Source organism: Cryptotermes secundus, unplaced genomic scaffold, assembly GCF_002891405.2.
Source record: "Cryptotermes secundus unplaced genomic scaffold, Csec_1.0 scaffold194, whole genome shotgun sequence".
Lineage (NCBI taxonomy): Eukaryota > Metazoa > Arthropoda > Insecta > Blattodea > Kalotermitidae > Cryptotermes > Cryptotermes secundus.
The window spans coordinates 792,147-936,325 of record NW_019738957.1 but is presented as its reverse complement, the minus strand read 5'-3'; the positions used below and the strand labels follow the sequence as shown (position 1 = coordinate 936,325).

At 39.2% G+C, this 144,179-nt stretch overlaps 5 protein-coding genes across 6 annotated transcripts; 2 read left to right on the top strand and 3 right to left on the bottom strand.

The window, feature by feature from the left end:
- Positions 1-5,015: 5,015 nt before the first annotated feature.
- Positions 5,016-33,139, bottom strand: LOC111871386 (2-aminoethylphosphonate--pyruvate transaminase). Its single transcript, XM_023864467.2, has 8 exons — positions 32,908-33,139; positions 29,722-29,859; positions 25,326-25,426; positions 12,609-12,725; positions 10,039-10,327; positions 9,801-9,960; positions 7,402-7,562; positions 5,016-5,333 (listed from the first exon to the last, which is right to left on the bottom strand). Exons 1-8 carry the CDS (start codon positions 32,978-32,980, stop codon positions 5,155-5,157), a joined length of 1,218 nt encoding a protein of 405 aa, XP_023720235.1. The 5' UTR covers positions 32,981-33,139; the 3' UTR covers positions 5,016-5,154.
- A 93-nt stretch (positions 33,140-33,232) lies between these two features.
- On the top strand, positions 33,233-41,261 carry LOC111871388 (proteasome subunit alpha type-3). The gene is made up of 6 exons (XM_023864469.2): positions 33,233-33,398; positions 33,535-33,617; positions 34,113-34,236; positions 35,455-35,700; positions 38,502-38,614; positions 40,461-41,261. Exons 1-6 carry the CDS (start codon positions 33,378-33,380, stop codon positions 40,636-40,638), a joined length of 765 nt encoding a protein of 254 aa, XP_023720237.1. The 5' UTR covers positions 33,233-33,377; the 3' UTR covers positions 40,639-41,261.
- Positions 41,262-49,888: 8,627 nt separating this feature from the next.
- LOC111871392 (organic solute transporter alpha-like protein) lies at positions 49,889-97,700 on the bottom strand. The gene is made up of 6 exons (XM_023864482.2): positions 97,107-97,700; positions 66,451-66,602; positions 64,641-64,876; positions 60,897-60,993; positions 57,049-57,301; positions 49,889-52,560 (listed from the first exon to the last, which is right to left on the bottom strand). The coding sequence occupies exons 1-6, from the start codon at positions 97,297-97,299 to the stop codon at positions 52,307-52,309; spliced, it is 1,185 nt and encodes a 394-aa protein (XP_023720250.1). The 5' UTR covers positions 97,300-97,700; the 3' UTR covers positions 49,889-52,306.
- A 6,188-nt stretch (positions 97,701-103,888) lies between these two features.
- On the top strand, positions 103,889-113,437 carry LOC111871389 (V-type proton ATPase subunit D 1). Its single transcript, XM_023864470.2, has 5 exons — positions 103,889-104,014; positions 104,245-104,362; positions 108,860-109,007; positions 109,742-109,957; positions 112,276-113,437. Exons 1-5 carry the CDS (start codon positions 103,974-103,976, stop codon positions 112,500-112,502), a joined length of 750 nt encoding a protein of 249 aa, XP_023720238.1. The 5' UTR covers positions 103,889-103,973; the 3' UTR covers positions 112,503-113,437.
- Positions 113,438-126,127: 12,690 nt separating this feature from the next.
- Positions 126,128-143,793, bottom strand: LOC111871391. 2 transcript variants are annotated; one of them, XM_023864480.2, is made up of 4 exons: positions 143,659-143,793; positions 133,775-134,021; positions 130,769-131,059; positions 126,128-128,583 (listed from the first exon to the last, which is right to left on the bottom strand). In XM_023864480.2, the coding sequence occupies exons 2-4, from the start codon at positions 133,991-133,993 to the stop codon at positions 128,407-128,409; spliced, it is 687 nt and encodes a 228-aa protein (XP_023720248.1). In that variant the 5' UTR covers positions 133,994-134,021; positions 143,659-143,793; the 3' UTR covers positions 126,128-128,406. The 2 variants fall into 2 exon arrangements, with proteins under 2 accessions (XP_023720248.1, XP_023720249.1); XM_023864481.2 differs by having other exon boundaries at positions 130,769-131,038.
- Between the last annotated feature and the right edge of the window lie 386 nt (positions 143,794-144,179).

The following is a 144,179-nucleotide window of genomic DNA, read 5'->3' as shown; positions in this document are numbered from 1 at the left end:
ACTGATGAGCTTACAATAAACAGTAGGAACAAGAACATTAGAGAGCTGTATAGAGAAATAAATGAATTTAAGAGGGGTTACCAGCCTAGACATAACTTAGTGAAGGATGAGAATGGTGATCTGCTTGCAGATTCCCACAACATTTTGGGTAGGTGGAGGACCTACTCTCAGTTACTGCATGTACATAGGACCAGTGATGTTAGGCAGATAGAAGTACATACAGCTGAGCCATTACTATCTGATGCCCTTTTGAGGTTGAAAGTGCTATTGCAGAGTTTAAAAGGTATAAATCATCAGGTAGTGATCAAATTCTGGCAGAACTGATTCAAGAAAGAAGTGAAACATTATGGTCTGACATCCATAAACTCATTAATTCTCTTTCGAATAAGAAAAAATTGCCTGATCAATCAATCAACTGCTATCAACTTCATGCAAAATTTTATCCAGTATCCTTCTCTCAAGGTTAAGTCCATGTATAAATGAAATTATTAAGGATCATCAGTGTGGGTTTTGATGTACTAGATAGACTACTGATCAGATGTTTTGCTTTCGGCAGATATTGCAGAAAGAAATTGGAGTACAATGAGACAGTACTTCAAGAAAGCGTGTGATTCAGTTAGGAGGGGAGTATTATACAATATTCTGATAGAGTTTGGGGTACCCATGAAACTAGTTAGGTTGATTAAAATGTGTTTAAACGAAACGCATAGTAAAGTCTGTATAGGTAAATATTTATCTGATAATTTTCCTATTCAGAATGATCTAAAACAAGGTGGGACTGAAATCAAATGGGACACATCAACTGCTCAGCTGCTGGTCTATACTGATGATGTGAATATACTGGGAGATAACATAAATACTATAAAGAAAAGCAGAGCTCTTTGCAAACATGAGAACCTTCGTGATGAGCTGGAATATCTGGGGAACACAGTCAGGCAGAACAGCTGCAGCAACCAATGGGAACTAGCTCTGTCAACTGGGACCATATGAGTAGGCCTAATATCTGAGGATGGGAGCAGAGTCCAGTCTCCAAAACATTTTATATAATTATAACCAGGCAGTAATAATGTCAAAAAAAAGCCAATAATTGTATTAATATACCACCATCATGAACTTATTGCTAATAATGTCTTTGCCTTCACTTTCAACGCCAATTCTAAGTTTATTTCTATTTTTACTTTTTTTTTTTATTATTTAGACTTCTTCGTGAGTATTTTCAGTAAGAAAAATTAGTTTGTATACTGTAGAAGCAGACACAACATTGAAAGGCAAAGCATTGCTATTATGCACTCACCACAAGAATCTGTTCCTTGCTCCATTTCAAAACATTACTTTAGTTTGCACATTTTCTTCATTTACAATTTATATAACTGAGTAGCTGCACAAAATATTTCATCTTTGCATACTTGTTTATAAAAAAACTATGACATCACACAATCACATACACACAAAACTATTATTTTCTTGTAATATGTAGGGTGGTACATGTGATGAAAATAACAGGTTGTAGATCAGAAGACTGGATTTATTAGGACTTCGGCTATAAGTTCTCTTAATTACCTTTAATACAGCGCTATTGCTGATCTACACACTTTCCAGACCACTGTTGCACTGGGATTCTGTTTTCACTAGTCGTATCCTAGCAACGGATCTCAGCACAGAAATTATCACTTGAAATCACTATTAAGTCTTCTTGCTCTTTCGTCTTCAATCACTCTGGAACCTAGGAACTCAAACTTCTTCTGGACTCACTCATCCAGCTTATGACTGATGTGTAATTGCCCTGAACAAATTCTGTCACCCCCTTTCCTATAAGCACTCTGCACAGACCCCATATCTACTGTTGAAGACATCACCGCTTTCGTAGCACAGTCCGATATGTGGAAATGTGTTTACCAAGCCATCGCTTAGAAACAGATTGCATAACCCCATTATTCTACTGTTGTTTGACGCAGACTGCATAGAAAACATAGCCTCATCTATGGTTATGTAACCTAGCAACGGACTGTTTATCGAGAATCAGTCTTCATGAGAACTTTTGTACCAACACGTTGTCTATGAATGGGTGTTACATGTAACAATATCATAATATTTTTGACACGAAACACAACATCTTCCTCTGTTTTAAAACACCTTCATTCCTCCTTCACCTCTTAAAGCTAACAAGAGCTTCATCTTTTTACCGCTCGACTATTATAAGTAGGTAATTACATCACCATTACTGAGATGTGCTTGAAATGTAGCATACATGTGGAACTAAACTTATACAAGACCCAAGAATCTTATGCTCTAAAGAATAACTTTAAAAGTATAGTTATTTTGAAGTGCTGTTTTAATTTATTTGTAACATTATTTCATGCCCCCTTGTTGGTGTCTCCACCTTATCGTGGTGAGGGGGTTTGAGTATGCCAAGGATCCTGAGAGCTATGCCAGCAGTAGTGTAGCTACTGGCAGGGCCTCCCTTGCTGGATAGGTCAAAGGGTAGGCATCAGACGAAGAGAGACACGAAAAACCAAAAACTGATGCCGGAAACAGCGTCATAAGCAGCGACTTGAAGTACAGAGCAAATGATGCTTGAGATGGTTCAAGTTCGTATAGCAACAGGCGTGACCACAGTGGTTTGAACTGCTGTTGTACTGCAATGTGGAAAGCAAATGGAAAAACTACCACATTATCACTTTTCCAAAAACAGAGATACCATGTATGTGACCAGAAGACGAGGAAAAAGATGTAAGAAGATGCTGGATGACCTTGGGGTCAGAAGAGGATATTTTTATTTGAAGGAGAAAGCTCTAGAGTGCTTTAAGTGGAGGAACTGCCTTGGAAGAGGCTGTGGACCTGTCGTATGACAGATTACTGATGAATGAATGAATGAATGAATTATTTCATAATATCGAAAGAAAACCATATTAAATTCATGAAAATCAGGAAGTAAAGTACAGTCATATTTCACATACAAAAAGATACTCTTATTTGACTTTATGCATCACACTAACATTTATGATGGGTTGTTGCACATTAACTACTGAGCAAAAGGATAATAAAATTAATGGGCTGGTTTTTTCTTGAAAGAGCCAGTAACATAACCAGCCATCACTATTTAGCAACCAGTACTCATTTCAGTGATACCTTGTAATATCATGTAAAGACATAAAAGTAGAGAGTTCCTTGACCATCTCACTAACTTTCCAAGAAGGTCATGCACCATGTTGGTGAGTAGGTATATTTGTAATGCATGTGTGATGCAACAGTTCAGGGAGTTATTTAGAGTTCAACATAGAAGACTTGAATATGAAGCTTGTAGTAACATATCTGTGTGAGGTTGGCAGACTGTCAGAAAGCAAAATAAGAAGAAAAAAACGTAATATATAGTGAACCCAAGCAAATTAAAGGCCCATTCGCAGGTGGTATAAAGTCACAACATTTGCTATCAAGAATCGAATGTCATAACATACATCATTATGAAAACTTACAGTAATAAAGTCATGACACTTAGATTAAGGTCACAAAATCAGTTTGGGTTTGATTTCTGGTGACATTTGTTATGACTTTGCCACCTGCAATAAATTTTGCTCTCATGACTACAAGTGTTATTTTAGGTATCATGTAAAAATGAGGTTTAAATTGTTTCATTGTTTCATGAATACATATTGGTGTGATTTGTTTTGCCATATCAGTTTGTGAATGTGTGACAAACAAAATGAGATGGACCAGTGTTGCCCGTGTAATATAGGCGCAGGAACTATGGATGGTACAGATTCTCTCCATGTAAATTACAATGAATTATTCTCATTATGAATGTGGTAACTTAATTTCATTAGATCAGAAAGTTAAATAGTTACAGGTTCATGTGCAGTTTATGTGCTACTACCATGAATATATTTTACAGTTAAGCTGTCAAGTATAATGGCTGTTTCATAGCCATTTCTTGTATACATAATGTCAAGACGTTGTGTGTATTATGATCATAGTGTTTAGAACAGCCTGTGACATAATGCACATACATCAAGTATTAATGACTTTAAACTGCTTTACATGTTGGTCTGTTACTTTGTTTCGATATAAGTTCAGGCATTTATTCTCTCATGTAAGCACATGCAGTGAATTAAAACCAGAATATGGGTGGGATCTGAGTGTGCAGCAAATATTGGACAGCACTTTTACTGCTTCTGACTACCAGTCAGTTGCAAGTAGAAGAGGTTAGGCAAGTGTAAGAAGTCCTTTATCTCATCAGTTCATACAATGTTAATGACAATGAGAATATTGAAGTTTTATTCATTATGTTCATATCCCCCAAATAACCACTTCAAAGAAGAAGACATATTACCAGACTCAATTATTATTCATACCTTAGTTCCACATTGTATTATATACATAACTGGAAGTTTGTAAAACTTATTTTCATCCATTTCCAGATACTACAAGTATCCCATAGAATGAAATTTGTTAGGAATTTTACACATTCTCCTAATATCAATGTTACATTGTATCCAGACTGGGGTTTCCAGAGGTTTTCCTCAGTCCTTCCAGGCAAAAGCTAGGAGAGTTATTTAATTCAGCATATGCTCCTTCCACGCTGTTTTTATAATTGGTCATTCATAAACAATCCTAAAGCTTCACACTGCATAATTCAGAAGGAAAGAAAAATTGGTGATTAAATAAACTGAGAGGGGGCACAACATTCATATTGAGTTTAATTAAAACTGAGGAGTTGCTTCAAAAGTTGTCACATAAAAAGGGGTTGCATACAGGCATACAGATATGGTAACACAATATACCACATGAATAGTACAAGCGTTGCAAGTGTCTCTAAGTAAAATAATGTTTCTACTTTGTAAAAAGTTATGCAACCACCCAAGTAAATATAATTCAAGAGTCTGTGACAATGGTATATCAATAAAAATAAAGTGTTTCTGGACATGATCCGTCATCCTGTTTTAATTTAAAACACAACACTTTCGAGATTGGATTCTGTCTCTGCCTTCAGGTGGAACCTACTTAGTTGGGCCCAATCGACACAGCTAGTCCCTATATCCGTTTTGTTTTAAATAAAAACAAGACGATGGATAATGTTCAGAAACACAATATTTGAACCACTCAAATACCATATACCCATCAGTCATTAAGAAGAAACCTGTCATGCAGAACTTGACATCACGGCATAGGCAGAGATATAGGTGCAGGCACAGGTACAGGCACAGGAACACCCATTCCATCCAACACTTTACCTATACACTTGAGCAGGTACTTCATGTCATTCGGGTACAGGTTGCCAATGTTACCAATTCTGAAGCAGTTGGCATTTGAGAGTTTGCCAGGATATATTAACTGACCTGAAAACAACAGCTTTCAATTGTACATCCTTCCCACATCATACATTAAATTTTAACAGAACAAAATAAAAATATAAATTTCAAATAATTCAATTTTTTAGAAGCAAAAAATAATTATGTGAAGAAACAAACAAGACAAAGAAAGACTGAAAAGAAGGGAGAAAGGAAACAATCTAAGGAAGGGTATATGGGGAAATATGCTAATTACAATGCTTCTACTGCAGAGAGAGTGGAGGCACCTCAAATTCTGCAAAGAGACACTCCAAAGGACTGGTACAGAGCTGCACTCATACGATACTCTACAGAGGAGCTGATGGCTGTAAATTTCTGATCTTCAAATGTCAATGAATGAGAGCGTCCAAGTCAGCATATCTCATGATCCAATTCAGGATCCTTGCTGGTGAGAGAGGGGTTGATAATCGTTTACAGTGCCTGTAGACACAGATGCAGCTACACCTATATCAGTACAAGGATCAGATGATGAAAATGGGGAAGATGTGGCAGGCAAAGAGGGCCAATGAGGAAGAAGAAATACATGATTACAGAGAAGTATGGATGGCAAAAGAAAGAATTGACGGATAGAAGTACCTGAGAACCCTGTTTGCACCTCTGCATCAGGATGAGGACCAACCTACCTCAGTGGGATCCCCAGTAGCAGTAACAGTCCATCTGCACACAAATAGTAACTTAGTTCTGCGTAAGAGGTATTGGCTAAAGCTGCTACTATGAGTCTTTACTAAAATTAATTCACCAATTACAATTTACTTACTTACTCATGGAGCTGAGCCATTCTAGAGGAGCTGCCAATTCTGCAGCTACTCAAAAATTTCCCAGCATTTTATGGAACTCGAAAGTTCATTACCGTGTTCACAAGAGCCCTCCACTGGTTCCTATCCCAAGCCAGATCAATCCAATCAATACCATCCCATCCTATCTCTCTAAGATCCATTTTAATATTGTCCACCCACCTATGTCTTGGTCTTCCCAGTGCATCAATTATTAAATTACTTTTGAACACAGACCACCATAATATATAAGTTCAACTATATTTTCAGATAACCTGGACCCAAATACTCTTTATTTACTTGTTACTAACTGATTAAAGGGACCAGAAGATCCACATATTCCACAATATTTACTCACTTGATTTTGAAGCTCTAAGATAATGATGGTCAACCTTTATCCCTCATTTTTTCATTGTGAGACCAATCTTACAGCTCAGTTACAACTGTTATTATGTGGCAACATTGTTGTCCACTCCACTATGATGAATCAAGTGATAATAAAAATGCCTAGTATAAAGGGGTGAGGTGTAACCTATATATGAGTGTACTCAAAATTTGAATTACTGATTTAAAGTATATGCAGTTTACATTGAGGCGTGGATGTCATCATAGCCAGTGAGAATGTTGGCTGCAGCATGAGTGTGTTTAGCAGAACTAACATTGATAATTTATTACAAACTTTTAGTCTTCTTTCCTTCTCTTACCACATGGTAAATTAAGCAATGCTTTGTTACTGAAAAGTTGTGAAACTTTAGAACATACTTGGTAGCAAATACAGTTGTCCCAACAGATGGTTTTAACCCACCAAATTCAGCTGATGCAAGTGTATTTCAATGCATTTTTTAATTAATTTGCTTAGTTGGGGGTGGAGTCCAACTGGGTCCACTCGGCATGGTAGCCACTGATTGGCCTATTGTAGCCTGCCCCGGGTGATTATGATAATGGGGAATTTGGTGGAATGAAGATTGGCAGGGGAAACCAAAGTACTCTGAGGAAACCCTCCCCAGCACCACTTTGTCCACCACAAATACCACTTGACCAGACCCGGGCCGCCGCGGTGGGAAGCCGGCGACTAACTGCTTGAGCTATGGCGCGGCCTATTTCAAAGCATACTATTGCTTCATCAGTCACTCCGTCAGTCTTCTCAGCATTTAGTAATTAAGATCTTCATTAGGAAATGATCCACCTGAATTCTAAATATATATTTTTCTCAAATCAAAGCTCAAATTTGTGACCCATCTTTCAGAGTGCAGCCTTATAACCTGGCTTGACATGTAACCTACCAAGTTGACTCAGCCTGTAGTAGAATTCCTCAAAGTCAAAATTGGGGTGGTCTGGATAGTAGTATGATGTTATAATATAGCCCCCAGAGTCACCAGACACCAACTTGCTGAATCCCAGTTCCTCCATGCCTCTCTGCAGCACTGTACAGTTCTGCTTGTACCTGAAACAACAGCATTACTCACCAGGTTTCACTGAACCCTAACATGTATTCTAGTCTATTTCACTCAATTGTTAATGAAAGCTGTAATTGTTCTCGAAATTTTCATGAAATATGCAAAGTATTTTTGGCACTTCCTGGAGCCTTGCTAAGCTATGTATGCTGCATATTTCTGTGTCCTTTCTAATAACATTGTAACAATTTGGCTGGCATTTATAAAACTCATTATTTATAGGTTCACAGTAATTAGTATCCTATTAATTAATGTTTCCAAAATCGTGGTATACAATCAGTATTATAGCAACAAACTAACTTCATGCCACTCAATTCTTTCATTTGCCAGTGGTTCGTTTGCAACTAAAGACATTCCCAGTTACAAAAACTGAAAAATCATCAGTGTCATTATAAAAGCCCACCATTAGATCCTAGTCAAGTTTTGAAATTTATGAGCTGACTGAAATCTACAAAGGCCATTCAGAAAGTAACCTCCAGTGAGCTGTTAACAAAACAAGTAATGTGGAAAAATGTATTATGTACAAAAAAATACATAGACACTTAAGCTACTTCTCAATATAGTCACTGCTGAAATTGAGGTACTTGTCATATCGAGGAATAAGTTTATGTATGCCTGTGTCAAAGAAGTCTGCTGCCAGTGAGCCCTGCCATGCTTTGATGGCACCTTCCATCAACTCCTCATTATTGTTGAAGCACTGTGATCACAACCAGTTCTTCAGGTAGGTAAAAGGGCTGGTAGTCACTTGGAGCGAGATCAGGGCTGTAAAGATGTGGCCGAACAACTCCCAGTTTAAATGTTCCTGGAGTGTTCGAGTGCGAACAGCTGTATGCAGACGCACATGATCATGGACGAGCACTACACCATATGTCAGCATATCATGCCTTTTGTTCTGAATGGCGCTATGAAGATTTTTTAGTGTTTTGCAATACACTTCTGATGTTATGCTGGTCCCTTGTTGCATGAATTCCACCATCAGCGTTCCATTTCTCTCCAAAAAAGAAGTTGCCATCAATCAGCTTTCTGGTAGGCAGATGTTTGTTTAAACTTTTTCGGCTTGTTTGGTGAATGAGCGTGCATCCACTGCTTTTACTGTTCTTTGATTTCAACATTCTCAAATGAAACCCAAGGTTTCATCACCTCTTACTTGTAGGATATGATTGAGAAATCCATCGCCATCTTTGTGGTACCGCTCTAAACAAGTCAAACCTGAAGCCATTCTCTGCATTTTGTGCACACACATCTTCTTGGATGTGGCGCCATGTAGATATTGTGTAAGCTGATGATTCAGAGTAATGTACTGTAGACTGCAGCCACCTGCTCACGCTTGTTCTTCGCTCGCGGATTTTTATACCCTGAAGATGGAGGCGATAAGTTCATCCGAAACGTCGGTTTACACAATATCTACACAGCACCACATCCCAGAAGACAGCATTCTTCATACCCACTGCCGTGAAACCCCCAAATCTTTCACCCATAAGCATTTTTGGAACACATCTTGCACGAAACTTGCAACAGCCTAGCCTAACTGTAACAATCATGCAGAGAACTATGCGCAAAATTTGCGGAAATTCACTCCAAAGTTCTGAAATTGTGAAGCATGGTCCTTCATAAATTTTTTGGTCAACACTCACTACAGATGGCTGCCGACCACTTTGCTCTTCATTGTGAACATTTGTTCGCCAATCTCTGAACATTCTCCACCATTTACTCACAGTTCCTTCACTCATTACATTTAGGCCATAAACTGCCACGCATAATTCACAATGGATTTTCTGAGCACTTAGCATAAAGCAAGCAGAAAATAGCACAGTTTTAGCAAGTGGCAGAATTATCAATCGCAGGACACATAATAGCTCACTCTGAAGAGACAAGAACAAATACTAGGTGACAAGTTATGTGATGATTTACAATGTAGTTAGTCTTATGATGTTACCTTGCATGTGCAAGCTCTCCCCTGCTCCCACAATAGCTGCCTCAAATAAATGGAGTTTATTTTCTGATTAGCCCCTGTATGTTATGGCAGGCTTTGAGAATTACTTCCCTGACCAAAATGGGAGTCCCAACAAACCACAATTTAGAAATATGCCATAAAACTCACTATCTTAGCAGCCACACTGGGAACTCTCAGGCTGCCACCATTGGTATCCTAACACCCAGGAACTAATAGACACCATCTTTGTCATTACAATCGATTTTCACCACAGGAGTGTGTAATGCTGTCTTACCTCCTCGCTCTACCTTTAACCCCTCCTTCTTCCTGAAACTCCTGCAATGCTTGAACAAAACCCACTAATGTGTGTGTTGGTGGGGTGAAACGGAACTGCCCATTGCCTTCCAGTCCTTCATACTGATCCACTAGATCAAAGCTAAGGCTGCGAGAATTGCCTGAAGGAATAAATCAGAATTTGGGTAATGATGCTGATGATAATCACAAGATAATTTTGAAGAGTAGAAGGAATATACCTCTGCACTTAAGGAGCTCAGATTTCCTGGCAATAATATATGAAAACCCAGGAACACCTTGAAAACACTTGTTGGCAGAGCTGACAAGGTAGTCTATATGGCCATTCTGAATTCTAATTGGCACAGCACCAAAACTGCTCATTGCATCTACAAAGAAAGCAGCTTGAGGCTGGTAATGTTTGACAGCCTGCCCCAGTTCTTCAATGGGGTTGATCACACCTGTGCTTGTTTCGCAGTGCACCACTGCCACCACTGCATACTGGTCCCCCTTCCGCAGCTGCTCCTTCACCTGGACATCATAGGAACAACGATACGAAAAGTTAATATATATTTTAGGATCAAATTTTAAGGGTTGGGTCATGTCTGGATGTTCTTATGCTTCAGAGGATGGGCTTCTTTAAATACACTTTCAAAAAGAAAATGGATGAAATGACGGATATTATGGAAATCAGTTGTTAAAATAAAGAAATACTGATTTTCAATTTTCTGTAGTGGTAAATTAGATGCGAGTTAGTACAGTTTTTGTGTGTGTGTGTGCGTAATTTAACAACACTTTCAGAGTCGAGACTATATAGTGTCAGTGGTGAGATAACTCGTGAATTGGAAAGCATTTGGGAGTGCTCATGACCTAAAGAAGGTATTATCTCAGAATTTACCCAGAGGGAATGAGAAAAACTAAGGAAAACTTCAGTTAGAAAGGAAAAGAAGCACACTCAATCATCACAGTGGTTACCACTCCTTTCTATTCAGAAATCCTGGGTTCACTTCTCAGTTTAAAGATTAACTCATCTAAGGTTTCTAGTGGTTTTCCTCAGCTCCTCAAAGAAAACAAAATTCACCCTCATCTTCCCTTTTGACATTCCATGTAACCTATTCAGCAAAGAATACTTGTTGAATATGAAAAGAACAGGAATTTTAAAGAGAAAGTAGCTCCACGGAAGGCTGAGGAGATAATATTAAAATTAAATTTTGTATTAACCCTTTTGCGCGGTCATTTAAATTCTGCTGCCGTCTCTCCGGCGGTAATATACTCAGCCGGCCATTTAAATTTTACTCGAAAATGATTTATTCATCATTGTTCTTAAATTCTATGAGATAGGAACATGAAACTTTCACTAAAATGATCTTAAAAGGTGGTTTTATAACCTTACCTTATAATGTGAGCGCCCGGTATCTCAGCAATGGAAGCAGTTGGTTTAGAATTTGCGCAGTGTATCATACGCATTGAAGCATTAAAAGATGGTTTTATAACCTTGCCTTATAATATGAGCGACCGGTATCTCGGCAATGGAAGCAGGTGGATTAGAATTTGAGCAGAGTATGGTACGCATTGAAGCATTCTTCTATACACAATGCTTTCACATTCACCACACCAGTACTGTGTATCTCTCATTTGGCTATTTTTTCCGTAAACCAAACATCTTCTGTGTGGCTTTGCCTTCTTCCCCGTGGGGGGAATACAAGAGGAAATGTTGTCTCTCCCTGAGTAGTATAGCTTGCCAGATTAGCTGCAGTAAATTCAACCTTTATGTTATCATAACAAGGGGTTGGTGCTTCTGCATTTCAGATTCCAAACATTTTGGCTGCCCCAGATGTCATAGGGGTGACCACAGAATTCATGAAGTTATTCAAAGAACTGGCTGGTATGTAGTGAACGAAAGCAGAGCTTAGCTGGCTCAAAAAAATATTTATGGTCATCCCTTGAAACGACTACCAAGGTCAGTACGATAAAATGGAGTCAACTGGAGCGATAATACATGAAGGAATGAGTTCCTTTCCCACCCCCACACACATCCATGGTCTCAGGGGGTGACCACAGTGTTCTGCCTTAATTTGTGGCGTTTTTCTAAGAACTGGCTGCTATGTACTGTGCGAAATCAATCGATCTTGCAAGAATAAAATTTGGACATCCCTCTTCTAAGAATTCCAATTGAGTGTGTTAGTGTGGCCAGCTCAGGGCAATATGATATTATAAACACAGCACATATTACGTCTCTGCTGTTTATAACTTCATAGGAAAGAAAACACGCCATTCATAACAGTTTGAATGAGGAAACCGCTTCCAAGAGCAACATGATTTTGCTGCAAGACAGGCATATGTAACGATGACTTAACACAGCTAAACTCGTGTCCCATTATATATAGAACTTCTGACAACAGGCCAGCGAAAAATCTAACAATCTACAGCAAAACCATCAATTATTATGGGCGTTATAACATAGGTGTGCAGCTGGACGAAACATAGACATCGAACCCCCGCAGACGATTTAAATACCTGACGAAACATACACGTCAAACCACGCTGAACGGTTAATAAGTTACAGTAACATGAATTGGATTCAAGAAGTCATAGTTGAGAGATGCTATTCATAAATGATACTGCATACCTGACATTAGATGATTTTATGTCTTTTGTCACAAAGAGAATGGGCACATATTAAGAATTTGATTATGAAAAACCTTAAACACATAAAATTACATTACAGAATGACCCTGAAAAGTGACTATTTTGCACTGAAGTTCATAAATTATTTATTTGTAAATTTATAAACAATTTGTACTCTCATTACCTTTGCTACTTCCACAGCACTGTCTTCAGGAAATTCAAAAATGTCACATGGAATACTACTTATGTCACATATCTTTTTCATTCTCTGGCCATATGCACCATTTGAAAGAATCAGGACCTAAATGCAAATGAAACAATATATAATTGTGAGTGATATAAGGTGACAAGGACTGCCATTACAAGAGAAAGTTAACAGTGCTGGTGCTGCATTCTGTAAACTGATGTAAATATGGCTCACAATTCCTGTCAACAATAAAACTAGCACCATGTTACCATGAAAACCTAGAATCTTACACACAGGACTGGACAGTCTGTAGAATACTTAATATCATCTACACAACAACATTTATCATATTCATTGTTAGTTCATTTAATTTGTGAAACAAAACATTTGTGCTAACATCAGAACAGAATAACCCAGAGCATTACAGCCTGTAAGTTCTAACTACAATTACAAAATAACCATTTTAACACACCTGCAAGGTATATTATTCGCTTAGTGGGGGGTGGAGTCTAGTTATGTCCACTCGGCACGGCAGCCACTGAGTGGCCTATTGTACCTGCCCTGGGTGATTATGATGATGGAAAAATTTGGTGGAATGAAGATTGGTAGGGGAAACAGAAGTACTCGGAGAAAACCCGCCCCAGCACCACTTTTTCCACCACAAATCCCACTTGACCAGATCCAGGATCAAACCTGGGCCGCCGTGGTGGGAAGCCAGCGACTAAATGCTTGAGCTATGGCGCAGCCCAAGGTATATTATACCATTGGACTGTTGTAAATCCCCTGTTCCCCAGTGATAAATGTTGTATCAGGGATGGACAGTCTGTGCCCTGTGAGATGAATGCCACCCTCAATATGAAAATTAATACTTATTGTGCAACACTGTACACCTATAGCAGTACAAAAAATTACAACAAATGCATGAAAATATTGCCAGCAATTTGACATGATTCAATATGCTGCAGCTCAAAGAACATTCATATTTCTTACTGTCATCTCCTCATTGCAAGTAATCAAACCTTGGCTTACATCATGCAACATCCAAAGGGTGTATGAACAATTACATTCCAGAACACCATTTCATTATATCCTCAATATTAAAGTTCCCATCATACACATACAATCACATTTCAATACTAATATCCTTTCCTCCATGCACCTACAAATTTGACTGGAAAAGTGTGCTTCAGTTGGAATATGCATCATTTCTAAATGCATGCTTTGTGACTTTGCATAGCCAGCTGCCCTTGAAGTCCATTTATTTCAGACATAAATCCACTGTTATAAAATTTATCACACTGACTAAATACTCAAACCCAAAGGATGTGTTTGCAAGAGCCCACTGCTGAACATGTACACAGAACCACATAAATCCAACTTATGAATAAACAAACTCAGTGGCCCGTAGTCCGCGAGTGAACTATACCAACCGAGCAACCACCGCTTTTTGATGAAGTTAGTGCCAATACCTTCATAATATATGTCTTTTAAGATTCATTTCAATATTATCCTCCCATCCACATATGATCATATACAAGACTCTAGTTCCTCACACACTCTATTCCTTCTAACACCACTTTTACCTTTTGTTTGAGCACGCACATTCAGGCATGCTGTGGCATGTAGACCTGTTTCTAGGCAATGACTGCGAAATAAGCCGTTGCTAAGTAATGGCTTGGCAAAGATGACCGTTGCTAGGTAATGGCTGCAACAGACACACACGTAACAACAGAATAGTTGTTGGAAGCAGTGTTATCTATGTGATCCAATCCCAGGCTGTATGTATAACAAGGGCCAACTGCCATTAGAAGAGGAGTTTTGAGGCAGCAGTTAGAAAAGTAGGAGTTAATTGTGAGACAGTCACCAAAAGCTGAGGAAGCTAGGGCATTTGAAGCCTTTACCAGGCAACAACTGATGAAGACACAGCAGACTGAGAAGACTTACAGTGTGCTGTAGTGAACTGTAGATGGAGTGAATTAGCAATAGCGCTATAGTTACTTGTACTTATGATCTGTAAGCTTTCAATAAATCCAGTTACCAATTCAAACCCCATCTACAGTCACACATATGAGTACATGTGACAATATCAACAAATGCTTTGATTCATCTGTGTGTCCCTAAGGCGTGGTCCACATTATACATTTTTCTTCTAATGGACATCAAACTAAACAGTCCACTAGAAAGATGAAAGCTCTTTCATTACTACAGCAGAATATTTGTCACAGTCCATTATTCTAAAAGGCAAAATCAATGGCCAATGCAAAGCTGTATTGGCTGTTGTTTCAGATTAGGATAGGACCTTGGGGGAAGGGTTGTCCTTTTATGTCATGGACAGAAAATACTAAATAATGCTGCAGTTACTTCATTAGTGAAAGACATATTGAAGGATATTATGGAAATAATGTGTGCATACATTACTTGTAAAGATAAAATAATTTTGAACATTTTATACTCTTTAAGAAAAATTATATCAGAAGAAGAAAAAGTTCTTTGATTATTTCTGGATGTCATCACCTATATTCAATAGATTGCTGGCATGTGTTGAAGACAGCATAGCCCATTGGAACACCAAAATGCAGCATTGAACCTGGTGAAACGTTAGCTGCAACGATCAGATATTTTGAATTAATGAACATGTCAAAATAAAAATTGTCAGAACACTGAACAATGACACAAAAAAAAAAAGTTTACATAGCTGTGATACAAGGATGTAGTTCTCACCATTATAATACATATGAACAAAAAAATATGAGTAACACAAATGGTGACTGACTAGACATGGAAACATCTCAATTAGCAACAATTGTAACACTGACACTATGCTGTTTCTTGATAAGACCTATCCTGCCAAATCTTAAGATGATGTACAGTGCTCTATATACAACTTGAACAATACAACTGCAGAATTTTCCACAGAGAGGAATACAAAGAAAAAAAAAGGACCTTTAGATTAAGGAACCAGTCAGAAGCTAGATCTGCATTAATGATGGGATACTGAAATTAACTCATGTTTGTAATTATGTGGAACGTAATGTATCTTAAGAAGAAGAAAATGGTTTGAATGTAAGAGTTGTAAATACTATAAAAATATGAGGAACATAAATCAGATTTTCAAACCTTCTTTAGTTTCCAGGCATAAAATAAATTTTTTAAGACATCTGTTAGACCAGTATTATCTAATGAAAGTGAATCATGGGCAATAAAAAGAAATGATGAAAGAATATTGACTTGTCCTATATCATGCATAATGATCCATGGATATGAAGTAAATAAATAAATAAATAAATAAATACGTAAATATCAGCATATATACATTTCAGAAGCATGACTCGGGTATACACCCTTTCAGACTATAAAAAGAAATGAAAAGTTTATGAGAGAACTAAAGATTCCACAAGTAACAGAAATTACAGAAGAGAAAAGAAACTGGAAGAAACTTATTGATAGGATAAACTCTGACAGGATACCAAAACAGATTTTAAAACATTGACCAAATTAAAAGACATGACTGGAAAGACATCTGAAACAATGGGAGGATTCTATTTAGTAACATCTATAACATTTCTCTTCAAGCATAATGCTGCAAAGAATGATGATGATACACGAGTTCCAAGCAGAACTCAAACAGCCCACTTTCTTATTGCACAGATTTCTAACTCTATAGCTCTATGACCATTGGTGTCATCATCATCATTATGACAATGATGTTGTTATTACTGTTACTCTAGGTCTAGCACTATCATTGCTGCCACTACCACTGCCACCACCACCACCATTACCACCACTGAGGCCCTTAGCATGTCACCTACACCTCATCACTAAACTCCTTGCAAAGATTATGAGCATGCTGTTTAACCACTTCCATGCAGCCATTCACTTCTGTCTAACATGTATGTTATTGTCCTCCGCTTGCCTTGCAGCCATGGTTTTATATACGTATATATATTTCAAATTAGAGAATATTCAGGTACTAATGTGAATGAGACAGCCCACTGCTTTTATAGAAAGGCCTAGAAGAGAAGGGGTTTGGAAGTCTCAATGTGCCTTGAAAAAGAGAGACACCCTGGCATGGCAATGACCCCCCCCCCCCACTTATTCATGTGACAATATATTACCATAAATAAATCATAAATCAATGAAGGATTCTAAATGTGCAGTGCTAGTGGCTAGTGTCCCCCCATACCACAATTTCACACATGTCTTATAGTTACTGCTGACCGTAGAAGTTAAAATTATGATGCTGGGTGACATTAAATTGTACGTGGGGCAATCCAAAAGTTTTGGAAATTTGAATTTTGCACGCGAATGGTTGAGTACATCAAAATACCGCTAGATGTCTCCTCACACATCCTTCTTGAATCAGTGTGGCAAACGGCGTCGAGTTGAGTGGTTGGGTTTATTGTTGGTGAACGTATTTCCATTGTTGTGTTTCCGTGAGTTTGCGGTTTTGCGATGGCTGACCTGAGAGAGCAGCATGTCTGTATAAAGTTTTGTTTCAAACTTGGGAAAACCGCTACAGGAACGCACCAAATGTTGAAGCAAGCTTTTGGCGAAAACAGTTTAGGCCAGACACAAACATACAACTGGTATAAGCGTTTTAAAAAGGTCGAACATTGACTGATGAGGACGATCATTCGGGACAGCCGTCAACGGGCAAAACACCAGAAAATGTCGTGAAAGTTAGGGATCTGATTCTGCAAGATTGTAGACTGACCATCCAAAACCTCTGTGTGACACCTTGGGACTAAGTTATGGTACATGTCAACGAATTTTGTCAGAGGAACTGAACATGAGGAGGATTGCGGCGAAGTTTGTGCCACGACTGCTGCAAAATGAACAGAAGCAGCATCGCTTGGAAGTCTGCAGGGAACTTCAGCAACAGCTTCAAGAGGATCCAAACTTTCTTTCGAAGGTTGTCACTGGTGACAAAAGTTGGGTTTATGGCTACGACCCTGAAAGCAAGCAGCAATCGTCGCAATGGAAGAGCCTTCCTTCACCTCGGCCAAAAAAAGCTCAACAAGTCAAGAGCAACATTAAGTCCACGTTGATCTGTTTTTTTTTTAATATTGACGGGATTGTTCATCCCTCCTGGTCAGATAGTCAATAAAGAGTTCTATCGTGATGTTCTAAGGCGTTTGAGGGAAAACATGAGGAGAAAACGTCCAGAGAAGTGGCACATGAATGACTGGGTACTCCACCATGACAACGCATGACCGCATACAGCTTACATTGTGCAGGAATTTTTGGCTAAAAACAAGATGGCAGTTGTTCCCCACCCACTATAATCGCCAGACTTAGCTCCATGTGACTTCTTTCTCTTCCCCAAGATGAAAATCAAGTTGAAGGGGCGAAGATTTGATACAGTTGAGGAAATTCAAGCGGAAACGCAGACAGTACTAAACACTCTAACAAAGAAAGGCTTCCAGGATGCATTTGAAAAATGGCAGAAACGCTGGGATCAGTGTATGCGCTCCCAAGGGGACTACTTTGAAGGTGATGGTGCAGAATAAGATCTAGGTAAGATGTAATAGTTTTTATTAATATATTTCGGGAACTTGTGGACTGCACCATGTATAATACTCATATAAAGTCCAGAAAAAATATTCAGTTATTGGAAGTTCTCACAGCAGTGACTGTGAAGAATCCCACTTTCTGGGACATACTGCCATACAGTCCAGTGATAGTCAACCCATGTCTTGAAGGAGCATGTCTCCATCTTAAGGGATGAAAAGTAAATTAAGTAAGAAACCAGCAAAAGAAGGTAATGAACACTTGATACAGTCATTTTGAAAAGTAATTTATACCCATACTTATAAGCCTGTTTCACTCAACACTCAACTGGAAGAATTCTTGTGACTGAAATGTAAAATAACTGTGTTGCTCCACAGCTATGTAGAGTGAGAAGCACCTCTCTTGACACATCAGGACTGGACCCCACTCACCCCAATAAAAAGCTTCTAGATTCTCTGTCTAGACTGAGCTGTCCAGCTCAAACTGATAGCCATAGACAACAGTAGCTGGGAAGACTTCTAGAATGAATGCAGCCAGAAAACCAAAGTAGCAAGACTAGCACAGTAGACTCTGAGTTCAATCTTAGTTGGGAATGGACAGCTAGCAGGGATATAAGTCATAGCAGACATGGAATAGTGATGTCATGTATCACAAATTAGTTGAGTGCAAGATGCAAGAAGGGGGACCTTGCAGTGGCATATGGGGAAATAGTAGCAGACTGGAAAGAACTGACATCAAGATCATAAGAGGCTACTGACAGTGAAACAATAATTGTTCCAAATAATGATAAATATTACAATATAATGGAGGTACACTAGGTCTAATTATGGTCAACATAACCTACCGAGCATTTGTTGTGCTTAGATCAAGAGCACCCTATTCACAAATACATTAAGAAATATATGCATGGTATAAAAAATGTTGGCATGATTGCTTTGTTAAATGCCCTTATATTTGTTATTTGTGGATGCTAACTCTCTTTGCTGTCTTATAGTGTAAAACAGGAGGGGCAGATGAGCAGAGGCAAAATAAATCCAGCAACTGTCAATTTATAAGCTGACACAGCATGAAGTCCCATTTTCTAATTATTTCAAAAACAGTAAGACTTAGAGAGAATGTACGTAGGTAGGCTGAAAAGTAATGCACACATGCTTGTAGAGCGCGAATGAAATGACCTTCAGAATCGCACCAGGTGGCATGTGGAAGTAACATTCCCCCTCAGTAGGCATGCGCAGCTTTGAGGTCGTTGAGTTCATCCAGTGTATTTTGAGAAGCGGAAGTATGGAGACGTGTTCTAGTGCTATGTCAACGCGAGTTAAACAGCGTGCTGTTATCGAATTTTTAACTGCTGAAAAAGTGACTCCTACTGAGATTCATCGTCGTTTAAAGGCTCTTTATGGTGACGATGCTGTTGATAGGTCTACTGTAAATCGATGGGTAATAAAATTTCATGGTTGCGAGCCTGGAAAAGCCATAATTGTTGATGAAACACGCAGCGGATGTCCGATCACTGCCACAGACAATAATCATTGCAAGCTCGTCGACAATTTGATTCAAAATGACTGGCGAATCACTCAAAAGCGTATCGCAAACCATATTGGAATATCCAAGGAACGTGTCGGCTTCATTATTGAACAATTGGGATACCGTAAAATCTGTGCACGATGGGTACTACGCCGTCTCACAGACAAGAACAAACAGCGTCGATTGGAATGCCGCGACGAACTTGCAGCGCTACCGTGATGAAGGAGACGACTTTCTTTTGAATATTGTGACAGGGGACGAGTCTTGGGGCCATCGTTACGACCCAGAACAGAAAAGACAGAGCGCTGAATATCGACATCCATCTTCTCCTCAGGCGAAAAGTTCAAAACACAGCCATCCACCAAAAAACTTCTTTTGACTGTTTTGGGATGCTCACCGAGTTTATGTGACCGATTTTCTGGAACGAGGGGCAGCGGTAAATTCTTCTCAGTACATACAGATTCTAAAACACCTCCGGTGTCGAGTTTGTCGTGTTAGAGGCAGCCTGGCACCAATAATCTTGCAACATGACAACGCTCGTCCACACACCTCGCGTGCAACTGAAGAGGCTCTGCGAAACCTGAAGTTTGAACCGATTCCACACCCTCCTTATTCCCCCCATCTTGCGCCTTGCGATTTTTATTTTTTCCTCTACTCAAGAGAGACTTCAAGGGTATTCATTACACCTCGGATGATGAGGTGAAGGCAGCTGTCAAATCCTGGATTCGAGAAAAGTCGGAAGAACTTTTCAGTGACGGAATGAAAAAACTTGTTACACGTTGAGAGAAATGTGTTAGCCTTAACGGTGACTATGTTGAAAAATAAATATATGCTTTTGAAACTTAAGAATTGTACTTTAATGTACTTTTTGCCGGATCTTGCTATTTGTTTTTGTTCACGCTCTACAAGCATGTGTGCATTACTTTTCAGCCTACCCACGTATATTAGAAATAAAACGTGCAGTTAATTTTTCTCGACAGCTTCTTTCACAACTTTTTTCACTCTTATAAATATTTAGAGAATTATACTTCAGATACATGTAGAAATGACTGTAGGTCTTTGTACAAAGTGTCTGTTCTTGATGTCTGATTTTAACCAACACTGGAATGTGCTGACGGATTTTGTAAAACTCACAAATGCAAAACATCTTCATAATCCAGCAATTGGTTCTTGAGCTGTTATATGCTGACAGAAGGAAGGATAGACATGACAAAACTAACAAACACAATTTTAAAATTTTTAACCAACAACACGCCAAAAAGCAGTTCCACTCATGCACATGCTAACAGTGGTGTATCCAGGGTATGAGAGCATGATATGGAGCAAGAAAACACTCTTGACATGAATCAGATTTTGAATAGTGAATCTAAATTTGCAAGGTTTTGTATGATTTACACCAGGGTTTACCAACTGTTGGCCTCCAGGCTGAATGAGGTCTACAAAATATATAAAATAGATGACCTACTCCTTGTAGCACAGCAGCACTTGCTCAGTTGACGGTAGTTCAGCTGGTCAAAAAATTCCTTGGTTTTATTGAATCAAAACATTTATTACCAAGACAAGTGGCAGTTGCTCTGTCAGTATAGTATGCTTACAGACTAAAACCACAAATATTTTTATTGGTGAATAGAAGAGGTACTCTTTCCTTTGCCATTATGTCCAGATTGGCTATGAGATCCTTCCCTGGCAGAGGTATAGATATGGCTATACATCGCCATCTCTATCAAGGACAAAAATTCTTGGAACCATAACTATACACCCCAATATGCCTTCATGGGCCGATAATTAATTTCATATAAGGAACAAATCACCTTTACTTGTTTATTGTGTACCATTCCAAGGTGAAATCTTATAAAAAGAAATCATTTTTATTAATTTTCCCAAACATGGCTCATTGTAATTTCTAAAGGGTTCTGACAATGCATAATACTCAGAATTGCTAGGTTTTTGGACTTTGTCCATTGTTCAGTATTCTAGAAACTAGAAAAAACAACGTTTCAGGAACTTGATCTGTTTCCGTGTTCAGGTGAAGGGGGAGATACATATTTTGTTGGGTCCCTTAGAAAGAGCCACTCATTGTGAATGCGACTGTTACATGACATATAATATATACAGGGGATGGACAAAAATATGGAAACACCTTGTGAAATGCATGCCTGAATTGAAATGTTTATTTAGTATTCTAGAAACTAGAAAAAACAACGTTTCAGGAACTTGATCTGTTTCCGTGTTCAGGTGAAGGGGGAGATACATATTTTGTTGGGTCCCTTAGAAAGAGCCACTCATTGTGAATGCGACTGTTACATGACATATAATATATACAGGGGATGGACAAAAATATGGAAACACCTTGTGAAATGCATGCCTGAATTGAAATGTTTATTTTAGCGACGTTGGTAGGTGATGCTGTCGTATCTGCCCAACACCACTACCTGTACAACCTCCACGATACGTTGCAAGCTTCATTTGTTATCGAGACAGTGTTCAGCGCAGTTTTTAGTGCATCATATCAGAGCTAACATAATTTGAACGCGGGCAAACTGTTGGGGCGCCTATAGTGGGTGCTTCTGTAACCAAGTTAGCCAAGGTTTTTGGTGTTTCGCGAGGCACAGTATCCAAGATTCTGACCGCATACAGAACTGGAAAAACCACATCTGATAAACACCAGTGTGGACGGAAATGTGTGTTGAGTGATCAAGACAGACGAACATTGCATAGGACTGTGATGAAAAATAAGAAGACTACAGCTGCAAAAGTGACTGCTGAACTAAACGTCATGCTCAAAAAACCCTGTCAGCACCAAAACAGTACAAAGGGAACTCCACAAGAAGGGTATTTATGGACGAGCTGCAATTCCAAAGCCACTCATCAGTGATCAAAAGGCCACTAAGAGGACAGCGTGGTGCCGAAGTCATAAAACCTGGACTATGGAGCAATGGAAGACGGTCATTTGGTCGGATGAGTCCACCTTCACACTGTTTCCGACTGCTGGCTGAGTTTACATCTGGAGAATGCCATCCCAAGCTTATGATCCAGATTGTTTGCTGCCAAGAGTGAAACATGGCGGGGGTTCGATCATGGTATGGGCAGCCATATCATGGTATTCTGTCGGACCCATCACTACCCTTTAAGGTCAGATCACTGCCAACGACTGCATGACCACTTTAGGCAACCAGGTCCATCCCATGGTGCAAACTTTGTTCCCCAATAGTAATGCCATTTACCAAGATGACACTGCCTTTGTTCACACAGCTCACATCGTCCAGGACTGGTTTTCTGAGCACGAAGATGAAGTGTCACATCTGCCATGGCCCCCCACAATCACCAGATATCAATATTATTGAGCCTTTGTGGTCTGTTTTGGAGAGCAATCTGCATGCGCGTTATCCACCTCCATCATCATTAACAGAACTAGCCAATATTTTGCAGGAAGAATGGTACAAGATTCCCTTGAAAATCATACAGGACCTCTATTTATCCATTCCAAGGAGACTACAAGCAGTTCTTCAAGCCAGAGGTTGTCCTACACCATATAAGTCACGGTAATGTGTTTTTTGTTGGGTTAGCTTCTTAGGAAGGACTCTACTCTGTGGAGTTAATTATACCTGCTTCTATATCCATCATATCCTTCAGTAGTCATATAGCCCAGGTGTCACATATATAAGTTACTGCATTCACAACCGTAAGCTTGCTTGCTACCTGCTTCATGCTGGTTTCTTGCTTTGCTTATTCTTCAACCCTGAAGATGGAGGTGACATGTACATCTGAAATGTCAGTTGACTTTCAGCAGACTACACAGCAGTATATCCCAGAATCAGGAATCTTCATGATTACAGTTTATTTACATTACATGTGCAAAATTACAATGAGATATGTCTATATATTCCGCTTAAGTTTAGAGAACCTAATGATTAAAGAGAATAAAAGTAGAACATTCATAGTAGGTTGAAAGAAATACATATAAAAGCATCCTCTACAATAATAATGACATCATGTAGCAATTGTCATATAAAAACAATATATCAACTGCACATGAAAGATTCTTAGTATACTAAACATATGTAAGCACACAATGTTTATATCCTTTCCCTGCATTACAGAAACTCGACAAAATCAGATCATCTACTCCAAAGTTAACAGTCGACACATGGCCAAACTGATAGATGGATTTACTTGGTGGTTTTAGTCCGCAAGCAAACTATACCAACCGAGCAACCGCCACTTTTCGGCGAAGTTAGTGCCAACTTTAGCGGACAGAGGGTGTTGCGTGGTCAGCGCAATAAATCCCCATGGCCGTTCATTTCGGTTTTCTAGACCAGAGCTGCTATTTCCTTGAAATAGCTCCTCAATTATCCTCATGAGGCTGAGTGCATCCCGTTCCAGACCCACTAGTTCTCAAAAATCTGGTAAAGTAAAAGTAAAGCTATCCCTGTATCAGGCCGTGAAGGGCCGTAAGGTTGTGAGATGTTGAGGGTCCCACATTATCTAGACAATCGGCTCTTAGATGGCGGTAAGGTTGTCAGCCTTACGCGTCAGCCGTGCTTTACTACCCAGGAAAATTATTTCATTAATTCCTGGTACTCATTTCTGTTAGAGGCTGAGTAAACCTGAGGGCCTAGTGCGGCTGGAAGGATTAGGTCAACTGAAAAAAAATCCAATGACCTCATCAGGACTTGAACCCGCGACCTTCCGGCTTGTAGCATAGCCCCTCAACCCACTACGCTACCACGTGACCCCTCAAAAATCTGGTAGCGCTGGGAATCGAACCCATACCTCTGGATCTGTAGCCAGGAACTCTTGATCACTAGACCACAGAGACAGACAGATAGATGGATATACTGTCTATATTTTAGATTTTATTACAGAAAAAATGGTACAGTAGTTACTGGATGAAAGCTCAGGAAGACATATGAACTGAGTTCAAAGAATATGGTCACCCAGTCACCACAGGGGAGTTAACAGAGACTGCATTTGCATGGAACATATCATAAGGCTATAATATAGTGGATTTTATCAAGTGACTGGTAGATTTCACTTCTATTTCTGGAGTCCTGAGCAGTGAAGAACAGAATTTTTCAGCTGAAATTCTGAAGTGCTAGGATTTTTCTTATGCATTTCTAAAGATTTTCATTTATTCTCTAGGTTTATGTCCTTCTGATTATCTGGAATACCTTTTTAGTGATGCCTATCAATTACATCCTACAATCTATTAACAATCGTCAGACCTACTGGTTATCCCTGGTACAAATAACAGATCAGTCTCCATTGTTATTTAACAACACAATATAAACTACATAGATTAATGAAGAATTGATGAGATTATGTATGTGTACAATAAACTGGAAAGGGTGAGCAAAGAAGTTGTCATGTCTTACTTCAAAGTACTGTTCTCTCATTAGTCTGGAGGTACTGTAGAAATCCATAATGAGCCCCAGCCAGGACAGCTTGGTCATGACTTGACTCACTACAACTGAGATGTATTAGCAATGAGCCCACCTGCATTATGATTATTTTTCCTCTCTCATTAAGTTATTTCAGCTGTGACCCACACACCTAGAATATCCACCACTGCTTGCCATGCACCAACTCTGACACACATGTTAGTTACCCAAAAACATGAGTTACTGATTCCATTGGATAACATTTTAAACCCCATCTTCAGCGGTGAACACTTCTTACTCGTCCCCCACATCGTGGAGTGCTGGTCTGGAAGACAGCTTCTATTGCATACGTGCCACAGCCCTGAAGCAGGACAGTAGTGAACTCTTCGGGAGGAACTTCTGCAACAAAGCAGTTATACATCATTAAAGTCTGGAAGGAATCTGAGGCCAGTGTAAGGTGGCATGTTTGAATGATGTGTAGTAACAGGTTTTCTTCATGGCAAAGAACTTCACTAGGCTAGAAATTACAACCAGATTTCAAGCAAAAACTCATTTTTCAGTAACATGATTCACCTTTTCTTGCATCCTGTTGTGTTATTATATAAGTAAAAAAGTAAGTAAAGTTACCCCTGTACCAGGCCATGAGGGCCCATAGGGTTGTGAGACGTTGAGGGTCCCACATTACCAAGACAATCGGCTCAAAGACGGCGGTAAGGTTGTCAGCCCTACGTGTCGGCTGCACTTTACTCCCCAGAAAATTATTTAATTAATTCCTGGTACTCATTTCTGTCAGAGGCTGAGTCGGCCCCAGGGCCATAGTGCGGTTGGAAGGATGAGGTCAATTTAAAATATCCAATGACCTCATCAGGATTTGAACCCGCGACCTTCTGGCTTGTGTTATTATATACAATTCTTTATTAAGTCCATCACAACATGTGACAAAACCGAAACATGTAGCAAAGCTAATTAGCCTTGAACACTGTATTGTTGTGTTATGACGGACTTAATAAAGAATTAAGCATGATTCACATTCATAAAGCAAATAATTAGCTATTAAGCCACATACAAAATGCCAACGAAATGCCAGTGTTTTTTTATATGCTCCCCCCCCCCATTACACCACTCATGATGTAGGTACAAAATTTGCTGTCATAAGAACATATCCCAATGAAAAACAGTCACTGACTGCAATCTTGACAGTACTGCAAGAAATTATGAAATTATCATTATATGTGATGCTGAATTCAAAATTAGACCTAAGCCACACCTGTGGCTGTGAGACTGATAATCAGATGGTAGATCAAGTTTGTGTGACTAAGGAACTGAGGAGTGACTGCTTACGAACTGTCTACAACTAGAGACCAGGGGATTTCTTGAAAATGTGAGGAACGGTTGTGCTGGATGCATATAAAGGTTATATAATACTGGAAGCCAGATCTGTGACTCACGCAAGGAATACCAACCATGTAGTTACTCCTGGAGGGATGACCCCACAACTGCAAGTTCTAGATGTAGTGTATAAACTTTTTCAGGATATATGAACAAATTGTCTTGTGAATAGCTTTTACAAAGGTACTGGCTCTAACTTCAGCCAAGCAAATAAAGAAGCCCAGTATACAGCTGCTGTGCATTGGATCTCTCTCTCCACAAATGACAGTCAAGAGGTTTAAAAAAGCACTGTATATCTAATGCAATGGGTAGAAAGATGGATGGTGTTTGGTGGAAGGATGAAGGAGAAAGTTGGAATGTTGATAGTGAATATGAAAGTGTGAGTAATGAATGTGAGAAAGAAGATGAGAATTGTGTAGACAGTGAAGCTGAGACAGATAACAGGAATGTTGAAGCCAGACACACTAGAGAACATGAATACAGGCCAGTGACTTCAAGAGAGAAACAAGTTCAATAAACATCGCGTATAACACGTTTTCAAATGTTTATTATCTTTCACTTGTTTACTTGATGTAACAGCATGAAATTAATACAAAAAATTATTTCTTTCTGTGCAACCATATTTCTTAGTGTGGGGTCATCGTACATCTGGAGTCATCTTGTGTTTGGGTAGATAAAGTAGTACACTTAGTCCATTTTGAGAAAGTGGCTTGTGTTAAATACTGCAATTACAGCCAAAAAATCATTGTCTACTGGAGAAGAGGCCCATTCTCATTTTGATTCTCTAAATGTTTCCTAATTCTAGTCTCAATCTTATCCCAAACTCAAAAAGTCATTTCACACATGGCCAAAAAACTAATGTTTAGTACATACCTCCTGTATTTATGCAATTATTTCTAATGCAAAACTCAAACTACAAATTCATGGTATATACAGGCTGTTGATCGGTAGTACATAGGAGATGCAATTGGAGAGTTCCTGCATTGTTAGTGCTGTATCTGCCTTGGTGAAAGAAGATGAGGGGGGAGGCCAAGGTCACACTTCTGCAAGCCTATTGCATCAGTCTGCCATGTGACACCGTGTTGTGAACATGCACTAGTTTTACATGAGCGCTTTTTCAACTTTGTATTTCCTTTTGTCTGCAATGGACAGCAAAATTGAGCAATGTGTCTGCATCAAGTTTTATGTGAAGCTTGGTGAATCTGCTACCAAAACCCCTGAAATGCTTCATGAGGGTTTTGGAGAACATTCTTTAAGCTAGAGAGTGGCTTTTGAACGGCATTCATGTTTCAATGTTGGTTGAGTGTCAGTTGAAGATGATGAACATTCAGTGCAACCAAGCAACAGCAAAACTACAGAAAATGTTGAAAAAATTTGAGCACTCATCCATCGGCCAATAATCCATGAGCTCACAGACACCAGTGGGATCAGTTGTGCAGTTTGCCAGGAGATATTAACAGAAAATTTGAACGTGTGCTGCAATGTCACAAAGTTTGTTCCTGTAACGCCATGTCTGCATTACATCAGAGGGCGTTCCCCCTTTTACTACCTTCTCTCTTCCACTGTTACACTTCCTAGTTCCGGACGGCTGAGGTCCAACGCGAGTGATCCATTCTGTTGTGGGAGCTTGAACTGTTCAGTCGATTCACTTTCCTGGTCTGTACGATTTTGATTGCTTGATTGCCGGAGGTCTATTACCTCCAAGGACTTACAATGTATTCACATTTAGTATTTAATATATATATTGTCATTTGATATATTTGTTATAGTGTCTTTGAGTTGGTACATCCTACCCAAAAACCAAATTTCAGTCTTCAAGACCTTTTTACATTTCATTCCCCAACTCTTGTCAAGTGATCAAAAGCAGTGGCACATAAACGTGTGTCTTGAGCTATGAGAGAAGGCTAACAAGGACCAAACTTTTATTTGTATCTCCAGGATCATAATGGGTGACAAAAGTTGGACTTATGGTTACGACACAGAAAGAAAGCAACAATTGTCACAGTAGAAGAACCCACACTCACCAAGAGCAAAAAAGGTGCGGCAGGTCCAAAGTTCAACAAAGAGAATGCTCTTTGCTTTTTTCAACGTGAAGGGGATTGTTCACTGTGAATTCATTCCTCCTAACACTACGGAAAACTCTGACTTTTACTGTGAGGTTTCAAGACGCTTGAGAGTAAGTGTGCGGTGAAAAAGACCAGAACTTTGGCGCAGCCACAACTGGCTCCTTCATCATGACAATGAGCCTGCCCACACATCCCTGAAAACCATAGAGTATGTGACTAACAACAACAAGGTCACTGTTCCCCATCCTCCCTACTTGCTGGACTTAGCCCCCTGCGATTTTGTTTGTTCCCCAAATTGAAAATGAAACTGAAGGGACAACATTTTGAAACAGTGTCTGACATCCAAAGGTAATTACAAGCAGTACTCGACGGCATTAATGAAAATCACTTTCATGGTGCTTTTGAAATGTTGAAAATATTATGTGATTGCTGTATACATTCCCAAGGAAGTTATTTCGAAGGATATGGCAGTAAAATTGTGTAAGTTAAGCCAGAATTTAATTTCTCACCTAGTCTGGGAACTTTCTGATAGTACCTTGTATTTTCAATTTCCTGTCTTTCATTTCCTTCTTTCCTCTTACTTTCTTTCATTATTACTTTTACCACCAGCATATTAAAGTACTCTGCACGTAATTTTCTGACAAAACTGGGCCTAAGTCTTTCACATTTGTAATAGGAATGTTCCCACTCTGGTACAATCCAGGATACACAGTACAGAACAAAAATGGTATATAAAGAAATAAAAATAAACAAACAAATATTGAATAAGATTATTTTCCACAAAATCCTTTTGTTCATTTTGATTTCCATGCCCAGTTTCAATTTATTACATGTAATTTACATTGATTTTTATTCTATATTTTCCTTGACCAATAACAAATCACAGTAAAGGCAGGTTTATATTTAATTCAGGTTCCATATAAGGCACATTTCATTGTGTTGTTGCCTGTTACATAACATGGAAACAGCCTTTATGCTTTCTCTAGGTTTCAACATGTTCTATCAGCAGAAGGGGTGGAATGTGTGTTTAACTTTCAAAGCGCATATGGGCGATATCTTGATATGGAAATTTTCATTATCATTCATGGGTATTCATGTTGCAAATATATTTCTATTTAACAAAAAAGGATCCTAGTCATTATGCTGCCCAACATGGCACTGACATGGGCATATGACAAAAGATTTAACTGAAAGAATTTTTTCATGCAAAAGGGACCATAACAAGCCACTAATATTTACCTCCAATATCCACAAGTTTCTGACGTATGAGTTTGATTATATTTAAGAATTCCTCATCTCTTGAACCCAAGTCTCGAAGCATTGCCTCCTTAACAGACTGGCTGCAGCTCAAAGGGCCAGGTGTAAAGAGTTTTTTATCTGCAACATTAGCATGGAAGATACTAGCTTATATGCCAGTCACATAAAATTATAACCTGTCAGGATCCTGAACATTAAATCAAGATAATTATCATCATCATTACAGATTAAATTGTCTAACTTCTTCTTACTCTAAATGCAGTGCTTATAGATTATGATCTTCTGGATTTTAACATCTGATAGTTCAGTAGAAGTCCACCAACATTTATTTCAGTGGACTCCTGTCAAACTACATGGCATTACAACCCAGAAGATCATAACCTTCTTAGTCAACAATCCTCAAATCCAATATAATTCTTAAAATTTCATTTTAAGAATGTCCAAATATACTCGTAATACTCTGCCATCAAATATTTCAGTTTTAAAAAATGATAAAAATCAATTTAAGTTTGTTTTATGAGATTATTTTTAAAGGAATTCATTTTACTCTATTGACGAATTTGTTGAGCATGCAGGGGGCTCAAATGTTAAGAGTTAATAAATGGTCTGTGCTTGTATTATACATTGTTGAGACTTGCTTGTTGTAAGTGTGGTAGTACGTTTGATGACTGTGTTTGTTACACAAGGATATTGCCTTAGGAGCATTCCATGACATAGAGGGAGCTTTAGATAGAACCTCATTTGATATAATCAAACAGGCCGCTGGAAAACATGGCACAGAGCCTGCAATATGCAGGTGGATCAGTGCTATACTGGAAAGCAGAACCATAGCTGCCACACTATCAGGAGAGACCCTGGGGGCATCCGCGTCAAGGGGGTGTCCGCAGGGGGGGCGTGCTTTCGCCTCTGCTGTGGAGCCTGGTCATTGACAATCTCCTGTGGGGACTTAATGATGATGGGTATTATACAGTAGGATATGCTGATGACATAGCAATCCTCATAAACAGAAAATTCCTTTCGACGGTATCAGAGCATCTTCAGACAGCTCTGTACATGGTCCAACAGTGGTGTGAAAGAACAAGTCTTTCCATCAATCCCAATAAGGTGGTAATTGTACCGTTTACTAGGAAGAGAAATATAAATGGCCTTAAGGAACCGACCCTCTTCAATAAGATGATCCAGCTCTCTAGCGATGTCAAGTACCTTGGTCTAGAATTAGACAAGGGACTGACATGGAAAAAGCAGCTGGACAAGGTCATTAAAAAGCCTACAAGGCTCTTTGGACATGCAGAACCATGTTTGGTAAAACTTGGAGACTGCAGCCACACGTTGTGCATTGCATATACACTGCGGTTGTAAGACCAATAATTACATATGGCGCCACAGTATGGTGGCCCAGAATTAAACTCAAGACAAGCAAGGCAGAACTGAGCAAATCACAAAGGTTGGCTTGCTTAGGTATCACAGGAGCAATTCAAACATCTCCAACAGCTGCACTGGAGACACTCCTTGGACTCCCCCACTGCATCTACAGTTGGAGGCAGAGGCCAAGGCAGGAATCTACCGTCTCCAATGCAATGCAATCAATGGAAACCTAGATCCGGTGGTTTCAGCCATGCAAACATAACTCAGGACATGATAAAAGAACCCATATTACAAATGGGGTCTGACAAGATGATACTGAGACATGTATATGAAAAACCCTTCACAGTCAGATTGACAGGAGTGAATGGAAAGACGGGTTTCGGCCCCATAGAAAAGGGGGACTGATCTGGTATACAGATGGTTCCAAGATAATTATGGGCACTGGAGCTGGTGTGTACTGCTATGGCATGAGGCGGAAACTTAGTTTCAGCCTTGGGCAGTACATGACAGTATTCCAGGCAGAAGTATATGCCATTAAGGCATGTATTATGGAGAATTTAGATAGGAACTATAGACATAGGAACATCTACATTCTATCTGACAGCCAAGCTGCACTTAAAACGCTTGACAAACACCAGATTAACTCAAAATTGGTCTGGGATTGCCAACAAACCCTCATGGAACTGGCCAAACATAAAAGGGTACAACTGATATGGGTGCCGGGGCATGAGTGTATTGCTGGAAACGAAACAGCAGACCAATTAGCTAAGATTGGAGCTGAACATCCATTCAAAGGACCTGAACCAGCTTGTGGCATCTCTATAGGAGTTGCCAGACAGGCAATCAGGGACTGGAGAAACATGAAACACAAGAAATACTGGGGATCCTTGACTGGACTCAGGCAAGCAAAGGGAATCATACGAGGACCCTTAGCTAAAAGAGCGAAGGAACTGTTGAAGTTAAACAGGAACCAGCTATGATGGGTGGTGGGACTACTTACAGGACACTGTCTCCTTAAAGGACGCCTCTTCAAACTGGGACTAAGTGACAGTCCCACTTGTGAGAGATGTCAAGAAAAAATGGAACAGCCACACACATATCCTGTGTGAATGTGAGGCCTTAGTTTATTTAAGATTATGTCACTCTGGTCAATACTTTATGGAACCACGTGACTATTTCGATGCCCCCATGTACAAAATCCTGTGCTTCTTTCAAAGCGCAGGATTGCTGATGGGATAAACAAAAGGGGAAGCACAATAGACCACCTTAGGCTGCGGTGCAAGGGCCAAGGAGGCCTACCCCTCAAACATACATTCATTCATTCAACACTTAACACAACATGTTTCGGCCATAGATGGCCATTTTCAGGCGTCTTAATGCGTGCAAATTGTTACACTGCTCTGTTATGCGCTAAAACCGCGTGCTGAAGTTCACTTAAAACAACGTAAATAAGTAATTAAAATTTCTATTAATTTTTTCGTAAAATCCTATTCCACCTCATAAGGGGCGTCGTCCACTTGTTTGGTGGTATGTGATATTCCAAAAGGTTCGTTTCTGCAGCTTGTTTTTCTGTTTGTTAGCCCGTTGTTTTGCTACGCCTTCTATCTGTAACATGCCCCTTGCTTGTGTGCACACTCTAGCAGCGCGTGGTGTTGTCTTTACTAGCGGCACTAGTTTTCTATATTCTAATTTTTACGGCTGCCATTCGACGCTATATAGCATATCCTGATCCATGCTTTACTGCCTGAGGTACTGAGTTTTTTTAATAAATCACAGGTAAAGAAATAAGGAAACAGAACTCACCAGGGTTAGTTTTAATGAAAGGCATCTTCACGCTTGTCCATGTTCTTTGTGCCAAGTGGCTTATAAACGACATTTCGTTAAGTAGAGAATGCAGATCCTTTCCTACAGATTCCTGATTTTGACTTTATCCTTCTATGTACAATCCAGTATTTTAATTCCTCTGATATAAAACCCATAAGACAGACCACTATTATCAAGATTGAACTTTGAACACATTTGAATATTCCCCAAGTTATCAACATGACCTTCGTTACTCGCACATTTATATTTACTAGTCCAACGATAATCGTTGCTTAGAATAAAGTAGGTAATGACTGTACACAATTGGACAACCCTGTAATCTCTGTGCCTGCGGTCTTTGCTACAAATGTGGAAGTTATTCTGCATTTCATTATTGTGATTTGTGAAACGATTTACGTTATATTAACAAGAGTTTCGTATTGTAAAACAAAGGAGAGAAAAGTATAAAAATGAGCTCCATTGGTACAGGTGTAAGTATTAATAAAACGTTTTCTATGTCTTGTGATACCATTAGGATGACTCTTCATAATGGAGAGACATTGAGGTTATGTATTAAGAGTTGTTAGAGCTGTTTTAAAGTTTATGTAAATTATCATATTGTTTTAGTACGATCTGTCAGCATCACAGTTTTCACCGGACGGTCGAGTATTCCAGGTGGAATACGCACATAAAGCTGTGGAGAATAGTGGGTAAGAGAATCAATTTATGTGCATGAAGAGCTAAAGTGGTAAGCCCACAATTGTATGCAGTTCAGTTTCTGTTATCCTAACTCTTTTCTCTCAGAGTGGAAAATGATATTCTATCATTAGCTGAGGTGTGCTACTTGTACAGCTTTGGTTAAGTTGATTATGTAATACAATATTGCAAGGGTAACAGAATCTGAACAAAACATAGATAAGGTGTCACCCATATCCAGCGAATTACTTCTCAGAATAACATCAAAGTAAAGGCTCATTACTGAACAACTGTGACAGCAGTTAGCACCAAATTTACCGTAATAGAATCTCTTCAAATCCTGCCCCATCTTTCTGTTTAATGTGGACAGATGATGGAAATGTGTCAGATTGCTGTATTAAGATTATGTAGATTAGGGACTAAAGTATTTTCAGGTTGGGTGATACCTTTATCTCATTACGTGTCTGTTGCCTGCTGCTGACGGACATCTATGTTTAAATATTTTGCAGGACTGTCATTGGTCTCAGAGGGAAGGATGGAGTCGTTTTTGCAGTGGAGAAATTAGTAACTTCAAAACTGTATGAACCAGGTGCTAATAAAAGAATATTCAATATTGACAAAAATGTCGGAATGGTTAGTATATTAGATAGTGTGAACAAAATGTGTGCCTTATCATGTGTCAATCTGGAGTTTTAGGAATGTAATGGAGTTTACATGGTCTTCATCTATTAAAAGGGATTTAGCCATGGGCAGACACCAACAAATATCTGTAGACCCCTAAAAATCAGGAGCTGAAATGGAAATGATAAAAATATTGTCAATGACAAATTGTCAATGAATAATCCGTCGAGTGTAACAACGTTCTTAGGTCACTTATTTATTTCACTCGCCTTACATGTTTCGGTTCAAAAGAACCATCATCAGAGGCACGTTACAAACACATGAAACCACTGGCGTTGTATTGTACACAGTATGTAAGCTGCGTGATCTGCTAGAGATGTCGGAGTGTAAAAGCACAACACTTTCTAGTAACGTTGAATGCATGTACACCTCTTGCATTCCATCCAAAGAATGCTCTGAAATTGAGCCGTCAGTGTTAAAATATTTAAAAACTTAAAACATTTGAAATAAAATTTGGCTCCTTCTTGTTGATTCGTCCCGGTGATGGGAATCGTCAACTTGAGGTTGTGTATGCTTTTGGTCGGATGTGTCTTACGCGTTGTGTGTTGTGTACATTGTAAATGTCTTCTCTTTAATCAGTGGTATTAAAATACATTCTTCACAGAAATTTCACATTATGATGTGGTACCTTTGGTTATACCTCTGCTGTTCAGTGCTATTTATAAATGTGTGACTTGTGATAACATTTAATGTGCTTTGATTTCTTGTTGAAGATGTATATCTACAAAGCATAGTTCACTGTGTGTTTGGAGCAAGGAGTTTAAATTAACCTTTGTATGTATATATTGATCACGTGTAATTAATTTCATGTCAATAATCATGATTCTGCATAATTTTTTGCTGATGACTCTCTTTGAACAGCTACGCTCCTCATTTTTCCATCAGCTGATGCTTCAGTTGGCATGACTGGAACTGCATGGTGCAAATTTTATGTTCCATTCTTAGATATACAAGAACTTGTTAACAGTGTTTCAGAAAGCAATAAGTGCTGCAGCAGGTTAAAATGACACTGTAAAAAATAAAGAAGTGCTTTCTCAACTTGAAAGAATATTCCAGGAAGTTAAGAGATGCTGCACAGACCTTGTGTCTGGAATATGCCGTAGAAGAGTACAGAAGTCACTTTTGGTTTGTGATCTGTATATAATAACCAGGCTTTGTTACTGTTTGCAGGCGGTGTCAGGACTTATTTCAGATGCAAGACAAATAGTGGAGACTGCTAGAACAGAAGCCATGAATTACCGTGCACAGTATGGATCCAACATTCCTCTGAGATTCTTGAATGACCGCGTGTCCATGTATATGCATGCTTATACATTGTACAGTGCTGTACGTCCATTTGGTTGTAGTGTTATATTGGGTGCCTACGAGGCAGATGGACCTGTTATGTACATGATTGACCCTTCAGGAGTATCTTATGTAAGTTATAACACTTTTATTTTAGTTAGTAGGTGGACCATAAAAATGATGATTTAATCAGAATTGTATTTGTGACTCATACTGCTGTCCAACTCTAATTTGTTTCTTAACCAGAGAATGCTAAAATTGTGCTGGTCAAAATTACTTTCACTGAACAATCAAACAGGACACCATGTAATAGGTGCCCTAAAATGAAGCAAATGCACCAGAATGTGTGTGCTGTGTTGTAGCAGTGCCAAATGTTTCAGATTCATGGGTCAGTGAAACAGGAAGACTGATAGATACCTTGTAAGATTTGAGGTTTTCATGGCGGTGACTATGAAGAAAGCAGTCTTTTGGGATGTGGTGCCGTGTAGATATTGTGTTAACCGACATTTTAGAGGAACGTCAGTAACACAATATCTACATGGCGCCACATGTCAGAAGACTGCTTTCTTGATAGATACCTTGTCTGTTTCACATGGTATATTAAAAAATTATAATATAAAAATTCTTATTATCGTAAAATATCTTAAACTATCCATTTACAGAATCATAATTGAAATCAAAGGGGCATTATAATAACACACACAAAACATTTGGAATTCAGATCTTCCAGAGTCACCATCACATGTTTCAGCAGAACCAGAAGTAATGAAAGACTTGCAATTTAAATAAAAGGATGTTGTCCTGACATCAGACTCATTTATTTATTACTAGCTGCAAGGACCTGCCTTACCCAGGTTAAGTTAGTGGGCTCTGTTTTGAAATTGAACACAGCACACTAAAACAGTGATCTCATATGAACATTGCTTCAGTGTTCCATACTAAGAAACCATATAATAATTTATTTAACTATTTTTTTAAACATCTGTAATGTATTCATATAGTTTCATCTGTTTAAATTTCAAGTGAATACAAGTTAAAAATGGTTGCAGGCATGATGACCTAAGCTTACAGAGATTTTCATAGTTTGCATTGCTACCATCAGAGGATAGTACACATACTCTATATACTTGTTGCTAGCAGAGTGCAGCATAGGAAATTAAATAATCTCTTACATGTAAATGTTTTTAATTGCAGCCCCTAAACACACACAGCCACTTGTATTTGCCTTCAGTCATTTAGAAGATGTCTTTGTAATGCTGCAGGTTCTATAAAAGTATTGATAATATTTTTATTTCTAGTCTTAACTACTGCAATATATCATTTTTGTAATCTTCAGACTGAAACTTTAAATTATATTCCTGCACTGCTCTGGAATGTGTGTGTGTGTGTGTGTGTGTATATATATATATATAATTTTGTAAGTTACCTAAAAAATTAGAACACATCCTGCCATAATCCAGTGTATACATATTTTGTTCCCCTGATTATGTACTCATTGCCATCAGTACCTTGCATTCCGCACAGAAGTATCACTTTTATATATAAATTACTTTAATTGCAGCCCATAAACAGAAGGGATGTAAAAGTAAAAATACTATGCCTGGGGTGCACAGCTTTAGGTTTCCTGAAATACATATGCCAAGTTGCAGCTTTCTGGGTTCCTTGGTTTTTGACTTAACGAGTTTTAACAGACAAACCCACACACAACATTCTCTTTTATCTTTTTATATGATGGTAATATAATAATCAAACCATTTGGCACTAGTATTTTTTACATCTGTGGTAAAAATACTAACAAGAATATATGGACCTGCATAAATTAAACCATAGACTATTGTATTTTAGCTTCGTATTGTGTGTGAAATATTTCATTCAGTTTCATTCTCACTTGTACATCACACATATGCATATTTTCGTTTTTTGTGTGGTTTGTACCTTGATGTGTCCATGGTGCATACTTGTATAGTATTGAGAGAACTAGGAGTATCCTAAGAGAACCTAGTGCTACTGTGCTCATCAAGGAAACAGTCATTATACAAGACTCAGGAATACACATCTAAATAAAATAAAGTAAAAATAACAAAATTGTAATAACAACAAGAATAAGAATTGACCAGTATTGGTCTAATTTTAACTACTTGTAGTTCCAAGTTATCATGTCTATTTTAATTTAATTGCAGCCAAAGTAACCATATAAAAACAATTTTAAAGCTGATGCAAAATTGAAATATGCTTGTGCTGCGAATAACAGATACTCTTTGGGAAATTAAGACAAAGTTTATGTAATTTACAGTGTTGTTTAAGTATATAACTAAAGACCTGCATTGTGAACAACAATATGACCTTCACTCAGTTGTAAACATTGGCCAGTGGAGGGGCAATAGCAGAAAAAGTTTAAGAGGGCCCGTATAAGTACTGCCTGATGATGGCCAGAAATTCTGGCCAAAACATGTCAACCATGTAATTACCTTAATTTTTCGCTAGTGGGGGTTGGAGTCCGGCAGGGTCCACTTGGCATGGAGGCCACTGATTGGCCTATTGTACCTGCCCCTGGTGATTATGATGATGGAGAATTTGGTGGAATGAAGATTGGCAGGGGAAACTGAAGTACTCGGAGAAATCCCGCCCCAGCACCACTTTGTCCACCACAAATCCCACTTGACCAGACCTGGGATCAAACTCGGGCTGCCATGGTGGGAAGCCAGCAACTAACTGCTTGAGCTATGGCACAGCCTAATAATTATCTTAGAATTATATACATATATTTTCAGACTGAAACTGAATAAAATAAACCATGGACCGTTATTTTCAGTATGTGGACCACTGGTTGTGAAATATTGCTGTATGGATCCCATTTTCAGTTACTTGCACATGTACTTGTATGCCATTTATGTGTTACAGTTTTCAAGTGTTTTATTTACTTTTGTGTTCAGGGATATTATGGTTGTGCAGTTGGGAAAGCCAAACAGGCAGCAAAGACAGAGATTGAAAAGCTGAAATTGTCAGACATGACATGTAAAGATCTAGTGAAAGAAGCAGCTAGAATGTAAGTAACTGTTGCCATATTACATCAAAATCTGCCAAGTAGTTTGAGCAGATAAGACAGGACAGTTACAGCTTCCCCATTATTTGTATAGGTAGTGCAGAGAACCCAAAAAGTAAGGGGTGGAGCATGTGAAACATATTGTGAAATGTAATAGTACATAATATTGTCACATATATTAGTGACTATAGACAAGTTATGGACTGAATGGATTTATTGACCACTTATACACACGACTCTATAAGTACAAGTAATTACTGCGCTATCACTGATCTACACACTTCACAAATCACTGGAGTACATGCTAAGTCTTCTCAGTCTCTTTTCACTAGTTGTTTCCTGGTAGATCTTAATGATGGAGATTCTTCGGCTTCTGCTCTCACGTTTTTACTTTCTGGCAAATATCCCATAACTGAACTGTCATCTTAATTATAGTGCCATTTCTTCTTACCCTCCCTTGCAGAACTCAAAGTGACGGCTGACAGAACTTATTCCTCACTAACTGCCCTGCTTATAATGTCTTAGCATGGACCACATAAAAAACACCATTCTTCTGTTGTGTTCGTGTCCATTGCCATGGGAACATGTTTACTGAGCCTTTTCCCAGCAGCAGCCGCCATGTATTCTTGATTAAGAACCTGCTGCCAAGCAACAGATGTCGTTCCATTGTCTGCTTCGCAGGTGTTGCTTAGAAACAAATGTTTACAGAGTCATTGCTTAGCAACAGGTCTGTACGCCACATTATTATACAAAATGATTACCTATTTATTTTTCAGATATGATATAATGTTGAAAAAATATGCAGAACTATAATTTTTAAGCAAATGAATTGTTTCCATTATTTTCGTTGTTCCCAACGTCCCCTCTTTTGTAACATTGAATGTGGAAGTTTGCTGTTATTACAGGTACAATATTATATAAATTGAATACTTTAAAGAATGGGTTAAGCATTCCATTATGCCTTCTGTCAGTATATGTTATCAGCCTGTTGTGATTCTGTCCTATAATGAACTGTTGAACCAGTATTTACACACTGAAATTGTTTCATTACTCATTTCTTCCTTCTGCCTTCATGAGTAAAGCAGTTTCATGCCTCTACTGGCCAACATCTTCTTAGTCATTGGCCTGTAGGTATATATTTTATTACACTGACTATTGCTGTACTGATTTTCATTTTACATGATATATATAACTTTCATATATTGTGAATTAGTGAATCAATGCTGATGGTAATGAATTGTAATAATATGTGAGACACATTTAGAAACACCACAGAATTATGTTAAATAAAAATTAATCCTGTAGGTTTGTAATTCTATGCTATCTTTAATTTTGTGCTGTCAGCCTTATTGTGAATAAGTTTATTCTGTAAATACCATATCATAGCATCATGTTGTGTTGTATTTCCAATAATATTTTCTTCCATCAGCACAACTTCTGTATAGATAGATACATTATACAATAAGTTATCTACTACATGCTTTGGCCTTTCGGATGTCATCAGCTATGGACATTCACCATTGGCTGCACTGTTGTCAGGATGAGCTGCTGGAAGTTTATTTTCTATTTTAGTAGAGTATTTTATTTTTGTCCAACTGCATATGTATAGGTGATGGTCTTGAAGTTCTCATTTATTATGCTTATTTTCTTTTGTCTCTGTCATCCCATGTGTATGTCTCACTACCATATTTTACTGCTGGTTTAACCAAAATTATACATAATTTAAAATATGCCCTCCCAGACTTTTTTTTTTTTTCACAGAGGCTCTCAAAATTGTTTCAGTTATCTGAATGAAAGTAAATGTGTTCTCTTCTCAAGCAGAAATTGAAAATCCAGTATTTTGTTTCAGCATCTATCTGGTTCATGATGAACTGAAAGATAAACAGTTTGAGTTGGAATTGAGCTGGGTGGGAGCTGATACAAAAGGAGTCTTTGAGCGTGTGCCACAGTCAGTGTTCCAGGAGGCAGAAAAATCAGCCAAGGCAGCAATGGAGGATGAGTCTGATTCTGACACTGAGGATATGTGAAGTGCAGAGGACAGTAATAGATATAAATGATGAACAGGGAGTGAATGGTATAATAATAAGCTGAAATCAGTCAAACCTTGGTGGATATAAAGTCATGTTCGCTGAATTCATTATACTTCAGAAAATTCATGTTTGACTCAGGAAGTGACAGGTTCAGGTAATATTCTTTTGTTTAAAAACTGAGGCATCAGAAATAAGCCTTGAATGAAGTCTTTGCATTTACTGAATCAGAATTTTGTAAGAGAAAATTACTGTAATGTTAATTTGGGTAAACAAAAATAATCAAAATAGCTCTTTCATTGAAAAAGGACACTTGTTATTCATTAAAGGATAAATATTTCTAGTTTTTTTAGCTGTGGCTGAAAACTGTATTTTTTAATATATAAAGACCCCTTAAATAATTGAGCATAACACAGTTTGTTGGCTGGAACATACTGCTTTGGCTATGTAATATTTCTCTCATGATTTACTTAACTACTTGTGTCACTTCAAAAACAGTTGACTATTGATGACTGAAACAGAACATGAAAACAAACACTTATATCTACCATCAGGTTTTGTTGCATCAGGTGTGTATGATAGTACTGTTTTAAATAAAGGCTAAATAAAAATCACATCTTTCTATAAATAATGTGTTTATTAATGTCTTTGTGGAATCATGACTTCATTAGGAAAATCAAGACAAAATCTATAGGCATTAAATACCCTGAAGTAAAATTTTACCCATTTTCTTTAAAAATTTTCATTTTTAACAGATATCAAAATACTCGTAAAGATCAACTTCCGTCAAAACTCTTAATAATTTATATCTAATTAACAATGTTTGAGGACTAATTGTGAACATATTCTGAGCAGATAGCAACAGATGACTGACCTCCTCTTGTTTGCCACAGGTTGAAGTTACTATAGGCATGGTTCCTTACAGTCAAGAAGTCCGTAAAGCAATACGCTTCTCATGCAGTGGTACAATTTATCTTACTGTCATTAAGACAGTCTGAAGAAAAATGGGAGTAGAATTATACTGTACATAAGCTATGTTATGCCCTTAATCAAGTCTTATGATTAATTCAGGTAGGAAGAAAGTGCTGTACAGTATTCTCATTGAGTTTAGGGTAACCATGAAACTACAAGGTGTGACAATTTAATTCCTGGAATGGCCACAGCGTGTCGCTGAGGTGTTGAATCAGGCAAACGCATGTACCCAAGCACGTTTGGACATATTCAAACTTGCGTATACAGGAGCCAGAGACCAAATGAGTTGTTCATTCCCAAGCAGCAGAGGAAGAAGTACGTGTCCGTGGTATACTGTTAGCAGAAAAACGAGTGACAAGATTCTAGAGCAGCATATAAAGATCAAGTTCTGTGTGCAGATCAGTAAAAGTGCTAGTGAAATGTTAGCCCTATTAACAATGGTTTATGGTGAATATGCTTTGAAGAAATGAAGTGTTTTTGAATGGCACAGGGCGAGAAGATATACAAGATGACCCAAGAAGTGGTCAGCCAAAAATGCAAAGGACAGATGCAAATGTGGACAGAGTACAAACCTTGGTGCACTCAGATTGAAAATTAGGTGTGAGACTAATAACAGAAGAATTGAATATTGATAGGGAAACAGTGTGACCAGTTATTACAGAGGATTTGGGAATGAGCAAAGTTTCCTCAAAGATGGTACCTCGAATCTTGACAGATGACCAGAAACAACATCGGCTTCACATTTCATCTGATTTTTTACACAATACAGAGATGTTTGATAGGGTCATTACCGGTGATGAAACATGGTGTTTTCAATACGAACCAGAAACAAGACACCAGAGCATGCTGTGGAAAACACAGAATTCACCTCAGCTGAAGAAAGCATGCAGTTCAAGACCATGCTTGTGTGTTTCTTCAGTCACAAAGGGATAGTTCACTATGAATTCATTTCACAAGGACAAATGGTGAATCAGCAGTGTTATTTGGAAGCGCTGACAAAGTTACGGGAATCTGTTTGGAGGAAAAGACCTGAACTCTGGCCTGACAAGTGGATTCTCCACCATGACAATGGCATTGCGTATGATGAATTAAGAGTTCACAAATTCCTGGCTAAGAAATACACTACAAAAGTGGACTCTCCACCTTATTCAACATAATGATCAAGTCAGGGAGGATGAGATTCGGTATGGCATGTAGAATGCATGGCAGGGAAACTGAAGACATAGGATTTACATGGTAAAGCTAGAAGGAAAGAGGCAACTAGGTGGAACTAGATATAAGGGGAAGGATAGTGTTAAAATGAACCTTAGAGAAATAGGATTGGGTGGTACAGATTGGATTAATCTGGCTCAGGATGGGGACCAGCGGTGGGTTCTTGTGAACATAGTAACGAACCTTCAAGTTTTATAAAATATGGGGAAATTCTTCAGTAGCTGAGCAGCTGGTGGCTTCTCAAGGACTCAGCTCTATGGAGTTTATGAGTTAGTTCAGTGACTGATGGTTACTGTAGTTGTGATACATGGCATTCAGAGCTTAGCAGCTTTTTGTCGCCTTGGTTTTCCACTTCTCACGCCAGACATCTTATGTTTTTATATTCTCTCTCAGGTCAACCATACATGGTCCTCGTCCTCACTGAGTTTGCTGTCTGCTTCATCCATTTTCTTTAACATTAAATGCTTATTTCTCCTGGTACTTTACTTTCACCCATTCTCTACCTCTGCTTGTCATCTTCATCCTCCTGTTAGTCTGCATCTGTGAGCAACTTACCTATCTCATTCTTATAACACATTCTGTATCGTTCTGTGTTGTGATTTTCCAGTGCATATATTCTTTACAGGCATGTTCTGGATGTCATTAGGATTTAGTTCAGTGTTACTTTAATGTCAAGGAGTCAAGATGGCTTAGTCGGTGTAGTGACGGTCTGCAGGCTGGACAGCCAGAGTTCTATTTGTGGTGGTGCAAGATCTTTCTCTTCTCCACAGTATCCAGACTGATTCTGGGGGCCTCGCAGCCTCATATCCAATGAATACTGGAGCTCTTTCCTCAGAGTTAAAGTGGAAGGGGCATGTAGCTGACCACTCACCTCCATCTAATGATGAAGTCAAGGGAAGTGGATCTGTACCTCCAGTCCTCCATATGTCTTCATGGCATAGTGCTTACTCTTATGTCAGAAATGGCTCTTTATGCTGGAACAGTGCCTGTAAAATCAAATGTTCCTAGCAGGCAGCTATGCGTCACCTTCACCTTAGACACAGAGTAGCTGGTGAAAGTATGAATTTGTTTTAGTGGAATGCAGGCATTATGTTTGAAGGTATTGACCATTATGCCACCATCAATGGCAGTGTCAGTTCTGCTAAAAGTACATCTTGATCTGTGAGCTAATGCCTCAGTCAAGATGGCAACCAGTAAGCTTCATTATATACAGCAGACTAATTAGGGTTTATCGACAGATTGTCTTCTCTCAGAAGTAATTTTGTAGCAGGCTGTGGTTCATGGGGATGTAGCTCAAACCCAGAAATTTTGAGAACCCCCCCCCACCCCCATTACTATATCGTAAATATCCAGCAGTATGAAACATTTGGAATGATGTCAATTTACTGTAGCAGTGTACAAAATCTTGAATGTGAGAAAGCGAAGCAGACTTTAGAATCTCATTCATTCAAGGGTTTTGCAACTTCCAGCCTGAGAGTCATGATTTATTTATTATATATTTATATATTTTCCCATTGGAAAATGAGTGAGATAGTGTAAACTGAATTCATCTGCCTCTAGGATCCACTGGCAATCTGTTGTTAGCATGGTAATGAACTTAATATTCCATAAAATCTGGGGAATATTTTGAGTAGCTGAGCTACTCTGGTCACTGAAATTGTTTTACTCGTGGATTACTAGGCTGATGAACGGTAATCTCTCTCTGAAATTGCAGTTATTGGTGGTCACCATTTATGCCCTACATTATAAGCTAAAAAGTGAACAGTTGTAGGAAATGTGTGTTTTTTTTTTTTGTGGCCTAAATATCTTTGTAATGTTTTAAACTATATAGTAAGTAAGTAAAGTAAAGAAATTCCTCTGCTACTATACTGGCTTCACGTATATTCCTCATTGTATCCTTGTATCTTCCTCTTACCCATGCCTGTAACTTAAGCACTGACCAGAAAGGAATCGCCTGCTTCTACAGTTGTTCCTGTTTCATACCAGTCTGTTTCTGCCAAAATCTGATTACTGAGCCGTCACATAGCTGCGGATATTTCCTAGACTGCAACTGATAATATTATATTATAATATAATTCTGCCATTCTTGACCTTGGCATTAGATAGAGGCAAGTGGTCAGCTTAGCATCCCAGCCAGTTTACACATATAATTCTTAAAATAAAGTGTTTGTTTCCATAAACAACACTAACTGATTGGTGTTTGTAATGGAGACAGAGTATTTTCTATTAAGTAAGAACTGACTTTAAATATTGCTCNATCACCCTCACGTGTCATCTGGGGCTGGTACAATAGGTTAGAAGTGGCCACAGTACAAGGGACTTAGTCCTACCCCACTAAAAAAAAAAAAAAAAAAAAAAAAAAAGATACTGTTTAATTCATATATACAGTCTGTGCTGAAGAAAAGACAAAGCCCAGTTATACTATATATATAAAATGCTGACGGAAGTGCAACCTGATAGCTGTATTACAAGAACTGTTTACAGGGCATATATGCAAAGCACGTAACTGCAGAGAACTTACACGAGAGTGCATCTTTGCAATGGAGTTTGCATCTGTGGATAAAGGTAAAGTTGTCCCTGTGCTTAAGTAAGGTGCAGAGATTAAATCTCCTCCAGCCAGTGTCCCATACTCTTTCCCTATACATGGCCAGATCTACCATTTGGTCTCACCACTTTACTTAAATGAGACAAATGAACCAGGATATGGACACTGTGTTTTCAATTTAGCAGAAACAACCAAATGGCTGGGAAACCAGTCAGACTAAGGGTGTATGACTGAAGTAATGCAATTACTGGATGAGATGCTGCAACAAGTTAACCCACATGCTGAGTCATAAATACAAATGCATGATTAAATAAATGTGTTGATATTTATTAATAACATTTAAGATCTGATAGAATGACATGTTACGTGTGGTACAGCTCTTTCCCCACAACTTCAGCATGGCTTGAAGGTAAAAGATATAAGACATCACTTAACTATAAAGAATTGAAACATGTATACGATTTAATAAATTATCTTTTGATTACATTTATTGTTTGAATTAAAAAAAAAACTTAATGTGTATGGAATTTATATAGTTGGGATTTAAGTAGATGTATTTGTCACTCAATGAATACACTTTTAAACAACAAATGGCATGATCACTTAGTTGCTGGACTGGCTGCAACTTCTCTGGTAGGTGGAGGTAGGTACAGATCTGCTGAGTTTTTTATGATTCATTTAAAAATTGTTGATTGTATCACTCAGAAATAAGACCTTGTAAAATGAAGTTGTATGCTGTTCCTTCTGCACTTTACATTTTATTGGAAAGTGGTAGATTTGTGAATCAAATTCTGCTTCAAATTAGAATTGCTGTAGAAACCTACATGACATTAATTTTGCTTTTAAACCAATAATATGCAGAATTGAAGCATGTGATTGGATTTTCCAGTTCTAAGTGCAGTGGTATCAGTTAACAATACTGAGTATTCAGGATGTCCATCCATGGGCAAAATAAAAAAAAAATGTGGTGAAAATGAAAGAATTTGATAATGATAATAAACATATCTATTTGTTACTTGGCTAATGAAGTTGAGATCTATTTGACTCATGCTAAAGCATTTTGATACAAGCTGAGAATATGGAACAGATTGCCAAAAAATTTACGCTTTGCGTGCTGACACGAAAGGCACAGTCATGCAATGGTATGTCAGGACCTGCAGATAGAACTTCAAATAGTCTCACAGTTTCCATATGGCTTTTTGCTTTCACCGAGATCAAGTTGGGATTAAGGAATAAGAGATTTGATGACATCATGATTCAAGCAGATTGCACTTGCCAAGTTCAAGAGCACTTGACTTCTGAAAACCCAACAGGGGCACACTTGCTGGACTCACTGCCATCGAGTCACATGGGAACTACTCTAGAGAGGACAGTATGGGATGTAGGGTTAACATACTTATTACAGAGAAAGAATGCAGTCTGGAAATTATTTGATCACACCATGTATTATAAACGTCATTTCCGTTATTAAAAAAAGATACCATTGCACCCCATCAGTCCCTGTGGAAAACAGATGTACATTAAATATTGTAACATAAAATGCATAACACTTAGACCGTAATTACTAAGGAGGGGAAGACCAGGCTTCCCCCTGCACTGGATTTATGAAAAAGAAACCAGAATTGAAGGAAATATATGAGTACCATATTAATAAAAATGTAAGGTACTGTAAATGGTCTAGTTACAAAAAGCGCTCCTGAACAAAGCAGATGGCATTTAGCTATGATTACAGGTCAAAAAAACTGAACAACTTCCTTTATGATGTGTTTTTGAAATTCCTTATGACTTTTTTTTTATTATTGCTTTTTTCTTCTGAAATATACTTTATCGTCATGTTCTCCAGGAATATGTGAGATAGAAACATCTGTATTAGAAATTACCAACATCAAATTATTGCCTGCTGCTTGAATCATTTCTATTTTCCATTTTCATATTTGTTTTGATGCTTTGCTGTAGTTGATTGATCATCATCTCACCATTTTAAAAAATCAGATTTTCAAAAGTAAGAAATTTAACAAATACTAATACTAAAGTTTAAAATTATTACTTTATCTAGGATACCCAGAAGTGATCAGAAAAAGTCTTAAAATGGCCTTAAATGTAGGTCTGTATAGAAATACTTTTGCCTGACATCCCTTGGAGAAAATCCTGGAGCACCCATGACTTAGACCTTGTTCTGGGAAGGTACCTTGACACAATTCAGGCCTTGCCTCCATTGCTTTAAATGAATGGATGGACTAGAAGCATGATAATATCATTTTATTGCTGGCCCTGGGGAAGTTGGGCTGCAGTGTCAATCTGGACATATGAGTAAACAGAAAAATCCTGCCTCCTCCAAGAATTAAAACCTGGTTATTCAGCTCTTATGCAGCAGCTTTAGTGGATGAACTAACCATTCTCTCTGTATGTCTGAATATATACTCAAATCATGCTCTTCATTAACCAAATTTTACTCAATCAGATATTAACTAAATATAATCCAAAAATTATACAAATATTGATCAGGTTCATCATTCTAATTGAAGTTCAAAGTAGTTTTAATAACTCGTTAAACATTCACAATACTGGTAAATGTTTTATACTTAATTTAAATAAGACAGTCATATCTGCTTTAATCACAATGTTTGATAAGAGACACAAGAGCCTGGTATATAACATAATCTTAATTTGTGCAAAATTACAAGAGTACATGTTAATGAACTTCATGAACCCATGTCAATTAGGCTTTTAGTATCTGAAAAGAGGTTGAGTTTGAAAATACTTTTACAAACCATTAAGTAACAATTTATTCACATGAACACTGATTGAAAATGTAATGAGCATCATTAAATTGTCAACTTTCATCCCAACTTGAGAAGTACATAATTAAGACGTTAAATTTTCTTGCATCTAACACAGTGAGAAGCCCCACATTAAAATAGCTGCTGAAAAAAAATCTGTCATCAGTTACAAGAATTTAACGAATTCTATGTTCATAGAACCAGAATGCTCTTGCAATGAATAGTTTAATACATTTCACATCCTCACACCTTATTTTCCTATGGCCAATTCTAATATTATTTTCTGACACTGCAGGTAAATGTTTATCCCATTTAGTGTTTAGGAAGTAGATAAAATTATCACCAGTTATCTAAATTAATAATATTTTCTGAATAAATTCTTTTCTTAATTCCATAATGAAACTGGGGTTTCCTTTGTTGTTATTGTTGTTCCCTGGTATTCATATCTAGAAACATTTAAACTAATGTACTGCTTATTCTAAACACCAGTTACTTTAGTCAGTGTTATGACTGGAATATGGGCTAGTCATTAGGGTATCAGTATTTGATCAGTAGTGGACACCCCCCCACCAAGGAGCCTCATCAAGATTATAAGTGGCTACTAACAGTGAGACAATAATTGTTCCAAAATAGTGAATGATGAATATTACACCTGGCGTCAAAAGTCAGATTGAAGATGAATCCAGCATTACAGGCAATCTTCAAGCAGGTAAATATGTTAACTCAAAAATGATCTAAGCTCCAGCCAAGATATACTGGTGGCCTGTCAAGAGGAACCCAGAACTTAAGTGGCAGCCGAGACCAATTGGTGGCTGGCCAAGAAGAACTAACAAGTGCAATAAGTGCCATAATGACTGGTCAGAGTGAATCCAGGGAAATAATAATGGACACACTAGACAAACTGTTGAAGGGTGTCATGGCAGTGGTTAAACAAAAGACTGAGAATCTTTGCAAGGAGTTTTGTTGTGAGCTATAGGTGACATGACAAGATGTAGAAGCAACACAATGCAACATAGAGGTCACTTGACGTGACCTGGAAGCAACCTGTTAGGTGTTTGAGAAGCAGTTGTTGGCAGCAGACTGCAGTCAAAACTGCTGAATACCAAGTGTGACCAAGAACCTGCAAGAGACTTTTAGAATGGCTGCAGCTGTACAATAAAGTTGTGAAAGTCCAGTAGAGCAGAGTCAGAGAGAAGTTGCTGAATGAGAAGATGTGTGTTGCCATGGCAGAAGAAAGATATGTGAAGCAGTGTGTATTGTGAATTGCATGTTAATATAGTGCAAGAAGAGAAGGACAGAGCAGTGGCATACAGTGAAATAGTAACGAACAGAAAGACAATCTGACATTAAGATCTTTTGTGGCCACCTACAGTGAAATAATAACTGTTTCAAAATAAGTACAAACATTAATTATACCTCCATTCCACCAAACATATTGTAACGTGGATGGCACAACAGGAAGTAGGGGTCACGTGAACTCTGTGTTTCCACGAGTGATGTCACGTATCCCCACTCCTCCCATCATTACACAATACTCGGTAAACACCCTTCCCCCCTAGGCTGTGACGTCACGCAACAGGCAAGTCCATGCAGTGACTATTGCTAGGCAGTTGGTAAACCCTACTTTACGCAACAATGGTAGCTATCTCATAACTGTTTCCTATGTTGTCAGTGCAGAAGCTACATAATGAGGAGTATTTGTCAGAGAGAGAGTTACTAGTATCCAATATTCAGTATGAGTTGAAGTCCAGCAGCTATGAGTTGAGTCGCATTGAGTGAATGGCAGTGACTACAGCGGGAGAAGTAATTGTGAGACTGCGGATGGCAGTAATTAGGAAATTGAAAATTGTGTAAGTGTAAGAGCGAGTGTGGAATAAATTCGATAGATCCAAAACAGCATGAAGTTATTTGTCGCGTGACACTTTGGTGTCAGAAGTGTCTACGAACTTAAACACGCCATAATTTAGGACGAACAGTTGAATTTACAAGTACATAAAGTGTTACCCTGCAAAAAGAAAATGGACTCCCAGCAGATGGTGGAAGAGGGCCGATAGAGAAGCTGCCCAGAAAAGGACTGATGACAGGTGGAAAGCCCGGCGAGAAAAGATGGACCCCGACGAGAAAACCTGGTGAGAAAAGATGGTCGCAGAAACGGAAGCCATCTGAGCAGAAACGAGAGCTATCCAAGCAAGGACGGAAGCCATGCAAAAAAGGATGGACGCCAGGCACAAGGAGATGGTAGCCACATTTAAACCTGAAACAGAGGAAGAGACAATGGCCTGCCAAGAAAAGATGGATGCGCAACTAGAAGAAGAAGAGCCGACCTCAGTGGACATGAAACCTGAGGTGGCAAAATGAGAGGTCTCCATAGAAGACACCACAGTAGTGCCGGTTGGAGAACCTGAAGAAGAAATGATGCCGATTACCCAAAAAGAGACAATGGCCTGCCAAGAGATAGAGGCACGTCTAGAAGAAAAAGAGCCGACCTCAGTGGACAGGAAATCTGAGGTGGCCCAATAACAAGAATTCCTCATAGAAGACACTGAAGTAATGCCAGTTGGAGAACCGAAGAAGAAAAGGTGTAGGGACCGAAACCAGCAAAAAATGAAGAAACGGACCCAGGGAAAGGATGGGTGCCGAAGAAGACTGGCCATCGCCCGCAGAGGGACGAGCCACTGTGTGGAAGTGGCACAGCAGAAGAAAACCAGCAGGAAGGTGTCCCACCATGCAACAGTGGAATGGCACAAAAGGAACAGCTTCAGGAAATCTTGGACCCAAGGAAAGTGTGGACTGTGGCACAAATTGGCTGCCGACAGAAATATGACTAGCCGTGCAGGTGTGACATGGCGCAAGGGAAATTTTGTAAAGAAATATTCAACCAGGGTCTATGCTGAACAAGAAACCTGGAAAGGACAAACAGAGGAAAATAGATGCTGGAAAGGCCCGCAAGGCAAAACGAGAATAAAGGTGCCAACCGAAAACACCATTGGAGGGTGTAGATCAGGACTGCAATCGTACCTAGGAGGGAGAACTCGTAAGAAGACCATCTACGAGATTGTCAGCGTGAAGATCAGAAAGTGAATAGTTGGATCTTCTGTCGGCCTATGACAAGACAAGGATTGGACCTCGTGGAGGGATCGAACCCCTCCAAAACGGAAAAAGAGACTGCAAGCAGAGTAGGAACCAGTAATGTAGAAACACCGGCCTCCCCAGCGTGAATGAGGAGAGAATGAAAGTGAGGAGTGAATGTGATACAACGGATCGACGAACACTGGACCATGGAATTGTTCAGGACAAACAATCTTAAGAAGGGAGCAGATGTAATGGCTGGAGAATAGTCACTGCAAGAGGAGTAGTCGAACAAAAAGAAGACACAGCAAGCACAGCCTTGAAAGAAAAGGAACGTGGATGTACCGTTAGGCTGTTCAGGATGAACAACCTTTAGAAGGGAACAGTGTAACGTGGATGGTGCAACAGGAAATAGGGGTCATGTCCAATAATTACACAATGCTCAGTAAACACCCCTCTCTGCTAGGCTGTGATATCATGCAATAGGCGAGTCCGTGCAGCAACTGTTGCTAAGCAATCGGTAAACATGATGTTACACAACAGTGGTAGCTATCACGTAACTGTTTTCTGTGTTGTCAGTGTGGAAGCTACATAATGAGTATTTGTCAGTGAGAGCCAGTTACTAGAGAGATAGAGTTACTAGTATCCAGTATTCAGTATGAGTTGAAGTCCAGCAGCTACGAGTTGAGTCGTATTGAGTGAATGGCAGTGACTACAGCAGAAGTAATTGGGAAACTGTAAATTCAGTATTCATGGTATGTTACTCATTTAAGCACAGGGACAACTTTATTTTCCTTTTACTGGTTACCGCCATCTAAAAGGACATTTAAATTAATTTGTCTGCTGGCATCAGGATACAGTATAATAAATTGAAGAGTACAGCATTATACAATACTGTTACAAATTTTTGCAACCCATGAACTTTCCTTTCAAGTCATCAGTTTACCCTGACTAGTGATTTCTTCCCTCTGTAAATCTACAGGTTGAAATTGATTTTATTTTTTGGGATTTCTTCCAGGCTGTAACGTAAGTGTAAAGCTTAGACATAAATAATCACAGTTACACTTTCTTCCATTTCAGGGTAATTTAGTCACCCAGTAGCTTTCTTTGAATTATCTGCACAGTTTACATGAAGTTGTTTTAAACAGTTCTGCTCCAGTTCCTTGGATGAACTACCCTTGGACAACTTCTCTATTGTGTTGTAATTCTTGTCAGCAATTATGCAGATTTCTTGAGGCTGAAGAATTTCAGAAAGTCCAATGTCTGGTAAGTCTTTCTTGTAGAGAAGACGAGCAAGAATACCAAGAATTACCATCTCACCTAGCATCGCTGAGTTGTAGATCACTGGAAACATAAACATAGCATGTTAGTCTAAAGTCATTGCACATTTCATAAATTCAAGTAGAATTTAAAAAGTTTTTTGTTATAAGTACGCAAGTCTTGACTAAAGCAAATGTATGTGGGAGAATAAAATTAGTAACAAAAGCCTCAGTTGAGTGTATAGTGATAATGGCAATGTATGTCTCTCATGATGTATGGATTATACAAGAAGCTGCTCAGCTGATGCTGAAGGCTAAGTTTACCTGAGAACTTGCTAGACACTTCCGGAAGGGTTACACATCTGTAAAAGTAACTACCAAATCTTTGCAAGAGCCCAGTTTCATTTCAATGCTGTGGAGAGCAGATGAGTGAGTAGTGAGTGCAGTCAGTAAGCTAGCGAGTGAATAGTCAGTCGGCACTCATTTCAGAGCACTGCAGATAAATTGAGGGAAGAGGAAAGTGCAGCGAGTGAGCAGTAAACAAAGAACTGAACTCAAGTTACAGACAGTGAGACAGTAAGTAGTCCATGTACTGATAACCATTAATTCAATAACCTCTGTACCGATAATTTACAAATTAAGTGGAATTATTTTCTGAAATTCCAGATTTAACAAATTTATATTCAAGACATTGACAATGCAATTTGAACACACTGGCATCCGGAATAACACACTTCTTTTCAAGTTCTTAATATAAAGTATTTATCCAAAAAGCCCGTAATTCATGTAGAATCTCATAATCCATCTCATTAAGAATACATAGGAATCTATATACTTTTTTTTATTACTTGGTGGGATGGGACTGAGTCCACTTGGTACTGCGGCCACTTCTGGCCTATTATATCAGCCCCAGATGATAGGTGAGGCTGATTGTGGAGCAATTGGTGGAATGAAGATAAGTACTCGGAGAAAACCTGCCCCAGTGCCACTTGACCAGACCCGGGGTTGAAAACTCAGGCCGCCATGGTGGGAAGCCAGCGACTAACAGCTTCAGCAATACCGCAGCCATAGGAATCTATATATATATATATTGTAATGCAATAAATTTTAAACTGCCTCTAATACTTGTGTTTGCATTTACTATGCATACTACTCTGTCCAAAAAGTATCGAACCTTGGGCCGGGAAAACAAAGTTCTGTGTCTGGGTGGTTACAATACCTAATTGCCTTCAAAGTAGGCCCCTTGTGACTCCACACACTTAGCCCAGCGGTCCTTCCATCACTGGAAGCAATTGTGGAAGGCTTCTTTTGGAATGGCGTGCAGCTGCGTTCTGTATGATGTCCTTGCGGCTGTCAAAATGGCAGCCTTTTAGCAGTGTATTCAATCTTGGGAACAGCCAGAAATCACAAGGAGCCATGTCAGGAGAGTAGGAAGCCTGGCAAACCTGCAGAATGCCATGCTTGGTCAGGAAACCCTGATCAGGTGTGATGAATGAGCTGGGGCGTTGTCATGATGCAGCTGCCAGTTGTGTGCATCCCACAGCTCCGGTCTCTTGCACTGAACTACATCACGAAGATGGCAGAGGACTTCTTGGTAGTACTCCTTATTGACAGTCTGGCCTAGTGGTGTATACTCATGATGCACAACACCCCGGTAATCGAAAAAAACAGTCAGTATCATCTTCACATTGCTCCGAACCTGTTGTGCTCTCTTGGGCCTCGGGGATGTTGGATGCTTCCATTATGATGGCTGGACCTTGGTTTCCGGGTCATATCCGTACACCCACAATTTGTCACCAGTGACAGTCTTCAGGAAGTCAGAATCCCTGTTGGCGCACTCCAGCATGTCCTCCGCGACCTCAAGGCGGAGTTGTTGCTGCTCTGGCGAAAGCAGCTTGGGCACAAATTTTTCCGCCACTCTTCGCATGCCCAAATCCTCAGTTAAAATTGTGTTTGAGGAACCTCTGCTGATCCCAACCTCATCAGCAACTTCACGGATGGCCAAACGATGGTCCTCCATGATCAGTGTCTGCACTTTTTCAATTACATCAGCATTTTGGCTCATTGACAGTCTCCCGGAACGCTGCTCACTGTCCGCCAACATACAGCCATGTTTAAAGCGGTTGAACCACTCTTTAATTTGAGTGACCCCCATTGCATCATCACCAAAAGCCTGCTGAATTTTACGAATTGTTTCTGCTTGGGTATCCCCAAGTTTCTGACAAAACTTGATGCAGTATCGCAGCTCCAAGCATTCTGTCATCTTGAGCGAAACGAGAATGTGACAAACACATGTTACACCACTTTGCTATCTGGCAGCCACAGACACATCCAGCAGTGTTGTGAGTCAGAAAAAAATTGCGCATGTGCATGAAAGTCCCTTCTACCACTACACTCAGTTTCCCCACCCCTTTGGCCATTACTTACAGTGGAAAAAATAAAGTCGGATACTTTTTGGACATACGGTATACAGCATTACATGATAAAGTAAAGTAAAAAGTAAATGTATCCCTGTAAGAGGCTGTGGAGGTCCATAGGGTTGTGGGAGGTCGAGGCTCCCACATTTCCTAAACAATCAGCTCACAGGTGGTGGTGAGGTTGTCAGCCTTATGCGCTGGCAGCACCTTTACCCGCAGGAAGATTCCTGCTACTCATTTTCTGTTAGAGGCGTAGTCGACTCCAGGGCCATAGTGCGGCTGGAAGGATTAAGTAAATTGAAAAAATCCACCTCATCAGGACTCGATCCTGTGACCTTCTGGCGTTTTCAAGTGGTTAAAAGTAAGACTCTTGTCATGATCCTTTTATTTTCTGGAAGAGGATGAGATCACACAGCCAAACAAATCAAATTTCATGGAGATTCAGTCACCAGTAGTTCAGAAACTGCATTACTGAAAGCTGCATGGGTAGGCACATTCACATGATATGAAATACATTTTTCAAAATGAAGGTTTCTCCTTTTTCATAAATGTGCTGCTCTAGAAATTACAAAAACTTCGAAGCAGATCACTTGGCTGGAAATTTGTTTGGAAGGAACACATTTATAATCAGTAATTCCTTTGATGTGAGGAAAACAGATCAGAATTGTTTTGTCTTTTGATTTTGACTTTCACATATTTTTTCACCTTTAAGACACAGTATTTTTCTATTGGAGACTTCAGGCATTTTATTTTTTAATCATATGTAGAAACCAGAATCTCATCACTAATCAATAGCTTTCTTCCAAAGGACCAAATTTTCCCAGTACACTTGCAGAAAGTTCTGAGCAAATTTATTTCTTTAGTTCTTTGACAGACAAACAAAATATGAATCAAGTTTTTTATATACGTGTGGTATGTAAGTGGGACAGATATAATATAAATGCTGCACTGGCACCTCACAGATATTAATTGGATATTCAGACATTCCACTGAACATCACAGCATAATGGTTAGCATTCTCACTATGTATTTCCATTACACAGTAATCCTTCCATTTAATAGTATTTTAACAGTTTTGACTGGTCTTGGTTACAAAATATGCCAGCTTACTATATAGTTGGCAGCTACAATTTGGATCAGGGTAACTTGCTGCTTGTCATGTCACACTCACTCTCTTTAAAAGAAAACGCTTAATTTTGGCTGGTACAATAGTCCTTTATTCTTAAATCCTATTTTGTGTACACTACTACTTGATACAGTCCTGTCATTTCAGGACAGAAACTCACAAAATGAATTTGTGTGCTCTTCAAAATTTCCATGGACCCCCAGGATTCCTCCCTATCATCTGTGTTCTTTGGTTATAATAGCTTAATGCTAGGCTTTGATTGTGTTATATTTTAAGGTTGGGGAATTTTTAGTAGAAGGACTCCTATGATGTGATATATGCTTTTTTGCTCTTCTGAGGTAAGTGGATTGATGACAGAGATGTTCAATTTGTCCAAAAATTTGAAAATTAAAAGCTCAGCTTCCAGTCAGATGCCTTGTTTTATTGAGCAAGTCCTTGAAGAAACCCTCAGAATCTACACTTTTTTCTTTGCTTTTCTAAGTTTCAAGATGGGATGCAAATGGGGAAAGCAGTATCTGGTATATTACTATGATTGTGTTTCTGGACATTATCATTTGTCCTGTTTCTATTTAAAGCACACATACACATAGGTGCTAGGCCTCATGTGTGTTGAGTTGTCTAATGTTTTTAAAGTTTGTCCTTAACTCTCAAAGATGGTTTATGCTGTGCTTGGTTTATATATTCTGTCTTGTGTTGGTGTCTGTGTCCACAGACAGGGACTAGCTGTATCAACTGGGCCCATTTGAATAGGTTCCACCTGAAGATGGAAACAGAATCCAGTCTCAAGAACACTGTGTTTGTCAAATAAAAACTGAATGATAGATAATGTCAAGAAACGCAATAATTTTATTAATATACCATTGTCACAGACTTTTAGAACCTATCTGGTATGTTTCTATAAATAGGCCCCTGATCAAGTTCAGCATATAACAAATGAAATTGATGGAGAATTGTTATATAGACAAGAAATTCAAGTAACCCAACACAGTGTTACATGGATAGTCTTGAGACATAATTTTATGTAACTTACAGTTAGCATACACAGCAGGAGTGATGGGAGGCTCACAAGCTATGAGATCAAACCTGACAATGATGCGAGCAGTAAGTGCTTGGAATTTGGCAAGCAGCAGCACCAGCTGAAGCACTATGAACTTGGCCTGCAATTGATGATCTCTGAGAACCTCACTTAACATCTTGATTGTCATACTCATACCCCAAACTCCGAACAATATTGACAAGATGACAACTGGCTGCAGATACATGTAGTTCACCTCATACAGGCTCTGTAGAAAAAGACATGGTTGGGCTTGAGTTTAAATCAGTTTATACCAGAATTAATGAATTTACTTTATAGATGCTATGTAAACACTCAATCTCAGTAAAAACTGACTATGAATGATAAAATTCAGTGAAATCTCTATGCTATCTTGAACAGATGTCACTAGCAGAGTGAAATAGACACAAACATATATAAACACTAATGCCATCAATGATTTGTATGACAGAATTTTCATGCATTTTGGCCAGGATAGATTAAAAGCTAGTGCTCTTATTTTAATCAGTCTTGTTAAATAGATTAATTCCTTTATCATAAATTATTTTCTTTTACTATTTATTTGCAAAGGAGGCATGAAGTTATGACAGTGTACTTCCAAGTTCATATTGTAAAATTCTGCTTAAAATTTTAAAAATATTTGTTAATTTTACTGTGCTCTTTTACTTCCATTTTCAAGTACAATGTATACCATCAAAAATGAAACACAAAGAACAATGGACAGTGGTAGAGAAACAACAGTGGAACTGTTCCCCCATGCAATGTACTCTCCTAACTTTTCTCATAACATTCAAGGGCTTGTCAGCCTGGTTGCTAAGTGGTTTCAGATTAACTGGTTTCTTTGCATAATTGTTGCTATCTTTAATGTATACATTCTGATGTGTTTCACTATGTGGTATTATTATATGACCATCAACACAACAAAAATCACCTAATACTAAGAGGAAACAGCATGCATATACACGTATAATCAACATGCAATTTACCACCTAAAATGTAACAAATGTCTATTAAAATACATTGGGCAAACATGATGTACATTTAAAGACTGATATAAAGGACATTTCCAAGCCATAGGAACAGATAAAATTCAAAATACACCCGAGACATACTCAACACAGTACACACAGATATAGTACAGTCAACCAAACATTTTAAATACTGCACACTGAACAAAAGGCCAGTTACTTAATTCACACCCTTGTGCTTTACATATACAATCTAAGCAGATGAAAACTACAAATGAATAAAGCCTCACTGACATACAAACCTCTATATTTGACCTAGTGATAAAACATACCCACCATAATAACACATATCTAAATAAAACCGTCCACCCAAACACACCCCTGCACCCACCTCCTATCAAACATAACCACTTCCCCATTTGATCATCACATGACCCAAGCAACATACCTACCATACCCACTATGACATTAAACATCAGTGAGTCCTGACACAATCATACCCAGGAGCAACCAGAATATCCAGCAGCAGAAAGAAGTTATTTCTCAACACAAGATGCAACATATACAACACACATTAAAATACATAAGTAAAGCAACCAAATTTGGAGCAAATAACAGTAAGACTACACATACACAGAAAACGCTAAAAATACCCACTCTCATTGCAGATTAATAGCACCACAGCCATTCATGACACCACAGAAAGGAATATAGAGAATACATTAGAAATTTTAACACCACTTGCATATAACTGATCACCCATATGACATGTAATCATCTACACCATACTGTATGATTACACATTACTCACAGCCAGACTTTATTAGTACACCTTTAATCTATTTTCAGATATGTAATGGACTAACAACAATGCCGGCTCCAAAGGTACAAAGCACCTATCTAGCCTCTAGTCACCACAGGAATTCACTTTACTAAAAAGATAATTCGAGTGTATTTTAATCAATAATTAACAGTTAATTTTAACATTTTGATAGAGATATGGATAACAATGATTTATTGCTTTAACCTGTAAATATTACAACATCAATTTAGTAACCACGAGAAGCATACAAAAATTTTGTAACTATATTTATCTATATCAATATAATTACTAATATGGATCCATATTAGAACACAATCTAACAATGAGAGATTATCATGAAAACTACCTGATGATGATCCAGCTGGCTTGAAACATAGAGCAAATACAGAATAATAAATAAATGTTAGTACAATAATAATGGTTTTGTAGGATGTCGATGTTCGCTGAGACAACCACTTGAAGCTATAACAACAAATGTTCGTTGTGTTTATAACGCATATTACAAATGAGCAGTAGCTGTCTGAAGAATACCAGAGGAGACTCCTTTCATGGCAGCTAGTCCGGTCCAGTGAGTATGATGTCAAGTGCAGGCCCTGAAAAGGGCCGTTTTGTCTAGCAGTGTCATCTTGTAGCAGCCCGATTTTTCTCTTGCTGCAGTGGTGATTCTCGCTGGCCGGTGGTGCTGCGGTGCGTGCGCCGGTAGAGTCAACTGCCTATGATGTGTGTGCTGTTACTGGAAAGTTACAGCAGCAGCGATTTCTTGACATCAGCATAGCTATGATGGCTGTGACTGGGGAAAGACTGATGCTGGCATGTCTGAGGCCTGCAACTTTATACTTAGGCCACTAGGCGGTGCGCGGACCAGTTGGCGATAAAGCTGTGATTATGAGTGCCAATTGGATAGCGCTTGTGTTGGTGTCTAGAGAGCCAGGCTGAAAGTGATGTATAAATATTGCTGCAATTGTCAGCCCTGATTGGATAGCGCTTGTATTGGTGTCCAGAGAGCCAGGCTGGAAGTGATGTATAAATATTGCCTGATTTCTGTGCACAGCAGGAGTTGTCTGTTATGTACTGTGGGACATTCCCACAGTTTATTTATTGGAGATTATTGTGTTGACAGCCATATAATAATATCACACATTAACTGTTGCTACCTTAACCCTTTTCCTGTTTCATCTTATTTACTACATTAGTGCACATTTTAAGAATATCTACTTTAAATCTTAATGATTGATTTATCTCTTATGCTTTTGACTTTTACTCACTCCTAAATTCCTCTTAATATATGATATACTCTGTCATCTGTAATGCACATTACAAAAAAGAAAAACAGACATCATAGCTTTTTCTCTCTCTAACATATGTTTTCCAGTGGTCTTACAATCTGTTTTAGCCTCAATTTTGGAAAATACAGTTCATTTGCACCTGTGTGACTTTCAACAATTTCACTGGTATGTATAAAAAAAATGATAAACACATTCATACGTAAACACACTGTATATAAGCCTAAGGCTTTCCGTTCTATCTTTATTGGGTCATGCAAAAGTCATCATTGTTATTAGTAATAGACAGGAATGCCAGTGTAAGGAGAAGTACTAGATATAAGCTTCAGTTGACATTACAATCCTTAGCTTTGCCAAAAACGAATTTACACCGTTTATGGCATGCACCACTTAATGTAGTAAAATCGTGATTTCATATATTATTATTATTATTATTATTATTATTATTATTATTATTATTATTATTATTATTATGAGTGGTCTTATAGGCAAGAAATGATTGGAGCCTTTGAAATAAACAATTGTTATCTCTAGCTATAAAATGAAACTCACCTACATTACTATATATCATCATGTGACACAGACTGAGAAACACTTTTCAATATTGGAAATAATTATTTTCAGAGTACCTTCTATGTTTCATTTTTCACACAGTCAAATGGAATGCCTTTAAATTATTAAGTTTGCCAAGCCAAACATTTATACTTTCTGATGGTGATGTTGGAATTTATATGCTAATTTAACATTTACCTCTTCTTCAGCCCACATGACAAGCAGGACCATGTATACCAGCCCCTGGACTATAGGTAACTGCAGAATCAATAATCGCAGGTACCGAACATGCTTCCTATAATGCATATGCAAGTTCATACATTTATTAGTTGTTTATAGAACTGTGTATGAAAGGGGTAATGACAACTTTAAATAAAAAAGATCATAAACAAATCAAAACTTGTCATTATTCTCTCTACTGAGGCCAACTGTTTCCCTGAATTTGTATGGTTTTATGGTTTCTCTCCAATCAGAAGTAAATACACATAAGGGAGGTCTTCCATCTGTCTGCTTGTTTGATTTCTAGAATTATTCAAAGGATTGTGATGGTATTTCAGAGACCGAAATATTGTCAAGTTAATCTCGTTTTGTTCATATAAATCTAATATCATCTCAACTAAGAAGACCCAATGTAAAACTACTTTCCCCAAGAAAAAACTACATTATTGTTTCCCTTGGAGTAAGAGTGGCCAGGTTTAAAAATGAATAATCATCTCCATTTACTGCAGAAATTAAAAGTGTGTGGATCTTTATATTCACATTCCATATACAACATTATGGCATACTTTCAAACACAGCAATAATTTTACCTTTAAGTAACTAACTCTTGGGTTCATCTTCCATTAACATAGTTATTCAGACCGTCAAAGTAGATATGTTTGCACCCATTCAAAATTAATATTAAAATCTTTCCGTCCATTTGTATGCATGAAGCAACTGGAGGACTGCTGAATAGATTTTCATAAAATTTTATATTTTGGAATTTTACGAAGATTTGTTAGCAAATTCCAATTTTGGATACAATTTGATAAACATATGGATGCTTTACATGAAGACTCTCATGCTCCTCTTAACCACTCTTTACTGTAACTCACTGAATATTTATTGGAGGAAAACTGTTTCAAAGGTTGTAGAGATAAATGAACCACATTTTTTTTCTACACATCTTACAGTTTTGGAGATGGTTAAACAAGATGGAGCAAACACAAGAATTGTTATGCTATGCACACTTTTACTGACTTGTTTTATCAAGCAAAGTAATACTCTGTACTAAGATATGACATGGAGAAAAGTACTCTTCTTTGTAAAAGTAAAACAAAGTAAAAATATTCTGTATTGTAAATTTCAGAAACTAATCCTGCTGTTTTTAGTGGTTACTTACGTTTACCATCTCTAAGTTCCTGGACTCACACACATCACTTATGTGACATTGAAAACTTCTTAAACTTCCTTAAAAAACAGTATTCCCACACTCAACTGGCCTAGCTGTCTTCAGGCACTAGTACCAAACAAACAACAGAATTCAGAATTACTGGGCTTTTTGATTTTGTCCATCGTCCAGTGTTATAAAAACACTAGAGAAAACGATATTCTCATGTGAGAGGAGACACCTGCTCTGTTGGTTCAATTAGCAGCAGCTAACTTCAATCACAATTTGTCCAGTGATTGAAATTAAGTCCTTACAACAGACCAAATGGAGTGTCTCCCCTCCCCCACCTGGGTACGGAAACAGATCAAGTTTTTGGCACAGTGTGTTCTCTAGCGGCTTTTTAAGACCACAGGGCAATGGACGAAGTCCAAGAACCCAGTAATTCAGTGTGTTATACATCATTGTTAGAACCCTTGTAACTGATCTGCTAACCTCAGCTTGATTTAATTTAGTATCATGTATTGATCCATATTAATTAACATGTTCGATTAGGTCTACTAGTACATGCAGCAAATGGACAACAGTTACATAGGCTACTTCTTGCTCTCAAGGAGTTTTAGCCCCACTCTCAAATGAAAAAAAACAAAAGAAAAGAAAAACGACTGGTCAATGCAGATGCAAAGTGAAACAGGAAGGCCCCCTACAGCTAGGTCCCTTAGAAAGTTACACAAAATTTTGCTTCTCTGAGTCCTTTGAGAATACGATATGTGACAGTTTTGAACATCATAACTTAAAGATGGGAGTTTCCTGAAACCCAAACCAAGCTTAGCATTTGTCAAACTTTGGACATAATGTATACGTTAAGTCTTTAAAGCCTAAACTCCCTGTAATCCTTAAACGGATTGCAGGAATAGTTAATTAAGGTGCTCCTATTTTTCAAAAGTGATCAATCCTCGTAATTTAGGGAGTTGACTTGTGGACTGAGAGGGCTCCAAGTTTTGAGGAGAAGGCATTCTGTTAATTCAGTTGTTTCATGACTCAAGAACCAAATCTACATCACTCCAAAATTTGTAATAAATTAGTCAGTTGTTTCCCAACTCAAGAACCCTATGGATGCAAAATCTGCATCCCTCCAAAATTTATAATTCATTACGTTAAATGTGTGGACTTACTACACTTACAGTGTTCAAAGTATAAGCTGTGTGTCCTAAAGAGAGATTAAAGAGGAAAATTAAAGTACCAGTTAAGTGGAATTTATAAAATCGAAATTATATTTGAAAACCAGTAACACAGTTCAATATTCAGATGAAAATCAGTGTGATACCTATCGTAACAAGCAATTGTAATCAAGTGTTTCCAAGGCAGTCATCATCACCCTAATAGGAATAAAGTGTCTTGTGGAACAAAGTGTGTGTGTGTGTGTGTGTTATAACAGGAGTTCCCCACTCCCTTTTCTAAGTGAGACCCTGCCAATTGACCTGAGAACAGAATCTTACTTCTACCGCAGAACTAGCTACCCACCACAGCAACCCCTCATGAATCCTTCACCCCTTTCATGAATCTGTAAACTGATAGTATCAGTTTACTGGCGCCCAAATTACAAATCAGTGTCCTAAAGATCAGGGGTGTGTAAATGGTGATGTGCAGGGTAAAGCCAGCTGTAACCACCAGCTGCCAGAGACAACAGTTAAAGTAAGTGGACAGACAATGGTAAGAAAACGGGTATAAAGAGAACATGGTGCAGCAACGGTGAAATGACAATTACAAGAAACTGACGACCAACGTGTGGGGCTTGAAGTCCCAAAGCAGACTGTTATAAATGGAAATAGCAAAACCAGAACTCTTAGTGAGATGGTTACACCCTTTAGAAACTTGTCTCATAATAAATAGGGAAATAGGCCTACATAATGCCACAGTCTAATGTCAACTTAGTTTCCCCTCACCATAGATCATTAGCAGTGACTTCTTGAAGGATTGCACGTGTCCATTGTTCAATATGGAATGGAACATTCCTAACTGGCACAAATATAAAATTACTGTTAACCTGCAAAATACATGGAAGTGTGTTGTAAGCCTATCAGTTTCTTTTCTGAGGGAGACATCTGTGCCTCTTCATTGAAATGAAAAACTTTGATTACTTTTCCAAAGATAGTTTTGCAGGAGCAAATTTTTGTATTTACATTTTGTGTGTGTGTTTGTGATTCACAGTTTGTAAGAAACATAACAGTTTATATACATGACATAAAATCTACCATTTTCCCACAATTGCCTTCCCAAGAGGAATATTTTTATATTAACCATTTCTTTTTCTACTATGGGCAGTTTGGGGAGAAGAAAGGGTGACACAGATGAACAGGTGTCTGGCTATATTATACTCATATATATGGACCATTATTTCACTCTACTCTTCCCAGATTTCTAGTAAAATGTTTCAAGTTATGGAACTCACACTTGATCAAAAAATGCTATCACTGAACTTCAGCCTCAGTTTGTTCAGTTTAGCCATTTGCCTAATAGACACTGCAGCTTTCTTTTTATATTTCATAATCCATACACATAAATGATTAACTTACTTGTCCACAGTCATGAAAGGGAGGCAGCAGCAGGGATAGCAACAGCATGGTGATACCTTGGGGTTGAGAGAGTTGGGTTTCACCCTGCGAATGAGTTCAGCTTCTCCACCACAGTATGCAACAAGCAGGCAGAACATCTGGTACAATGCAGCCATAAACACCCCTTGAGTCACAGCCTCAGCCAGTAGCTGTGCTCTGGGAACGACAATTGCACAGTATGTAGCCACGGCAACCACCTATACAATACACACAATTTCAATTTCACCTTCAATATATAGGGTGGAAGCAGGTGTTAAAAGAGCCAAGCTTATAGTGTTATACAAGTGCTTGTTAATCTTGAATTAAGATCTCTGTTTGTGTTCCCTGATAAATGAAACTACCTCATTCTTTGATTAGGTTCTTTCATGAGCATATGAAATTAATTCACATCAGCAAATTCCTTATTGCTATGAATCTGAAGGTTCAGCAATATCACACAAAAAACTCCCTCAACCAGTTCGGTTCAGTTCAGTCCAAATGATCCAAATATTTCTCTAAAATCCATTTCTTAGTATCTGAAGGTTCAGCAATATCACACAAAACCTCCCTCAACCAGTTCATTTCAGTCCAGTCCAGTCCAAATGATCCCAATATTTCTCTAAAATCCATTTCTTAATATTTGAGGTTTAACGTTTTCATGGCAGTGATTGTTAAAGCTATTATGTAATACTGAATAACTTGGTAGATATGTACCAATATTTAGGAGGAATCTGCTGCCTTAATCTTCAGGTTTGACTCAAAGATAGAGGCAACAGGTTCCTCCAAGACATTGGTACCAACCTGCCATACTACATGGTGTGTCAACCCAAATGGCAGTAATCTTTGTTTTACCATTATCCTCCTACCTGAGCTCAGGTTTCCCTAGCAGCTTCTTTTCTTGAGGTTCTGTAACCAGTATTTTGTATGCATTTCTTATGTTCCCCATGAGAAGCTTTTCAATTTGTGCTCATTTAACATTGAGGAGCCAAAATAGCTCAATCAGTACAGCGTCTGGCAAAAGCCAGGACAGCTGGGGTTGATTCCCAGCATAGGCAAGAGATTTTTATTCATTCCACAGCATTTAGACTGGGTCTGGGGTCCACTTAGCATCCTATAACAAATGCATACTGGATGCTCTTTCCCTGTGGGTAATGCCGACAGGAGGTGAAACTGACCACTCACCTCCATCTAGTGCTGATGTCAAGGGAGATCAAGACAACAAGGAAAAATACAGAAATTCCGTATTGAAATAGACATTTTTTGAGACCTCAGCACAAATGAAATGAGAGTATTAGAATAACTCTTTGTAATGCAAGTTTTGAATGTTCAAAACAGATTGAAGTACATTTTTCATGTCCACCTTAGACACCAAAGTGATTTTTAGCTCACTTTTCTCAAATTGAAAGAAAAGGAAGTTTATGGGATCACTTTGTTTGCTGTGAGGTTCTCTAAGTAAAGTTAAACTTTCCCTCCAGTGCATGCTATATGTATCACACTTATAATNAGCCAAAACGAAGAACACACGGTGCCTAAACCCAGAAGCCGACTTTCTTCATTGTCATCGCCGTGAAAACCTCAAAACTTACATAGAACTGTGTAATCTTCACATTTCTCTTTTGTTGCTTCATAATTCGTTGGTCCAGGTATCCTATCAGGATTTAGTTCACAGACATTCTTAATCTATATGCTTTCCTCAGAGTAAACATGACATGTACTACGTATTATGTAATGAAGGAAACTGTTGCATTGAGATTACAGAGGTTTTATATGTGAAGTGATTCATGTAACTCACTGGGTAAACACTCAGCACAAAAGCAGAATGTGTCTTGACTAGGGGAGACGCATTCTTCATGATGTGCCACAGCGTGTCTGCATACATCAGCAATATGAAGAGCACGGAAGCACCACCCACTGTAAATAGCGTGATGCCCAGAACATTGATTGCTGTAACAGGCAAACCATCTGCCATTATNAGTAATTCTTTTGTATAGGGTTCTCACAATGTTTTCTTTTCAAACAGAACATTTCCATTTTTATCTTTAAAACCAGAATATTTGATAAATAAGGACATGATAAAAAATAATAAAAGCAACAAATCAACAACACATTATATATTAAACACTGAGAAATTTAATCATACAAAAATGCGCTCAAAATTATTAAATTAGGAACACAGCACTTAAAAGAATTCATACAAAAATTAAATTTTGGTCTTACGCCACGAAAGTCTTCCCAGATTCACCTGGATATTTATCAGATTTGCGAACCTGTTCCAGAAACACTTTTCTTTTGATATTTGGGAAAAGATCTCTGAACAAGATAAATCTTTAAAGGAGGTCTTCCCAGTGGTTAAGGCTTTCTGGATTTTTTCAGTTGACCTGATCCTTCCAGCCGCACGGGGCCCTGGGGTTTACTCAGCCTCTAACAGAAATGAGTACCAGGAATTAATTAAATAATTTTCCTGGGGAGTAAAGTGCGCCCGGCGCGTAAGGCTGACAACCTTACCGCCATCTTTGAGCCGATTGTCTAGATAATGTGCGATCCTCAACATCTCACAACCCTATGGGCCTTCACGGCCTGTTACAGGGATAGCTTTACTTTTTACCCTTACTTTCCTCTTGAATCTGGTTTTGATTTGTTATCATCGTTCCCAAAAATCTGAACTGTGTCACATTTTCAAAACACTTTCATATCGTTATGTCATGATTTTGCCCTGAATTTTGGTGACGAGAGAACAACATATACTTAGTTTTTTGTGTTTACTTCTAGACCAACCTCGTTACTTCCGTCAATTGAAGTTCGTATTTTTTTTATGGTATCTATGTTATCGCCCAGTAGATTCACATCATCGGTATTGACCAACAGCTGATGTATCCCGTTTAATTTCAGTCCCACCTGGTTTCCCTGGACCTTCCTGGCATATTCTAAAGCAAAGTTGAAAAGGAGTGGCGATAGAGCATCTCCTTGTTTTAGACCATTCTGGATAGGAAATTTATCAGACAAATGCTTACTACACGGACTTTATTATACGTTTCGTTTAAACACATTTTAAATTTTATCAAACAAATGCTTACTACACGGACTTTATTATAAGTTTCGTTTAAACACATTTTAAATTTGAAATAAATTCGGGACTGTAGGATATTATATGAATAAATGTGACTGTCCCAGGAAAAACAGGACGAATGGGAACCCTATTTTGGTAAGAAATAAAAGAGGAAATTGCATTGCCTCACCTTCGTCTTCCAGCGAAATTTGTATTACAATTGAAGTCTTCGGAAAAGTTCACAACCTCACCATGTGGTGCGCTATATTACTATACGAGCCTATCTCCACCCTGGGGAATCCTTTTGAACTAAATATGTTAGATTGATACTAGTCGAATTAGTGATCGATTGTGGCCCAGCATGTTGATCGAAAGAAAAACCGACTATGTTGCGGCTTATCATTATTTCATGTTGCTCTCAGACGGGTATGTATTTTATGCAATTTGAACTTGGCACGTGATCTTAACTCGAAAGAAACGCGGAACAGTTTCTACGCTGGCGTGAATTATCAATCAGGTTGCCTGACAGGGCATGGTAACGTGTGACGGAGGGAGAAATTTATATTGTATTTGGATTGTTTATGCTCGTGGACAAACCTGTTTCAGTGCCGAATTACAACCAGTCGATGATAGGGGTCGATTTGAAGGACCAGCTGCTTCATTCTTATTTGATTGAAAGAAAGCGAATGAATAAATGATATACAGTATGAAGCAGTTTCGTAGGCTCTTGAATACCTCAATTCTGAATGCGATGATAATATACAGGAATAACACCGGGAAAGGAACTGATCAGTTGTCATTCAAAATTCAGTTAGTTAAGGAGACTGTTTGTGAAGTATGCTATTAGTGTAGAACATAAAATGCCGGGTCGACATTCCTCAGACAACACAGTGCCCCATTTAACGGAAAGGCATTCTATAAGCAAGATTGTACCAAATGAGAAGAAATCAAGACCACAGAGACCGAAAGAGACTGTGTTGTGTGTCAGAAGCGCGGAAGAGGAAGGAAGGAAGGTGTGAAGTAGGACTCCCGCGTGGAATGTTTTCGCGACTATCACACCAAGCTCAGTTTCTAAGGTAGTACAATAAAATAATTCATAATGTTTATAAGTTTACTGTAAATATAATTTTAAAACAGTATAGATTAATATTTTGATTCTGTACACTTTTCTGAACGTAATTTGAAAATTAGAAAAAAGAAATAATTCCAGTTTTTCCCGATCTATTACAGTTTAAGTGAAATACTGCATTTTCGGTTTCAAATGTTGAAACATTTTCCGTCCTCAGGAGTGAGTAGGAATTCAATGCAAAGTTCTGAAGAACGGAACCCAATTCATATCTTCATTATTCCATAAGTTTCATTTTAACATCGACTGTCCAAGTAACCAACATTTATCTCATAAAGCATTTAGCGCTACATTCTTTGTATTATGAGCATATGCGTTTCAGCCCTACACGAGTAATTGTCATTTCACATGAATTGTCATGTTTACAGTTGAAATGTTACGACTAACACTTTGGTAGCACGGTCCAATAGTATACAGTGGACCTCTCTTACGATAATGCGTTCCATGCCGAAAAAAATACTAAAAAAAAATAAGTATAACGTTTATTCAAAGAAAATTATATATACATTGTTAAGGAGCGTGAATCATCTTCATCTTTTCTTCTATGCTGAATGAACCAACATGGAATGCGAATTCGATTTGCAGAAAAAAAAATCGAAATAATTAGTTTATTATTTATGATAAATATCTAATCTTTTTTTACTAGAAAGCTGTCTAGAGACATGTGTTTTTGCCGACCCTTCAAAATTTGGTGAAAATGCGACACAGCATTATCATTAAATAAATTTGTAGCGCGTATAGCCACTGCCTTATTAGGGTGATGCTTCTCAATGTATGATGCAACTGTTTCCCATGATTTCAGCATTTCTCTTATTGTCCAGAAGATTGTTGTTTTGCTGTTACCTCCTCCACAAGTTCTTGCTGTGAAACACACTGCAACTCCAAATCGTTGATGCAGACCGATTGTATGTGCGCGCTAGATCAGTCAGGCTCACACCTCGTTCTCGCTTTTCAGTGATTTTACTTTTCATTTGTACGGTTATTTTTATTCTCTTATGGCTGTCTTTTTGCGGCTTTTTCATCGAGGACATTTTTGCAAGGGCTATTAAACTTTGCACAAAAAAAAATGTCTGAACACAAGCTTGGAAAAATGTGTGATCACAAGCGACACTAAGGTGCTAGCGGAACGAGTGCTAAACAGAGACTGATGTAGCAAGCGCACAATCCGGGACTTCCCCTCTCGTCACTCGTTATGCGAAACGTCTCTCGTTAAGCGAGTCGTTTTTTTCCTACAATTTGTTTTGCTCGTTATGCGAATTACTCGTTACGAGAGGTGCTCGTTAAGCGAGGTTCCACTGCATATTTATTAATACCAAATTCCGCCACTGGACATAATCCCAAGCAAGTTTTAGCCACAACCCAGCCCCATAACCTCTTTCACAGACATTAATTTTAACATTCCTATTATCCGTCCACCTCCAATTCTTTTAAAGACGTATTTCATCCATACTCTGCATGTGTTCCTCATTTCCTCCACCCTAGCCACGTGTGCAGCTTATCGTATCCTCTAAGATTTTGTTGTTAAATTTTTACAACAGTAATTAATTCAGTCCTCAGACTACTAAAGAGGCGTAGTGTGAACAATAATTAAAGCAAGCTGTGCCAATTTTAACCAATTATTCATACATAAGAAGTGATACAGCAGTCTTCAGAATTTCGTGCAACCAGGTGTTTGCTTGAAATTGATACAGAATTACAAATAGCGTTGCTACGTGTATGTTGCTCATTTTCGGCCGTTGAAAGTCTCTGTGCACCCCACGGCTAAAGTACTAATGCGGAAATTGTTGATTAGTTACAGTTACAGCTTCAGGTGTATGATGGTATAATAATTTTTTAAAGAAATATACCATGGTTCATGAAAATCGGCAGGAAAGTTATGCAACTGTGGACGTTACATTTTTAAAATTCGTGTTCCCTTCTCAGCGTCGTCAAAACAATTCCAGTGTTTGAGGTTGGAACTGTAGTAATGCCATGCACTAGGCCCGCAGTACACAGCACCAAAGCTATATATGATAAAACAAAATATGTTCTTGAACACCACGTATAAACGTGTGTATGGGGATATAAGTACAGCACCACGCACTGTTAACCTCAGCACGGGATAGAAGCGAATGGTGAGCTTTACAATCCAGCCGCTTTAACCCTGGGCAAGGTGCTCAAGGAACTGATTGAATATAGGACAGGAGACAAAAGAGCTGGTCTGCACTTGGTAGAACGGAAAATAAAAATTCTTCTCCGATTGGAAATGCAACCTCTGCTGCCCAGGGCAGATGCAGTCGTGTCGGTTTTATACGGTATTGCATAAAGATAAATCATTAAATGTCCCCCCCCCAAAGAAAATCGAAACTCTGTTGTCTTAGTCCGCAAGCGAACTATACCGAACGCTCTACCGCCTCTTGTCGGCGAGGTTAGTCCCAACTTTTTGCCGATACAGGGTGTCGCATGGTCAGCGCAACGAATCCCCACGGCCGTTAATTTCGGTTTTCTAGACGGAAGCCGCTATTTGCTTGAAATAGCTCCTCAATTATTCTCACGAGACTGAGTGGACCCGGTTCCAGACCCACTACTTCTCAGAAAATCTTGTAACGCCAGGAATTGAACCCGGAACCTCTGGATCTGTAGCCAGGAATCCTGACCACAAGATCTGAGACGACTCTTAATGTCATTTTCATTTTAAATTGAAAATAATAATTTGGCTATGTGGGAAATATTTCTTATGACAAATTATATTTATTTGTTTGCTTGTTTAACGACGCTGTGCGAGTTTAAATGGTGTTGGTCTATAGCGTAAAGTGAGAAATGACTGGTTTGATATGAATTGGTGAGAATGTGGAGGGAAGCGGTGTTATCCCAATAATCATAATCCCTTAGTACATGCTTGGAGAAGTCATGGAACACCGTGAGAATCAATAGGTAAGGTAGCTGGTATCCTAATCGAAATTCGATCCGGGAAGATTCAAAATACGAATTATATTGACGATAGTTTATTAATTATTTTTTATACACATAACTTGGCCTGTTTAAGGAGTATGAACACGTACGTGGTCTCACAATGAAGTTCGCGAACTCAACGCGGTAAAAGTGTTACATACCTCACTGCTGAATATCACTGTGGTCGCCTACAAAGTACAGGGTGGGGCGCACAAACTTCCTTTTTTGAAGGCGAATAAAAGAAAAATTATTGCTGATAGACAAAATTTATGTTTTGCTAATGAAAGAACATACTTTAAAGTTTTAAATCATGTAGTTTTAAACAAAATATCTTGAAGGTGGTGGCCACCGTTCTCTATGTACTGATGCAACCGTTTTCTGAAGTTCTCCTCTGCACGTTCCCACATGTGCACCGGAATTTGGGCTACTTCCTGCCGAATAAAATTCTTCAGCTGAAGCAGGTTTGTGGGGCGATGTTTAAAAATCTCTACCTTGAGGTATCTCCATAAAAAATCACAGGGCGTTAGATCAGGTGAGTGCGCTGCCCACAGGATGTCACCTCGAAGCGAGACGAGCAGTCCGAAGAACTTTGCCCTCAAAACTGTCATCGAAGCTCGGGCTGCGTGGGCCGTGGCACCATCCTGTTGGGACCAGACATTTCCTAGATGCATTTCTTAAAGAGCTTGTTCGAAAAATATCTCGAAATCGACTGTCGAACTGCCTCCACATTTTCTGGCGTCGTAACCGTCCGTTGTCGTCCTGATGATTTTTTCACCACACTTCCGGTTGTCCTAAAGTTCTCTACCCACAAAACAATCGATTTCCGGTCGGAAACCGGACCTCTGGGCTTAATTCCGAAGTGAGTACGGAACGTACGCTGCACCGCCATGTAGGAATGGTTGTTCGAAAAATAGGCTTCGACAGCAAACGCACGCTGCTCACTCGTCCACCTCATGTTTCCTACTGTGGGGTATTGGACAGAAACTTCCGCGACTGCTGCGTTCGCCGAGCCTATCCCCACTTTTCTGCGACCTCCCCCCCCCCCTTCACAATGCGTCTTCATAAAAAGGAAGTTTCTGCGCCCCACCCTGTACTACCCTCGGGAAGCTATGCACCGATAACAGCGCCTAGTCCACTCTTCAAAATATTTTTGGAACTAGTTTTGTGGAATGGCCTTCAGAGCCGCCGTCATATTACTCCTGATGTCATCAATGTCATCAAAATGCAGTCCTTTCAATATTTCCTTTATCTTCGGGGACAAAATAATTCTTGGATGCTAGATCCGGCGAATATGGAGGGTGTTCCACAACAGTTATTTGTTTACTAACTAAAATCTCCATCACAGACAGTGCTGTGTGAGGAGGTGAATTGTCGTGATGCAAGATCCATGATTTGTTGGCAAAAAGTTCGGGTCGTTTCCGTCTAAATTTTTCACGTATCCTTTTCAGTACTTCCAAAATAGTAAACTTGATTGACTGTTTGACGAGTTGGTACAACCTCGTAATGAACAATCCATCTAATATAAAAAATTTAGCGAGTTCGCTAACTTATTTTCAAGTTTCAAGAAATAGTTTTTCCTGTTGGTTGAATCGTAGCTATGACAAGTCAACGGATTAAACTTCTGTGGTTAAGTATTCTGAGATAAGGAGGTGTCCAGGGCTTGAATGTCGGTGCATAAGGCTACTATGTTGCCAGACGCCTTGCTCGATTTTCCTCAGTCCATTTGGGCAAATCTTGGTATCGGACATCAATAAATATTTCTATTTAATTACAGTTTATTTAACAGTACAAGATCTCACAATACAGAGTGTTCCATTAAAACCTCCCACATTTTATCAGATCTTAGAACAGAAAGTATGAATGGTAGGAAAATGAAGCTATAGGAAATACAAGAACAACTCAAAAACTTTTAGTTGACACGCTAATAAACCTCTACATATGCATCATTGGTAGCACGAACAATATCCGAACTGTATTCAGTTTCTTGCCACGTTTTTCCCAACATGTCCATTGGTACAGTAGCAATCGTTTCACGGATACGGGCTCGTAAATCTGGGAGGTCATTCACTGGAGGCACAATCACACGGTCCTTCACGTAACCCCAGAGGAAGAACTCGAGCGGAGTGAGGTCCGGTGAACGTGGTGGCCACCGAATTGGTCCGCCACGTCCAATCCAGCGATCTTGGAAGGTGGCATTGAGGGACCTCCGAACATCCAGACCCCAATGTGGGGCGGCTCCATCTTGTTGGAAGATTATGTTAGGCTGCAGATCGGTTACCTGGGGATACAGGAACTGTTCTAATATGTCAAGGTATGCGCGGCCAGATACTGTAGCTTCACCGAAGAAAAACGGAAATAAAATTCTTTGAGTTCTTCTTTCATCTAGTGTTAATTATAATCCATAATTTATCAAAATTTGTTCGCAGTGATTAATTAAAATGTGGGAGGTTTGAACGGAACACACTGTATTCATCAACGAGTAATAAAATGAGCAGTGATTAATGAATAAGAAAGGATATGGAAGGAAATGGTCATGATATAATTAAAGATGCTATTGCTGCCTTTGACAATCACAGTAGCCGCGCGGTATAAGGCATGAACTACCTTCGTCCACTCAAACACTGGGATCGTGTGTTAGAATCCTCCTCTAGGCATGGATGTTTGTTTGCTTTTATTTTGTGTTTGTGTTGTCCTGTGTAGGTGGGGGCTTTGTGGAAGCTGATTCGCAGCCCAAGAAGCCCTACCGACTGTCGTTATAATTAAGAAACTGTAAGACAGAGTCAAAGGTTCGTCATAGACTGCAGTGCCCACAGATTATTATTATTGTTATTATTATTCCGGCCTTTTCCTTGAGGTGATTAGGAAAATCACGCGTAAACTCACTGATGACAACGGATCTCCAGACTGAGACTTAAACGATGTACCTCAAGAAGTAGAAGCAAGGGTCATAACGATTCAACAGCGAAGTTCGTCTCCAAATTGAAGCAGGATAAGATCGCTTCCTTCCAGCCCCTTGCAAAATAACAATCCACAATCAACTTTATGCTGCAAGACTTGTGCAGTTATGAAGGAGTAGTCCTATTTCAATTAACCAAGGAGTAAAATTCTTCGACAGCCATGGTCCAGTTACGGGACTAATAAGTAATCGTCCAGCCGTCGAGGAATATGGAGACGAAAAAGTTAGTCGTATTCTGTCTTTTTTATTGTTATTCTTAGTAAGGTGAGACTGAGTCCACTTGGTACTGCTGCCACTACTGGCCTATTTAATAGCCCCAGATGTGGTGGTGATTGTGGAGCAATTGGTGGAATGAAGACTAGCAGGGGAAACTGATGTACTCGGATAAAACCTTCCCAACACCACTTTGTCCACCACAAATCCCAATGACCAGACCCGGGCTCGAATCCCTGCCGCCGCGGTGGGAAGTCAGGTTCCCGAACTGTCTCCGGCCTCAGCTACCACCTTCCTACAGCTACAGCTCTCAACAACTGAACCTCAGCGGTTATCTAACTCACTCAATTACCAACTAACTCACTCACTGAATCTACTAAATCCAATGACTTATCCTGCTTATAACATCCCGGCACGGGCCGCACAGGAAACATCGTCCCTCTGTTGCTGTTAATTGTTGTAGAAATATATCATAGTCAGAAATATGATTGTTGGCGGAACCGTTTTATAGTCGCTTATTCGCGGTCGTTGCCTGAAAACGGGTCTACATGCCACAATATTATGAAACCAAAAATAATACTGAATGAAGATTCATGAATCTCACAAGTTTTTGTTCATCGGAGGGCCAATGTGTGGTAGTTCTCTGTCGTCCTCACCCAGCACCCAGTTCTTATCACAGGACCGCTTCTGGCGTCTTTAGAAGATTTTTCACAGTGATGACCTGTCTCCAGATTACATAATCAACGGTTGGCTATATCATTTACATGTAGGGTGATTAACAAGTTATTATTCGGGATTAGGGCGCCAGAGGGAAGATACTCGAAGATATCTATGTTTGTGCCTCTTTCCTGTGGTGTATATATGGATGTTAGAATGCTTAACTCGGGTGAAGCACATTACTCGTATTCGATTTCAGTGGTGTGTTTTGGACTGCCTCTGTGGTCTAGTGGTCACAGTTCCAGGCGACAGATCCAGAGTTCCGGGTTCGATTCCCGGCGCTACCAGGTTTTCTGAGAAGTAGTGGGTCTGGAACGGGGTCCACTGAGCCTCGTGAGGATAATTGAGGAGCTACTTGAATGGAAATGCGGTTCCGGTCTAGAGTATCGAAATTAACGACCGTGGGGATCCGTTGCGCTGACCACGCGACACCCTCTATCCGCTAAGTTGGCACTAACTTCGTTGACAAGCGGCGGTCGCTCGGTCGGTATAGTTCACTTGCGGACTAAAACCACGGAGATTGTTTCGTTTATGGTGTGTTTTGAGCTGCAGTGGCATTGAGTAGTGATATATTTGTTTGCGAACACCTTCATTCTGTTCCTTAGTTTAAGTTAACTGAAGAAGATGACAGGCATTATTTCATATGTAAGCCAGATTTTGTACTCGTACAAAAATCATACACAGGCCAAACACTTTGCCTTCTCGAGGGTGAGGAACAAATTTTCATTTCCTCAGTTCAATTTCCAGTTTCTTTATGAACTCTTGTGTTCAATGTTTGTAACCTAATTGCATGACCTTAATATTAGCTTTCTATTGATATTATTTAACACTCTTGACACAGACAACAGAAAGAGTGTCCTTTATCTGAGACAAATTTCTGTCACGTATGACTCTGGAATTTGGCATCCTCATTCCAAGTACTATTTTCTAACACGTGTGTTGGCAGTCGCTGAATTGTTGACATTCGAGGAGCGTGGGTGGATATTCAGCAAACATTTGCGGCGTCTGCATTCTGAAGGTTCCTGGATCTAACTCTGGGTTCGTACTTTGGTTTCCACTAACTGGGATTTCAGTGATTTAGATTACCGTCGTCCAATCCGTAGAATTTTTTAATAAGATGCCTAAATCATTTTCAGAAATTAGAAGGTTAAACTTACTGGATTTCAACACTGTGAATAACGACCTGCATATCAGTAAAGAAAGTAAGAACTAATTGCTATGGATTTCGGAGAATAAAATATTTTTGATCACACGGAATTACGCGACATGGAGGCACAGTATCTAGGAGAAGATTAATAATAAAAAATAGGCACGCGGTAATGTAGTTGGTTAAGGCACTATTCTACAAGCCGGAGGTTCGCGGGATCGAACCCCGATGAGATGGATTTTTTTTTTTTTTCAATTTACCAAATCCTTCTAGCCGCCCTATGGCCCTGGGGTCGACTCAGCCTCTAGCAGAAATGAGTACCAGGAATCTTCCTGGCGGTCAAGGGCGACCGAAGCGTAAGTAAAAGTAAAGCTATCCATGTAAGAGGCCGTGAAGGCCCATAAGGTTGTGAGTCGTTGAGGGTCTCACATTAGTTATTGGGCGTAAGGAACTGGAAGAGAGCAGCTCAGGATAGAGAGGAATGGAGGGGCTTGATATGGGAGGCCAAGGCCCGACATCGGGCTGTTGCGCCATAGAAGAAGAAGAAGAAGAGGGTCTCACATTATTTAGACAATCGGCTGAAAGATGGCGGTAAGGTTGTTAGCGCGACCGACGCGTAGGGCTTGAAAACCTCACCGCCTTCTGTGAGCCTATTATCTATAAAATACGGGACCCTCGACGTCTCAAACGCTATGGGCCTCCACGGCCTGTTAAAGTGTTAGTTTTACCATTACCTTTTTATTCCTAATATTGGGTTCTCGTTTTAAAACAAATCATCCTTTATTATGCTGGTGTAACAGAACTGTCTTAGCCTGCCCAGCCTGAGAAATTACCCAACCAGCTTGTTAACTGAATAATCCTACTGTACATGAAAGTAATATGATGTTAGGCTAATTATGAATGGAGCTATAGAAACTAAAAGGCTATTGAGACACTTCACTTGAAACAGAAATATATTATTCATTTCCAAATGGCTGCTGGTATGCTGGTCACTGCAGATATTTGAGTTTTGACGGAGTTGTAAGGCCAAGGATGCAAAGAATGCAAAGGATGCCGACAAGACAGAGAAGAGAAATCACAGAAGTAGAAGAACCTGTACGAGGAAAAGACCATCACATACTGAAATCGCAAAAGCCTCGAAACATGGCTGTACGGTCCACTTGTAGAACAGGAGAACTCCAGCTTTTGAAAATCACAGGGTGCATTGCATTGAAGAGTTTTATATACAAAGAAACAAAACCCGTGAATTTAGTCCGAAAGCGAACTACATCGACCGAGCGACCGTCACTTGTCGGCGAAGTTTAGTGCCAACTTTTGCGGATAGAGGGTGTCGCGTGGTCAGCGCAACGAATCTACAAGACTATTAATTTCTGTTTTCTAGATCGGAGCCGCTATTTCCTTGAAATAGCTCCTCAATTATCATCACGAGACTGAATTTCATATGCACAAGAATAAAAAAGGGGAAATTAAGTGGAGTAACCATATTTTCTAAGTGTGTTTTATACCGTATTATATTGACACATGTATGAATGAATATAGACGTGGGTTGGATTGGTAATTAAATTTATTGATCGTAACTAGAACTAACTATGGCGCTGTCGCTAATTCACAGACTCTGCAGTTCACTACACCTATCTTGACCAGTCGCTGCCTGGTGACGAACTCAACAATGTCCTCTGCTTCCGTGCTCACGTTCTTACCGACTGCTAACTGTCTTACAACTAACATATTGCTCCAACTGATTAGCACCCATGTTGTTGGCCATCTCATACTAATCTCCTACTCTTCTCACTGCCGCCTCAAGACTGTCCTCTAATGACAGCTGACCCTCGTTATATGGCCTCTGCACGTACCGCACAAAGAACGCCCCCCAAACAGTTCTTCCATTGTTGCGTACGTGTCTGTTTCGGCCATTGCCTAGCAACGGCGGTTATTTACAGGGCCACTAAATAGCAACGGCTATTCTATAGCTGCTTATTTCGTTGTTGTTGTCTAGCAACGGATCTACGTTCCACAATATACTCCAGTGTCCTTCAAGTGTATTTTAGTTAAAATCCGATTGAGACAAATTTAGTCACACTGCAGATATCACAGCGCACATTGATATAATGTTTCGGATGTTTAAAATAAGAGTTCCAGATATTAATGAGATTTATACTTCATGTCATACATCAGTTTGTTATACGACGAGCCGTTGTAAGAAAATCAATATGATTTGCATTTGTGTTCAATGAAATACAAAGATTTGTGGACCGATAAGAACCAAGTTCACTCCAAAATTTAGTGTTTACTCCTAGTAAAAGGTAAAAAAAAAAGTTAAAGTTATCCCTGTAATAGGCCGTGAAGGCCTATGGGGTTGTGAGACGTCGAGACTCCCACATCCTCTAGGCAATCGGCTCACAGATGGCGGTAAGGTTGTCAGTCTTACGCGCCGGCCGCCCTTTACACCTCAGGAAGATATCTGGTACTCATTTCTGTTAGAGGCCAGATCATAGTGCAGCTGGAAGGATTAGGTAAATTGAAAAATCCACCTCATCGGGACACGAAGCCGCGACCTTCCGGCTTGTAGCATAGTGCCTCAACCAACTACACCGCCGCGTACCCCCAATTTACTCCTAGTATCAAAATTAATTTAATTTTGTTTAACAGCTCCGGAGATGAAATATACGGACATAAAGAGGAACGGACACAACCCCCCGACCCACATACGTGTTCAGTTGTTGTAGTTTTGGTGAAGGACGTCTAATTACAGCCAGTGATTTCTTTCTGTGGACAGAAAACATATCGGTATTCAGGTGTCCTTTCAACTTTTGAACCACTCGCTCAGTTTCACGAAGTCGCATATGAACGATATGCTCTTGGATCGATAATTGACCAGTTTCCGAGAATATACAGTATGCGCAAAAAAATTTCAGTACTGAAATGAAAAGACGTCCTGTTGATACCACTGTCTATTCATGTGAAGGCCCCTTGCACGACAGAACCTTCTCAAATACTGAAGAAACGGTCCGATCATCATGTCCCTGTAGAGTTATTGGGTGACGATAAGAGCATTTCCATCCTCATCCTCAATGAAATAGGGGCCTAATATACTGTGTGCTGAGACGGCACACCATATCGTCACACGTGTACTGTGTAGCGGTTTCTGGACGGTATCAGCTGGCCGCTCAAAACCAAGGAAGCGAGTTTTCTGGCGACCACTTCCGTATGAGCGGAAATAATACTCAACTATGAATACTTTTTCCTCCGTCGAGAGACCCATTTCCAACAACTGCACAACACATCTTCCTTTTCACTACTGGGAACACGTGCGGCTGGAGCTATGCCCCGTCGACAAACGCACATGCTCGTTCGAGATGCGCGAGTTTCAGTATTGAAATATTTTGGCGCATGCTGTATTTGATTTATATGAAAATACGGATAATTATGTATTTTAAAGAATTCATGGTACATACTCTTTTCCTACTTGTCTTACTCTTCAATCTTAAAATGGCGGCGTTGTGTTCCACTGAAACCCCTGTTGACTTTCACTGGAATACATGGTATTATATTCCAGAAGAAAGAGTTCTTCATAGCCATCTCTGCTAGAGTTTCAAGTCCAACATTGTAATTCATATTGTCAACGTGTTCACCAGTGGCTTTCGGAATAGCTAAGGAAATTCAGAATTCCACGGTTAAAATAATGCATATGGAAACTACATGAATTCCCGTAAGGAGTGTATCTTTCTAATTTTGTTCTACCCTAGTTTTGCATTGTTAAGTAACATGATTCTTGCTCTGACTTACAGGCTTGTGTCTGAAAACAACATTTTAAAGACGGTTAAGGTATTGCTGCATTGTTTTCAAAATCTGAACTAATAACATTTCTGCAGAAACTGCCAGATGATTCCTGTCACTTTTCATTTGATGCAGTAGTAAGCCTTATTGCTCTGATAGCTTATAGCTATAAGGTTTACACAGTTTTGTAGTCATAATCAGCGATATATCGCATTACAACGGCGACAGATCACAACTTTTGGATGAAAACATCCATATGTGATGTTAAAGATAAATGTATGTCTTACAAAATGTGTTGATTCGTATATTTAACAGGACTTATCTGAAAAAATTGTGACTTCCAGTTCTCACTTGTTGGAGAGCGTAACGTCGGACGTTGTTATACGTTCGTACGATTTAGAAAACATTATGCTCGTTAAATAAAATGCTGCCTAATAGAACAAAAGTTTTTGTATGCTATATAGGTTTGATAATTAGATCATTTAGAACAGCCGTGTCAAACATGCGGCCTACGGGCCGCATGCGGCCCCCATAGCCACAAAGTGCGGCCCCTCAACTTTTAGAGCTAATTGATATTAAAATCAATATTAAAATTTTAGTAGAAATATTTTTTGTAAAGACAATTTTCCAACAGACCAGAAGACAAGAAGTCTCACGCAGACATAAATTAGCAGGCTGCAAGAAATTCAATGTTTTGCTATTTCTAACATAATTTCTTGTGTAATCTCTCTTTTTACATATTGAAAAGCTGTTTGATACTTCTCAAAAATGGCATTCTCTTGCTTTTTAAAACTGTAAGATATGTGACTTTAGATAATTATATTGAAATTATTCCTAAATAATAAATAGAATTAAATTTCTTTGTATCAAAATCTAATGTATATTTCCATTTTGAAGTGCGGCCCTGGACTATTATTTATAGGGCTGAGGTGGCCCTCTGTACAAGTTGAGTTTGACATGCCTGATTTAGAGGCTAGACTCTCCTGCATAAAATGAATGAAGAAATTCAGCAAGAAGTGCAGGTATTCCACGCTCATGCTCTCTAGTAGTCTCTTGGGTAAAACAACCATATCGAAAATGTAAGCATTTCTGGCAATGAAGAAGGAAGCAGTAAGCTCCTGCTAAACACCCTGCTAAGTTCTCACAATTTCGACAAAGTAGAAAATTCCTTACGAAACACAAATACTAAACGATATAACGATAAAGTTATAAACTCTGCATGCTGGAGACAAAATGTTAAGGAAATCGGTGTTAGAATATGGTAAAGAGATAAGAACATGGCATAAATGAGAACGTTAGGACCTCAGTTCGCTATAAAGCAGACTGCTTTTACCTGTTCTCACGGTCTCTCGCTTGCAGAATTCTTATATTTTTTCTTCTACCCTGAAGATGGAGGCGATACGTTCCTCCGAAACGTCGGTTAACACCACATATACACGGTGCCAAATCCCAGAAGACTGCTTTCTTCATAGTCACCGCCGTGAAAGCCTCAAATCTTACATATGAAAACATGTATTATATACTATGAATATTACTTTGTTTCCTTCCAGGTGAATGACAGCAACTTAATATATGCCGCGACACTTTCCACCTTGATCCCACTAACATAATTATTCATAAATTGTACTCAGTTCTCGTGCGGTGTTAAATGATATCTGTAGTTCACGCAGCATCGTTCAATAAACAAGACTTCCACCTGTTGTACACAGTGTGACGAAGGTGAGTTTCACACCGACGGGCAGAATGGCGAATACAGCGGTTACTCACAGATGTCGTAACACGAAACACTTGAATGACGAAAAGTGAAAGCCTCGTCATCTTGGCTGTCGGCAGTTGTTAATGTTACAGCATCTGCTTCCGCCAGTGAAGGAAGAAATAAATAAAAAAAGACTATCTGGTCAAGATGCTGGAGAGAAAGTTGGGTTAGGCGAACACGGTAGTGTAATGAAACCATTTAGTTCAAACTGCTTGCACAAAGAGAAAGTTCCGATAAAGTAAAACGTGACAATTCGCTCTGACGTAAGAACTTGTAATATAATCCGGTCTTCGCGTCTGCTATTAAGGAAACAAACATTTAGAATCAATGTGTTTGGCAGTAAGCATATGCATCATGCGAATGGTTGGTTTCTGTACGGGACAAGCATTCGGAGCCAATTGTACATGACCCACATGAGGCCGTGTGAGCGTGTAGGGAGCCTGATGTAATGCTGAACAGAGTATCATCGAATGTATTAAACGTCATCCCTCCAACGGAACAGCGAAACTAGCAATAGTGTCGCAAAATGCATAAGGAGCCATGTTTACTTAAGTAAACTTACGTTTAAAAGTCCCACAAGTAATGTTACAGCAGAAACAGGGTTCTCTCTTATACCGAAAAAACTCATTTGTTGGATAGAACCTAACGTGTTGTGAAATATGGTAGCATATATTCTGTATTAAGTGAATAGAACAGGGCATAATTCAGCCAAACATTCAGAACACAATATTATGTCAGGAAGGTACATAAATATCATCTATTGGTTAAAATCGAATCTGAGCTGAAATATGTAAATTCTTATTTTTATTCAACGACAAAAGAAATGTGACAGACAAATAGCATGAAAATCAAACTGCTATGTGAACTATTTGACGTGCACCGACGTTTCTTGTGTGTTCAGACAACGTGCAGTCTAATCACATGTAACATTCCCTATTCATAGTTAGTCGAGACCAAAGTACTAAATAACATTTCTATGGAAACCAATTTGCATATGTGGTATACCTCTGTTAACACGATACAATTCTAATCACCCTACTAATCTAAAGATAATGAAACCTGCGGTTGTTCTTTAACCCCGATTATGGCCTTCTGTTATGAATACTGTAGCCGTCCGCCGACTTACAGTTGCCACGACTGTCGCTCGAGCTTGAGTTCTTAATCACAGGATACGGGTGCTTCGGAGATGGGAGTGGAACACACTTCGGGGTAAATAAATCCGGGGGGGGGCTCCAGAACACACCGTGGATTGCAGTTTTAATTTATAATTTCATTAATGATGAATATTTACATTATTCTCCTAGCTAGCCGCTCCGTCCGCCGACTAGCTACCACTACTCTTAAACACTTCTCTCCTCTCTATCTACCTTCCAACCACTGTCCTCCTCCGCTCCCTATAGCCGACCCCCCTTCTGTTCAAGTCCCCAAGTTGGCATCAGAAAAACACGAAAATAACAAGAGAAAACCAAGGGTCGAGCCCGACATCTGGCCTACATTCGTATTTTTCGAGATGCCCATAAACCTCTGTAGGTCTTCAAGGAATCCAAGACCCCTCCTGGCCGGTCTCGCACACGGCCAGTTCATGGGTTTATGATATACTGGGAGTAAACAGGCGGCGTTAGGGACAATAGCGGTACCCTTAGCCTAAGGAGGACAATAGCGGAATTACAACTAGAAGGTCCCGGGATGGTATCTCGCCGATGGAGCGTCTCTCACGGTATCAGACAATGCATACGTAGTTCATACCCTTAATTATATAATTTTGACGAGGGACGTACGGTTACAATACATTTCACGACCTTCGACGTAAAACTTTTCTAGTCGTCATCACTTAATCTCTATTTGGGGCATATTCGTTTAAAATAACAATGTCACTCCAACGACTGCTCAGTAGGCTTATTATACTCGTACACGATACTCTTAATAATGTTGACCTTGGTCATGACTGATACGTGCATGTCATTGTTTACGAAAATTCAGTCCCTACGTGATAATTATCACTATCACTTCCACAGAAAATCTTGATTGTCTGCGGGTCTAGAAACACCTTTTCCCTGTACTCCCACTAAAATACTTCACTAATTCCCTTGCTATTGTTGTCAGTGAACTTGACATACAGAGATTACTAGCATTCAAAATTACAGCTCCCATGTACGTTTTCTCCTCCTTATGGCTTACAAAATATCCGCCAAGGTCCGAGGCCCTGTGCAGCGTTTCGTAATATGCTTTATGCATGAAAATGTCAACACAGAATACCAAAGTCGTGGCTTTAGTGGACAAGGAAACAAGAGAAAGAAAAACTAATCCAAATACTGCCATATCAAAACAAGTAAACATTTTCACGATTTCCAGCAACACAGAATACGTACAGACACTGGAACTCTAAGCAAAATTCTTATACCACATTTCGTCCAAAGTATATCACTTTTAAATTATATAAAACCGAGCGACCGCCGCTTGTCGGCGAAGTTAATACCAACTTTAGCGGATAAAGGGTTTCGCGTGGTCAGGACGACGAATCCCCACCGCCGTTAATTTCGGTTCTCTAGACCGGAGCCGCTATTTCCTTGAACTAGCTCCTCAGTTATCCTCACGAGGCTGAGTGGACCCCGTTCCAGACCCACTGCTTCCCATAAAATCTGCTAGCGCCGGGAACCCGGACCTCTGGATCTGTAGCCAGGAACGCTGACCACTAGACCACAGAGGCGGTCATGTAGAACTATACAACGAAACAAAAATATAGTGCAGGCTTCAGGGCTGAAATATTTACGTTAAAAGCTGGGATATGTTCGTTTCGTCTTCAAAACAAGTGGAAAAGTTAGAAGACCTGGATTCCTTGAAAGAAAAATATTTCACGTAGTTGACTTTAATATGTCGCCCGAATGGAATACCACAGACCAAGAGGAAGAGGACGGCTTTGGGGCCCTCTTGAGGTGAGTATGCGTTTGAAGAGTATTCGATTGAGAAGTCACTTCTCTTAATGTTCGGCTCTTGCCGATCACAGTGTCCGCGAAGGCATAAAATGTCTCCGCCCACTCGAACTCTGGGATCGTGGGTTCGAATCCCACTCAAGGAATGGATGTCTGTGTTTATTTTGTGTTTGTGCTAGGTAGCGACCTTGCGACGGACTGATCCCCGTCCCAGGAGTTCTACCAACTGTCTTAGATTAAGAAACTGAAGCAAAACGAAGCGTTTCACAGATTCCTTGTGCTCCACCACGCGGGAGCAACAGAAGAAGAGGAAAAAGAAGAAGAAATGTTCGGCTCTGTCAGCCATGTGTGCTGCCAAATAACATATCAGAGCAAGGCAACGAACGTGGTTTATCGCCATCCACAAAGGAACACAAGCAAGTTCGCTTTGATGCACCGCTCTGAAAGCGAACCCAGGCGAAAGCGAATGAACGCATTCGTTCGCTTTCTTTTCGCCGTACGGCCTTGATGAATTCGGTCGGTCGTTGACATTTCTTCAGCTGGACAATCGCAATGCCGAATCGCGAGCGAACCGAAGGGCGCTTCGACTTGAAGTCGACAACAAACCTACAACAGGAATTAGAGATTTGATATCTTGTAAGGGGATACATCATAAATGCATCTACATTTATTTTTGCGCGAAATATTTTTTACACATATTTATATTGTACCCTTCTGTGATGCGATGGCATGTAGTCTCAGAGGTAGTTCTCACCTGCATTGATATCATGTAGACTTCATGTTATCATATTCTAAGCAGGCACTATCTAAATTTTCAAAGCCGCAAAAACAGTTCATTTAATTTTTAATATATTAGATTAACAGTTACAAATATGGATAAGCTGAAGGCCTAAAATGTCACTGGAAGAAGATCAGAACTTATTCTTTATAACGTCCATTTTTAGAAAAGCTTTCGCTTACGTAATTACAATAAAATATTATTATCTTCTTACTAACACGAAAAACAAGCTGGGGATATTCCTTTAGCATACAGGATTTATAGATTATGTTACACGTATGTTCATGACATCAATGAGAGGCCTATTCTTTTTCAAGTCATTCTTGGACTGAAAGCGAATTATCTGCATGTTCTCTCAACACTGACAGGAAATGGAAAGGAAATGATTTTGTTGTTTCAGAATGATTTATATATAATTCAAAATACTTTGAACCTATTTCAGCAAACCTGCCATTTTGTTGCGTTACTTCTCACACTGTTCCTCAGGCACCTCATAATTCTTTAAAAGAAAAATAAGCGTAAAGTATTACAGTTTTTTTCATGACATCAGCTGAAAATTTTTCACAATATTGGCAGTGCGTCTTCATTCGCCTTGAAATTTCAAATTTAGCTCATTTATGTGTTGCCGGACTATAACTAAAGTGCAAATCACATTCGAATTATTATCATTCCTGAGATCAGTTTGATTTCATTCAAGAGACTGTATTCGCGTCTTAACATGTAGGTTTTGCTAAGCCAATGAACTCAACAGAATTATTTTGCGGGTTCCAGTGTCTGCTAGAAGTCGTTGAAATTGACACCGATTCAAGTCAGGTTTCGGCAGAAAACTGTTCATGGTGAATGACCTGATTACACATATTTGACTGTCATTTATCAATTCTTTGAGACTTCATTTTGTTGTTTATTAAATCCATCAGGCCAATTACTGCATTACACCTGATTTCGCACCGACAGTCACTGCACTAACAAGCTGTAAATACATTAGTCACGGTTTTACCACTGGTTCCTTAATTATTCCATGAACCCCGCCTCTGTTGTGCCTTTCTTGCTTTGTTGGGAACCATTTGTTTTGTCTCCCAGAAATCGCTAACCACAGTTGTAATAATAATAAGTTAGTGCAGTATGATTATTCTGTACTTCAGTCAAGTGCTTTAGAGAATAGATAAATCTCTGTCCCTATCAGGAATCGTATTCCCATTCCGCGGAAGTCCAGTTCGTAACTCGGCAACGTCTTCAGTGACACTTAAATCGTATAATTTAACCATTGCCACTTGTATGATTTGTAATACACCCTGTGCCCCACCCCTAACTATCTTGTTATAAATAACTAGATAAACAACAATGGGCGACGGATACAAGGTATGTTACAAATAATACAAGTAGGATTTGTTGCAAACTGCTATTTAAGTGACATTGAAGATATCTGTCGAGCCGAAATTCGTCTGATAGTGAATTTAACAGAACGTATTGTGTTAAGTGTAAATGCAAAATTAAGAAGTGACCTTGATTAATTTGCTAATCAAGGGTTCCTTTACGAAGACTAGATTAGCGTTTAAATTGTGAAGATGTTGAATAATGCCGTCTTCTGGGATGTGGCGCGGTGTAGATATTGTGTTAACCGAGATTTCGGAGGAGCTTATCGTCTCCATCTTCAAGGTATAAGAAATCTGCGAGCGATGAACCAATGTGAACAAGTGGCTGCAGCCATATCCCAGTAGACGGCATTCTTCATAGTCACCGCCCTGAAAACTCCAAATCTTTCATAAGTAAGTGTTCTTAGAATATTGTCACGAGTTAAGCGTGTTGCGCGTGACTTATAAGACGTGCTCTGGATTGAATGATTGGATTTATTGACACCTTATTCACAAAACTTGGGACTACAGGAAATTACAGAGCTATCGCTATTCTACACACCTCACAGTTCACCGTTACACATGCACTAGGGTTCTCAGTCTTCACTAGTCGTATCCTAGCAACGGATTTATAACAGTTTCACTGTAACTTCAAATCACACATGAAATGTTCTTTCACAACCTAGGTCCTTTCGTTCTGAAACTGCCAGCTCAATTCAGTTCCTCTGCTCCCAGGCTCTTATCCCGGCAGGCTGGCGTCTCGAAACTCGACTCGACTCTAATCAACTGAACTCTTCTTTATAATCACTTTGCAAGAACCAAATAGAAAACACATCCTCTCTATTGTCAGGAAGACGTGTTTACAGCGCCGTTGCATAGCAACGGAAGTTACTCGTTTGTTGCTTGCGTATTCGTTCCCGTGGGAATGTGTTTACCGAGTCATTGTCTAGCAATAAACGTCTATTCTGACTTCACTTTTCCGGCTTTCGGGCGTCATGTCACAATATTATGCCCACCACCAGATTCTGATAGCCACAACTTATGAGCAACTCGCAGCCACGTCAAGCCATCACCAAGATTTGGCATGCTGTAACAACAGCTGGCAGAAATTATGTGCATTGTTGCGAAACAAATGTGCTCTTTAGTTACCCAGTGGTTGCTCAACCGCACACTTAACTTTCAGCCGACAAGTAGAAGGGATTGTAGGTGCAAGCTTCCGCCCGAGGTTTCCTGACCGACATCGGGCCTGTAAGGTGGTGGACCTCAACCTAATCTGATACGTTCCTTAGTGAGAAACGTTTCTGATATTTTAATTTACAACCAGAAGACAAATTAACAAATCTCTGCTTCGGAATCTGTTGAATTATTTCATTCCGGAGAAATGAGATAAAGCCCACTGGGGACATTTCCTATTTCCATTCTTAGTTTTAATCCAAAATATTCCAATGTGCTTTAGAGCTAAACAGAAGGTTAGACCGAGCGTAAAGTGCCAGCTACGATCTTGTAGCTTTTGTAGATACGGCGTGTCCACTATTTTGTATTCTCACATCTGAATACCTGTCGGTGACTGGAATGAAACACTATTCCAGCGGTGGTGAGGAAGTTCTTTTTCATTTACGAACCATTAAAATTCAAGAAATTCATCCATATTGAAATTCAAAATACAGATTAAAAGAGAATCAGTTAAAATATCTGTGTACATTTGGTACTTGAAGGCGGGAAATAAGGATGTTAATAAAGCAATGTAAACTTTCTCTAATTTGACTATCTACACCATAATTTTCACATTATAATTACGAAGAGTCAGTTTGAAATACCAACAGATTTCAATGAATATTCAGTTTATTCATACTGTTACGTAAGAAACGTACTGAGAGCAAAAAGGGAACAACCCTGATCAATATGTTTCGTTTCTATCATTGAGACGGGGCTTGTGAGTTTCTGAGTTCAGGGATCAAATAACGATAAGATAGAAATTCCAGTTCGGGAAGAGAGGTGGGGGGTCCGATTTCAAGTCTCGTAGAAATTGTCATCAACAATAACATCATATGCAAGAGTTCAGCTTGCAGTTTCGTACCGTTCTGAAACTTCAAGTAATCTTCTCTTTTGCCTTCCTGGATGACATCTTCCTACAAGTTGGTGTTATAAAATTGCTTGGGAACCCTTTCTGATGGCACCCTCTGTAAATGTTCCAGGCAACTCTTCTTTCTTATACTTTTTGTTCATCTTCCTCATTCCTAGTTTTGTCTTAGTTCGTTACTTCTTTCTTTGACCCATAATGACAAAACAAAAGATAGTCCGTTGGTATGAGTAAACTCTTGAATGGTCAAACAAATCTATTTCTTCTGTTCAAAGGATTTCGCGTTTATAAAGAATCGGTGATATTTCTCAACAGTGCTTGGCAATCCACCATTAAATCAAAATTGTTACTACCTGTTAATAATGGTAAAAATGTAAAGCTATCCCTGTAACAAGCCATGGAGGCCCATAGGTTTGTGAGACGTCGAGGCTCCCATATTTTCTAGACAGTCGGCTCACAGATGGCGGTGAATTTGTCAGCCTTGCTGCCCTTTACCCTCAGAAAGATTCCTGGAACTCAGGTCTGTAGAGGCTGAGTCGACCTCAGTGCCACAGGGCGGCTGAAAGGATTAGATCAATTGATAAAAATGTCCAATGTCTTCATCGAGATTCGAAATCGCTACCTTCCAGTTTGTATTATAGTGCCTCAACCAACTACACTACCACGTGTTCCCAGCTAATAATATAAGGTTTAAATTAATGCGACATGAGTGTTATGTTTCCTATTGAAATAGTACATAAAATAACATGAATTATGTCATGCTCATATGTCCCTCGTTTTATCTCAGAGAATACTGAAAAAATATCGACGAAATTTAATGCCATAGATCAACACACACATTTGATTATTTTATTTTGGTTCGGAAAAGTCCAACAATATCTAAGAGTAATTTACACGTTGCTGAAATCAAACGTTGTTCTTAAAATGGTTCGCCATAAAGAAAAGTCATGTAGTAAAACATGTACATCATAGGCATCTGAAAACATATTTGAAACGTTTCTCAATATGGCAAAATTGAACAGGGTAAATATTCAAGGAAAAGCAATTTAATGCTGCATGCAGCGAGGCGCTTTGTAACAATGGATTCGTATCTGCAGAGTAGAATACTATGTTCGTGATTCCAATAAATAACCACAAATATCACTTGGGCACACTTATGCATAATATGAAATAACCCACTGGAAAATAATACAAAAATCGCATCAGCACTCTAAAGCACGTAGAAAGAAACAAGGCATTACTTTCAAGCACTTTTTAATTTTGAATTTTGTCCTCATTAAATAATTTTTGGTTCGTTTCTAAAAAGGATGTTTCAAAATCTATTTATTTGTTTCACCATATTCGTCAGATTCTTCAGCAAAACTATCGTATTTCGATTAACTCTATAGGTGAACCTACACTGAACTTTGTTGACACGTTTTATTTTGGCGTAGTTAGATCATTATACGGGGCAACCTTCCTAAGAGTATAAAGGAAATACTACATAAAATTTCTGATGATTCAGGCTGAATTCTATAGACTTTGCTTACGGAAGATATAGACTGGTACAATACGTAAGTTGCATTCAATTAATCCTCTTTCAAAATCATTTATTTATGTCTATTTAGCTTTCATATTCATATATTGTCTATTAACATACTTTGTCATTTTTAATGCAGGAAATCCAGTCCATCTTTAGACCTGACCTCCGGAAATTTGTTCCCTCATGCGTGTCCGGTGCTGGCAGCAGAATCATTGTGTAGTCACCTGACGTTTGCTAGCATATCTCGATGGAGCTGCATGCTTAGAATTTAGTTGCCCTGAAATGGGCAGGGCTGTGAAATAATGTTCAAAATTCAAAGTGTCGGAAGGGACTATTCATGTAGGATGCCTCTATACAGCGTTCTTCGTAGAGTTAATGCCACAGAAAATACGTCGAGTATTCTGACAGTACAATGCTGTGCAAAGCAACGAACGATATTTCGTAACAGAATTACGTTCTACGGGATCCGTGCTGAGACAAGAAAGAAATCTAAAGATAAAATACAAGCTCATAAAATACAACTCATGATGACGCCAGTGCAGAATCCGAAGCAAGTCCGAATAAGACTTTTAAGACTTTTGATTGCTCAGAGTGGATTTCCGAAGAGATCTCACGTGATTGCAAAGTTGTTGAATTTACAACCTCAAAACCTCGGCCGAGCCTAGCCTCATGCCCCAGTTCCTTACATAAAACAAAACCAGTTCTACAACCCACTCATAGCATAAAAACTGCACATTTCATAAACAACAGGCATACCAAGTCCAGCTTAAAATTGAAGCCGAAAGTGCTGAACGAAGTTAAAAAATACCAACGTCAGGTATTATAATATACATTATTTTTTTTAATAATCTGCCTCTGAAACCCTTGATAAGAAACTAACAGAATAAAATTGTAAACTCAACAAGTTCAGAGGATTAAAATCCAAGAAGATAAATGCCTGCATATGAATAAGAATCTTACAGCAGATAGCCCGATACTGACAGTTATTATACAAAGACATCTGCTTACTGCCACCAGGGACTCGGAACATTCTCCCACAATTTTAAACACTGGATAGAGTTGCAACTTGCTGAGTTCCTGTTTAAGGATGAGTGAGACATCCGAGCTGGGTTGAGCTACCAGAGATGTGTGGGCTCATGCCTTCCTGCTAAGTTCAGTCTATACGTAAAAACTTCGCCTATTTCCTGCATATGTGGTGACTCTCTTCCTATACTTCTTAGTCTAATTTTGATTTTCCGAGCAGACCTTGCATCAGATTGAATCTATGATCCTAAATGTGTACTTCCATCTGTTTCGCCGATTTAACATCTGCCACATTCACGTGGAATATTGTGTCTCAGGGAGTGTGTGTTTAGTTTCGAAATGATAACGCCAGTAGCGCTCCTACGGTATAAATTGTAAACAAACGGCATGCTCTACATTGCTTAAGAATTTCCTCCGGTAATTGAAGGAGTTTCCTCATTAATTCTGTGACTATCTAGAGAAAGAAAGTGTGTAACGGGGAAAACACAACTGAAAGATGATTTTGTAGGGTTTAACCAACAATGCAACCACAAAATAAGGAACAGAAATACAATTCTTGCCTTCGTGCGTAAGTCCGTCAACTTCGGTAGTTGCCTTAGAAGAAATTTAACCGCAACAAATTTTGAAAGAATAACAAACTTATCTTATGCATAGGTATGCACGAAGTGTGTTTACATCTACCAATTTCGATTTAAAATGTTGATTACATTAACATTCAGTGGTTTGTAATAGCGGGCTTGATGAAGTGCTAGCACGGTCGGCCATTCCTTATCCCTGAACTGGTGATAAGAAAATGTACATTTTATCACGTCATGATGAAACAGATAAACATAACGTTAGCTGAATCACCGTGAGAATAAGGAAACATCTGAGGTGACCCCGAGCGAGATGGCATGGCGACAAGCAGGTCCACGTTACCTTAGAGCACACGTGGCTAAAATGGTACTGTATTCATATCATCATAAAAAGCCGCTGGTAACGTTTCTAGCTTGTTTTCGGGAGTTGTCCGGTAGGAATCTCAGCCGGAACTTTGTCTATTATGACTGAAGATTCTATGGTTTTCTTCAGTCCCTCCAGGAAATTGCCGGGGTATTATCTTAAACTGGGCCACGACTGCTTTCCAGCGACACCCTCTCCAGTTCATTACTCACGAGTCACATTCGGCTCGCGGGCCTAAGTTTTGCCACGTCTGCTGTACAGTGCCGGATGACTGTGTGACAGTGAGTTAAAAAAATTATGTATATTATAATACCTGGCGTTGGTATTTTTTAACTTCATTCAGCAGTTTCGTCTTCAATTTTAGGCTGGGCTCTGGTTCCATGGACTCTGGCCAGAATACGTACTGTACACGACAATATATGCAAAGTCTCATGTATGTAGTTCGAGTGTCTCTATGTGACTCTCTCAGATGATTTCTCTCATGCTTTGTTTATACATCCTGACTTGTGTTGCTTCTGGTGACAGGAGTAAGGACTGGCTCTATCGATTGGGCCCAACAGAGTAGCAAATTTTACCTGAGGTCGGAGACAGAGTCCAGTCTCCGAAACGTCGTTTCGAATAAGAAACAAGGGTCATGGATAATGACCAGAGTATTGATAGCTCTAAGTACCAGCGTGCTTTTGAACTGCAATATTTCGAGCATATTCGTCTAATATCAAAATGCCAAGTAGTTAAGACAGAAGTGTTTCACTCTTTGTGCTGTTCAGCATGGTACTGCATATAATAATAATAATAATAATAATAATAATAATGTCACGATTAGGGTGATGTGCGTAATGAAATAAACGGGTTGTAGTTCGGATGTTTGGATTTATTAACACCTTTTTTACATCTCTCTTAATCACATTTACTACAGCGCTATTTATGATTTAGGCACACAACGGTCGGCCATTCCTTATCCCTGAACTGGTGATAAGAAAATGTACATTTTATCACGTCATGATGAAACAGATAAACATAACGTTAGCTGAATCACCGTGAGAATAAGGAAACATCTGAGGTGACCCCGAGCGAGATGGCATGGCGACAAGCAGGTCCACGTTACCTTAGAGCACACGTGGCTAAAATGGTACTGTATTCATATCATCATAAAAAGCCGCTGGTAACGTTTCTAGCTTGTTTTCGGGAGTTGTCCGGTAGGAATCTCAGCCGGAACTTTGTCTATTATGACTGAAGATTCTATGGTTTTCTTCAGTCCCTCCAGGAAATTGCCGGGGTATNAGTGTATAAGAATAATATATAAGAATTCAGTTCGTACCTCACAGGAAACTGATTCGAACCCACGATCCCGGCTTCCGAGCGAGCGAAGACAGTGCATGCCTTAGACCGCTCGGCTACCGTGACCGGCCAAACATACAGCATAGTTAGGTTAAACCGTCACCACAACAATTGTATACTCAATTTAATTTTTTATAATTAAAACTTTTATCCCTGCTACATGTTTGAGTCACACAGGACCATAGCAGGCAGTTAATATAGGAATATGTCTAGTCAGTGAATTACTAATATGGATCCATACCAGTGCAAAGTGTCATATTATATGGCAAGAGAATTTTGCTTGAAGTCAGTAATAAGTACTACAATTAAGTATATAAAATATAATATATATATATAGACGTATCTAGGCTAAATTAAAAGTCTATATAAGTATGTTGATTATATTACAAAATATTAAAATATTATTAAAAACTTACTAAGTCCTTAAGAGATTAAGAATATACTCATGTATATATATATATATGCCAAGTTAATTCTAAAGTTCAGGTGCTACAGCGTAGTATTAGGCATATTAAGTCTAATTGACGGATCCTTGTTGTTAAAGGGTCTTCGTAGTAAAACCAGGTCATGGCTTCTAGAGGTGAGTGTCAATGATATATACGTTGTTATGAATGTGTGATTTTTTTTCATTGGCTCTACAGCCCTCATTTTGGCCTAGGCCTACCTCCATGAAACCCTCCGCTTTTTCACTTCGATTTTACTAGATCTTAGACATACGGTAGGACTCCTTGGGCGGGTGATCAGTTCGTCGCAAAGCCTCTACCTATACACAAACACAGAAAAACGCACACAAACATCCATGTCCTGAGTGGGATTCGAACCCACGATCCCGGCTTCCGAGCGAGCGAAGACAGTGCATGCCTTAGATCGCTCGGCTACTGTGACCTGCGTATGATGTTTTGGGTACGCGTATTTCCCGATATGAATTTTGTTATTTTGTGATCATTAATATGACATGTGCATTTTCTAGTCTGGGCATGTGTATGTTAGATATGTACTACACTGTGCTTTGGTTCGATGGAGACTTCAATATCCATACACGCCTTCAAAGTACTGCCTTTATGCATAGGAAAAATACTGGAATTTAGTTTTCAGCATTTTTGAAAGAGAATACAACTGATGAATGAATCTGGAGTGAAAAATAATATGCATTCCCAGAGTTTATTCCACCTTTAACATTTCCGTACTGTTTTCTACTTGAAGAAAACCTCCCTGTTAATACTCGTATGTCCATATTTCGTTGCTAACATAAATTTGCTCTTTTAGCAGCCCTCTTAGTTACTACAGCATGATTAATTAGCAAAGAATTGGAAATGAAATGGTAGGAAGCAGCAGTGGTATAATTTGAGCTTATCGTCCCGGAATTTGCTTGCAGGGAATGAGCCAAACCACGAAAACCCTCAATCCACACAGCCGGTTTCCGGAAAGAGATTCGAACTCAGACTTCCAAAATGCGAAACGCTAATAAAGATATTGTAGCGTGTTTCGTGTGTCACGCTACAGATAGATTCACGTAGGCCTCAAATTAAGTAGAACCTTTATTGTTCTTCCCCTTACACAATCACAAGTACAATTACTGTTCACTGTAACCCCTCAACTGTTTTCTGCGGCGGATGTTCCACGACACTTTACTTCGAAGGCTGGATAACGGCTGGCTTCTTAGCTGGCTCTATGAAGACTGAAGGCTTCTCGTCGAAGCTGGGCTATTTGTAACCTTGCCCGCTGTTAGGCAACGAACCCTTTGTTATAACAGTGGAAACGTCGCTTTGTTGGCTCCGCGTTTCCTACGCAATGACCCATTGTTATTGCGTTGTCTCTGTGGGAACGCTAGCGTATTTGTCGTAACCGTGGAGATTCGATATTCTCGATACAACGGCTCACTGTTGGAATTACAGTGCCGCTATTGTTACTTCCTATGTAGCGGTCCATTCTTCCTCTGGTTTTCCGACACGTTACAATATTACGTCTTTGGACATTATCCACCGTCCTGTCTTTATTTAAAAGCCGTCCTGTTTATTTTTCAAAACACAGCGCTTCGGAGACTGGATTCTGTCTCCGTCTCCAGGTAGAATGTACTCAGTTGGCCCCAATCGATAGATCAATAGATCGATTGGGTAGAACTGAGTAGGTTTTACCTGAAGACGTAGACAGAATCCAGTATCCGATATGCTGTGTGTTGAAAAATAAACAGGACGGTCTTTAGATAAAAACAATATGTTGCATAATGTTCAAAAACATAATATTTGAACTAATGTACCAACGTTACAGACTTTTAGATCTTGTTTACAAAACACTAATACTGGCTGCTCGATTGTGACATTCCATAGTAACATAAATAACTCTCTTCTGTAAGAACGCATTTTCAAGGTAATGTGTAATTTCTCTTGCTGAAGTCAAGGATTATTAGACTGAATTGCTGACAGATGATGGTATAGTAGCTTCCGTGAACTTAAACTCCACATAAATTGAGCGTAGTACAGAAAAAATTAATTTAATTATCACCATGCTTTATATTTGTTGCCGAGATTTTTTTTCTAGTGGCGCTACAGCCCCAATTTGGGCCTAGGCCTACCTCCATGAAAATCTCGTTTCATTTCGGTTTACTAGATCTTAAACATTCGGTAGGAATCCTTGGGCGGGTGATCAGCTCGTCGCAAGGCCTCTACCTGTACACAAATACAGAAAAACGCACATACACAAACATTAAACATCCATGCCCTGAGTATGATTCGAACCCACGATCCCGGCTTCCGAGCGAGCGAAGACAGTGCATGCCTTAGACCGCTCGGCTACCGTGACCGACGTTGCGGAGATTACCTTTGTAGTATTCTTGCATCGCAGGCACTGCATCCGCTTGACAAATTGTAGACGCATTTACCACGTCGTTCACTGTTGAACCGTTTGTTCCCAATAACGTTCGCAGTAATGGGGCCTTTCCCAGCGTCCCCACGTGCTTAGCTGCAACCACCACAACATTGTTTGATCCTTCAGAGTAAGTTCCTGCATCCATATTAATAAGATCTCCCAGCAATAACACATAAACTTGCCGCAATCACAAAACCTGACCTGAATTCTATAATGTAACACAAAATCAGGAGCTTTAAACACACAGGAAGTAGTAATCTCGATTCTTCTGTCAGAGGCGAAAGAGAAAACAGGCCACTTGCTGATAACTGTGATTTCAAAACAGGTTCTTCTTTTCTTTCTTTACATAAAATAACAAAATTTGAGATGCCTTAAAATTATGAAATTTAACTAGAGAGTCCAATTTCTATATTAGGCACTGAAACGAATTCCAGATGCATTGTCTATGAACTTGAACTTAAGTAGGCCGTTGAGTTACAAGTGGGCCCATACAATTGTACGAAACCTACAACCATGCCTGCACACACTAAGCCGCGCGACTGCTTGTGACAAGCCTCTACACTCGGCCGAGCTGCTCGACTGTCTGTGAACGAGCAGCCATAGCATAAAACACTTTCAAAAAATAAATTTCACTTTCAGCATTGGTAGAGGGAGAGAAATCAGGTAGATATCTTGCGGACAGACTGAAGCATGCAGTGCTTGTCTGAAAGGTACATAATATCAATACTTTGCTCCCTTCTTAATTCCTCTTCGTACATGTCATTAACGTCATGAAGTGTTAGCGTCTAGTCTTTTGTCCATATTTGATATATAAGGCTTTCTTTCCTATCTCCTTTCTTCCGTTAATTTCTTCTCTCTTTTCTAATAGGACTACTTTTCTTTACCTTTATATCTCTCGCTAAATTTTTCTCTATTTCTGAACTTCTTTTATCTTTCTTTCTCTCCTCTGTCTATCTCCTTTCTTTAAATTTCTCTCTCCTCCTTATCTTTATCTTCTATTAATATTTTCTTTCTGCTCATTTCCCCTTCTTCATTCTTATTCTACTTCTTCCGGATTCTTCTATCGTGATTTGCCTTTGACTCAGAGAAATGTCCTTCCAACTTCTCTCCGTTGTCTTCCTCTGCATTTCATTATTCGCAAAGTTTTCATTAATATTGTCACGTGTGGGGGAGTACGGGTGACGAAAATAACGGGTTCTAGATCAGATGATTTGGTTTATTAGCACTTCGGTTACATATTTTCTTAATCATACTCAATTATAATGCTATCGCTATTCTACATACATTCAGGTCACCGATGCACAAGAACTAGGATTCTCCGTCTTCACTAGTCGTCTCCTGGCAACGGATCCCAACACAGAAACTAGCACTTCAACTCACTATGAAATCTTCTTGTTATTTCGTCTTCGATCATTTTGTACTCTTCAATCCTGATCTGTACATGTTCCATTCTCGTCCTTGTATTTTCAGCTGCTGGACTAATCCAAGCTACAACAGATCCTCTTTATATATGATCCGCACGGACCGGACAGACAACACTAGTCACGTGATTGTTATCCAGCGAGTTCATTGGCGCGCTGACTGCTGCCTAGAAACGAACTATAATATTCGTCCACTGAGACACAATTTCCATTATTGCTCATTGGAACGTGTTTACTGAGTCTTTGCCTAACAGTGCTTTAAGAAAATCCCTTACAGTATGTTCTTTGCCCCATTTTCTTCCTTTCTACTTTCAGATGCTTGTTCCATAAATGTCTGAAAGAAAATCTTAATGAGCTTGAAAGGAACGGTAGGAACAAACATATTAGAACCTTCTATAGAACTAAAAATTAAACGAAGGAAGGTCACTAACCTAGAACTAACCCCATAAAGGACGACAGTGATGATCTACTTTCGGATTCCTTCGATAACTTACATAGCTAGAAAATTTACACCAGCCAGCTGTTGAATGTACAGGAAGTTATTATGTGAGGCAGACTGAAACACGTCTGAACCATTAATACTTGAGCCTACTTCTGAGAGTGAGACTGCAGCTTAAAAGTTGAAACGATGGAATCGTCAAATACTGATAAAATTCCGGCAGAACTGATCAGGCAACAGGTAAAATACTCCTCTGAGATCCACGGAGTGCTTTATGTAATTTAAAATAAAGAATAGCTTTGGAAATAACAAGATTGTAAAAGTAAAAAGTGCAATTTTATCATTTTCTGCGTTTCAGTCCGTGCTCTTCGTGTTACTTGTAAGAAATGAATGGGCTGCTAATGTGGGAATGGGAGTTGCCTCATATCAAGTAAGTTGAGCAATTAATAATACGACAAACATCTCTTATATTAATTAAATATAATTTGCCTGTAATTCCTCAGAGTCGTTGATATTGTGACATGACACCTGAAAGCCGGAATAGTTCATTGCTAGACAACGGCTCGCTAGGCATGCTTCCGCGGCAACGGATAGGCTTGTGGAAACCAAAATGTTGCTACGAAATTAACACGTTTCTATTAAGATGTGGATTCATGAAAAGCGACTAGGCACGAAACACATTTTCCGTGTCAACGGACAAGCAGTAAAGGTTCTCCTAGGATACGGGACACTATACAATCCGCCGTTCAGCTAAGAACGGTTCACGTGAAACCCGTGTGGAGGCGGAGTCGAATACCTCCACTGTGACCCTTCGAGACGTAGGAGGCGACGAAACGGAAAGTCTCAAATCTGAGTCAGTAAAATATGGTCCCGAGTCCCAAGGGACTGCGCTGGCAAGGACCAGCAGCATATCTAAAAGACAAGCCCGTCCTCTCATTAGAGATGGCGCCCCACAAAAAAAAAAAAAAAAAAGTAATTGTCAAACAGTAGCAAATATTCGGTCATGAGCCCCAGTTGGGGCTGGACACCAAGACTTACTGACTGACTGACCGTCGGTCGCAATGTGACTTCGACTTTGACTTGAGAATTGATTCATTGTTCGTTCATCATTCGTCCTTAGTGTTTCATAAGTCATTCGTAGAAGAAGCCACCGATTCGTAAATCAGAACCAAGTCAGTCACAGAGGTAGGGAAGACACTCGTAGTTCAGTAAGGAATGGAGCGAGTCTTAAGACAGTCATTGATTGTGAGCTGTCATCGTTGATGTAATTGAGAGTGATTGTAATATTAGTGTTAATAAATCCAATGATGCAATCAAGAACCCGTTATTATTAATCACAGAACCCCGGCCACGTGACAGTACTTAGCGAGCCTGGCGAGAAGTTGAAACTAAGCATGTATAATGAATGAATAAACAATAAATGTTAAAGCTTCATAATCACTGTCATTGTGCACAGTACAGGAAAATTAAATTACAGGGTGTAAATAAATTTATGTTACAACGCTCTGTGAGAGATAGATGGGTTCAGTCTGATTATATTTTGTTAATACACCCATGTCCGGAAACGCTTTGTTTACGCGCTAGAGCATCTGAAATGTGAAGGAGGACGCCCTTACCTCTTACCTAACATTTCTCCAAGAGACTTTAACTGAGCTGCTGGAAGTGGTGCTTGTGGAAGTTCGTGGTGAAATGTGGGTCCAGCATGATGGCGCCCCGGCACACCGAACTAATATCGTGCGCGAGTATTTGGGTGCAACTTTTGGCAACAGATTGATTGGATATGGAGGCCTAATAACCTGGCTCCCTCGCTCCTCTAACTTGACTCCATTGGATTTCTTTCTCTGGGGGCACATTCTAAGCCTGGTGTACGAGACTCCAGTGGAGACACGACATGATCTTGTGAAAAGAATTGCAGTAGCAGCTGGGACCATCCGGGAAATGCCGGGAATCTTCCAAAGAGTTCAGCATGACATGGCCAGGCGGTGCAGAACATGCAATGAAGTCGGCGACAGCCATTTTGAGCAACTTTTATAATGTAAAACCAGAATAGCATCCTGTAAAACTTATGCACCCTCTCGGAAAATTTGTGGCTCTTAGTGCCAAGAGGAACTGTTTCCGGACATGGATGCATTAACAAAATATAATCATATTGAATCCATCTATCCGCCACAGAGCGTTGTAACATATACTTATATACACCATGTATGTAATCTGTATAAAACACAATTTAAGATCTATCGCAATAAAACACCACACTAAAATATTGAAACGAACCTGTTTTCAACAGAGTCCGTACTCACTCGGAAGTCTGTTCTGTTTCCTTCCCTCTTAATTTTCATTATTTGCTGAAACAACTAAAGAATTTATTCTCATGTACGTTGACCTGTTATGACCGACAACAAAAGACGTTAGCAGGGCAGTAAATTATGTAGTAATTAAATATTATACTTATGTGAATCTAGACATATAAATTTAGATAGAAATCAGCTTCATTTTTTTCTATTAAGAATGAGAGACTTGGATAATCTTTCGGTATGTTCGAAAAGCCATTGGTGACTGTTTAACATACAAGTTACAAATTGTATACATAATGTTTCCCTCGGTTCAATAACCTTGAAATCCATAAGACTTTCAAAATATTGTATTGGATATAAAATGAATGTTTCATTTTCCTCTGCGACTTTTGTTTATAATATCTTCCGTTCCGCTGAATATTTAGTGACTTAACTTCGATATACTTGCAGAAACATATATATGTATCACCATGCAGTGTCCGTAATTTTTGTCCAATTTAAGACTTTGCACATTCCAAACCTCAGCGCTGCAATAAATATTACTCGTAAGGTGATTGATAAGGCAATCATTCATGCAAGCTCAATTATTTTGGATGACTAGAAATGTACCCAGCTTTACTATGTATCCAGTGGCGTGAGGAGAGAGCTCAAAAAGTCTCAGCGACGGTAGTGAAAATACTCTCCCTTCGTTGGGATTCGAATAGCAGTCTTCCAGTCCACAGCGAGTCACTTCACTGACTCCTCTGTCCCTATTTCTTTAAGTCTTTGTTATTAGAAAGTACATGACGTATTTAATGTACAGAGCCAACTGCAAAGAAGAAAACTAAAGACGTTCCGAGCAACCATAAAATAAAACCCTCTGACGTACGACCTGCTCATCGTGATATTATAACAAGCAGAACAATAGTAATAGAAGGCAAATGGATATCCACGCCTGAGATCAGTCTCCTATCAGCTGACCCTCAGCTAACCACTTTACCGACTGAGCTATTCTGACTTTGTAATGAAAGACGTACATTCAGAATACAAGTATAATATGCGATCCTGCTGAGTCATTCTGTTCAATATGAACATAATATGAGCAGAAATTCAACTAACGAGGAGTCTAATGAGGAAAGAAAGGTACGTGGCCTCACCACGGAAGCAATTTTACATAGACCGGCTGATAGTTCTACATAAAACCTGAAGTCCGAGACGAATTGCTGTGACATAAACGAAATACTTTCACTATCTCACAATCAGTAGAAAGTATGGCCACAAAAACCTGCTTCAGTAATCTTATTTCTTTTAACATGCTATTTCATTGTAATCCGGGTTCAAGTCCCGATGAGGTCATTGGATTTTTCAATTGACCTAATTATTCCGGCCGCACTATGGCCCTGGGGTCGACTCTAACAGAAATGAGTACCAGGAATTAATTAAATAATTTTCCTGGGGAGTGAAGCGCGGCCGGCGCGTAAGGCTGACAACCTTACTGCCATCTTTGAGCCGATTGTCTAGATAATGTGGGACCCCCAACGTCTCACAACCCTATGGGCCCTCATGGCTTGGTACAAGGATAGCTTTACTTACTTTTCATTGTAATCACTAATATTTTACGAAAAAATACAGCGTGATGAGGGATAAAACACATCATCTACAATTACACAACTAATACACGTCGTCGTCTATTTTTTGTATGTCTCTTAGCTGGTCTCTTGCTGTCTGCGGACATCTTAAAGTCTGATAGTCATTTCATGATATTTAAACATTAATTTTCTATCACACAGAAATAGCTTCGCCTCTTTACAAAGATCAGTCAATTTATTGAATCCAGGGAAATAATCGCCGTTTATTTTGAGAATCACATCAAATCCATAGATAAACTGTAATGGCAAAGCGCGAAGTTTTCTTTTTTAACGTTAAAGAGGTGATGAAGGGGTGGAAACTGCATAGGCAAAGGAGAAACATGCGTAACTACTGCATCTATGTGTGGAGGTAGAAATTACACACATATCTCGACCCACCAGAGAGCCTAAACAAACAAATTTGAACTCCCGCAATTATATGCGGTTATGGTGGTTCATTATATGCAAATTGATTCGCAGTATGAATTTTGATTTGATGTGATTGCAGTTCGAAAACAAGAAACACACAATAGAGTAAGAACCTCTGCAGTACAAGAGGCCATGGTTGCAAATTATTTGTAGCTATTCGTGTGAACTAATGATACTTTGGGAGGGAGCAGTACACAAAGGCATACTTTCTTACCGACCGGGCAAAGGCTGATGATATGATAGCATACCCTCTTACCGACCGTGCTCTCGGTACTGGTGACAGCCATTTTGTATCAATAGAGTTAGCTCCGGACACTGTGGCAGCAGTGATGCTTTCATGACGTCACCACGGCTATGTTGTCTGCAATAGCATCGAGTTTTCAAGGGCTGCTCTAAACGCCTCTGAACACGAACGAACGAAGTTTAGCTCGTACTGATCCGTGGCTTGTGCTTGTACCCTCTGCCAGTAAAATCACAGATGTAATCAGCGGTGATAGTTATGCAGCTTCGTGGTAGTGCCGAATATTTGCGGAACTGACCGATAATCGCCGAAGGTGGAAGAGTGCGCGAGTGAAGGAGCGGTCAGGAGAGTAAAGTCAGCTGACTGAACCCATGTTATTTAATTGAAGATGTCGGGAAAAGACAGGCTACCAGTATTTCCTTCCAGAGGGTATTTAACTGTCGTTTTTGTGTTGTTGCTATTTAATTGTAAAGAATTACAATGCCTTGCGAACCTTTGTAATGATGGGCAGCGCTACATTATGTATATACAGCGGAAACGAACATGCCTGTGTTCTTCTGTATTACTTAGATTAGGTCTTGTGGATGCTGTGCAATTAATTATTAATGAAAACTGCATTCCGTTATAGAGCATCTGTATGACAATTTTTATTCTGTTAGGGCCCAGACGCTAATGAAGGCAAGGCTTAAAGGGGCCCAGAAAGGTCACAGCCTGCTCAAGAGGAAAGCAGATGCGTTGCAAATGAGGTTTAGACTGATTCTGGGAAAAATCATTGAGGTGAGGCAGATACATTGCTGCATATACCAAGTTCTAGCCTCTGGGTTATAACGCCATGTAATTTGGTGAAAGTGAAGATATGTCTTCCAGGAACATATCATCTGCACCTTCACTGTCAGATAGTTAAGCCAAGCAAGAAACTAGCATTTATCAGGTAGCAACCTGAACCCTTTTTGCTACCTGCTTCATGGAGGGACACATTTCTTTGAAATGCTGGTTGACTTTCAACAGATTACGTGGTGTTGTATCCTAGAAGATAGAACTGTTTACCATTTATATTAGTTAGAATACGTTATAGTAGGGGTAGTAAGTCCAAATAAATCCTGAAATTCAGTGACTGGTTAAGGGGACTGACTAAATTAGAAGAATTCCTTCTTTGTTAGATGTAGTGATTAAGTAACATTAAATTCGGGAATATGTTTATATGGCCACAGTATTGTAAAGTTTTTCCTCTCCTTTTTCCTGCATCAAACATTGTAGTGAAGTGGTTAGCACAACTATATTACATTCAGAACGTTTCAGGTTCAAGTCTTAGCCAGAGGTAAGATGTTTTTAGATTTTCACAGAATTCCTTAGTCCCTCCAACAAATTCTAGGATAATGCCTTAAATCAGGCCTTGCTAACTTCCCTTTACGTTTTATTATCCAGCAGTCAACCTTTCATTTAGTGCTATATTTAAGCAGTTTAAAGCATCAGTAAATGAAGAATAAATACAATGAACAAGAATGACTAGGAAGTTCACTACCTTCTGGGATGTGATGTTATGTAGTTGGTAAATAGGCATCACAGTTCTGGAGGAGTGTGCCGCCTCCATCTTCAGGGTGGAAGACAGAAGCATCACATTCCCCTGAAAAGTTGGTTAATATGTACCAAACTACATAATGGCACATCCCAGAAGACAGTAACAATCATACTGCTGCTATTATAAATATTATCATCATTCTTATCACCATCATCACAGTATCATTCAAAATTATCATTGTCATTGCTGGTACTTTTGCACCATATTCTGTCCATATCCTGTCCATGAGCCAGGGTCGAACCTTGTCTCTAAGGCTTATTACTTACTAAATTCTTGAAAAATGCATTTGAAATGAATTAAGTGCCATGTTACTATTTTCCTCAGGATGTATGCTGTTCCCAGAATGGTCGTCTTCTGCGATTCTGCATGAATGTTTTCTAAATACAGTAAGACCACTATTTCAGACTAATTGGGAGGGAACACTTGTCCAAATTACAAAAGTGCTATTGAAAATATGTTCAGGGAAGTTTTAAAATGGACCTCACATGTTCTTCTAAACAGTAGAACTTTATTTTCAAACTTATATTGCATATTGCAACAGAGTGTCATAAAATGTAAAAATGTAAGTTTTGACGTCAGTCTTAACAACTTTTTAGATAGCCTACATTGTTAGTATTATTGAGACCATGTTTAAAAGTGAACTTACATTGATTTGTTTTTGTGTTTTGTACTTTTCTTTTACTACATCTAACATCTTGCCATGTTTCACTCAGCATTGATGACAATGGAGTCCAAGTTTCGTTTTGCACAAAAAAACAAAAAACATTCAAATTATCACAAATTCTGAATTAGTGAGATTTCACTGTATTTTGGGAATGAGCTTGATAGGAATCCAGCCATTTCTATAATTGTTGGTGTCAGCTTCATGTTCACAGTCCACATTCACTGTACTGAAATCAGTAGATTTTTCTCTTTTCATTATTTTTTCAGCCTCTTTCTTGAGTACATTTGGTATTGGATATGTCAATCACCAAACATGTTTCTTTTCTATTTCAGAGTATTATGTCAGATCTGTTGCAGTGTGGTGCAGTTTGTTATAATTTGATGTTCAGAGTATAGTGACTCATTTGTTCTGACTTGTTCTGATTGGTTTTCTTATATGCTTGTACTGTTTGTTCCTTTGCACATTCACCCCTACTTGTTCCAGATCATCATCATCATCATCATCATCATCATCAGTAATCTGTCAAGACGACAGGTCCACAGTCTCTTTCAAAACAATTCCTCCACTTAATGCGATCTAGAGCTTTCTCCTTCAAATTACAGTATCCTCTTCTGTCCCCAAGGTCATCCAGCATCTTCTTACGTCTTCTTCCTCGTCTTCTTGTCACTTCTATCCGCCCATCTATCTTTCCTTCGATAGCTTCTTTTAGAAGGCAGTTTCTGCGTAAAACATGACCAATCCAATTAGCCTTCCGTTTTCTTATTTCATGTAGGATATTCCTCTGCTCACTGACTCTAATTAACACTTCTTCATTTCTCACATAATCGGTCCAACTGATCTTCTCCATTCTTCTCCAACACCACATTTCGAAACTTTCCAGATGTTTCTGATCTACTGCCCTAAGTGTCCATGTTTCAGCCCCATACAGAGCTATGCTCCAAATGTAGCATTTCACTAGTTTCTTCCTCAAATTTAAGTCCAATTTGCTGGTAAAAAGATTTTTCTTCTTGCTAAATGCAGCTTTTGCCATGGCAATCCTGGATTTAATTTCACAAGTACACCTTCCATCATCTGTTAACAAGCTACCCAAATATTTAAAACATTTCACATTCTCCACTTGTTTTTGGTCTATCTTTATTGTGACTGGGGTTGGTTGTCTCGAAATTTTCCATACTTTTGTTTTCTCCACATTCATTTCCATGCCATAGCACTTTCAATTAGTCTATCAATCATGCCCTGTAGCACAGTTTCTTCCTTAGCCATTAACACAAGGTCATCTGCATATTTCACAGTTTGAATAATTTGCCCTCCTACTTTGAAGTCATGTTCCAGATATTGAAATGTAATTTTGTGGAGACCCTATTCTGTTATTTAACATACTCTTCCCTAGTAAGACCTGGACATCCTGCTATCAATTATTCTAGTGTCTCATCAGATTGTTGGCAGATCCTACATATACTGTCATCTGTAAAGTACCCAGACATGTGCTCCTAGACACTTCTGAGCTCCTAATCCTTCCTATGCAACAAGTGAAAGGCAAAGTTTCTTCCATTTAACGTACAGATTAATAGGAACCTATATTCTGTTAAATGATACAGTAATTACTTATATGGGTTCTTAGGTAAAGATAAAAGGTAAAGTCCCTGTCCTTAACTAATTAAGCGCTATGCCATGAAGATGTATGGGTGTGTGGATGTATAGATCCACACATTCTTGACCTCAGCACTAGCTGGAGGTGAGTAGTCATTTTCATACCCTTGGAAAGAGTTTGTGACACCCATTCTGTAGGAGGATTGGTGTGCCCCAGAAGCAGTCTGGTCAATGTAGAGAAGAGGAAAATCTTGCGCGGACTGGGACTCGAACCCTGACCCCTCAGCCATCCATCTCATAGCCATTCGCTGTACCGACTGTGCTATCCTGGCTCCACATCACGTAGGTTCTTACTGCTATACAAACACTCCATTTATAAATTATATGAACAGCAAGCCAGGGCTCAAACCTTGGCCACTAAATGGAGCTTGGACTGAATGACTGGAGTAGTTCAGTGCTCAGTCTTCTGCATTATTACCTTAGCATCAGAGTGCTCCTTGGATTCTTCTTCTCTAAGCCAAAGTAATGTGTCTTTACCTTGATGAGAAGGCCACTCAGGCCTTAAATGTATTGTATATTACTGCTGCTGGTGCTTCTGCTGCTGCTACTACTACTACTACTACTACTACTACTACTGCTACTGCTACTACTACCACCATCACTACCACTGCTACTGCTACTGCTACTGCTTCCCAATTATGAATGTTCTTGATTGATGAGTGCAACATGTACCTATTGTCTTGCAATAAATTTGTGGAAGTGGTTATGTGTGATTTTCATTGTGATGGGATAGTGTTATTTAAAAATTTTACTGTCAAGAGTACATTATTAAAACATAGCTAGAGGGGAGGACTATTCTCTTGAAGTCAGAAACAAGTCAACAGCCTATACCCTTGAAGAAGGTGGAGGAGGAGGAGAAAGAGGAGTATGGTGTACATTATCAGTGGTGTTTGAAGTTCAGATGAGGAGGCTGGAGGAAACTGCATACTGAAGTGCTTCATAAGGTGTGATCCTCACCAATTTAACTTAGACTGATCAAGTCAAGGAGGATGAGATGGACAGGGCTTGTACTTGTAGTATGCATTGGACAGAAGAGGAATGCACACAGGGTTTTGGTGGGAGAGTCAGAAGGAAAGATAACACTAGGACGATCTGGTGTAGATGGGAGGATAATATTAAAATGGATCTTAGAGAAATAGGATGAGGTGTGTGAACTGGATTGATCTGGCTCAGTATAGGAACCGATGGAAAGCTCATGTAAACACAGTAATGAACCCTTTGGTTCCATAAAGTGTTGGGAAATTCCCTGAGTAGCTGACTGGCTTGTCAGGAAGGTCTCAACTCCATGGAATTAGTTATTTTAGTTACAGAAGTTCATTGGCACTAGTTGTTTGTGAGCTGATACCAAATGTATTAAACCACTGAATCCGTTTTCTTTCAGACAAAGACACTTATGGGAGAAGTAATGAAAGAAGCTGCTTTCTCATTGGCTGAAGCAAAATTTGCAACTGGTGATTTTAATCAGGTTGTCATACAGAATGTTACAAAGGCACAGATAAAGATTCGAACGAAGAAAGATAATGTTGCAGGTATGTATGGATTTCATACAGTTTTTTAACAGAGATTTTGATGAAGTGGCCAACAGATGGACTGGCTTGGTTCCTGCAGTCATAGTGAATGAATTTTTTTCCTTCTTGTTCATTTTTCACTATTTTGTAGAAATTTCTTCTGTACTGTTTGCAGACTGGTTACATCTTTCATAATTCACATCCAATTTTCTGCACAGAATAAATAAACAATACACTTTGTATAACGTAACATTTTCTGGAATTTCTGAGTTCCAGTTGATAATCTGACAAAATTTCTCAGCCCTGTGGATTCACTGTAATTTCCTCTTGGATTTTGCCATTTACTGATTCCTACAAACAAACAATATTCTTAATTTTCAACATTGTTCAGAATCATGCTTGTGAAAACTTCCATAGAATTTGCACAATGCAGAACTGAAGTTCTTGATATTTTTTATACCTGTTTCTTCCAGGACAAAAAGTTAAATATGACATGGAAAATAGTTTTTTTCTAAGTAACAGAATTCATGACATGTATGTGTAGAATGAATAGAATAAAATGTTAACCACCATGGAAACTAGGGAACCATCATCTTAGAAAGACGTGATCCATCAAAAGACTGAGGAAGAGATGGTATGAACAAATTTTGGATGTGGAATGGATTTAGAAAAGACCACTCCATGAATGCTGATGGTGATAATCCCATGGTCTCATATACATTTCTCACACCTCTGCACTCTTTTGTTTTTCTCAGGTGTTACTCTGCCAGTTTTTGAGAGCTATCAAGATGGAACAGATACATATGAATTGGCTGGTTTGGCCCGTGGTGGACAACAGTTGGCAAAATTGAAGAAAAATTATCAAAGTGCTGTTAAATTGTTAGTTGAACTGGCATCACTGCAGACATCATTTGTTACTCTAGATGAAGTTATAAAGATAACCAACAGGAGAGTAAACGCAATTGAGCATGGTAATACTTTTAATATTCTTTAAGATAATTTAAGTAATAACAGTTGCTGCTGTCACCACCACCATTACTACTACTACTGTTGCTGCAGCTGCCACTGCCGCCATAGTATTAGTACTTTTAATAGTGATAGTAATAGTAGCGGGGGCACGCAGTAGCATAATTGGTTGAGGCACAATGCTACAAGCCGGAAGGTTGTGGGTTCAAGTCCCTGTGAGGTCACTGGATTTTTTCAATTGACCTAATCCTTCTGGCCCCACCGTGACCCTGGGGGCAACTCAGCCTCTAACAAAATGAGTACCAGGAATTAATTAAATAATTTTCCTGGGGAGTAAAGTGCAGTTGGTGCATAAGGCTGACAACCTTACCGCCATCTTTGAGCCGATTGTCTAGATAATGTGCAACCCTCAACGTCTCATAACCCTATGGGCCTTCACAGCCTATTACAAGGATAGCTTTCCTTCTTTTTTTAGTAGTAGTAGCAGTAGTAGTGACAGTAGTAGTAATTTTATTGGTGTATAGTGCATGCTGTATGAATCACATTCCAAAATAATTTTTGGAATTCAGTATGAAGGTGAGTTTTCAAGACAGTGCAGCTGTGTATCAAACTTATGTGTTAGGTGTTGGCCCAGTTGTATCTCTCACAGCCCATGTTGCCTAAGTTCACAATTTCCGATACTGCATTTGACTTCTATGATAAGCAGTCATTCATTCAGGACAGTATTATGTGTGTTGAAATGCCATGAGTGATATACACATTGGAATAAGCGCTCAGGTACAATACCTATGTAAAAAGTGATGCAGCAAGAAAAGCAAGGAAATGATGCTAACATAAGCTATAGAGAAATTATTACTAGAACTGTAATAAATTGAAACATACAAGGCCATTACTGGTGTGGGGAATTCTGACATTGATTGCCTACTGAAGAGAAACTGGGTAAGTCAGTGCTAGGCATGAACATACATTTTTGAAATCCCTCAGACACCTTGCACAGTAGACAAAAGTTTCAGAATTGTCAGCATGAACTGACACAAAACTTAAACAATTTTAGACCGCAATAGGCCTAGTACATGAATTATGTTCCTGCCATTCCATTAACAGAGTTCATTTCTGTAATATGGACTGTTACCAGAGTTTTGTTGGTGATGGGGCTTGGTTTCACTTGAACAGCAGGTAAATTCACATAAAGACAGGTACTGGGGTTCATGTACTCAGTACTAATACATGAGGTTCCAGCACATGATTCTGAAAGCAGGGTATGTTGCATTGTAAGTTTAGATGCAGTAATTGGGCTAATTTTCTTGGGGACACAGTTATATCTGAAAGATGTGTGAAGCTTCTAATTTTCAAGCAGCTGGCAGATGAAGAATGATGGTATGCATTCTTTCAAGACCCCACTATTGCTCAAGAGCCTCAAGATTTCTGGGGAGAGTATTCAGGCAAGAATTGTTAGTACTGGTTACCCATATCATGTATTCATGGGGTGCCTTAAAGTAATACCTTTATAGGTCAAACCCTCATACAGTTGAAAAACTAAATTAAAATATCAAATGGGAAGTTTTCCGTAAAACTTCAGTGTGCAAATGTAAAGTATCACAGGTGTCAGGAATGCTTACAGAACAACAGAGAGCATTTCCAACATCTGCTGTGTTCTAGGTAAGTGTTATTTCTAGTGTGTTTAGGCTGCAGCTTTTAACAATTGAGAAAACATTCTGAATCTCAGAAGGCCTGATTTGATTGGCGGTGCATCCAAATGTACCACCTGAGAGATTGAATGTTTTCCAGAAAAATCACTGCATCATAGTCATCTGAATATTATTATTTTTTTAGTTCTATATCAATTGAGATAATGTAATGCAATATATATTGTTCACCTTTCAGGTCAGGGGTGTCAGTAAAATAACAGCCAATTAATTTAGGCTACTCTTGAAAGATTTAATCTATAACATACACCAGCAATGGACAAAATCAAGCATAATCAGATCGTCACATAGGAACGTGCTGAACTACAAAACAGTGACATAAGAGAAATACTGACCATACATTATGGTGTAAGGTTAGCACCCATGCCTGATATCTTGAATGACGTCAATTTAAATCTAAACAAAGGGATTGTCTAACTTGAAAATTATTTGTGGCTTTTCTCGCTTCTCCAGGAAAACACCAGGATAGTGTTTACACTTCGATTTCTCATTTGATGCACTAAAACTATGCAGTTGACACAGCACTGTTAAATAAATTGGGAAACACAAAGGATAAAATGTATATTTGGACAATGTTTAGAAGTGTTCATGTCATGACAGTTTTTTCCTTGTAATAGTTATAATTCCACGCATTGAGAAGACTCTGGCATATATCATCTCTGAGCTGGATGAGTTGGAGAGAGAAGAATTCTACAGGCTGAAGAAGATTCAGGACAAGAAACGGATTGCTCGTCAGAAGGCTGAACAGAAAGCTGAGAAACTAAAACAAATGGCACTTGAACAAGGTCTAGACATGCATGCACCAAATATGTTAGATGAAGGAGATGAGGACCTTCTTTTCTAGATACTGTGACATTGCTTGTAAGTATATCTCTAAGAGAAAAAATGTGGGGAACTAATTAACATGAATAAAAATCTGTAAAGTGTTGTAGAAGTGATATAAATATTATAAACTCACTCACAGAGGCAAAACTGTACACAGGAGGTGCCAAGGCATTTGGTATCATTTCCTGTTCTGTTGCTTTGAGGTCATTCTTGTACATAGCACTATGTAACTACTCATACCATATATGCCCCCCCACCCATTTTATTGCCACATGTCACAGTGACTAAGACATTGGTTTGGATTGGTAGTTGGGTTTATTGGATACATACAGGTTGTAACTGCAAATAATTAAAGCACTATTGCTCATTTACACAATTTACATTCACCCCACTTTAATCTTCTCAGTCTACCTGCACTAGTCCTCATGGGTTTATAACACAGGAACCCTAACAGTGTTACTGAATCATACACTCCAAATATTACACATAAGTAAAGTCTTCTAATCACATGTTAAGTCTTCACAGGTCAACTTCTAGTTCAACTATGAACTTCCCAGTCATATCTCCTTGCTTGCTTGTTCACGTACTTCTTTCACTATTATCCATAACTTGTAACTGCTTTACTTATATAGCCAAGGAATGGACATGCATCGCAGGAAAAACATGTCACATAATCACTCTCCAGCCAGTCCATTGCTGTGTTCGACAGATCTATAGAAGACACATCATGTGATCACTATCCACTATTGTGATGTCACCACAGACACAAAGAAACGCTGCTTCCTCATTGTTTGACTGTTTACCAAGAATCTGTCTTTATGGGAACTTGTTTACTAACACATTGCCTAGCAATGGGTGTACATGTACCAGTGAGTTTGTTGGAATATCAGGACCATCTCTGTCTAGCTGCAATTCCAATTGCAGTCTGGAATTTATTCCACAAGCCAGATTTTTTAAAAAAAAGACTATAGCTGAGATTAATCCAAGTCTGAAATTTGTTCTTTCTTATCTTTCTATGGCACCATACTCTATTTAGACCCAGAAGACCCATATTTGCTCTTGCCCATCCACGTGCCCATCCTGAGAAAAAGATCAACATGTCAACATGTTTTACCAATAATAACTACTGTAGTTAAAGATATTATGCTGGGCATAGATGATTGAAAATGTTTGTGTGTGTATGCTTGGCATATGAACCAAGTCCTTTGTTTGCTGTCATAAGAGACTAATGTAATTCTTGCTGAGCCAGAGTTATTTCTGTGTAGATAGTAGACACATTGAAGAAGAAGTTAAGAAATTCTGAAATTACAAGTATTAACCCTTGAGCAATATCTCCAGGTAAATTTACATGAATGGTCATGTTACACACTCAGTGCACCCCTTAGTTTCCTTTATAATCAAAATATTGATTTGAATGTGGTAAAGTCAATCAAATTTGATCAGTTTGTTCATAACTAGTATGTACTAATATAAATGTCTTACACCAAACAAAGTTGGAGTGTTTTCTCACTGTAGGCCCAGTGTTGACGTTAATTGTAATGCCTACACACAGCACGTGGACTACACTTCTTTGAAGTTGTTTATCTTTTCTTGGGGTTCTGCAGCTCAGTATTTGGAAAGGACGGCAGTCAGATGAGCATTCAGTAGTTTCAGGGTAACTTTTCAAAAATATTCTTTTGTTTATTTAGGGTAGCCTTTGTTTGCAAGCAAGAGAATTTTTGCATTAATAACTGCAGTAATTAACAAGGAAAGAGAAAGTACCAGTTGCAGTCCCCTTGTTACATGTGCTGTTTAATATCTGCAGCATATCTTTTCAACTCTGCTTTTGGTTTTAGTGTAGGCTGACAGTTTTTTTTTTATTCTTTGTATCTTGCTTACTGTATGGTTGTGTCCATAACAGTACCACAGACTATTGTAAACTTATTTCTGTTTTTAATATATGACCCAAAGGTAGTTTGCTGCTGGGATTTAGACACTGAAGATTTTACATCTGAATTGTTTTCCATTGCAGAAATTCTGGAAGGATCTTTCTCAATTTTCTTTATAGCTTATAGACATGTAATTTTATTTCTGAGGATATACTTAGCAAGTGGATAACTATTGTACCAACTGTCAGTATTGACATTTTTGTTCGAACCTTCAGTAGGCCTGTAGCTAATCAGGCACTGATGCCAGCTAGTGAACAGAACACTAGATACTTTTGCTTTTTGTGTATGCTGATACACTTCCATGGTACTTGTAACAGTTAATTTTCAGTTCATATGTAGAAGGTTTATTGAGTATTGTAGTGGCCTTGAAACAGTTGTAGTTTTCATAAATTGTGATGAACTTACTTCCATAGTAGAGGTTTTAGCGGCCTCCGTAGTCTAGAGGTAACGTTCCCACCTCATGACTCGTGGTACGCGGGTTCAAACCCGGCGGAGGTCGTGGAATTTTTAAGGGCGGAAAAATTCAGGGAACAAGTCTTCCGGGAGGGACTTTAAGCCGTGGGTCCCATGTCGTAGCTTTACAGCACGTAAAAGAACCTCATATCTCCAAAGGAGGTCACTGAGCTAAATTCAAGGACATTTCCCGCTCAACAGTAGTCTCTAACGCCTCTGATAGATGGGGGAAGCATTATAAATACCGCCAAGCCAGTGGAGGCCAAACTCGCTGGCTCAGTCGGGACTGATGGTACGCACCAATATCGGTAGGGTATAGAGACTGGTAGAATATCATAGAGGGAAGCACAATGGACCAATACTGGTCTCAGTGCATGGGGAAACCCACCCTCTCCAATAACTAACTAACTAACCAACTAACTAGTAGAGGTTTCTAGAACTTGCTGCAAATGAGTCTGTAAAGCTGTAGAAGGAACAAAGGCCTCTTGTAGCTTACAGTTCTGCCAGTATTATGAAGTTCAAGAATATTTTTGTGGCTTCCTTTCTTTTTCCATGAAAGATACGAAAATAATCCTGAGCAAAGGTGTTATCTCATTTCTTGTAGTTTATTTTGTATCTGGCTATCTGTGGAATGGAATGCTGAGCCCTTTACTATGAGCATACATGGTCATAATTCAAAGTCTCCTCCACTTTGGTCATATGAGTCATCATATAAGTATTTATTTCATCTGTTCATCTACTCCTCCTTCAGCTTCTTCTGGTCGAAGCAAAGTTTTAATATTATTCCTCTGTGAATTTGCTCCACATTCTGCTCAGATATGTATGTAGGATCAGTGTGTGTAATGATCTTATCTTGCTGAGACTTCTGACACATTCAGAGCATTTCTCACTCTTGTCACCAGTCAGTTCCTGTTGTAGTTGCTAAGTGTCTTCATCCATGTTAAAAGTAAAATTCTGAAATTTTGCCCTTTGTTAGTACTTGAAACCATGAGTACAGTATAAGATCTAACCTTGAGAGTTGTAAGGGATGCAGGAAGTTTGAACCATTGAAGGCTCAGTATCAGCATGGATCAGCAACTACTACATGAGCTGCTGTATTGTGTTCAGTTGTGCAGTACACAAGTATGCTGATGGTCAGTACTCTCTGAACTGATGCTTACACGGTAGGTCTGACCCTTCTCCCGTGACCATCCCTTCATCCCTCCCCCCACAAATGTCAAGATACCAGTAGATGAAAGAGCAAAAAGTAAAATTCTTACTTTATCAGGTATGCAGTTCATGGAGTGTGCCAACGGTGGCTGCCTTGTAACTTTTTAGAAATTTCTGCTTGCTGTAATGCAACGTCCATTAATTGACCACACAGTTTGAAAGCTAAGGGTCAGCTAAAGGAATGGCAGGAAGGATACTTGTGTTAAAGAAACAAAATGACATTTTCCCTGCAATGATGACTTTGGTGAACTCTGCACATCAGTGGGTCTTTACAAGGGTTATTCAAAGCATAGTGGCCTTTTTTAAAAGAAGAATGTGTAGGGTTTTCACATTGCTGCTTACATCATTATAAATTATAGAATTGTCATCAGTATTAAAAACTTTATCAGTTTGTCACACAGACACATAATTATTGTTGCTGACTGCAATGGCATATCTATAAGCTTCTTTTAAGATATTGGGATATGTCAGCATTCAAGTCGCATCCCTTGGAGAAGTTCAGACTTCAAGAAATATATGGTGATGGTAGAAGATAAGAGAATATAGTAGACTGTATATATATCATGGCATTTAACTGCTAATACATTTCACTAGAAAATAATTCCGAAGTTAGTTAGTTTCCAAATTAGTAGGAATGAGTTATATAATACCAGATTGTTAAACAGAGGTGTTACTGTTTAGGCAGCTTCAGTATATTTATGGTAATATCAAAGTTTATAATATTTGGTTCAGATGTCATTGAAGGAATGTCAAATAGGTTGACTGCTTTTGCATATTCTAGAGGAGTGGTTTCTGAATTATATTTTAATTGTATAAATTATTCTTTCATAAACTTAGTCATTGAAGTTTGTGTTCACCTGGCAGAAATCGTAACTGCGCTGGTTCATTAGCAAAGAAAATAACTTGGTAATGGGTATCATAGACATTAATAGTCATGTAGTTCAGTAGAAATTGGGAGATTCCAGCAGAAACATGTGGTAAACAGGATAGTTGGATGGGTATATACAGTTTTGCTGATTCACTTCGTTTTCCTGTATTCGAAAATTTGCTTTTCAAATTGACATATTAAAGTATTATAGCCAGAAGAGAATTGCATGTTCATGTAAATATGTTGTACATTTTGTATGATATAATAATGTAAACTTGGTCTGAAATATATATGTCAAAAATATATTCCAATACATGTTAATATCTCATGTTAATCTTACTCTGGTTCTAGTGTAGTTCACTGCATCATGTCATATCCAGTTATTGGTCATCAATAGTATATACATGTGCTGAACAAAATTAGTGCACTTTAATTAAATATGTCTAGCTGCAGTACAGAACACTGTATTTTATATGATTTTAATACATTTATAACCACAGACCATTCTCGTATATTTCAAGTGAGCGTCATAGGTTGAAATGTTTCTGGCTATCAGAGAACACAAGGTTCAATTATATGACTTACAATTTAAAAGAGAAACTAGCAAAATGCGCAAGTAATAAAATTCTACAGGATAATGGCACCTACAGTATTGTTGTCTGGGAGTGAAGCATGGGTAGTAAAGCATGAAGATGCAGTATGCATTCAGTCCACAGAAGGTAACTTTTTAAGGCGAACAGTCTGGGGATGTACAAGAATTGATTGGGTTTTTAATGATGAAATACAAAGAAAATTAGAAGTTTATTCAGTAGACGATAAATGAGTATCAAATCTGATAGTTAGAACATCTTCAAAAAGTGGATGATGTTAGAATACCAGAAAAGCCAGGGTAGCAGTTTTCTGTTTCTCTTTCTATCCAGTCTACAGTTGTAGAACAACATGATGTGTTTCGTCTGGTGTGTCGTGAGTCTAAATATACCACAGTATTTTGAATTTAGGTGCATTTCACAAAATGTAATAACAAAGAGATCATGTCATCAACCTGTTCTTCTGTTTCTTCATTAAATTATTCATTCCTCAGCATTTTTCATACATTTTTTTTGCATTTTTTACATATGCATATTTATGAATAATAATGATTAATGTTAATAATATAGTTACTCTGTACTTCCTAAGTACCTTGACAATAAAATTGTGACAAATAGCAAAGTATGTTATGAAAAAAAATTACTGTTTTACTTCCTAAGAGCTTTGGGAGTAAAATATTAAGAAAACAGAAGAGTGCAGGATTAAATTACAGAAAGAGGAAACAGTGTAGGGATATATTACCATAGATTTAGGGATTACTGGGTTTTTGGACTTTGTCCATCATTTGGTTTTCTAAAGAACACAACATTTCGGACACTGGCTGTGCTTCAGTTCTGGGGTGGGGGGTTGAACATCACCTGAGGATTGGAGCAGATCCAATTTCTGAAACATTGTGTTCTGTAGTGTTCTTTAGAATACTGGAGGATGGACAGAGTCCAAAAACCCAGTAATTGTGGGTGTTATATATCATCAGAGCTCTTAGAATCCAATTAGGGATTTACTTTGGAAATAGAAAATGCCAAAAACAGGAATGATATGATTATTAGAGGTTACTATATGTTCATGTTAACTTTTGGAGCAGCAACATGAACATGGATCAGTGCAGATGTTAGTAGACTAATAATAGTGAATATTTTAAGAGATGTAGAAGTAAAGACCAAAATGAGGGCATAAGAAATGGAAAATGGGAAGATAAAATTAAATAACATTATAAGATGGCATGGGCACATTTTTAAAAATGACTGATAGAATACTAAAGGAACATTTGAAAATTAAACTGAAAAGAGAATGCACAAGAGGAAGACAGATCAAGATGGGAACAACTGGTCAGAAAAGATGACATGCTGAAGGAAGGAACAAGGCAGAAAACAGGAGACAGATGTTTGGGAAGAGAGAAATAGGCGGAGATGGTTCTTATTGTGGTTGTCTTGTTTATAACACCATGCAGTCTGGAGAGGGCAGTGGCAGTGTATTCCTCTGAATCATTGGTACCCTCCTGCCAGGCCAAAAAATGAATCTTTATTACTGTGAAAATCTCAGATTTTGATTACTAGACAACCCACATAAAAGTGCAGACACTGAAGGAAGATGATGCTTTTATCACAATTTTGATTTGTGTTTTCCTAAAATTGTTGTTATTCTATTTAATGTTTGCTTATTGCAAGAAATTTGTGCTGAATTATGAAGAATGGTTTTCATTAGAATTGGTGGCAGAGGCATGCTCTGTGGCTTTCAAGGAATAAAGGATGAGGTAGGAAGCAAGAAAACATAGAACATACAGTGATGTCATGTGTAGCATTGTAAAATATTGGTTTTCAGTGAATTCATATTCTTTTAAGTGTAATTGCGCATAGAGAACTGATTATGACTCAACTCTGTACACTAATGCTGCTGACCTTTGTGCTGATTGACCACTCAGAAAGAGCAAAATCCGACTCAACCACTATTTCTATTGAAAACACTGTAGTTCTTACAGACCTGCATAGTGAATCATTTTGACCTTCAGATGATCTGTTCAGTATAAATAATGACATTCCAGTATTATCGTGCACACATTTGTTATCTGTTTTATCCATAACTCTTTAAAGTTATTATCATAGTCGGTGTTTCTTTTAAAGGTTATTCTTTTATTATTGGTGTAATTATTTTTAGGAATATAAATTGGAACCAGGACTTTGTTCTAAGCTGTAAGTTGTAAAGAATACATGAAAATGAATTTTTCAGTAATAAATGTATAAACTGTAAATTATGGCTTGCAATTTGTACTATTCACATACTTGTGTTATAGCAGGGAAATATAGATCATGATGTATGAAAATGGAAAGCAAACTTTTATGCAAAAATGTTGCCACGTGTGGTAGTGGCTATGGGACAGGGTTTGGGTTGATTATTGGATTTATTGAACACTTATTCACAACTTGTGGCTACTCTTTACAGTTCACTAGAACACACAGCGTAGTGTTCTCAGTCATGGTCATCATTGTGCTGCTTGGTAACTTCTTCCAACAGTGGATGTTGCTCTGCTCCTGGGCATACATCCTTGCAGGCTGGTGACCATCTCATATTAACCTCGCTCTGATTAGTTGGTCTGTCAGTTAAGTTGCTGCTGGTTTTGCCAGCACAGTCATTCCTTGCTTCAGTCTCTTCGAGATCCAAGACCAAGATTTTTGTGCTCTCCTAGACATGTACGTGTTTTCAAATGGGGCCTCCCCTTCAGTGTGGAGGGTCTGTCTTTCTATGTAGGCTCTGTGTCTGTTGCACTGTAGTTTCAGCATGAATATATCCATGCTGTCAGGGCATCCAGGTCACTATGGACTCTGTGCACCCTTTGTCACTGCATGACACCAAGTAACATTTATACAAGATATAGAGAAGTTTTCTATCAATGCAAGCTTGTGCTGTGGGTTATGCCTTAACTTATTTAGTTACTCTGAAACTACAGTAGTTAGCTGAACAGTTACCGCTGCCAAGTTTAAGCCTCTTATATTTCCTATGCATGACCTCTCTGTCCAGTACCACCTACATTCGGATTAGATGGTTTAGGATTACTTGTGTCTGTGTCCTGCATAATTTAGTCATGTAGTCATACATGTAAGGAATTTTGAAAGCCACTCACAATTCGTGGACTGGTGTGCGCCCATCAAGATTTCCAATAGCACGGTGTACTCTGTTCTGCAAGAACTGCAGTTTCAAGAGGTGAGCATCTGCCACATACTCCCAGGTGGGACAGGCATAAGTCATAACTGACTTAATCAGAGCTTTGAAAAGCGTATGTACAATATTTGTACTTAAACGCCCTCTTTTGAATGGAGAATAGATCGTTATGTACATGCACAAGGCATTGGCTGCAGTCCTTTCAGTATGGTGCCCCCATGTCATTGTCCTATCCAAGGTGACACCAAGGGACATTACATTTACAAAGGGAAGGTCTCATCTGTTTAGTTATAGTCCGCTGTCAGGGACTCTTAAGTCTTCTGGAGAAATTGACCGCCTGAGTTTTCCCTTCATTGATCTTTTATGTTGCAGCACTTAACACCACAAATTCACTGCAGTGAGGCTGCATTGCAGTTTGCAGAAAACACGACATTTGTGTTTCTCTTTCATGTAAATACAAGTATCATCTACAAAGAGAGCCAGATGAATTTGAGATGCTGCAGAGACATCATTTATATATGGTGTTTACAATATTTGGGCAAGGATGGAACCTTGAAACACCCCCCTGCCTCTAAGTTTCTTGGAATAGAAAATTCGCCTTCTACCAAAACATTAGGTCTTCTGTCAGTGAGAAAAGAAGACTTGTTGAAAATTCTAATTTTGACAGTTTATATAGTGGGTCAGACCACAGCAGCTATCGACATATTATTGCCAACATTTAGGTTGACATGATCCGCCAGCATCATACCTTGATGTGTTGTACTGTGATCTGCTTGAAAGCCAAACTTACTTGCCTTTGATAAGTTTTTTTCCTCAGTGTGTTTTTGGATTGTTCTTAATATCAGCTTCTCAGTTTGGCCATACCAGACAAGAGGCTTGTTGGATGAAAGCTATGGGGAAATTCAACCTCACTCACTCACTCACTCACTCAGAGCTAGAGTTACTTTATGACTAGTAGAGCCGGTCTCGGTGGCTGGGCGGGACTAATGGTAAGCACCAGTACCAGTAGGATATAGAGACTGGTAGAAATCATAGAGGGAAGCACAGTGGACCAATACAGGTCTCAGTGCATGGGGAAACCCACCCTCTCCAATAACTAACTAACTACTTTATGACTAGCGGTTTGCTGCCAGCTCTTGGCATTAAGCCCCTTGAGGCTCATGCCCAGAGTCTTTCATTTTGCAACTGAACCATTTTGGTCATAGTTCTTGTGTAACATCCTCTCCAACAAGAGGATGGGTTTGTCTCTTGTGAATATGCTCGGCCTTTGTCAAGTGTAAATATCGCATATATAGCATGAGACTGAAAATCTTTCCCTTTACAATATATAGCAAGTTCTCTGTCATTCCAGGCTTTGCAAAGTAGATCATGCATATCTTACTTATCTTATGCTACAACAGCAGTTTAGTCACTTGAGCAGTCATAAGCTTCACTGCCACCAAGTTTAAGCCTCTTATATTTTCTGTGTCTGGCTTCACCTTGTCATATGCAGTGAAGATGTTCATTCTTGTGATTTGGTATGACTTATGCCTGCACTCTTGCCCTTGGGGCAGATGTAATAGAAAACACCACTGCCAACATTTCCTGTGTTCCGTGCGTATGTTGCCACGGTCACATAATGTTTATCCAGCCGTTGCTTACTAATGGATGTCTTTCGGCTTTCAAACATCATGTCACAATATGATAGTAAAGGGGTTGTTTGGAAGACCATGGTGTAGATAGGATCACTGGTATGAATTATTAATCTGAGAAGCTGAATAGCAGAAATGAAACCCGTCATATCTTAAGTATAGCTAAATATCTGTGGCCTGAGAATAGAGTCAGATTTGAGGCTTATGTGACTACAAAGGGTACTGGCTTGTGAGATATAACACAATGTATCTAGTAGAAGTTTGCTATGTTTCGTAGAAATGTACTACCTCTGTAAGAGGAGCTATGAGTAATCCAGCAAGTGGCTTGTGTTGTATCAGTAAGGGGGCATTGGGTATTCACTTCACCTTGAAGATTGAGATCTTTCTGAAATATTCTATGATGGTGTCATGCTATAGTTCATGACTGCCTCTTTCGATAACCTCGATATTTTGTCATTCATCCATTCATATTTATGTCCTATGTACTTGATAGAACGGCACCAAATAAATTAACAGCTAACAACCTAAGGATGCAAGTTTTCAGGCTTTCATGGTGATTAGTATTCAGAATGTTATTATCTGGATTGTAACACAGTGTAGCATTTAAGGTGAATAACTTTTCAGATGAGCTCTCTGACCCTGAAGATGGAGGGATCATGTTCCTCCAGAACGTTGATATCCACCTGTAATACTACACCATGTTACAACCCAGAAGACTAGAATCGATAGCAAGTGGCCTGGCAAAGATATGAACCACGAATCTGTGGAACACAATTTTGAAATCTTCGTCTACCTGCACAGCATCTCTCTCCTCTTTATGATACTGCCCTTCATGATGCCTTTTATACATGGCATCTGTACCCAGTCTTACATGACCACATAGTAACTTTATTTATTTTCTCTGCGTGGAGGAAGGCAGATTTTCTGTAGGACAAATCCTTATAATTTATTTGCTCCTCTGCTGAAAATCATGTTCTGTAGGCATGATGACAGTGTCATACCCATCCAGCACTTGTAGTAGTTTGTTGGATCGAGCTCTGCCTTCTGCCTAATTCCCTGGAGTTGAATCCTTTTTGAGAAGCATCCAGTCACTCAGCTACTGAAGAATTTCCCAACAAGTTATAGAACCTGAAGATTCATTACCGTGGTCACAAGGGATAGCCACTGGTTCCTATCCTGATCCAGATCAATCCAGCCCATACCACCCCATCCTGCTTCTCTATGATCTTTAGTATTATCCTCCCACCTACATCTAAGTCTTCCTAGAGGTCTCTTTCCATCTGACTTTCCCACCAAAATGTTGTGAGCATTTATCTGCTGCCCCATGTGTGTTACTTGCTGTACCCATCTCATCCTCATTGACTTGATCAATCTATCATAACTGGTGAAGGGGACAAGTTATGTAGCCCCACCTTATAAATTTTCTCTGTTTAACATTTTTGGACACCAAACAAGACAAAGGGCTCTGAACTGAATGGTTGCAAGCATGATCTGAATTTAATATGCTCTTAATTTCCTCATGAACCAAATTTTGACATGTTAATATCATTCCGAAATATTTTAACTTTCCGCGTTTTCAAATGATCTGTTAGCTAGCTTTATGTTATGATTTTTCCCCTCAATCTGGAAGCGAGACATAAACATATCCTAGCTTCCTCCATGTTTGCCTCTATACTAGCCTCCTTACTAGCATCAGTTAGAACTTCTTTATCCTCTTCTCTTTTCCAATACTGACACCAAACCTTTAGGTCACCCTCTAACCCTGTAAGCATTGCCACTTCACACAAGAAGTGATTTTCAAATTTAAGCGGGGTTTCACACAAGTCCATAGAGAGTTTGTTAACATAAGGCACAAGACATAACATTCGTTGCGGTAGCATTATTTGTCCATACGCTGGAAATTTTTCGATCGAACATAAGCAAAATCGATTTCGATGACCAGTCAGTAGAGCGGACAGGCCATGTTTAACACAGGCATATGCGAACATTCCTTCTGCGGTAGCGATTTAAGCTCGTTTTTACCTGCAGAGATCTCTTTGTAAAGTGAAGTAAGTTCCCTTACAGAGATCGCTTTGCAAAGTGAAGTAAGTTCCGTTACAGAGGTCTCTTTGTAATGTGAAGTTAGTTTCGTTGCAGAGATGTCTTTGTAAAGTGAAGTGAGTTCCGTTACAGAGATCTTTGCAAAGTGAAGCAAGTTCCGTTACAGAGATTTCTTTGCAAAGTAAGTTCCGTTACAGAGACCTCTTTGCAAAGTGAAGTAAGTTCCGTTACAGAGATCTCTTTGTAAAGTGAAATAAGTTCCGTACATGAAGGTGCAGTTTGAATAGCTGTGTATTTCTTTGAAGATGGCTACTAATATTGCCGAGTCTTCCGTGTGAGAGAGAAATACCGGAGTTTCCATTTCTTGAAATCATAAGTGAAGGTTACTGTCCTGTCGAACGCTACAAATATAACTCAGTTTTTTCAGAGACTTGATTTTCCAGTATTACCTGTAATGCATATGCCATTACTAGAAGCAATATCGAAACGTCAAGGTATCCAAAAGTAAATAATTTGGAAGTTTGTCCTGTACTACAATGTTAGTATCGACAACATATTTATAACTGCAATATGCGCAGTTATCAAAATATTCCTTATCGACTTATCGATATTCCAGAATTAATGCTTTCATATCCTGAGTGCACGATTGGTCAAGCTCTTAATTACATAACACGTAGGGTTTGGTCCATTACTTGCCCATGCAGGTAGAGACCGTTTTGTATAATCTATAGTAAACATTATTGGTGACAATTTCTGCTACAAGAGAAGTACAGTATGGTCTATATGGAAAATTTCATTTTAAGTAATCTCCATGTGTTAAATGAAGAAACTATCACTTCGTAAGGATGTTGACAGCCATGATTATTTCCATAAAAGTCAGTGTCAGAGTATGGAAAAGAACATTTTTGAACATATAAATCTTTATTACAAATTAACGAGTGGTAATCAGCGTTTGATAAATCGCGTTAACAATCATCATCATATTGAGACCTACCAGTGAAATATCCACGGGATTATATCACTGGCTACTGCGTAACATACATTTTGGGAAATGTCCATAATTCTGTATTCCAGCATTCATAATTACACATTTCGACACCTTTGGAACCGAAGTTTTTTGCACAGAAAATTTAATTGTAATATAATGTTTCAGTATACTGTTACGTGTATTGTGACTTCAGACGCGGATTTGGATTGGTGAGTCGATTTATGGGATATTCATATTCACCGGGCGGAACTACAATTAGTTGTAACACTCAGTCTTACTGTAACTATAACACTTCGTAACTACGAACAATGATAACACTATAAAGGTTACTGTAACTACATCACATAAAATAAAGACTTCACTTCTGACTTCTGTTTGCCTTCTGTCGTACTCTGTCTTCTGGATTCTCATCTCCACTAATATCTAGTATTCTTCTAGTAATCCTCCTGAGGTAGCTCTTGGCGTGCCGAATAGAGGACACCGAGTCGAATAGTTGATTTCTCTGTTGTCTCAAAAACGTCCTTTCTGTGGCTGTGAGAACAGTGTTTACCTAACCGTTGCAAAGGAAACCTCTTGCTATGTGCGTTGCCTAGGAAGCGATGTCTTCAATAGTTCCTCTGTTGTGATTATTGAGACCTTCGCTACTAGATGACCGAAGTTCTGTTGTTGACTGCATTACACGGGGTTTTGTGGTTCCGTATTTTAATGCTTTGAGCAACCCGCCACAATACCATTTATACTACTATATTTACATTTTATTCCTTTTGTTTATTTCACTTTTGCATCTATATCATTTTTTTTATTTTCCGACACTGATTAGTAACCAACATATGTACACATATATCAACATTTAAATTGACGGAGAATTTATATAAATAAAGGCAAATACATGGACATGTATTGTATAGTTGCATTACTACATTGCAATTATTATGTAGTGACATTTCTGACATTCATTTTCGCCCGTACATAAGGCGATCATCAATCAGTTCCATGTAAGAAAACGGTGGGCCTAAAACCATGCGAAGGACTGCAATACATATGTATTGACACAAACAACAGAGAACAGGGGAAACAGGAAAATTAAATTGCACAGGATATGAAGATTGACAAATTAATCCTTCCAGATCAACACTGCACGTTTTTATAGTGTGACTGAAAGTACTCAAAATGGCAGAATGGCAAAATGCGAAAGATGACTGTGAATCAGTATAACTTCATATGTGCTCGATTCACAGCTTGCAAACGTCAAGACAATATCGAGTTCTGATCAGCAGTGGGATTGCTGCTGTGTTTCAGTGCCGCTCATTCGACATGCACAGTGTCCTTAGAAGAAATCCACAGGAAAATCTCGACCAGGGCTAAGAACCATGAAGTGGGTGTACTTCTTATCCACCGATATGATAAGTGGGCTCTCGTAGCACATATTACATCGACAGGCGAAAAATTGGAATGGCTAGTCGGGTGACTAGAAGTTTTCTTTTCCTTCTCATGAACTTTGTGCAATATTGTGTGAAGTTTTGTTGACCCTTTTTAAAGCACAGTGTTTAGTATACTGTGTAGCACCTGCTTGAACATTACAAATCTGTTCGGGACGAACAACCTTTGGAAGGGAGCAATTTTGCTCACAGAGTGCATTTATGTGTTTTGTATGATTCTAAAATTATCAACAGTTTTTTCCCCAAAGATCATTAACCAAAATATTCATTATAATGGAGACATAGTGTTTAGTACGAGTTAGAACTGAATAAATAATATTTAGAAGAAATTCGTGTTTCAGAGGGTCGGGTATTCAACTCTTGCTACAAATGTGCACAGCGAATGTAGAATTCACGGACTATATGAAAGGACACGCTTCCCCTGAGAGTGAATATCAAACATTGAAGAAAACAGGTTTTGTGAACACTCGACAACTGCATTGCTTCTATGGTTCTCGTGCCTAACATTATAACATGAAGACATGTAGTCGATGTAGAGTTAAATGTCCGCGCTTGAAACTTCTTTATATTATAGAGCTTCGCGCTTACGTGACTTCACAACGAAAACCCTTCTGTACCTGTCAGGAACCCCAGAGCCAATCTAAACGCGGTAGCTTAGAGAACCATTCCGTCCCTACCGTAAAGCGAACGCCACCTGCCTACTTCTTAGACAATCGAATTATTTGAAACTCATGTATTTTATTTTAATCATACACACGGTTAACAAAATGAGACCTGGCAAAACTGTAAAATTATTCAGCTGGTAGTAATAAATACATTAACAGGTATTTTATTTCCACGCTCTGTAATTCATACTGAAAGAAAAAAATAATTATATATATGCAACAAGCTCAGTATTTACACATGTTTACTTAAATGTATTCAGGTGTTTTAGACTTCCTTTCTCTGTGTCTACGCTGGTCGGAGGATACTGAGATCATTATCTTTAAATTGAACTCACTCGAATAGTTATAGCCCATTTAATCCCATCTTGCATATTTCTTTCATACTATCACCTTCACACTCAGAATATGCGTACACGGGTTATGCAAATGATAAATGAAAGACAGAGCACGTGATGTCAAACGATACACTTCTCATGACTATACTTACGAGTATAATGGGCAGTAGAATTTGCGATACTATTAGTGATTTGCTGCATTTTTATAGAACGATAAGACAACATGAAACACAAAGGTAATATGTCCACATATTCTGCACAGAAAATATTTTATGATTTAACGTTGGGTTATACTGCCCATATCCGAGAGATGTGATGTCAACATACGACACACATGCCATTGACGTCTGTGTGCATGTAGCTTAACTACTTCGTTCCACAGTAACGACACACAGATTCTTAGTTCTTCCTTATTTCTATTTTACCTCGTTACTGCTTTCGATATACGCGTTTTTCACGCCTATTCCACACTAATAATTTCATGGGCAAACGACAGGTGTGAAGGACAGCATTATGAGAAGTATGGTGTCGCTCGGTATGTGCGCTACGTAGTTCTTAAGGTTGAAACAAGATGCAGGGAAGTGTTCTTGCTTCTGGCTGCACCGTGGTACATGCCGGCATGACGATCACTGAAGAATTTTAACCATGATCTTGAGGGTGTCGTGAGGTGCAGGCATCTTAAACACAACCTCACCCGTGTCCTCTGCCATGTAGTCGGAATAGCGGATCTGACGAACCGTCTGGAGACCCAGACTCTCGGCCACTCGCTGCGAGAAGAACCCTGTCGCGTCCTCCTTGAACACCTGCAAGCCGTATTACAACATAAGCGTTCACGTCTGCAATAAACACGTTGTGATCCCTTGAAAAAGGAGTACACGGTACATGAAAATTAGTGCAGAGAATAATACTCGGTCAGGAAAACTGGAATCCCATGTGAGGACTTGCAGAGGTTTTGTACTGAAGTACGAGTAAGTCACAAGTACATACTTTCGATTACTTGTACTTCATCTATAATTTTCGTACCTCATTCGACGCTACATAAATTTTATAGCTATAAAATTCCCGTTAAAATGTGTGAGTGACTTGTTGGTTACTTATTAATGCCATAGCTAATAAAAAAAATTATGTAGCAATCAATGTTGTCTGAGAATGTTCGTGAAGAGTCCCAGAAGAGGTTAGCACATTTCTCATAATAACCGTGGTTTTAATTTTTACACAAAATATAGGAGGCCATAATGTAAACATTTACACCACACCCCCTACTATTATTATTATATTACTATTGTTATTTTTATATTATTATCATTGTCATCATAATCATTTATAAAGANCGAATCTCTGTGCATCTTAGGACCGTCTTACTCTTTACTCCATCCCCCACACGTCTACTTAAATCAACAAACAGTCTTCGCCTCCATATTTTGCTGGAAATGTAGCCACTTTTGCCTTTTCTATACATTTTCTTTCCTGTTTTTGGTTGGAATTTAAATGAAAATTTTATTCAATTTAATCTATTTCTTATAGTTTTATTTGATATTTTTGTGTTGTGCATTTAGTTTTTGTTTACTTTTGCGTTCATACCATCCAGTCATATCAATATTATAAAGTATAACCTTTATATTACATTATTTTCAGTGACTTTATTCTCTTCGATATATTTTTAGTTGACGAAGCGAAATATTTCATGAATAGGAGCGTGAGTATACTTGTATATGCAAAATAGAAAACATCTTAGAGAACATAAATGTATAATTACAAGTATTTACTCACATACGTGTGCATTTAGTTTATTTAAGGGTAAGGTCACTAATTGGTCCCTATTTGTCTTAGTCTGTGGTCTATGAAATAGGAAAGAAGTTATACGCTACTGGAACTTATCGAAAAAATAATTAGGAGATTTTCGTTCCTGTTACAAAAGGCAACCTCATTCCTATGCATAGCACCACACAATTAAATCATACAGGTGACATGGAAGTGAAGCTCGGCGCATTCTTAATTTCGACTAATAAGTATGATCGCGTTTAACCTAAAGAAAGCATTCCCGGTAGTGTAGAATATTGGACCGGATTCATAAGCATCCTGGGCATGGCGGTGAAGAGAGGATTCCCACCACTTCCGACGGAAATCTCATCCAAACCCGACTAAGTGAGCCCCGAGTAAAATACATTTATCCTATCATTACGTGAAGTGCATAAACGCACAGTCAGAAACTCTCATTCGTCAAGTGTCCACATGATCAATCTCTGAAACTACTGGAGGATCTGCGATGAAATCAGTTAATAGAAGTCAAGACTAAAAGTTGTTTGGCTAATTAAATTTTGGCTCCTCGTATCAGCCCAACATAGCATGGCGTAATTATTTTGTTAGGAATTCTATTCCCCATAGACACAATTGTATAATTGGCAATTACGTTCCTAAGCCATAAGAAAACAATACAATGCCAGGAATCAAACACGTCATTAAAGCAATCAGACCTAATGTACGTGATCCCCATCATTAGATTTGAGGTTTTCACGGTGGTGACTATGAAGAATGCCGTCTTCTTGGATATGGCGCCGTGTAGATATTCCATAAACTTACATTTCGGAGGATCGTATCGCTTCCATCTTCAGGGCAGAAGAAAAAATCCGCGAGCGAGGAACCAGCGTGACCAGGTGGCTGCAGCCACGATCCTCCGAAACGTCTGTTTATACAATATTTACACGGAACCACATCCAGAAGACGGCATTCTTCCCATCAAATGAGTTCCCTCTTCCTTGTGAGGATTGCAGACGCTCATTTTTAGATACAGCAGGAGGTTCCCCAGGGCTACACCATAGAAATATTACGTCAGACAACCGCTTCGTTCATATTTCCGACGTTGCTAACACGGGAACTTCTCGTACTCTGTTGGAGTGCATGAAATTTCGAAACTTCCAATGCAGGTTTCTTCTAGGCGACTTTCTGATAAAGCAAAGTGGATCGTGTGACGCACGAGAAGGCCGACACCTTGAATCCAGACTCGCGTGCGGTGACGACGCTGCGCTGCAGTAACTCCCGTGCCAACCCCCGGCCACGGAACCTCTTGTCCACCGACAGAATTCGGCACTCGAAGATCCGGTCCACACCGTGTTGCTTGAAGAGATCCAGGCTCCTGTTGACACCGTACAGCAGATCGAAAATTCGCCGGAACTTCACGTCCGCCATAGTCTCCAGCTTCGCCTGGGCTGCGGCTATGTCTCCAGGATGCTGGATACCGTTCAGAGCCACCCCGATCACCTGTAAGGCCATATGTATGTACTGCAACATCAGAGAAAGACAGCCGAATAGACTGCAAATCAAACGAATATAAGCCAAATGTGTGTGCCGCTATATATTAAGTCTATAAGACATATTTCCGCGACTTTAACTCTTTCAACGACACTAACGAGACATATCGTTTAGAAGTGTTGGCCTTTGTGATATGGACGTACTTCATACTTGAAAATATCAGTGGCAGAAACGAGTCCTGCAATTTCTTACCTAAAGCTCTTTGTTGCTTTTCGGCAATACGTTATATAGGCATGTACGTTATCGTGGACATATACTAACAGAAACATATTTTTTTTAAATAATCGTGCTAGGAATGAGTCACGTCCTCAAAAATATAATACGCACTCCAATTCTGAAAAGTTTAATTGGAATAAATACGAAATGTTCTTGCAGCGGTGGTTATGAAGATTTGTACCCCACTGTATGTAACGCCGTGTAGTCCACTGAAATTCAACCGATGTTTCGGAGGAACATATCGGCTCAATCTTAACATCGAAGAATAAGCCAAGCAAGAAATCAACGTGAAGAAGGTAGCAAGCAGAACATCTTCAAATACGACACGATGTATGCTAGTGATGAATTCTCTAGGGACTTCTGCAAAGCCACCTTTGATACCGTTTGTGTGGATGCAACGGTGAGAAAATCAGTAAAACGAATACCAGTTTTAGTTCGGTTTAATCTCATGAAAGGTGTAACGACTAACTTGTTAGACGTATTCCAGAGTGAAGCAGCTGACAATATTGCTGAGGATATATGAAGACCAATTTAAAAATTCGGTATCACATGGGATATTGTGGCTTTTGTGGTGTCAACCCTCTCGCAAACTTCAGCGGAGCACTTCATCGAGGAAAGACTAATGGCATTACAGAACGGAAAGCTAGAATTAAAAGGAACATAGGCGCACACGTCGTGCACAGCTGTGTACAGATCATCTCTAATACGCTAATAATTTATGGGTTTCTAATGGCATAATGTTGATACCATATTCCACTGAATACAATCGGTATTAGTGTTTTAACTAATCTTCGTGCATTGTGCTGAAACGGGGGCTAAACAGACGGTCACATGAAGCTCGTTAGTAGGGCTTGGATAACGAAATGGAAGTGGAAGTACCCAATGATATTCCTTGCACGCTACAGAGCACATAACAGGAAGGACTTTGCTGGGCTTATCCGAATGTTTCAATGCCGGAAACACAAGTTTCCAATTAAAATGTATGTAAGACAGATTATGACCGCCTCTGTGGTCTAGTGGTCAGCGTTCCTGGCTACAGATCCAGAGGTCCGGGTTCGATTCCCGGCGCTACCAGATTTTCTGAGAAGTAGTGGGTCTGGAACGGGATCCACTCAGCGTCGTGATGATAACTGAGGAGTTATTTCAAGAAAATAGTGGCTCCGGTCTAGAAAACCGAAATTAACGGCCGTGGGGATTCGTTGCACTGACCACGCGACGCTCTCTATCCGCTAAAGTTGGCTCTAACTTCGCCGAGAAGCAGTTTGTCCACACGCATGCATGTAAACAAACACGCAAATTTTTCGGCAAGTTTGTGTCTCAATTTTGAATCTGTAGAACTAATGTAAGAGATGTTGTTAGACATCTCCGTTGAACCACAAATAAAGTCTTCCACATAGCGAAAGACCAAAGATCTGCCCAGTTCTGTCCAGCCATATCAAATACAGGTGTTCCACCACGGATCTTTCTTTTCATTCGTTAACAGTTTCCTTTGATCAGTGTATTTCTTTGTGGGATATTTATATCCTTTCTCCCGAAAGTCCACTGGTCGCCAAACCTTGGGAAGCCACGAGAATCCCAGTGGATAATACGAAATGCTGCAAGAAATAAGAAAGAAAACGTAAAGTAAGAATGAGAGAGAAACAAAGCAAAACAGATGAAGCAGTATTTAGGAGAAACGAAGAACGAAGCAAGCATGAACGAATTAAAGAGATATAAAACAAGGAAAAGAAGATATAGAAGAAGAGAATCAGGTTGAACCCGACTCCAGTCAAACACTTCAGCCCAGACGGCACCTCAGCATTGTCTCTCCCATTTCATTCTGGCGAGTCTTTTGCAGGTCATCTGTAAGGTCTCTTCAGACGCCTCAGTTATCCGCGTACGTGAAGTGTTTGGAGTCTAATCTCGTACTTCCGTGTTGAACGCTGCAGTGAACAGCAACACACTGTACGGATGTGTGGGGTTTATGAATTCATCGTTAGACATAAATTAGAGGTAAGGCGTGTGCTCCAACAGTTTCTCACATGGATATATTGTCCCTCTGCTATCTAGAGTGGTAAGGCGTTTGATTTGCAGTCTGGAGGTAAACCATTCGAATCCCAGCCGAAATGTAATAACATCGCCCATGCTTTTTATTTTCTTTCGTAAGTTTATAATTTAGATAATTTCTTCATTCAGAAAATCCAACCTAAAAGTAGGTCACGGCCTAAATCCCTAGTTTTACACAATTCATAATCTTGCATTCTTACTGAGAGCTATAACTGGGTCAGGTGTAGGTGAGTCAGGAGAAGAGACATTGAACGGGCTGGAGTTGTGAGGCGTCGTCATAAAAACTACAGTTCTGCAAGTGCTCGCGCAAACCCACAAATATAAATCACCGTCACTTTCAAGCCTATTCTCCTGACATGTAAGTTATGCTTGATAAGCAACCAAGCTGAGAAATTCTAGTCCGCTGTTGTGGCAACAACTCACCTGGCCCGTGTCGGTGTGGACAGCCATTTGCGACAAACCGTCCCTCAATGTTGTCAGACTGTGCTCTTCTAGTTCCGCGTGTGGCTCGCCAGGGCGACACAGGGACACGGCATGGTTCAAGGGCTCATCGGCGAAAAAGTTATTTCTCAGATGGTTGATGACGTCATTGTAGCGCTCCTCAGGTATTGGTCCAAATTCTATGCCCTCGAATTCAACCATGTTCAGTGCATGTGTAACCTTGTTATGCCTGAAATACGGGTCTCACCTCAACAAGGCAGTACTAGAAGGGATGGAGTTCACTTGCTTTTATTTTTACAAGGATCAGTCAGGAAGCAAAAATACAAGACATAAGCCTGCACGTCTATCTTCGATAACGCACCGTCCGGGCATATGCCAGAATAGTACCTCATATTATGCCATGACCACTTAATTTTACTTCCTTCTGAATTCAATAATCGCTACACACCATATCATTTGAGGTTATATAATCTGACAATTGATGACGCCATCAGTATGTGTGTGTGTGTGCGTGTGCGTGTGTGTGTGTGTGTGTGTGCGCCACTGCAAGAGGAGACTGATAATTAGAATGCGTATACATTCTCCCGTCCGGGCCTATTTTCCCTCACAACTGCTGCTGTTCAAGGACAGGCCCACGTGACAAGCGTGCATACGCCTATACCCACATATTAAGTATTATTCTTATTTGACAGGAATTCCACCTAAGTTGTGAAAGGATAAATAATGGACTCTCAGAAGTATCGCTAAAAATCATGTCGCCATATTATGCAGTAATTACACAAGAGAATATTTTCTCTAGACTGAGTGACTACAGACGGGATTTTGGATTGATAGCCAGGTTTATTGGACTCTTACATACAGCGCATGACTACACTTTATATTTTACTATTACACGCACACTAGTGTCCACAGTCACGTCTTAAATAGCCGTTGCTCGGTAGCGGTTTCCAACGGCGGACGTTCCCCATCCTCTGGGTTCCCGAACTATCCCTGACCTCAGCTACCAGCTTCTCACAGCAACAGCTCACAACGACTAAACCTTAGCAGTTCTATGTCTCAGTCACTCACAAACCAACTCGCTCAACTCTACTGCAGTGCACTAACTACTCTACACTCAAGTCAAGTCAAAGTCACCTTACGACTGACGGTCGGTCAGTCTGTCTGTCTATCTTGGTGTCGAGCCCCAGCTGGGGCTCATGACCAGATGTTTTCTTCTTATATGAAAGTTTCTGTTCTGTCCATTTGGGGCGCTCTCTCTGACTAGAGGTCGGGTCTGTCATTTGTCAGTCATTGTCTGTATTAGTAAGTCCATTGTTAGTATTTACATATATTTACAATTTAATTTTAATCTTAATTCCTATTTCTATGTACAATATATACAAGGCCTCTGTCAGTCCAGGCTCGGTACAGCAGATTATGCCATATTTCTAGTAGCTTCCGCTACAACGCCAGTCTAGTCACTTGAACGGTCGTATGCCTGACCGCCGCCAAGTTTAAGCCTCTTATACTTTCTATGTCGGGCTTCGCCTTGTCCAATATTGCGAACATTCTCATTGTCATGATTTTGTATGACTTCAGCTTGTTGCCTACATAATTTTGAATCATATACGTAAGGGATTTTGAACGCCATGTGCAAATCGCGAGTCGATGTGCGCCTTGGAAAGGTGCCAATGGTGCGGAGAACCTTGTTTTTTAGGCGCTGCAATTTCACTCTACTCTAATCAGCTAGGGAGGTCGGGTGATATAGCCTCGGAGCGGACACATACAAAACACCGCTTCCAACAGTATTTCCACAGTTGCGCACAGGCCGCTGCCTAGCAACGGCTTCAGTATTTTTCCGTATTTACGAAGCTGTTGCATAGCAGTGGTAGTTGTCTCGTTGCTTCTTTCGCGGTCTTTGCCTAGTGACGTGTATATATGCCAGTACATCATCAAAATACTTACAGTATCCACGTGTTATAAATAAGGCGTACATGTTTGATACCACCCATTAACATATTTCTTATAGAATTAATCCAGATAAAGGCACAGTGCTATTTGTGTAATTGTGCAGTTTAAAGACCAAAACATATACGTATTTTATTCGTATATTGGTGAGAATACGATATATTCCATTGCCTAATATCAGTAAGTGAAAGTATTACCAAAACGAAATCGGAAAAATATATTTCAAATGAGTACAAATATTTTCGGAATTCGTTCTTTGCCATTATTATTTATTCCATTGGCTTGAGATTGATTTATCATAGTTAAAAACCTAAGTACATTGCTGAGTCAGAAATTATATTTGAAATAAAAATTCTGGACGTACGTGAGAACGACAGCTATATTTTATGAGTCTCTGTGTCCAGTGGACCGTTATTAGGCGTATGGATGAAGTTCAGTTTCAAACTCGGAGTAAAGCAGATTTCATAATTTATAGGACCGAACCGAGCTTAATTAAGCCAGGTAAATTTTGCTATAGACCACAGTATCACATTACATCATATGACGTTAAGTAAATATGAAGGACACCGACGGACAGACACATTTCAGTTTACAGCTTCGTGAAAAGAAATCCACATTCTTCTCCCGAATTTAATTTCTTAATCCTTTCAGTAGATGGCTCATCATGCCCGTGCAGACTGAGCTTCCGATCGTCATGGGAATGAGGCCGGCCGTGGCACGGAGACGTGGAAAAGAGAATTCTTATCCCGTTCCAGTACAATAGGTTTGGTGAAACATGAGCTCTGGCCTTGAGATATGAAATAGCTTTTCCACCGGAACAGAATTTGGGGGTAAACGGAGCTCAGTATGTAAAGTAAAGTCAAACTATCTCTGTAAGAGGCCGTGGAGGCCCATAGGGTTGTGAGATGTTGAGGTTCCCACATTATCTAGACAATCGGTTCATAGATGGCGGCAAGATTGTCAGCCTTACGCGCCGGCATCCCTTTACCCCCAAGAATATTCCAAGAATATTCCTGGTACTATTTCTGTTAGAGGCTGAGTCGACCACAGGGCCATAGTGCGGCCGGAAGAATTAGGTCAATTGAAAAAAAAAATCCAATGACCTCATCATAGACTAGATCATAGGTCTATTATATGATGCTGATATTAGGATGATGAGTGAATAATGAATTGGAAAGGTTTAGGAAAAGCCGTCGTGTCGTAGTTTAACGTGTTAACTCAGCATTTGCTTGAAGTGACTGAGGAGAATCTCTAGCCACCTCTGCCAGGGTAGCCTATTTTCTGACCAAAATTTTAACCCGGAGCCACCTGAATACGAGGCAGGAGTGCTAGCCACTCTACCTCGTCGTTCAGCGAGGATAACATTAAGATGGATCTTACAAATATAGTGTACCAAATTATGAACCGAATTTAGATGGTTCAGGGCAGAGTCAGTGGCGAGCTCTTGTGAACATGGTACTAGACATTGAGGTTCACTGAAAGGCTAACAAACTCCTGAACGTCTGAATAAGTATGATTTTGTCTTGAAGATTCAGCATCATGCAGTTAGGTTCTGACCATATTAGATTAGCAAGATGTTCTCCTTCCACTTCCTGCCAATATCCACTGTTGCTTCATATTCATTGACGTCACAAATCTCTTTACGACACAAATAGCCAAGGATAAAAATTTAACGACTTACGAAAAATATCAAATGCCTTCAGGTAGACGCATTTATAGCTGAGAGTTCTGAAGTATAAGATGGATCTTAAGATTAATTAATTCAAGTATAAGTGTTTTATAGGATTGTATGACACAGGAGAATTGCCTTAAACGGCGTGTATGTAGGTCACTAGAAGGAAGCTGGTGTAAAGAATTTCAAAATACAGAGTAATTCATAAGTCTCTCCGGAATTTCTGTAGCGCAGAGGTTGGAAATCCCGGAGGGACTTATGAATTACTCTGTACTATTAATATTTCTGCGGGTCCGAGTATGGAAACTGAGGTCTCGCATATGCGAATCAGGAGAGTGGTTACTGAAGATATGGTACACAATATGCATCATGCTGTAAAATTATCTCGCTACGCGCGGTAGCGTAGTTGGTTGAGGCACTATGCTACAAGCCGGAAGGTCGCGGGTTCAAGTTCCGATGAGGTCATTGGATTTTTTCAATTGACCTAATCCTGCAGCACTATGACCAGCACTATGGCGCTGGGGTCGACTCAGCCTCTAACAGAAATGAGTACCTGGAATATTCTTGGGAGTAAAGGGCGGCCGGCGCGTAGGGCTGACAACCTTACCGCCATCTATGAGCCGATTGTCTGGAAAATGTGGGAACCTCAACATCTCACAACCCTATGGGCCTCCACGGTCTGTTACAGGGATACCTTTACTTTTACTTTGACAACCTCTTTCCGTCAAGACGGTAAGCATCACAGAAGAGCATAATCTCACATTCAGCATCAGATGCTGCAGTGGCTTCATTGACATGCGCAGGTCTGAATGAAGAGCTCCTATGCTTGGTACAATGGCGAGCAGTCCATCAGTGTTATTAGCAGTCAGGATATTATTATTGTTCCAAGGTCGGTAGGACAGCTTTAAATAATAATTGGTTTATTTACGCAGTTTATCAAGTACTGTACGGGCGGTAGAACTGTAATATTTCATAGGTCACAGTGAAACGTCACGCTCAGTCATTTTATTCTTTTACGTTCAGTCGTTTTTAACAAAGGAATATTACCTGTGTCATTCGCTCACCAAGCTTTTTATTTTCAAATTTTTTTATCAATATGTAGTATTGGTGTAATATACGTAAGAAATCCAATGAAGTCTCCTAGTTTGGAGTTTCTTGTTTTCGGCATTAGTTTGAGGTGAGTGGACAGCTTCACGCCCCTGCCGCTTTACCCTCGGGTAGAGAGCCCCCGGAAACCTTTGGATAGGAGGTTGGGTGGGCCCCAGAGCCGGTCCGAACGATGTACAGAGGAGAAAATTCTTGACCCCACCTGGACTCGAACTCCTACTCCTAAGTCGTCCAGCCCGTAGCTAGTCGCTATACCGACTATGCTATCGTATAATCTAGTATGTATCATAACACACCATATTGACGGCCTTGAACATCTTAAAGCTCAGGCACTGAATTATACGACACCATGCAGTTTGGTAGAAGCTCACTCTTCGAACCCCAAGACAAAGGCAGCACCTTTCTCCAGAACGTCGGTAAACTCCTGCCACACCACAATCCGTCACATCCCAGAATACAGCATTCTTCAACCTTGTACTGGGCTTACCGTACACTGCTGACTCATTATTGGTGCATTCCATTTTATATGCTAATCAGAATTGTCTTCGATCTCTGTTAGAGTATTGGTGTTAACCAGTCCTTCGTAATAAATTGCAATGTCCAGAATTATGTTTCACGCAATTCTTAATTTCGGACATCTTGTTCTTAAATTGCATGACAGAGCAACGCTTTCGAAGACCTCTCACTTTTTCGGGTACTGAAGCTTATTGACAAGTACGATCATCTGGCAATCCAACATTGCATATAGATATCTTGGTGTGGGATTAGCCTCCCGCAAGGCCAAAAGTTATACTGACAACACAAACACAGGAGAAATGTAGATTATAACAATACCCTGGCCAGGATTAGAGCCCACCATCCCAGTGTTCGAGCGGTGGAATACAATACACGTTCTAGACTTCACTGCCACTGCGATCGGCTTATCTGGAATATGCAACAAGGAAGTAGCCTAAACCGAAAAGCGCAATGTCCATCCAGTCGACAAAGGAATGTATACACACCTCAAATGATTCCGTAAAGGCTTGTGACAATGTGTGATTAATTACGCGGCAATTAATATAGACATCTCTTATGTGAAGTATGTAGGACAGAAGCTTAAAATATACCACGACATTTCATCCCACTTTCAGTTCACAAATAATCCCATAATTCGACTCTACAAAATATATTAATCCTACCTTCTGTAATAAGATTTAAAAACTCAGTTTTTTCGTGCACATTATACCAATTAACTTACCAACTCCATGGAGATGAGTCCATCTTGAAAAGCCACCAGTCGCTCAGCAAGTAGCAAGTATTACCTCAGTTAAGCGTGCTTTTAATTTCCTCATAATCTAATTTTAATTTGTTTGGCCTAGAAACCCGAGATTATCGGCCGTGGAGATCCGTTGCGCTCACCACGTGACACCCTCTATCCGCTAAAGTTGGCACTAACTTCGACGACAAGAGGCGGTCACTCGGTCGGTATAGTCCGCTTGCAGACTACAGGCCACGGAGTTTTTTACAGTCTTTCCCAAATACGTGTATTTTACATGTGTCGCATTTTCAAAGGATCTGTTAACAATCTCTGTATTATGATTTTGCTTTGTATTCTGGTGAAGAGACGTCTATATATGATCTGCTTTCTCTGTATTTGCTTCTAGACCAACCTCCGTACTAACATCAATCAGAGCTTCTGTGTTTTTATTTACCGTATTTATTTAATGTCCTAGTAGATTAATATCACGAGCACAGACCAGAAGCTGATGTCCCTCGTTCAAATTCAGTACAACCTGGTTTTCTTGGATATCTCCTTGTTTTAGACCATTTGAATAGGAAACTTATAAGACAAACGCATACTGTACCTCAGGAAAAATGAAGTTGTACTTCTTTTGGCTTATTTTGGACTTCACCCATCGTCTGGCATGTAAAAGACAAAAAGACAAAAAACCACGACGTTTCGGAGACTGGATCTGTCTCCGTCTTCAGGTGGATAGGGAAGGATAAACCTACTGGACCAGTGATTGAGACTAGCTCTTTCTAAGGGGCCCAACTGAGTAGGTTTATCCTTCCCTATCCACCTGAAGACGGAGACAGATCCAGTCTCCGAAACGTCGTGGTTTTTTGTCTTTTTGTCTTTTACATACCAGACGATGGGTGAAGTCCAAAATAAGCCAAAAGAAGTGCAGTATACACCATCGTCAGAATCCTTTCAAGTCTATCCAAAAATGAAGTTCATTTATCTTGTAACATACCAGACAGTTCTTATTTAACACAATTATTTAAATCAGAGTTCGGAAATCTGCCGTGACCACATTTCGAATTTCTTCCCTTCACTACTCTTTGCCTAGAGTGCTGTTAAAAATAACATAACATACCGACCAACCAAATACCAATTGGTGCTCTATTGTGCTTGGAAATTCAACTTTATTTCATGGACTGCAAATTGTCGACGTAGCGGACATAGCCCATTCGTACGGAGCTGGGAGAGGATTTGCTGGAAGTTATATAACAGTTTCTATGTGTCTTCAGTAGTTCCAGTGGCCGAGTGAGAGATTGACTGAGTTTGGAGGGAATGATTTGTTACTATAACCCTGAATAATTTAACACGCTAGGAAGTTTTACGGTCGGAAGGAAATGACTAGCAATATGGCCGTTTCGAACTGCTTTTGTTTGCTGAGCCAAACACTCTGTGAAAGTTCTTGGCGTCGTCCTATCCTCACTGGTTCTTAAACGTGTAATGAAGTTAGAGCAGCACAACTCTAAAAAATCACAGACGCATTTACATGTTAATTACACGCTCAATTTTCTGATTTTTATATCATATATTGGTTTGTTTTGTCAATCGATTAAAAAGCGCAAATTTATACTAATTAATTTATTTAAAAGTACTGAAAATAAATGAAAAAATCTCACGATAGAGTGGCTGAAACATCACGGAGACTTATGGACACTGTGTTATTAGATGAAATAACACTAATAATGTAATAATATTATAATCGTAGCTTGGATTAGGAAGGTATGCAATAAAATATAATGTTTTAGACTTAAATGAGGGGGCACGTGGTAGCGTAGTTGGTTGAGGCACTATGCTACAAGCCGGAAGGTCGCGGGTTCGAGTCCCGATGAGGTGGATTTTTAAATTTACCTAACCCTTCCAGCCGCACTATGGCACTGGGATCAACTCAGCTTCTAATAGAACTGAGTACTAGGAATCTTCCTGGGGGTAAAAGGGCGGCCGGCGCGTAAGGCTGACTTCACAGCCATCTGTTATCCGATTATTTAGAAAATGTAAGAGCCTCGACGTCTCACAACCCTACGGGCTTCCACGGCCTCTTACAGGGATAGCTCTATTTCTTTTTTACCTTCGAGGCCACCCAAACCTTCCATCAACCTGACCTGGGCCTCTTTCCCTTGGATTAGAGCAGCTGATGTATGAAGGAACCTATTTACAATATATTATCATAATTTTGGACCACGAAAATTCGTTCTAGTGTTCACAAAACCTCACCACTGGGCCTTATCCTTAGTTAGTTCAATCCAGTCTACATACGGACACCCATATACACGTATTTTAATACTGTAACGTGTATAGCTAGACAACTGCGCGATAAACACCTTCTCGCGTAAGGTCACGCAACAAGAAAACGAATATTAATAGCTTGTTGTTAGTCAACAATCAGCGCGCCAATGGACTGGCGAGATAGCTAGCACGTGACATGTTTTCTGTCAAGTCTACGCTACGAAACAATAGAACTGTGTTTTCTGTGCATGGTCCCTGCCGAGAGGATATGAGAGAATACGCGAATGGAAATTAATTTAACTTGAGTTTCGAAGTTCCAAGGGAACAGCAGTGTGGCCAGAACAAGAATTAAAAGACTTTGTGTGCGATGTTACATGTGATATACTTACAGTAATCTTCAGAGGTCAAGAACTAATTGTAGTTACGACTAATGAAGATTCACCAATCCAAACCCGCGTCTCAGTCACTGAAACACGTGACAATACTATTCGCCAACTTACGTCTACATCATCTTCATGATTTTCCTACCAAAGTATTGCACAACTTGTTACCTACTACTACATGCGTGTTACATGAACTGTATATTATTTTCACCTTCGATATTTTCTATAGTTTCTGCTTAACGTGAAAATCCAAGTTTCACTCCCGAATAAAAAGTGAGATAAGTCTAATGGTTGAACAAGTTACAGACACAATCTAAAACATGATTTAGGACAAAATAAAGCCCATATTAATGGAAAAATTCTAGGCCATGTAGAATATATTTTCTGGCCGAAAAATTCTTGATCCATTTCATCACATGTGAATACGGAATGCAGGACGACTCTATGGGGGATATAGCGGTTAAAGCGGCCTGAGCGTGAAGGTGGTCACCCGCTTTCATCTAGTTCCTAGGTTAAGAATCTGAGGAGCTTCTGACTGAGAAGGTAGCTAGTTATCTTGAGATTGGTAATACTACTATACTACTACTACTACTACTACTACTACTACTACTACTAATAATAATAATAATAATAACAATAATAATTCAAATAACATTCCATAAAGGACATTCTACTTCTAGCTGTAAAACATGTGTTACTGTAAGTACGATATTTAAAAGGTAAACCTATCCCTGTAACAGGCCGTGAAGGTCCATAAAGTTGTGACGTCAAGGCTCTCATATTTTCTAGACAATCGACTCACAGATAGCCATGAATTTGTCAGATTTAACCGCCGGCTGCCCTTTACCCCTAGGAAGATTCGTGGCGCACATTTCTGTTAGAGGCTGAGTCGACCCCAGAGCCATAGTGCGGCTGAAAGATTAGGTAAATTGAAAACTCCAATGACTTCATCGGGAATCAAAACTGCAATCTTTCGGACCAGTTTATTAACGTGATTATTGCTGATGATGGAAAACATGTATCCTCATCAGAAAATTTGTAAGTATCTTTTCTTTTTCTAAGGCCTCTTAATTTGTATTATTGCTACGTAAAGCCCACTACATGATAAATACCACTCTAATAATGTGACTATAGATAGAGATGTTAATGATGACGTCAAAACAGTGTACATTTACAGGAAAACGGTCTTGTCACAAGGGGAAGGTAGCGATTAATGCTCCTAACCTGAATAAACGGTTTAATTACTGTTACTCACTGTAGTGTAAATCCCACGTCGAAACTCCGGTTACTGTCTCGCGTCCGTCTCCGAACACCAGAGCGAGGGCAGCAGCGGAAACTGCTGCGGAGTAGAGTACGAGGTCAGGAAGAACAGAACCGGGGAAGTTTCACTTTTTCCGCTCCCAGCTGCCTATAACGACCGGCGCACTCGGTTCCCTGGGAGACTCAGGCTTCTGCTGAGCCTGTTGTAACCATAGCAACCTGTTTGTAATCTGATCACCATTATCTTGGCAAATATGGCGATTCTACCTGTTGTTAAATTGTTCTCTATTATTAGGGGGAGAGAATATCAAATTTTGAACGCTAGTTTATATTCAGTGGATTATAATTCTATTCTAGTGATAGAATATCCATGTCCTAGCAACCGTTGCACACAGACTGTTTCAGAGTGACTGGCAATATTTAATGAGATATTGATTTACGAACGGCAGCTGAAGCACATGAAAAAAAAAACACTCTGCAGATTCGTAGAACATTCAATAATTCAGCAGCTGCATT

Excerpts from the sequence above, each read along its gene's own strand:
- LOC111871392 (XM_023864482.2), bottom strand. The coding sequence starts at position 97,299 with ATGGATGCAGGAACTTACTCTGAAGGATCAAACAATGTTGTGGTGGTT. Across the intron at positions 64,877-66,450 it reads TTGTGCTGAGTGTTTACCCA|GTGGTTGCCGTGGCTACATA; the intron begins GTGAGTTACATG and ends TGTATTGTATAG. Across the intron at positions 60,994-64,640 it reads CCTTTCATGACTGTGGACAA|GAAGCATGTTCGGTACCTGC; the intron begins GTAAGTTAATCA and ends TATGCATTATAG.
- LOC111871386 (XM_023864467.2), bottom strand. The coding sequence starts at position 32,980 with ATGTCGTTTATAAGCCACTTGGCACAAAGAACATGGACAAGCGTGAAG. Across the intron at positions 10,328-12,608 it reads GTGCTGTGGAAGTAGCAAAG|GTGAAGGAGCAGCTGCGGAA; the intron begins GTAATGAGAGTA and ends TATGATGTCCAG. Across the intron at positions 9,961-10,038 it reads TGAGCTCCTTAAGTGCAGAG|GCAATTCTCGCAGCCTTAGC; the intron begins GTATATTCCTTC and ends TTATTCCTTCAG.
- LOC111871391 (XM_023864480.2), bottom strand. The coding sequence starts at position 133,993 with ATGGTTGAATTCGAGGGCATAGAATTTGGACCAATACCTGAGGAGCGC. Across the intron at positions 131,060-133,774 it reads TCCACACCGACACGGGCCAG|TACATACATATGGCCTTACA; the intron begins GTGAGTTGTTGC and ends CTGATGTTGCAG. Across the intron at positions 128,584-130,768 it reads CACGCGAGTCTGGATTCAAG|GTGTTCAAGGAGGACGCGAC; the intron begins GTGTCGGCCTTC and ends TACGGCTTGCAG.
- LOC111871389 (XM_023864470.2), top strand. The coding sequence starts at position 103,974 with ATGTCGGGAAAAGACAGGCTACCAGTATTTCCTTCCAGAGG. Across the intron at positions 109,008-109,741 it reads GAAGAAAGATAATGTTGCAG|GTGTTACTCTGCCAGTTTTT; the intron begins GTATGTATGGAT and ends TGTTTTTCTCAG. Across the intron at positions 109,958-112,275 it reads AGTAAACGCAATTGAGCATG|TTATAATTCCACGCATTGAG; the intron begins GTAATACTTTTA and ends TCCTTGTAATAG.
- LOC111871388 (XM_023864469.2), top strand. The coding sequence starts at position 33,378 with ATGAGCTCCATTGGTACAGGT. Across the intron at positions 33,618-34,112 it reads AAAGCTGTGGAGAATAGTGG|GACTGTCATTGGTCTCAGAG; the intron begins GTAAGAGAATCA and ends AATATTTTGCAG. Across the intron at positions 34,237-35,454 it reads TTGACAAAAATGTCGGAATG|GCGGTGTCAGGACTTATTTC; the intron begins GTTAGTATATTA and ends TACTGTTTGCAG.